Below are 143,257 nucleotides of genomic sequence, written 5' to 3'. Positions count from 1 at the left end.
TCCCTTTTGACACCAAAGCCTCAAGATAACTATACCCCCAATTGTCGTTTAGTAACAGGAGTTTCAAACTTTTTCTTATCATTATCTAACACTGGCTTATGAATGTAGACATACTTAATTAAGTGTTAGGAAATCCATTTAAGTGTTAACACAGATTAATGCACTTATTTTTTGTTACATTGAACTTCAGATTGATATATCCATCGCATATTAATCAAATTGATAAAGAACATGAACCAAATTACTAGATCAAATTCTAATAAGAAGTTAGCAAAAATGCTGCATATTAAGTGCAGCCTCTGCATTTTCAATAATGCATAAATACCATATAGAGTTGGACAGTTAATAAAGACTCTGTACAATCGTTATTGTAAACACGGTCAATGCATAAATGAATTTAGTTATTCTTGGTTGGTTATGTAAATACTGATTTTATTGTTAAATTTAATACTTTGATTTGGTTATGCATTCATAGGTAAATAGATATGCAATTTGTATCCTATTTGTAGATTATATGTTTCCTGCTTTTAGATAGTACATGCAAATTAATATTGAAAATTTGCATTTTCTTTCCTTTTACTGTGAAGGAAGCCTTGGGTCTTTACATCCAAAATATAAATATATGGGTGTAGTAAGTTAAGTGAAATTTAAGAGATTATTTAAATGCCATGCCTGGTCAAGTGTTCTTCTCTCTCGTTAATTAGGAGAAATAGATTCTTCCAATATAATGAAGTGTGTGAACACTAGTTTAATTATCAGATAGTGTATCAAATTGTTCTGTAAATATACATTCGATCATTCCTTTAATGAGTATAGGATAGATGGTATTTAAGGTTAAGGAAAAAACTTTTCCTTTAATCTGTTAATTCTGAGCAGTCATATCCATATTGGAAATTTTCATTGAAATTAGTAAAATATATTTACTAGTCAATGTAAGAATTCTTGCATGACCTGATATTGTCAAGGAAATGGATTACAAACCCTTTGCTCTTGAAGATGCTAAGGGAGCTGAGACCTTGGCTGTACGTACCTATTAGGAACCCGATATACAAACCAAAAAAATCACTATGGCATTTCATCAAACACCTTTTGTGCGTCAAATGAATGCATCAATATGCGCATAAAAGAATGGGTACAGATACTGATTTTGTTTTAGGAGGAATGTTAACTCTAAAATGCGCTCGAAGCATAGATTTTCTCTACACCAGCCATGTAAAATATTTAATAAATCATCTCCAGTAATTATATGGAGGTTATACCATAAGGCTTGCGCTACACACACTATAATCTATGCACACCTGAAAAGGATCACACCAATCATGGATGTATAAATTCCTTACAGGCTCACCAGAGATGCGTCATCATCATAGTACTGATAATTTTCAAGATAAGCATGAGACACATTGAGAAGAGAATAATACCTTTGGCTATACCAGGCCATACCACTCCGCATTAGCGACAAAACATCCTCATTGTTTCCTCTCTTCCTTTTCTCTTCTTCTTCATCTCTCTCTCTCGGAGGTTCCACTGAAGAGACGAACGAATGTTGAGAATAATTACTTGGATACTTCAAATATTGTATTCAATCATAATTCAAAGGTACCAGAGTTTGAATCTGGTCCTATATGTTTGGCACGAATCTCAAAGGCACCGTGCATTACAGGCTTGAACTAATTGATCCAAATTTTGAACGGACGGTCGGGATTTAACTCAAACGGTGAGGTAATGCAGAGCATCGGGACTCATTCAATCACCCACAATTTTTTTTTTTTTTTTTTTCTATTAACGACTGTGTTCAATCTAGGGGTGGCAACGAACCGAACCGAACCGAACTTACTTTAGGTTTGAGTTTGGTTTGAATTAATTTCGAACTGAACCTGGTTTGATTCGTTTCGAACCGAACCCATTTCGAACTACACATTTTTCGAATCGAACCCGAATCGAATCACGGACTAAATTATTTTTTAGCAGTCCTAGTTATACCGGTAGTTTATACATTAATTTTTTCTCGCGGGACAATTCACATGGCTTCCTTTTACCGGTATGAACTATGAAATGAGTGTTTTTAAGTTGAAAAATTGTTCATGAAAAATACATCAGAAACGGCTTTCCTGGTATGAACTATGAGAGACGACCGAAGAGAGAGGAGAGACAGTCATCTAGGCCGGAGAGAGGAGTGACAGCCGGAGAGACAACCAGTCGCCGAGAGCGTCAGCTAGATTTTAGAGCTAGAGGGAGAGTGAGTTAGGGAGAGGTGGAGAGAGAACTAGGTTATTGAGATTTGAGAGCGAGGGAGTGTCGGCTACGTTAAATTATGACTCTCTATCTTGGATTTTAATTTCATCAGGTAAATGGACGGCCGATGTTATTATGAGATTTGAACCATAAAAATGATCGAACCCATTTCGATCGAACCAGGCTAGGTTTGGGTTTGGTTTGAATTAATTCCGAACCGAACCTGGTTTGGTTCGTTTCAATTTGAACCCATTTCGAATCGAATTAAAATCGAATCAAACCCGAATCAAACCCGAATCGAATCACGAACCTCGAATTTTTTTGCCAGCCCTAGTTCAATCACCCAAAAAAAAAATAATGACTATATTTAGCCACCCAAAAAAATTAATGTCGGTAAAGTTTTTGGCTTAGTTTTACTCCAAACAGATATAAAACATAAATAATTCTAGCATAAACTTAAAATTTTTATGATATATTTGTTTGATATTTAAAACTATCATTTAAATATAAAGATTAAACTTGTATATGTACTTTTTTCCATTTAAATAACATGTATTATAAGATTTTAGTGGACTTATAATTTGATTGATAATTAATTGAAAAATTGTCTAAACTCAACTGGAATTTTTATATTGTTTGATAGAATGCCAAATAACTTTTAAATTTGTTCAAATTTAATCTTAATACACACTATATATTATTATGAAAAGACATCTATAATTTGTTATAATTTGAACATTATATTTAAGATATTAAATGAAGCTCTTGTAATAATCTCCAAGTGCTATCAAATGCTCCCAATCCATTCCCCTTGTTTCAGAATATAAATAGTTCCATTCATAAGAAGTTGCATTTATTAATTTATTTTATACCAAAATTGTCTATTTAATAAAATTAAATTCAAAATGATCTAACTAATAAAGTATCAAATTTAATTTCGAAAAAAAAAGAACTTCTTTTGTCCATATTAATTTTTTGCTGTTACAAAGTAGCAAAAAAAATGTTGGTATGAGACATTCTATCATCATCTTTTGCACCAACCATCATCAATCTCTTGCACCTAGCTTTTGTTTTGTTTTGTTTTAAATAAGTTTGGATTGAAACGAGAAAATACTATTTTGTAAAAAAAAGAATCATTAGTAATAGAAAAAAGAAATTAGGATGGGAGTAAGAACATGTATCTGTCCTTATTATTTGTGTAAAAAAAAACATCAATAGTGATTAAAAACAAGGTTCATCCTTCCAAATTCTCAAAATATATTTGTTATTTTCTTAGATAATTTTAAATATTAACTTATTTTAATAAACAAATTTCAGCATTTTAAAGAGAAAAAACATTTTTGAATTTTTTTTATAGATTAGTGCAGATCGATTGACATCAAATGCGTGTGGTACAAGATGATTTAATACTGCTTGTGACCCGAACAATTTATGTTAGATTTTAATTGTTCTTGAAAACGAAAAAGGTTCGGGACTTTAAATTCTCTACAAATTCACGAAATTAAGTATTACCCCCAAATTATCAATTTAATAACAAGAAATCAATTATATTATATTAATGGTGCATCGAGATAAAAAATAAGTACTACACTCTCTCAACTAGTGAAGAAAAATAATCATTCTGTTATTGATTTTGTCACGTTATGTCACATCATGGTATGTCGTATTATGTGTATTTATCACATAACGCGACTATTTTTTATTATTTTAATCACATCACATAAAAATAAATTTTAGTCATGTCATCTTTTTTCTTCACTACTTTAAACCCTTGCTGCAATGTTTTAGTGGTGCTGGTGCATTGATTCAATTTTTCCATTCTAGTGAAGAACGTGTGGTGTAGAAATGATAATGATACATGTGTTAAAATCTCCATCTCTCTTTTTTTGGGAAAGGACATTTGACAGACATTGAATTAAATTTGGTTAGATATCTAGTCGGAGCCATTTCATCCACGTTAAAATTCACGCATCCATTTAATTTTATGAGACAAATTTTAAAGCGGATTGAACACCACATTCCCTTATCTTATTCCAAGAAACCTAATTCCTCTTATTATGAACATCTTCAATTCCAAATTCTGACTCCAATGTTAAATTTTCAGATTGCTAAAACTTTTACCTAATGTTGAAATTTATTTTCAACGTCCTTGATTGGATGAAGCTCAGAGATGCAGTAATTGCTCAAACAATTAAACAATTTGATTTAATTTCAAAGAAATCGAATCTGGGATACAGAGAACAGTAAAAGGAAAATGATAGGTAGAAACCGAGAATTTTTTTTTTTTTTTTAAACTCAGTAGAGGCTACAAGAAATTCTTATCCAATTGCATAATCTGTCCGGTTACAATGGTTTGCTTTTATATAAGCGAAATGAATACAAAAAGAAATTTCTAAAATGATCGATTGGATTGTTCGAATGCACGCGGAGCTGCCACATCAGCGCTTAGTCACGCGGTCCCTGCTGATTTGGTTAACGACCTCTTCAGCAGCCTCGCTTCCTTCATCTCCAGTCTTGCTGTCGCACTGTTCCTCCAATCCTGACGATGTGGGGACCCTGGTGCAGCGATTCTTCTCCTCAGCGCTCCTGGTCAGTATTTTAATCGAGGGACCCAGTAGCAGTATCGAGGATTTAAATGGGACGCTGCCCGTCTTTCTGACCCTCCTGACCGCCTCTCCTTCACTTTCCATCCCAAGTTCCAACTGTTGATTTTTCAAAATCGGAAATACATAACAGGAACCTGTCATTCCGATCCCAACCGTTAATCTTCGTTGAAATTCGCATGCAATTTTTTTAACGGTTTGGATCGGAATAACAGGTTCTGTTATTCCTTTGAAATAACAGCAGATTTATTTCCTTCAAAATCTATCTCAATTTTCCTCAAATCACGCTGGGATCGGGACATAATTAAAAGATTAATCCGTAATATCCTTGGAAATAAAATATTACAAAGTTTAGTGGAACAAAAACACAACGTAATAGGCCCCGTATTTGACAGTTAAACTGGCCAGTTTAGCATCACATCATTTTTATTATAGAAAAGATTCAGCATTTAATGATTTTAATGGTGCTTATAGTAATAGCTACTACAGCCTGACAAATTCTGATATGCCTCTCTTTGGCAATAGTTGACTAAAATTTGATGATTTTAAAACAATATCAAATGACACTCGTAATAAAAAAAAAGTTAAAATTTTAAAAATTTGACGATTTGTTGAATAGAGAACGATCCGATTATTCTCTAAGCTACCAAACAGTTTATACATAATTCTAAGCAAATGAAATAATGAATTAGCCAACGATACTATAAACCGTTTCAACAGTTTCTACTCATTGGAATCCATTGTTAGAAATAATGAACTTGCCAACAGGGACGGAATCAGGATTTGAATTTGAGGGGTCAAAATTTTTTGAGGATTTTTTGGGGGGGTGCTATACACTATTTTAATACTATATATACATGCAAGTTCTCATACACACACACACATGCAATATATGTACTCATCATGATTGATGGGGGGTGCCTGCCCCTGCTCGCACCTGCTTGCCAAACGATTTTATTAAACCCGTTGAAGTCCTTTTTAAATCATTGAGGGTCAAAATGAACTAATCGTTGTAACGGTTTTCAAGCTAAATTGAATCCTTGGTTTGCCCTATAAACCGGAGGTTTTTGGGACTTTTTAGTTAATTGAAATTCTTGCTACATTACTTCTTTTAGAGGGCACATATAGCTATTCCATAGACATCCTCTTAGTTCTTTAGCATTACTTCAAGATCGATTCAAGCCCATTGATCAATTGTGAGGGGCAATCGATTCTTAAGACTCTTACTCTTTCTATTCTTATAATTCTTAATTAATGAGGGGTAATAATAATTTTCCTATTATTTATGTATGTAATAATTTCTGAATCTAGAGTTGAACAAACTTTACAAGACTTTACAAGAGAGAAACACTTATCTGTACCATAATTTGGGGTCTAGTGGTCTACAATGGTTCTTCCATCTCACTCAATTGTTTTCCATTCCTTGTTGGGAAACACTTCGCCAGAAATGCCCATATCCCTTCTCCATGTTTCCTCGTGAGTATTTTCAATAATCTGTGCAAAAAAAAAAGTAGAATATAATCGACAATTTTTAAAGTTGCTTAAACACACAGGCATCAAAATATGTTCTATATATCTCAGAAATATATAAATTATGTGAATGAAGAGTACTCACTCATCTTCTCCAAGAGTCCAATGTATTCTAGTGTAACTAGTGTTTTTATTCGGAGTGGAGTGTTCCGCAAAGTTCAACATTAGAAGTGCGTTGTCGGTGGAACCGTCTAAACTGCTCGATGTTGGAAGCATGTTGCTGGTTTGAGCTGAAACTGGGAAATAAGCAACTTGCTCCACTGGATCATCATGTTGCTGGTTTGAGCTGAAACTTGATGCATATTAGTTCCTTCATCAGCATATGAAAATTTACCAAAATTATCATGATGATCCAGTGGAGCAAGTGCTAATTTCCCTCCATCAAGTTAGGTTCGACATAGTCATGTAAGGAATTATCTCCTCCTACAAGACTCAACCACATACTTTGGAAATTTGAACTACCACTTCCAAAATGCTCATGATCCACCAGATTTCTATTACTTTGCTCAAGACTTTGACGAATACTAAACTCCAAAGAGTTATTTGTTATCACCTGAAATAAATATTCAATGAGTTACCAATAAAAGTTTGAAAAAATTAATCCAAAATTGCATATAGGGTGGATCATAAGCACAACGGGGGTGTTCGGCAACCGTCCTTAAGAGAAATGGATTAAAAATTTAATCCTTGCTAAGGAGCACTTGTTCGGTAATATAGTAAGATTAAGAATGAAGACTTAATACTCTCTCTTTTCATATTGTAGTATGTAAAGACTTAAATGCCCTCCTTTCACATTTTTACTGCCATGTAATGTAATCATCCTATCACACATTACACACAGTTAAGTGTAAATAATTAAACTTATCTAAAAATTAATGATTAATAAAAAAATAGGGATTATAATTATTATAAAAATAGTCTATACAAATGATGAAAAAAAAAACTATTGCATATGCATACAAAGAAAATAATTACTCTCTCACATGATACGGTAGTTAAATTAGTATCTTGCAATATTCATAATGTACTGTAGCCTGTAGGGAGGATCAAAATTAAAATTCAACAACAAAAAAAATGGTGGGACACTGGTTAGCTGTGCCGGTTCCCTTTACCTCCATGTAAGTCTTGCTCTAGATCTCGTCCAAGGTCAGTCGCTTCGGGACCCCCCCGGTGTTGGCTCCCTCGCCATCCAGTTTGCAGTTAGAAGTGAAATCAAGTACCAGTGTGTACCTGTATAGTGGGTATACACTATACAACAATGCAATTATCCAGCTGGTACTAATGTGTACCAGTATACACATTGCAATACCAAACTGGCTGATGTTATAAACAAGAGATCAAAGATCCAAACGGATTATTATTACTCCCCAATAATTTAAATGCTATATACACCTCCCTAGTTTAAGTGAAGCGGTGAAATCCAGACGAGATGAAATTCAGTCGCCAAAATTTTCTATTTAATAAAAGTTAAATTCTTGATTAATTCTTTAGAACAATTATTAAATAGATTTTGAGATAAAAAAATCATTACAAAACTTTCATTTATTGTTTATTTTTATATTACGCTTGTTTCTTATAAAAAATCAAACCAAAAATTATTCTCGCCATCTTCCAAGAAACAAAATTAACAAAATTAGACCTTGAAAAGGGAATTTGGCAAGATGAAATCCAGCAGACAGATGAGCCTGCTGAAATCCAGTTGGTTATTTTAGCAACACGAGTAGAGCTCGCTGAAATCCAGTCAAGCGGTTCTCCGCTTCCGATCAAGAGCTGTGACGATAACAGTTTCATACCCGTCAAAACGGATGTCAAAAGAAAGCTTGTCGTGATGCGAATCTGTATGTGGTATCAGATTAAAGAGTTTGCCGCTTGAGAACCACCGCTCTAGATCTGAGAGGAGGAGAGTTTTTTGGGTTTCGTGCTGGAGAGAAAGAGGAAGAAAGCATTAAAAAAATGCGACATTCAACTGTTCCTTAAGGAGCAAGGGCAGTGATGTAAAAACAATATCTAAAAAGTGTCTTAAGGAGACTCTAAGGAGGTCAATTTCTTAAGGCGACCAAATAGCTTCCTTAAGAAAATTGCTAAGGAGGACTCTAAGGAGGTATGTTAATCTCGACTAAGGAGTGCTTGTTCGGTTGGATTAACAGGGATTAAAGCTTAAGGAAGTCTAAGGAGACACTGCCGAACACGTACAACATGATATAAATTTAATTGTAAATAAGTCATAACCTCTACTTTGCACAACTATTCGAAATTCAATATGTAAACAACAAATCTGAACTGTTGATCTCATACATCTTCATGCATAATATCCATGCCAAATTTGTAATATTTTAGTTTGTTTTGCATTTAGATCAAAGAATTCATAAGATATATGGATTAAGAATTAACTGTGATAGATCAAAGAGATCAAAGAATCCATGTAAATCTTAGTCCATCTATTTCTTGGCCTCTTGATCTAGTACAAAACAAACAAAAAAGATAAAAAAATTTATGGGAACGCATCGCTCATATACGAAAAATGATAAATATTTGGATTCATTGTTTAAAATATTCAAATATTAATAGAAAAGAGAGATTTTGTAACACTAGCAATTCATAATATCCAAAAAAATATTAGAATCGAAACACTCCTCAATTGTAAAAAATATAGAAAGTTTTTTGCTTTTGCTCACCGATATGGCCTTTCTAAGGGAAGCCATCACCCTAGACATTGCTAATTAAGATCCGACCATGAAGACTTTGGAGATCAACTTGGTAATGGAGATGGAATGTTGGTCTGGTGAAAGGATATGGGTTGGAGTGCCTTATAGTGAGGTTACTAGTTTCGGTTTCCCTTTTAACACCAAACCCTCAAGATAGCTCTAAACCCCCAATTGTCGTTTAGTAACAGGGGTTTCAAACTTTTTTTTTTTCTTCTTATTGTTATCTAATGAATATAGACATATTTAATAAAGTATTACGAAATCATTAAGTGTTAACACAGATTAAACTTCATGATATATCGTCATGTGCATATTAATCAATATAGATGAAGAACATATATGAACCAAATCATTAGATCAAATTCTAATGAGAAGTTAGCAAAACCGCAACAATTTTAATTTCTTTCCTTTTACTGTGAAGGAAGCCTTAGGTCCTTACATCCAAAATATAAAAAATAAGGGGAATTCATCTATACCCCTCAAAACCTTCAAAATTATGTATTCCTCCCTCTGAAACTCTAATATCATATTAACCCTTCTAAATTTCAAAAACTAAAAAAAATTACCTATTTTACTGTCTCTTCTATTAAAATACATTTTAAATTTACAAGTACCCATTTTACCCTTTATTAAGCAAAATTAAAAAAAATGTAGAATGTTTCAGAAAAAAAATATCATTCTTCTAATTAGTCGGTTTTTGAGAACAAAGGGTCAAGTGTTCTTCTCTCTCGTAAATTAGGAGAAATTAATCAATTTCTCCAAAATAATAAAGTGCGTGAGTACTAGTTTAATTATCAGATACACTTAAACAAATGAGTAAGACTATAAGATTAGGCATAGCGCACAATGGTCCGTACTATAGATCCATCTATTCATTTTTGAAAGTTCAAATAGCTTATTCGAACCACTCAACATGACTTCATATGAACATGCACTTGGAGACCAATTTTAACATTTTTTTAGATTATTAAAATGAGTGCATACTCCATAAATTAATCACATCTTATACACCTGAACAGAATAGGTTGTAAAGATAAAAGATACAACGCTGGTAAAATTGGCTGGAAGCATGATAAAATCAAAAGGTTTGCCGAATTTCTTCTAGTACTGTAAATCACTACTTTTGGATGGTGTAGAATTCTTAGATCAAATGATTTTCTACCTATCTAATTTTTTTTTTTTAAATGTAAAATTTGACATCCAAATACATATTCATATGCCCATTGGATCAGAGCTGGTCCGTTGGGAAAATCCACCGTTCAATTCTGCACTTTAGATTCGTGCCATTGACTGCTCAATTTCCTAATGGAGTCCTTCTGTTAACATTCCGTCTTTTGCTTCGTCGGATTTCTTTCCTTCGCCTTCTCTCTCACGCTCGCTCCGTCCCTTCTCCCAATCGCGAGAAGCAAATTCTCTCTCACGCTTGCTCCCTCCACTCCCAATTGATTTTCCGATTGGCCCCGTCTCTCTCTTCCAAGCACCTGCCCACTTCAAGTAAGGGACTAAGCACATCTCTAGGTATTTACAGGCTTCTTCTTTTCGCTTGTTGTTTGGCATCTGAGTCATAATTTGGATTAGTAAAATTTATTTGTGAAAAATTATCTTGATTGAAACCTACTAAAGAAAATTCTCTTCTTTTTAGTTTAGCCATGATTTAGGTTATTTTTTTTAACAAAAAAAAGGTACTGGAGATCGATTAATAGAAATGGTGCAAAAGTTCAGTTGTCAGAAATGTGAAAAATTGCAACTAGATCCCTACTGCTTTTGTAATTATATCTTCTTTCAAAATAGCCTTTTACAATTACTAAAATGCATGCTAAAATAAATTTAGACTAAGAATTTGAGTTGAAATTCATATAATACACACTGAATGTCTTTTTAATATGAATGTTGCATTTTTAGAACAATAGGTTTAGTGGCATGTTTAATTCTTGTTGGCAGATAAGTTCTTCAACCTGTCATGTACCAGTAACGTGTTACAATATTTACTTTTGACCAGTAATTACCCTACCCGATACGCTTCGCTCAGAATTCGCCAAGAACACATTTCAGGGTGGCAGAGAAACCATAAAAAAGAGGCCAAATTGCTAAGGGCAGGAGGCAAATCAGGCACATATTTTTCCTTTGATTTCTTGCTGAATTTTGGTAATCCGGATGGGAAGGAAGGGATCTTCAACCCTCTCTCAAGGGGCAACAAATTACACCAATAATATGACACTGCGTGAAGAGAACATCGGGAGGAAGCACGCTGATGTGGCATCTATACTAAAGCTGCAACATCTGACACGTGTTGCCACCTGGGCAAGTGGTGCTGGTCAAATACCACCTCTGGGATCAATACTTGGTCAACACACAGCAGCCAATGCTGAGGCCTCTGGGTTACTCTTAGACCCGTCATCTTTTCTCTGCCAGAAATGCGAAACAATATTATGTCCTGGCGTGAATTGCACTATCCGCATAAAAAAGAACATGAAGAAGTTGAGACAGTCTCAGAACAATGTGGTGTATGCATGCCGCTTTTGCCTCCATGAAAATCTGAAATGAGGCACACCTAAAGGCACTGTTAAAAACTTGTTAGCCTCAATACCTCGTAAGAGTATTGATGTAACTTTGAAGATAGGTTCCAGATGCACTTTAGAAGAGGCCACTACTAACAGCCTCGAAACTCCTATGCCTAAGATGCTAACTACAAGTGATCACAACAGAAGCAGTAATAAAAGGAATGGTTTTAGTTCTCTTTCTTTTTTTTTTCTTTTTTTTTTGAAGGTCAGATGGCAAGAAGCCTGCTGACAATATATTAAGATAAGAAAAGTATTTACACACCCCTTAGGGCTCTTTTTACACACTCACTCTTCTACCCCCCTAGAATTATATTAAATGGTAAACAAAATAGATAAAAACATCGCAAAGTGTCGGGCATGATCGCCCGTCTCCCTTGCCCCTCTATCTGATATCTTACTAACAATTGCCTCCCCATGTAATTGCTTGTATTTTGACTTCATTAATTAACATATACACTTGTTTACTCTCCTGTGAGAAGATCCGTCTGTTTCTCTCCTTCCACAGCTCCCAAACTCCTGAGGCCCATACCACATCCCATCTCTTCCTAGTCTCTCCATGTAATACCTTCCTGTGTTCCCACCATGCATCCCCGATGGATGTTGTGTTAGTTGGGACCGTTAGGTTAACTGATGCCAGCAGCCCCCTCCAAAACCTTTTAGCCAAATGGCATTGCCAAAAAAGGTGGTCTCTTGTTTCTAGAGTGTCTGTTGCACACATGACACATTCGATGTGAACCACACAGCCCCGCCTTGTAAGTATTTCTCTTGTTAACAGTTTGTCATTTAAAAGTAACCATACAAAGATTTTTACCTTCATTGGTAGTTCTCTTTCTGCTTCTAATGAGGTTGGTAGTAGTTCGAAAAAGCGGCAGAGGAAGGGATGGACGAGCCTGAAAGACAAGGCGAAAGCAGATGCCAGTGACAGTGCTAAGAGGATTAACAGTTTTGCCAGTCCTCTTAAAATTTAGGTTATGACCCAGGAACTCAGGGGGGGAGAACAGGTGGATGGGTTAGAGAAAGAGGATTTGGCTCAAGAAGGATCAACCCCTATTCTTGGGTTAGAATTCCTTGATGAGTAGCTTGTTGGAGTTCTTGTTTTTCTGGTTTTAAGGATAGTTTTAGTTACCTTTTGTTGTTTGTGGCATGATGGTGTATTAGCCTATATGGCTCTAGCTTGTCTCAGCCTTTGTGGCTTTCTTTGGATCTGTTTAGTTGATATTAGCATGTTACTGGTATTATTTTTTAATTTTTTTTTTTGAAGAAGAAATGCAGAGGTCGATGCCTCTATATTTCAGTTATTTTGTAAAAGTTTCTTACTCCTGTTGTTTGGAGTTGGAAGCTGAACAACTATTTGATTTCTAATGAAATCGGTGGACATCCACTTTTTCAAAAAAAAAAAAAATACAATATTTGCTTTTGTACTATCAAATACCATACTTGTTACCGGTAACTTTTCATGTACAAATAATAATGGATTTACTAATACTTGTTAAAGGTGTGTGAATATACAGGTTAGAGAGCTACATAATAATACTTCATAGCAGAAATGTAGAAGGAAACATGCACAAAGTCTCGACACTAGGCAAAGTATGAATTGAGATAGTCTAATTTGCATTGTGCTAGCTTGATGTATCAATTTTATTTTATTTTTGCTTTTTTTTTTTTTTTTTTTCTAGTAGTAGGTTTAGTAGACGTTCGACTGTGGTAGATCAGTTTATGAAGAAATGTTAGGTATATATCTGTACAGTGTAAAACTTGTTCGTTTAATAAAATTTGTTTCTGAGCATATCTTTTAGCAGTGTATATAGTTTAATTATTTGTTTCTGAGCATATTCCGCTTTTGACTTATTTTATCTGTAACCATTCTCTGATTAATCTAATTATTAGTGTACCAGTCTTTACAACTAAATATGCTTTAGCAACACATATCAAAACAATGTCGTTTGCATTGAAAATTAAGTAATCCCTAATTTATCTATACCAAAACATCACCAAAACAACATTGTTTACTTCTATAAATCCACTCATTACAATAAAAATAACTGAAATTAATTTAAAGTTAATTTGTAAAACACTTCACTCATATAATTAATTTTAATTGCTTTTAGTTAAAAATTGGAAAAATTCTCAAACATTCCAAAAATTAATTTTTGAGATGAATGAACGAATAGAAATTAATATTTTTGTTAATCATTTTGAAAGCAATTTTAAAAGAATTATTTAAATTTATAATACATCTCTAAATTGCAAATGAAATTATCAGCTTAGATTTGAAATTGAAATGAAATTAACAATGTAGAAAATGTATCTGTCCTTATTAATTGTGTGAAAAAAAACATCTGTAGTGATAAAAACAAGGTCCATCCTCTCTTATTTACGGATAAAGAGGCGGCCAGTTGGGGGCCGTTCAATACGCATTAATATCCGTGCTCCTTTTAGATTCATAAAGTGAATTTTATAATAAATCGTCCGCATGAATTTTATAGCGGATCTAGAAATTCCGATGTTCAATGAACAACCCCGATTGCCAATAAACCCACCTAACAGAGACTTTCTTTCCTTCAATTCCTCTTATTATTGACATCTTCGACTTATAAATTCTGATTTGAATGTTAAATCTTCATATTGCAGTTGCTAATACTGTTACCAACTTGAAGAAATTCATTGTCCTAATTCTGAAATTAATTTTAAAAGATTGATCAACGTAACATCCCTTGTACAAAAACTGGATACTGATTCAAAGTTTAGTGGAACAGAAACACAGCGCAACAGGCACTGTATTTTAACAGTAAAACTGACCGGTTAAGGGTACCACTGCCACCACATAATTTTTATTATAGAAAAGCTTCAGCATTTAATGATTTTAATGGAGCTTGTAGGCTTGTAGTTTGTACAACTTTACAAATTCTGATCTGCCTCTTTGACAAAAGTTTATCTAAGTAGTTTGACGATTACAAAACAATATCAAATGATACTAATAATTATAAAATTAAATTATATTTTTTAAAAATTGATCAATACACATTGTTCGACAAGCAAAGAAATAAAAAAATCAAGAACCAAATATACATGTTATTTTTAATTTTTTCTCTTTCTAAAATTAGGTTGTTACATCAAATTGTCAAACATATATCAAATTTCAACATTTATTCCAACACATACAAGTTATTTCTAATATTTTTGATATGTTCTTTCATTATAGATTAAGAATATAACTAAGTCAGGATGGCCGAGTGGTCTAAGGTCAGGGGCAGACTCGGGATTTTCGTCAAGGATGGGCAAAAATATATCGAATCGGGTTTAAATAGCTAATCATATTTAAACCCATTAACTAATTGAGTACTCGATAAAAAAACAATACTTTGACTTAATTTTCCAATGCTCTTGACTTATAATTTCTGATGCTTTAACTTATAATTCTAATTACCAATCATAATTTAAGAAATCTATTTTGTTTTTAACACTAAATTTATTCCTAATTACAAATCAAATCTCCAAAGAGGTGACAAAAAAATTTCCAGAGAGAAGCAAAGTCGATCAGTATCCCCACCCCGGTCTACTCTGGGTCCGCCTCTGTCTAAGGCACCAGACTCAAGTTCTGGTCCTTGCGAGAGGGCGTGGGTTCAAATCCCACTTCTTACATATATTAACAGTAACAATGAATTTTACAGTTTTTGTTGCTAAAGATGGAAAAAATGAAATACATGACATTGCCAGAATATTCTATTCCAACATAAAGTTGATCTTCATTTGAATATGGATCTAGTTCAGAGTCTTTAGACAAAACATAAAATAAAATATATTGTTTATAGTACATCAATTAAGATGTATAAAAGATACTGGTAGTTGATATTCAAATCTTGATTTATCACTGTGTTTTAAATTTTAAGGTCTGTGAAGAACTGTTAATGGAAGTTCTACAACTTGTATATATATGAGTAGCTCACATTAATCTAACTTACCTTTTTTTTTTATGGAATTTCTCGGCAAGGCAAGTTGGTGATTATCACTAATTTGACACATGATTTCATCATTCGAAATTATTCTTTAATATGTCGTTGATAGAAAATCGAAGAGAGAGCGTATATAATGAAAACCCATTAATTAAAATCATTACCATTTTCTTTTCAGATGTTATTGAATAATGAACGTCTGATTATTCTTTAGCTATCAAACGATTTATACATAATTCTTAAGCAAAATAAAATAATGAATTTGCCAACGATTTTATTAAACCATCAAGTCCTTTTTAAATCATTCAGTTTCAAAAATGAACTAACTATTGTACCGGTTTTCTGAATATTTTAGGCTTAAATTGAATCCTTGGTTTCCCTATAAATAGGAGGCATCTTGGGACATTTTAGTTAATTTAAATTTTGCTAAATTACCTCTCTTAGAGGGCATAGCTATTCCATAAACATCCCTTCGTTCTTATTGAGCATTACTTCAAGATCAATTGTTGTTCATCAGTTACCCAACATTGGTAGTCCAAACTTCTTTAACAAGTTTGTGTGTTTTCTCATATTTTTCTCTTTTTATTTTACTTGATTTAGTTTGTAAACTTATTTGTGAATTAAGACTTGCTTGATTGTCATTTTCTTGTTCTACTTTAAATTGCAATTAAGCCAAAAATAAGTTTCAATTTTCGGTCCATACAATCATTCACCCCCTCTAAGTCGCTTTTAAGGACAACTATATAGTCATCAAAACCTATATAAAATCTCTATTTAATGTTATCATTACATGTTCATAATTTTTCTTGAACTAAATAAAAATAAAATATATATCAACTTTTACACAAAAAGATGTATTGTAATGCATTTATATACGTGTTTCTATTCATATTTTCATTAAAACCAAAGGCAGCTCTACATTCAAGGAATGGAGGTCAGTTGATCCCCATTTATTTAAAATTTTTGTATTTATACACAATTTTCTATATAGTATAGGGTAAAATGCTATAGATACGGTAATATTGATCTCCATTTGTAGCATGAAAATTTATATGACTTACCCCCATTTATGTTTGACCCTCATAACTTGAAAGTCTTGCTCTGCCCCTGATTAAAACCGACATAATACTTCTAGATAAATGTTTTTCATGCTAAATGATAAAAATATGTCAAATATATATTAAAAGGAAGCTGATAATTTCACTCACACTCAAGTATTCGCAAAATACCCGCATCATAACTATTTGGGGGGATTGCAAAAGTTCCAACACTAATTTTTTTCTTTCTAAAATATTATTACCTATGCACGGAAGTATTTATACCTATGAGTTAACAATTTATACATAAATAATTGTCTTCCCAACCAAATTTCCCAAACGCATCCGCACAATAAATGCTTGTAGTGGACCACTCAAACTACATAGGAGAACCATACACGTTTTTAGAAGATTTTTTTTTTCTTTATTCAATCTCGTCTATATTTTTTACAATTTATGAAGAGTTTTGCGAATATAAAACCACGAACTTCTTTTATGCAATTTTGTCATTCAAATGAGATTCATGATGACGTACTTTCGGACTCGTCGTCATGCAAGTATTTATACATCGTCATGCAAATATTTATACCTATACTTGCAAATATTTTTTACAAATGATACTGGATGATGTCTCAAAATATTAATATCAAGTATTATAAGTATTTATATATACATATGCAGTATTTATATCTATGAGGATCATGTATTTCAAATAATTCCGAATTTCTTATGGTTTAGCTTTGACTTTATTTTATCTCATGCGGTTCCGCAGAGAATACACACTCCCTTATATATAGGTTTCATGACTCCAAAAGCTCTTCTTGAATAATAGGATCATAGTACAACAAACTATTGTTCACAGTTCACCGCTCCTTTAATATTAATTAGCACCTTTCCTCTGTCTCTACTCTTTCAACCTATTTCTCTCTCACCTCTCACAAGGCAAAAAATCACAAATAAATCACTTCTATATGATAAATTTTCATTAACAAGCAAACTAACTAAAATATTAAAGAATATCTTAAAGTCATGACATTACAATTTCTCATGTTCCTCCAACCACATAACAAATGATTTATTATTAACTAAAGTTGTGGGTCAAGCAACCCAACTGATTTAATATCCACAAGAGATTTTTCATCCGGGTTTCGAACCTACAACCTTCCACACAGATGGCATTGCCTTTGCCACTAGACCAAAAGATAGTTTCTCCATAACAAAGGATTTGAAAAACAAAGGAAAAGAATTAAGTCACAACAATGCCTTAATGCAATATTACACAACAATCCCTATTTATTAAGAATTCTGATACTAAAGATCTGATCTGCCCTTCAAACTCACTTGACATCCTGCAATTAGTCTTGTTGGAGATTGGCGTGCATACCTGGGATTTGTCATAAGTTCTGAGCTTCTTGCAAAGCACTGGAGCCAGCAAAATCAAAACCATTAAATTGCGCTGCTTCATTGACCCCAGCTGTGCTGTAGGGTCTGAAATGGGTCTGCAATGGTTCTGCAATGGTTCTTCCATCTTTCTCTCAATTGTTTTCCGTTCCTTGTTGGGAAATGCTTTGCCAGAAAAGCCCATTTTCCTTCTCCATGTTGGTTCACGAGCTCTTTCAACAATCTGTGGAAAAAAATAGCAGAATATAATTGACATTCTTGTAAAGTTCCTTAAACACGCGGGCATCAAAATATGTTCTTTATATCTCAGAAATATAGAAATTATGTGAATCAAAAGTACTCACTCATCTTCTTCTGGAGTCCAATGTATTCTTGTGTATGCAGGTAAATATTGGGTGTCGTTGCCAGAATTATTATTCAATTCAGCAGATGTCTGCTCGTGAAGCTCAATATTGTCTTTATTCAGAGAGGTGTGTCCTGAAAAGTGCAACATTAAACGGTTGTCGGTGGAACTGTCCAAAGTGTTCCACGTCAGACATGTGTTACTGGCTGAATCCTTGGAAACATTAAACGGTTGAGGTACATCACTACCATAATAACCGGAAAAGTTGGATGTTGGAAGCACGTTGCCGGTTTGAGCTGGAACTTGATCCATATGAGTTCCTTCATCAGCATATGAAAATTTACCAAAATTCTCATGATGATCCAGTGGAGCAAGTTGCTTATTTCCCTCCATCAAGTTAGGATGGACATAGTCATGTGAGGAATTATCTCCTCCTGCAAGACTCAACCACGTTCTTTGGAAATTAGAACTACCACTTCCAAAATGCTCATGATCCACCAGATTTCTATTACTTTGCTCAAGATTTTGATGAATACTAAACTCCAAAGAGTTATTTGTTATCACCTGAAATAAATATTCAATAAGTCACCAAAAAGTTTGAAAAAACTAATCCAAAATTGCATATAGGGTGATCTGTTGCTACTGAAGCTTATACTAAATGTAGCACAACACGATATTAATTTAATTGTAAAGAAGTAGTCATAACCTCTACTTTACACAACTATTCAAAATTCAATATGTAAACAACAAATCTGAACTGTTGATCTCATCCATCCTCTTGCATGATTTCCATGCAAAATTAGATAATATTTTAGTTTGCTTTGCATTAAGATTAAAGAATCCATGTAAATCTTAGTCCGTCTATTTCTTGGCATCTTGATCTCGTACAAAACAAACAAAAATAATATCACAAAATTATGAGAACACATTGCTCATATGATAAATATTTGGATTCGTTGTTTAAAATGTTCAAATATTAATAGAAAAGAGAGGTTGTAACACTAGCAACTCATAATATCCAAAAAGAAAATAGAATCGGAATCCTCCTCAATTGTAAAATTGGACAGTAATTGATGTAATTGAAAAGCAGGAACTGTATAGAAAGTTTTTTTCTTTTGCTCACCAATATGGCCTTTCTAAGGGACGTCATCACCCTAGACATTGCTAATTAAGATCCAACCATGCAGATTTTGGAGATCAACTTGGTAAAGGAGATGCAATGTCGGTCTGGTGAAAGGATATGGGTTGGAGTGCCTTATAGACTTATATTGAGGTTACTAGTTTCGGTTTCCCTTTTAACACCAAACCCTCAAGATAGCTCTAAACCCCCAATTGTCGTTTAGTAACAGGAGTTTCAAACTTTTTTTCTTATCGTTATCTGACACTGGCTTATGAATGTAGACATACTTAATAAAGTATTACGAAATCCATTTAAGTGTTAACACATATTAATGCACTTAATTATTTGTTACATTGAACTTTAGATTGATATATCGATAAGTGCATATTAATCAATATCAATAAAGAACATGAACCAAATCATTAGATCAAATTCTAATGAGAAGTTAGCAAAAATGCAACAATTTTAATTTTCTTTCCTTTTATTGTGAAGGGAGACTTGGGTCCTTACCTCCAAAATATAAAAAATAGGGTGAATTTCATCTATACCCTTCAATAACTTTGAAATTACGTATTCCCCCTCTGAAATTTGTAATATTATATTTAGCCTTTTAAAAATTTCAAAACTCACAAATTTACCCATTTTATTGTCTTTTATATTAAAATACATTTTAAATTTATAAAGTACCCATTTTACCCTTTATATGTAGACTGTTTCAGAAAAATATCGGTCTTCTAGTTGGTCGGTTTCCGAGGGAAACTGGTCAGTGTTCTTCTATTAGGAGAAATTAATAGATTGCTCCAAAATAACGAAGTGTGTGAATACTAGTTTAATCATCAGATATGCTGAAACAAATGAGTGAGACTACAGGACTATGCATAGCGCACAATGGTCTGTACTGTGGATCCATATATTCATTTTAAAAGTCCAAATAGCTGACCCGAACTACTCAACATGATCTCCATACAAAAATGTACCTGGAGGCCAATTTTTACATTTTTTAGAATTTATTTACTATATTTTTAGATAGGTAGAAAATCACTACTTTTGGATGGTGTAGAATTCTTAGATCAACTGATTTTCTACTTATCCAAAAAATTGTAAATTTTGGTCTCCAAATACATATTATATGGATATTATATTGAGCATTTTGGATCGATTATTTGGACTTTAAAAATGGAGATATGGATATATAGTACGAACCGATGTGCACTATGCATAGTACCATAGCCTCACTCTAAACAAATTGTTCTGTAAATATAAGTTTGGTTATTCCTTTAATGAGTATAGGAGATGGTATTTAAGGTTAACTTAAGGAAATAACTTTTACTTTAATCTATTAATCCTGAGTCATATCCATATTGGCAATTTTCATTAAAATACTAAACTATGTTTACTGATTAACGTAAGAATTCTTACATGAATTGATTCTATTAAGGAAATGGATCACAAACCCTTTGCTCTTGAAGATGCTAAGGGAGCTGAGACCTTTGGCTTTACCTATTAGGAACCCAATATACAAACCATAAAATCACTCTGGCATTTCATCGAACAACTTTCGTGCAACAAATAAATGCATCAATCTGTGTGTAGAAGAATGGGTACAGATACTCATTTGGTTTAAAGAGGGCGCTAACTTTAAAATGCGTTCGAAGCACAGATTTTCTCTTAGATACAATATCCGTGTGAAATATTTACTAAATCATCTCCAGTACCGTGGAGGTTTTACCGTGGGGCTGGCAACACACACACACTATATATAATCTATGCACAACTTGAAAAGGATCAGACCAAGCATGGTCATGGATGTATAAATTCCTTAGAGGTTCACCAGAGACACGTCATCATCACAGTACTGATGGATTCCAAGATAAGAATGAGATACATGAAGATGAGAATAATACCTTTGTCTATACCAGGCCATACCACTCCGCACGAGCGACGAAACACCCTCATTGTTGTGTCTCTTCTTCCTCATCTCTCTCTCTCTCTCTCGGAGGCTCTACTGGAGAGACGAATGTTACGAAGAAACCAAACCATACCTGGATGAAAATTTCATCGTGCATCCTCGGTCAACCGTCCGATCCGTATTAAGAGTCGTGTATAATTGGTCTGCACGATTCTTAATGCAGATCTGACCACTCTAACCTAAGTCCTTAATCCTATTCAAATGGCGGTATTTAATCCCCCGAAAAATATATATTTAATGACTGTGTTCAATCACCAAAAAATAGTTAATGTCGGTATTCTGGCCTCGTTTTATTCCAAACAGATTAGGGGTGTGAACGAGTACGGTACGGGTCGGTTTAGGTCTGATAAATGAATAAAAAAGTGTTATTAATATCTCGATTTGTACTTTCGACAAAATATTTTTCAAAACAAGAAAAAAAAGAATGAATACAACTAATTTATATTAAAAAATTAATAAAATACAAAACTTTATTTTATCATATATTATCTTCATACAAATATATATCAGTACGGAGAATTTTCTCATTTTAAACCCAAGCCATATTTAAAAAAAAAAAATGATTGATAATTCATTAAAAAAATTGTCCAAGCTCAACTATTAAAACTTTATATTGATTAATTGAATGTCAAATAACTTTCAAATTAGTTCAAATTTAATCTTAATACACACTATATATTATTAAGAAAACATATCTATAATTTTAATTTATTTCTAATTTGATCATTATATTTAAGATATTAAATGAACTTCTCGTGATTATGGGTGGACTCAGAATTTTCATCAAAGTAGGAAAAGAGTATTGTGCACCAGTACGCTAAATAACATTGATATCGGCTGGTACTCATGCCAGAAAATAATTAATCTGATCCAAATTTCAAACCCATTAACGCACTAGATAAAAAAGAAAAAAAAACAATTTCAACTTTATACGTTCCAATTTATATTCTTCTTTGTTTCCAATTTAGAACACACACACACATTGATATATTATATATCGGAAATATATTCTAAATTGCCCACACCAATATGTATAGAAACACAGAAAGAGAAATAAGAAAATTAAAAAAAAAAATTTCATTGTGATCCGTATAGAAACGAAAAAGTAAGGAAACAATAAATAAGAAAATGGAAGGTGGAGTCTTCTCAATTGAAGAGGAGAAATATGAAAACAAAAAAATAAGGAAACAGATAAATATATCGCTAAATTTCAAAATTTATTCAATTTTAATTATAATGTATCGTGTGGCAGCATATGTGGTGGGTATGTTTTTAACTAAATTTAGACATCTATATATAAAACAGATGCATTTAATCAAAAAAAGACAAAATATGTAATTGGAGAGCTGAGATCAAATCCGAAGTTTCATCTCTCAATCATAGCCGTTGGCGGATCGGACACCCAAGTGCTTAATAATATAATAGAGATATATAACCATCAAAACCTCCGTACGTATATATATATTCTCTATTTAATGTTATCACTGCATGTTATTTTTTTTTTTGTACTAAATAAAAATAATACATCAAATTGTATGTACAAATTAAAATCTGTTATAAAGGCATTTATCTGTTTCTATTCATGAGCATAATTAATGGAGACTTTATGTCAAGTCATATTATCATTATAAACCGAATAATAACTTCTTAATTAAAATTATCAGAAATATTCTTTTAAATTTTTTCATGTTAAATACTAAAAGTATATCAAATTAATATATTAAATTCTGTTGGAATGCTTTAGTATATCGAATCATAAAAGGCCGTATTTATAAGTTATATAATTAACAAAACTAATAGAAATATGAGAGTGAGGCTGGTAATATATGCATATTATAGATCAATCCGTGCTATAGATTCATATCTCTATTTTTTAAATTCAAACAGTTAATTTGAATCATTAAACATGATCTTCATTTGAAAATGTACTTGAAGATCAAATTTATTATTTTTTAGAATTTATTTACTATTTTTAAATAAGTCTAATCACTGTTTTCAAATGGTGCATAATTTTTAGATTAAGTAATTTTCTAGCTATCTATAAAAATAGTAATAGAAATTAATAAAAAAAATATATAAAATTTGATTTACAAGTATATTTTCATATGAAGATTACATTTAATAATTTATATCGATTGTTAGAGCTTTTAAAATAGAGATGTGGATCCATAGCACACTTGATGCATATTACCATAACCTTACTCGTTTTCTTTCTTCGTTCTAATTCCTCTCCGTCACCATTCTCCCTTTTCTCTACCTAGCGTTTTGGAAATGCTTAGCAGTTAGCTCCTACACAGATTTTGAGGCGATTTTTGCTATAGCATCTCAAATAACTGGACAGAAAAGTTGAGAAAACATTGTTTCAGATAGTGCTATAGCCAGTGTTTTAAAAGTCGGTCTATTCGGCCGAATATTCGTATTCGGTTGGAAACCGAATAGAAAATGAATATTCGGTCCAATATTCGGTTTTGAATATTCAGCCGAACTTTTCCGAATAAAAAATAAAAAACCGAATAATTCAAATTTGAAAACTAAATTCAGATTCTCAAAATCCGAAATAATTCAGATCAATAATCCATTATCTGAGTTCCTAATCCGAAAATATTCTGATCCAGAACCCATTCAGGTGCACTCTCTACCCATCCCACTCAAGCTATTTTATAGCCTCTCTACTTGCCTCTCTGTTGTTATTCAATACTGTGGGACAATCATATACAAACCGGAGACGCTGGGAAGTGGGAGCTGTTGAGGCGCTAGCTGGCTAGCTACTATCTACATATATATATGGGCTGCTTATTGGGCCTTTAAATTATGTTATTTATAAAAGAGCTTTGATAAAGAGTTATCATGTTATTATATGGCCCCTATATCACTTTGATTCCAAGTACTAACAAAGGCTTTTGAATATTAAACTGTGTTTGAACAAATTAGATATATTTTTTCTACGAAATTAATATGAATTTTCATTTGAAAATCCGAATATATAAATCCGAATAAAAATCCGAATATGCGGCCGCATATCGTATATGCGGTATTCGGTGGCTTTTCGAATACCGAATAAGAACCGATTATTAAAACACTGGCTATAGCAATGTCTATTTTTTTTTTTTAATGTTAACATGCATTGACATTTGTTATGACATCGAAGTTAGTTGACCAACTATATATATTACATTTAATTTGGAAGCGCTACATTAATCAATTATTAATATTTAAGTACAAATCCATGCCTGTCGATTCTAACTTTGTATAATTATGTTACTAATGATATTTATATATGTTTTCATGCTTTAATTAAACCGTATCCGTAATATTATATACTAATATTTATATCTTTAAATATTTGAATTTGAACATTAATATCCAACTATATATCCATATCAAATATATATTTGCCTAATTTAACTGTTGAAGTTTGCATCTCCTTCATAATCATCTGAGTGCAGTATACTAGATTATTTTAAAATACTAATTACACTAGAGTATACTAAAGATTATAGTATTGTAGTGTGTGTATATATGTATCAATATTCTAGATGCATCTTGAATATTCTAGGTGTATGTATATTTTAGCCTGTATTGGAGATGCATGCAAATTCTTACAGTATCTTATGATAGGTATAAATAGAACTCAAAGGTTGTGGTTGTAAAAAAGGAAGCAGCTAACAGTACCCGGCCCTCAGTCTTTCGAAAATTTCCGGACTTTTTACACTAATCATATAAACAAGTTCATTAGATCCGGTAATACTATGAAAACAATCCTATAAACAAGTTCAATGGATGTTCTGCAGATGAAACCACGTGGTCCTAGATGAAAACGCGTGAAAGCTGTTGAAAATGCGTGGTCAACGAATAAAGTACAATTGAAGTACAATCGGCAGTCAAACTGGGGACCACCTTCTGTGAACATACACATATTATCCTGTGAACATACACATATTATCCTATTAACATACAAATATTATCCTGTGAACATACACATATTATCCTGTGAACATACACATATTATCCTGTGAACATACATATTGTACTTGAAATTATGGCAATTGAAAGCGCGTCGTTGCCGGTTATGGCATTTGAAAGCATGTGGCCGAAAAAGTACTTCTTCCGTTACCGGCGGTTAAAAGCGCATCGGAACTAAGCTAAAAAGGAAAGGTTTGTATACGCGGAGATTTTCGGAGGACTGTAGCCCAGGGGACGTTACATTTTCTCTGTAAAAAACTCAAAGCCTTGTAACCTATTCTCTTGTACTCCTTCCTATTGTAAAAGAGAGTTTATCATATATAACTCATCTCTTCAATATCCACAATCCAGTTAAACTTCCAAAAAAAAAAAAAAAAATTGGATTCAAATCCGGAAAACAGTTGGATTATATCCGATCCACTAATAGCAGTCCTAATTAATTTTGTCGAACAATAAATTCTTTGTTCTGGTTTGAACTTGGTACGTAGTTAGGAAAATGCCAATATATTCTTTGAAGAGATACCACCTTTATATATATATCATGATTCCAAAGGAGAGGGGGCGTTCGACGCCCATCGAACCACTTTTGTGTTCGATGGGTTCTCTTCACCGTCAGATCTGCTTTAGGATTTGCACCAGTATTTCGCGTCTGCTTTAAAATCCGTACACACTAATTCTAAAACAGATCTGACGGTGAGAGAACCCATCAAACACAAAAGTGGTCCGACGATTCCAAAAGCTCTTTGAATAATAGGGGCACAGGACAATAAACTATTACTCACTGTTTCTTTAGATTGTGCTTCGCAAACAGTTGTGTGACGGAATGAATCAGAGGTGAACAAAATCGCTAATTAGTTTATAGATGCCTGTTAATTAATATTACCTAACTGTGTCTATTAATGCCGCCCATCTCCTCTCCCTCTCAAAATGTTCGATTATGGAGCAAGTACCCAGTGTCGGTCAAGTGTTGTCATGCTCTCGCTTCCCTCGATCCCCTCGATCTCCTTCCTTTTATTTATTGAAACACAGTCTTAACTCTTAACATATATTAGCGCCCTTCCTCTATATCTCTCCTCTTTCAACCTATTCTTTCTTACCTCTCACAATAGAAAAAATATCCCAAATAAATCACTTCTACATGACAAATTTATATTATCAAGCAAGCTAACTAAAATATTAAAGCACACATTAAAGTCATGACATTAGAATTTTCATGTTCCTCCAACCACATAACAAAGGAAAAGAAAATTTAAGTCACAACTCACAACAATATGCCTTAATTCTATATTATACAACAATCCATTGACATTGCAATTAGCTAGTCTCGTTACACACTATTTGCATCATAAAAAATTGCATAATTGGGATCTGGCAAAAGTTCTGGCAAAGCACCGGAGCCTGAAACATCAAAACCATTGAATTGCGCTGCATCATTGACCCCAGCTGTGCTGTAATAATTAGGAAATGAATGAAGATTTACCAGGTTTAAATTTCCCATACTGTGGCTTGGCATTTCTGGGTTTGCTTCATTTGCGGTTGAGGTGGTTGCTATATCATCCTGAAGCAGGCTGCCAATGTACTGCTGCAACACGCCTATTGATTTCGAATGCCGGTTTTTTATGAAGCTCTTTGCAAAGTTTTTCCGCTTGTTTGTATTCCAATGGTTCTTGACCCCATTTTCAGTTCTACCCGGCAGAACTTGTGCTATCTTTGCCCATTGATTCCCAAATTGTGTGTGTGCTCTTATAAGCATCACATCTTCCTCTTCCGTCCATTTGTCGTCCTTAGATGTCAACGAGGCAAAAGAAAGAAAGAAAATAAGTGTAGTTAGTCAACAGCTGGTATATGTAAATTAATTAGATATTTATACGATAATGATTATTCATTATTCAATTGAGTCCATAGGGTACTAGTTAGGATAGTCTTTATTTCTTGCAAGATTGAATTATTTACTTCTTAAAGATTAGCACCATTCTGACTGATTCTGTGCTAACATATGTCACATTACAAAACAGCAACTATTTCTGGTCCATAAGATGCTGGTGTTTTTGATAAATACCTTGGACGTCGTTAATAGAAATCCAATGTTATGAAAATATTGTTTTTTTTTTTATCTTCAATGCTATTTTTTTAATTTAGAATTAACTAAAAGGTATAACTTTGATTTTGTTCATTGAGAAAGACACAGTATTAGGAAAGATAAGTTAATCAGCAAGGGAGCTATCAGCTATCTACAAATATATTCGGAAGGATGCACAATGAAAGATATATACTTATAATCATCATCTCTATTGTTACTTAAATAGAAAATAATATTTTTATTAGGTTGGCGTATAATGAGCCATCATAGTGAAAAACAAAAGATCATATCTATATTTCATTTTTTCTTGAACCAGAAGGGGTTTTCTTTTTCTTTTTTGTAAGTGATCTTGGCAAATGCTGCCAGGTAAATGTCTAGTACCTTATTCTGGCTTTGTTATAGCTGGGTGCACTATGGTTTATCAGAAAAGCAGCTCCGATTAACTCTGCTATAGGCAATTCTTGATATTTTATTCCTTTGATAGGTGCAATACACAATGTCATAGTGTGTTTAAAATGTATAGTTGTTAAAGTGAACACTGGACTAACTTATAGGAAGTACTATCATATATAACGTTATATGATAAGAAGTACTCTCAGATAAGTTCATGCCACTTTTTAAGTTCACCCCAGTAGGATAGACCCATGTTGATGTCATTCTAACCTGTTTAAATTTACTGCTAATTATAATAAAGATTGTCCAATCACATTTTTTTTAATACAAGGCTCAAAATCTCACAAATGTAACAACCAGTGAAAATTCCATGCACTGCTTCTTATTTATATAACATAAGACAAATAATTGCTAATTTTTTATTTTGAAGAGAACAAATATATATACATGAGAGTTCAGACATCATAGATTCTAATTTCTCTTCTTAGAATAGCAAAGATTCCAATTATACAGAGGAGTTTTAAGCACTTGTTAATTAATTTAAACTTTTTAATAAAAGTTTATTGTTGATTAGTCATAACTAAAACCAAATCCAACTATTCTTGATTTTGAAAACTATCCTTAATGATCCACATAATTTGTTCTATACTCTTGCGTGATATTTTATGACTATGTTTTTCTTTTCAAGAAGTTGATCTGTTCACAAATTAATCACTGTATCTGTAATGTAGGTTATTAACTTACATTGAATTTAACATTTATATAAACATTAAGCATTGAGTAAACTTCTAATCCTAATACTCACGAGAGTCCCAAATTTCCTATTATTTATTTATGTAATAATTTGTGGATATAGATCAGTTGCACAAACTTGAGAACATACTGATGATCTATATATCTTTATTATAAGCTCCTTTAATGATTATACAATATATCCAGTACCTCTAACAATTGAAAATAATTAGAAAGAAAATAACATGGTACCTAGGAACAAAATTGGATATATGTACCTTAATGTAGGGTCTGCAATGGTTCTTCCATCTTTCTCTCAATTGTTTTCCGTTCCTTGTTGGGAAATGCTTTGCCAGCAATGCCCATTTTCCTTCTCCATGTTGGTTCACAAGCTCTTTCAACAATCTGTGGAAAAATAAAATAGCAGAATATAATCGACATTCTTGTAAAGTTCCTTAAACACGTGGGCATCAAAATATGTTCTATATATCTCAGAAATATAGAAATTGTGTGAATCAAAAGCACTCACTCATCTTCTTCTGGAGTCCAATGTATTCTTGTGTATGCAGGTAAATATTGTGTGTGGTTGCCAGAATTATTATTCAATTCAGCGGATGTCTGCTCGCCAAGCTGAATATTGTCGTCATTTGGAAAGGTGTGTCCCGAAAAGTGCAACATTGCGTTGTCGGTGAATCCGTCCAAAGTGTTCCACGTCGGACATGCATTACTGGCTGAATCCTTGGAACCATAATACCCGGAAAAGTTGGTTGTTGGAAGCACGTTGCCGTTTTGAGCTGGAACTTGATCCATATTAATTCCTCCATATGAAAAATTAGGAAAAAATTCATGATGGTCCACTGAAGCAAGTTGTGTATTTACCTCCATTAAGTTAGGATGGACATAGGCATGGGAGGAATTATCTCCTCCTGCATGACTAAACCACGTACTTTGGAAATCAGAACTACCACTTGCATCAACATCAGGTAAATAAGTTTCATTCTGATTTGGAAATAATTCCAAATCATAGCTGGTGGAATTTTGAAAGGAAACATCCTCAAACGGAGTTGTGCCAAAACCATCAATGGAAGCCAAGTTGCATGTTGCTTCTTGGCTAGTATAGTTATTTTGAGGGAGGAAGAAGTTCATTTTTAAGTTGCTGACAGCTGTTAGTAATTTGGGGTTGAGCAGGAGAAGGAGGACGACAGTGAGGAAGACGAGGAGGAGAGGGACGGCCTTTCAATTTGGTAAAGTGGCCTTTATGTAATGATGAGTTAAAAGGTAAATTATAAATAAAATATTTGACCAACACGGTTACAACACATTATTTATGCCCTTCACATTACATGTTCTTATCTTTATAAATAAAAATATTCAAAAAAATCAGGGTCATAATAGGAAACTAAGGTTTAGATTGTTACCCGAAATAATGAGTACAATAAATCAGGGTTTGCAACTTCACACAATGCCAGTACTAGAGCTGGCATGGCCGGAGTGTGATTAATAGTAAATACTCATTATTTGTACTTGCAATTTAAACCTGTCATAAAAGGCAATCAATTAATTCCAGTGAACTATTCAGAATTAGTCATTCTAGCAAAGAGAGTGTGCTTTGACCGTACGATTAACAACAATCAAACAATAAAGTTTACTACTGCTGAAATTGAAGGCAGTAAACAAAATTAAACAGCATGATCCAGCTTGTACTTGACGTGTTACCACGTAACAAAAGTTTAAATAATTGATTGGCCAACATTTTGACTCAGAGTGGTCTATTTTTTTTTTTTTTTTTTTTTTTTTTTGCAAGGTAATTTTGTTCAGGATAGTCATGAAAAAAGCAATTCCAAGTTGCTATAGAAGCTAATTACAAAGTTGATATGAAATTCATTTGCTATACTTGCAATGGAAATAACAGAGAAGTTGCTGACAGCTTTGGATCATTTTCAAATAATTTATACACCCTATGCCAACCAAATTTATTTGTGCAGTCGGAAGATTAACGGTAACACTGTTAATACTTGATGAGCCTCTTAGTAATTTCTGGAAAAATCTATGTATAGTGAATCATCGCCATCTGTAAAATAAAACTGATACAACCTACGTGGGAGTAGCACTTGATTATTGGCCTTGTGGCTTTTGATACATGCTTGGTGGGGTCATTGATGCATTGCCTGTATGAATATTTAGGGTTCAGAAAGCTTGGTGGAGATCGCCTCTACCGAGTCATCTATGTTCCCACGGACATTGAATTCCAAGGACCCATGTTTAAACTGGCACATAGGCAAGGTGTACAAGATTGACATTTCAGTATTTCACGATGATACAAACGCAGGACCCTGCATAAATTCTGAAATATTTGAGCTTATGATTGAAGTGGAACATTTGCTGTTGTTTTACATCGTACCAGCTACAAAATTACCAGAATGTTTACAATGTGAGAAGTCTTTTCTTTTTGGCTTGCTCCATCAGTCATTCTCCAGAAAACAAATTTTGAAGTTTTTGAGGGGTATACATGAAATTCCCCCTTTCAAATTTGTTTAGATTTTACTATTGTCTTCAATAGTAACAAAAACATATTATTAGACAGTCTGAAATTTTTTAAAAATCAATGTGTTTTGTTTCTATCAAATTCTTATAGTAAAACAAGTTTTATATTTATTTAGTTTTTCTTAATTATTTTTTGGATAGGAAAAGTTTCATCCATGGCCAACAATTATTGACCACCAATAGTATATTGATTTTCTTTGTATAAAAAAAATAAACTTAAAAATATAAATTTTGATTCTTTTACAATATTTCGATATCAAATCTCATTGAGGTGTTTGAACCAATTGTTCAAATTTAAACTAAAAAAATTGAAGTTAAAGCCCCAACCGTCAATATTTTGCAAAGTACTATAAATACATAGTTCATGAGTATATCTGTAAGTGTAAGTGTGTGTCTAATTAATAATGCAAGTACTGCATAGTATATTTTTCATGTTGATGATATAAATAGGAATGTCTTTCTTGAGCTTACATTAATGGAAGAATAAATAAAAATGGAAAAGATCAAGGCTGCCGATTTATGTCTATTTTTTTTTCTATAAAAGGAACAGAAACATGTAAAACTGTTACACTTCATTACCAGAGTGCTTGGTGTTGATAAGAAGCTGGTTGATTTTGGAATCTTTTTAGTCAGAAGATAGCAGGATAAAGATATTGACAACATTGTTTTAGCTTCATGCAACGCACAGATAACGTGCACAGCTGTTAGGTTAAACTGTATTTGCATTAACTTGTAAGAGATTAGAGCAAGCCTTTGCTAACTTTTTAATTATAGTGATAAATCCGGTGTCCCAGAAGCTTTCTACCGTTGGGATTCTGAATTTTCTTTTTTTTTCTTGAGTACTATTTGCTAATTGATCTTTAGTGACGACTGTACCAACCTTTGATATGATTTATGTATGGTAATATAAGAGAGGGGTCTAATATTAAATAGTCATTGGTGTCAAACGGCACTAAATTTTTTCTTCGTGTATAAATTAACATATTAATTTAATTAAATCATTTTATATGTTCTACATTACTTTAATTACATGCGTAAAAAATTTATGGGATTTTGACCTCATTTGGATAGCCATAAAAACAGGAGTTAAATCAGCCAAATTTTTTTTTTTAATTTTGTTCTCTCTTAAATGCATAACAAATTAATAAAGTCGATATAATTTAAATTTTTGTATGTACGATATATCATTAATTATATCCAATCAATTAGTTTAGCTATTTACAACTTCAAAAAAAAAAAAAAGAATGAATTTAATATCAATGATACCGATTTAACAACACCACCTTTAACATTAAATCCCACCTCGTACAATAATCATAGAATGTGGCTTTTCTTGACGATATATATATCCTAATCCTAATTAACCACAAAATTTATATGCCGATGAGAGTTTGTAAAATTCGCTATTAGTTCATGAGTATTCTTTATTATTTATTCGTTTCAATTTTCGAATTCTTAAGCAAAATAATTTTCCTGTTTAATTTCTTATGAACAAATTAAGAGTTCTAGTTCATGATTTTTTTTATTTTTTTATTTTTCAATAAGATAATTTTACGATACATACAAATGTTTATGCTACATTCATCCAATATATTAAAATTTTGTTCAAACTAAAAAATATATATATATATGTGATCACCCTTATTTAGACAGAGAATATATTAAATTCAAATCAATTTGAAATTTTATTGGTCATCTATAAGAAAAATATTTGAAAAGCTAAATGATATTTTAATATTCATACTTTATTGATTAAGAATATATATATAATTTAATTTTGTTCACTTAAATTTTTTTCTGAAATTAATGTTGAAGAATATAATAGCTGGATGTAGATTAGAATTACTCTTCATATAAAATAAAATAAATTTAAACATTGATATGATACAGCTATGCATTTTGTATGTTTGTAATGCTTTTCACAAACATTTGATAAGACTGGTTTCACCAGTAATCTCATTCTCTTTTCTAATGCATTACTCAAAGGGGACCAAAAGATTATTTAGGTCACTTGTGGGACAAAAAAATCATGAGCTTAAATGGTGGTTTATTTTATATTGAAAATAAATGGGTTTCATAATAAATGACAGATGGGACTATATTTAAACATAAAAAAAAAATCTTGGGTCAGATATTTCTAATTTTCACCGGATAAATTTTAAAATTTTGAATTTCTTTGATGCTTTACCAATTTGAAAGGCTTGCTTCACATGTTATACTCTGCTACTTTAATGCTCCAAAATTGTTAGCGTTTACTAGAAGGCGCCACTACATACCAAGAAATCCTTGAGGATCACCTGTGTCCTGTGTCCTGTGCTAATGAATATATTAGTTTAAATGTTGAAAGGAAACGATAAGCATCACCAGGATAGGTACCCATAAATCGTTATCCAAATATATGCGCCAAGAATAAGATTCATTTCTCATGCCTGTTTATCATGTTTGTTAGATAAAGGTTAAAAAAAAAAGGAGGAAAAAGACAATACTCACCTACTAGAGGTTGCCTTTTTTTTCCAGTCAAAAATTATCTGATGTGGTTGACAGCTCATATTTAATAACTAGCTGTATCCCAAATAGTCTTAGTTTCAATTTAAAATTATTATTTTCAGTTCTTGAATTAATGCTATCTTGCAAAGAGTTACAAAAGAATCACACAGTAAATTTAAAAGATGAATTTACTCATTTGAAAAAGATTTGTTCATAGACTCAATAGTCAATATACAATTCTGGATCTTGCAATATTTATATAAAATGAGGATTTCGATGTCAAAAGATGTACTAACTTCACTTTACATTTGTAATTCTTAAAATCCAAACATCAAATTAAAATATGATTTACTTTTCAAATAGACTGGATTTTAAAAAAAAAAAAAAAACTTAATAAGCGTCATATATTTTTCTTTACAAAAAATTTCAAGACTCGCTCACATCTTAAATATGTCATTATATTCAATATTTATCAATGAATTAAGTTAATTGAAAACTCAGTTTATAGATAAATTCGTTTAACATACAACAAATACCAAAAACTCAATTATAGATTTATAGGCATAACAAATGTTTGACATCACTAGTGTCACAGAATTAAAAATCCAATCAAATTATCGATCATGTTAAAAAAAAAAATCATTTTCCTCGTTTTTCTCAATTTCTTTTTTCTTCCGACGTAAAATGAGGAGAAAGCCGCAGATACAAACGGCCAGTTGGCTAATGGGCCGTCATTCTAGTTTTTTTTTTATACATTATAGAATTGAACTTCTACAATTTTGAACCTGAAATTTGGTAATATTGATAATATGCCTAAAAATAAATCATCAAATGATTATTAAAATATCAAAAATGCTACAAGTCTTGTGACAAATAATTACGTAATGGTATTGCAGAGCGCTACTTTAACATCCCAGGTACTGGATTTGATGTTAATCCGAGTTCATATTACATTCTAAATTAAAACACAAGAACATAAGTTCATGAACAGAAATTACAATTAACAGTCAAATCATTCTTTACTTATTAAGACGAAAAAAAATGAAAGTAACCCTACTTGATCACTCCAATACTCATGGAAGTATGGAACTTCGGCTCGAATGAGTATCCCCTAGGGTATTTGACCATGTAAAATACTCAGCCAGGCCAACATTAATTCGGTATTTATTTGGAATATAGGGGTTCCTCTTTGAGATTTGTGCCAGATTGAAACCGATGACTCATATCTCATTCTACAAGGTCAGGTATTGCAACGGATTTGAATTGGCTTAGCTCGGCTAAGAAGGCCTAAAAGATGTCAGCCTCCCAGTCTCCCCATAAATTATCCTGTTCCTAGCTCAGGTATAATACAGACAGCGAGTGAGAAAAGGAAAAGAGATAAATTATAGAGAAAATAAACAAATGGATTGTCAAACATGTTCTATTAAATTACTAACTACAATTTTTAATAATAAAACTTCTCCGGTTTTCTTAAAGAGAAGGTACTTCACTGATGGTGCATGTTCCATACAGGTACTACAAAATTGAGAGCAAGACCACACATTTTCTAAAAATGCTTACACAAATGTATACCACCGAGATATTTAGTAAAAACTCATCTCTTTTCTGAGTTTGGTCATTTCCATGATACAAATTATCTCAGAACAGAAGAAACAAGGCCACCTGATAAGACATTGCATAAGTCTGCTCATCATGCTATATATCAGGTTTTTGACATAAACCAGAGATAAAAGGAGATCAAGAAACTGGTGCTTAAATTTCTATGAATATAAAGGGAACTTTGCCCTCAAGAACAATAACAAGCAACGAAGTAAGAATATTTACCAACGAATAGAGTTTTAATGGTATTAAAGTAACTAAGATGTGAATCAAACGTCTCCATTCTCTTGGGCTAGAAACTAAATTCTTGAAGTCAGATATAATATTCATCTTTTCCTATAATGAAGTAACATCATTCTAAAACAACCATACCTGAACTACTAGCAAAGGTTTCCTCCGTGTCTGAACCATCACCAATTCACCTTTCGCCCTCTTACTAACACTCCAGGCCTAATTCTGGCCTCTCAACCTGGTAAAGCTGGAGTAATAACACCACTTGTGTGTCTTCAAATTCCGGCATCTGATCTCAGTTGCAAAGGGAAAAAAAAAAGTTTTACGTTTTCAGAAACAAAGCACGAGATACCGACCTAAAAAGTAATATTTGCAATCATAGCAACGAGTTCAGACATGGCTCTGGTGGCTGTGCCTCAGCAGGACTAGGATCGGGACCAGCAAAATGGGCCCCTTAGCAGGACGTATCAGATCCAACACATCTACCAGCAAAGTGACCACTACCAATTTTATGGCCTAAACCCTAGTTTCGACCTTGAGTCGCACATCTACTGCTGCACAAAATTGCGACATCCCATGTAGGATTGGGCCTTTGGCACCTATTGAGTCATCTGCAAGAAACTTCTGTACGGCAAGTTGTTTTGCATGGATTCTTAGGTTTTGGTGAGATATGGATAGTAATTGTTTCCTAGAATTAGCTTCAAAAAAAATCTGTAGCCTCCTGAAAAGCCTGTATGTTAAAATAATAATATTTTAATTAATTTAAAAAATTAAACTTTAAGATACCTTTTTTCTTTTGTTTTCCAAGTTTAATGGAGTCTCCTTTAACTAAAGAATTTTTTAGTAAGTAATCATTGCAATCTTGTTAAATAAATCAATACAAGGACAAATGTTCACAAAAGAATATATTTTGGTTTGCAAAAATTCAGTATCAATTGTTAATAAATGCTCCCATAGTAGTCTATATCCTGGATTGCACATAAATTCAGTATCAAACTATCAATTGTTAATAAATGCTCCCATAGTAGTCAGTATCAAAAATTCAGTATCAATTGTTAATAAATGCTCCCATAGTAGTCTATATCCTGGATTGCACATAAATTCAGTATCCATAGCAGATAGCTCCTGTAATTGTACATTGAACTTGATTTTATAATTTTAAAATACATAATTTAGCACTTATAACAAATTTTTAAAATTGATCAGATACAGGAGCTGATAACTCTCTAGGATCAAAAACAAAGCCAATGAACATGTTAAAGGTATAAGATAATATCAGGAAAGCAAAAAAAGTCACAAGAGTAAAATGATGAATAAATCTAAATTTTGATGATCAATCAAATTAAAAACACAGCAAATGCAAGTTTACAGAACTAATAAAGTGATGCAAACCAGAGGGTATCTAACAATACCAGACCTGACCAGAAGAAAACAGAGAACAGGCTTGTACGCTCATATATGAAGTCAAATAATGAATAACCATAAAAAAAAATGCCAGCCTGGTTTTGGGTGGTACGGATCCTGTACAGTACTACTAGTAATTTTAGTACAATACTACTAGTAATTAAAATATAGCTGATTAAGAACGAACCTGCAAATCAATTTAGGAAACCCAAAAGAAAGAGGCGAAAGGACAAAAAACAAATAGATTGAGTAATGGACAGTATCCCAGCTGATCCAGTACCTACCAGCACTTAAGATCCAGTGTGCTGAAATTCATAATAGTTCTCAAAGCAATGTAAAGCTGATTGGTACTGTATTAATACCATCATAGTTGATTCCTTAATATGAATTTGGGAATGTAAAAAATAGATAGAGTCAAAAAAACAAACACAAGAAATTTCCCAAAGCCCCCCTGAAATTATCCATAAAATACAAAAGAGATCCACTATACCCAACAATCCAACCAGGGCCTCTCGGCAATTTATGAGAATATAGAAACATGCAAAATACAATCTCATTGCGAGTCATCGACAATAAATTATATAACGTACCTTGCTTCATATCTGGTGCTGCGGTGCTTCAGAGGTTCAGATCTCTATCTTCTCGGTTGTTTGCCTACCACCCCCCCCCCCCCCCCCCAAAAAAAAAAAAAAATGCAGCAACCATCGGAATACAGTCATCATATTAAAATACAAAAAAGCAGAAAGATAAGAGTACACTGAGATAGACAAAACAAAAAATTTCACACCATATAGCACAATTCACATGCAAAATTATATTTTGGAAATGATAACTGGAAAAAGTATTCCTCAAAGCTTTATCCACCAATAATATTTGCATTAGGTCATAAGCAGATCATCCCTTTTCATTGATTAGTACATCCTGATTGGTCAGTCCAATTTAGTCCAGATCAAAGGAAAAACAAATAAGAGAAGAGATGGAAACAGCAGTCAAGTTCAGGTCAGATTGAGTAATATTTCAGTTTTAATTTGTATCTCAGGTTATAGTTTGGGCTGAGGTCATAAGATAGTCATATTTCAGATTATTATGATAGTAAAAGTGCAATTACCAGCACTCCGCACTCTCTCAAACTGCATTTGCTTTAAGAATAATGTGTAAAGTAACCAGGGCTTTGCACTATGCTGCAGTATGGCCAGGAATTTTTCTCACCACCTGCTCGGCCTGTTGTGAAATTTAAAAGCTAATCCCATGCCCTGAATCTGTAGACAATGTTTGACTGATTGAACTGCAACCATAGAACAGCACTGAAAGTGCGAAAACCAAGGATAAACCTAACTGTTGGACCAAAGGCTTAAGTGGAAATAGTATACCCAACACAACACCCACAAAAAGTAACAAAAGAAGCAAAGAAGATGATGATATAAAAAAGCCAAAACACGTCAAAATGACAATAGAGTTGCATATTTTTACTACTGCATGCATGAGACAGTACAATTTCCCTCTGAATAATATTCACAAAAGAATGCGATTCACAATTCCACACATGAAGATATCCAACTGATAATGGATAGAAGGATGCTTTTCTTTGCATTATAGCTATGATTGCAGATAAAGATCATTTTAAGTACCAAAACTAGACAAAAATCTACTTGTTCTATGAAGCCATATTCATAACCTTACAAAGAGAAGACCATTCTAGTATGCTACAACAAACCAGCCTTCCTTCAAAATTAATAAAGAACGAAACTCTGTTAACTCTGGAGACCCTGCATTATACAAGATAAAAAGCAATGGAAAAGAGAAATTAGTGTAAAATAAAGGTTAAAATGTTGGAATTGTGCTGCAAGAGTACTAAATAAATTAATACCAAACTTTTAAGTTATTTTTCTAAACAAAAGGTAATTCCTTGATGGTGGTTATCCGTACAAAATTCCTGGTATTTGTAGAAACATGCAGCGAAGTTCATAGTCTTGAACATATCAATTTTTCAAAGTATTAACAGTCACGTACATGCACAGAACTAAATTGCAAGGGTTCTTATCTGACAAAGTTTGGTAACAACCCATGATCAAAACCCAGGAGTTTAAAGGTAAACAGCTCCTTGTAAAAACAAAGCTTTAGATTACTAGTTGACAACAGCACAAGACACAATTTCATCTTAATTTATTTTATTTGTCAACCATGCAAATATCTGATCTTTGACATGGATCAAGAACACAAACTGATCTGCTGCTATCTGACCTTTGACATGCAACATGATATTTTGTAAATCAATTTGAGCCTAAACTTTATTAGAGTAAAAAACATTAGGTAACAATAGTAAAAAATTTAAAGATATTCACTACAAAGATTTAACTTGGACCTGATCTTCCACAAAATAATAGCATTCCTATTTTAATTTGAAAAGTTGAAACCAAAGGTAAGACGAACGGTACAAAATTGGGATTTCCTAGTAGTAGGATTTTGCAATCACTATGTGAACTATGTGTGAACTCCTTTTTTGGTTCGCAAACAATGCCTGGGAACCATTATATATAATACAGCATAGTTAGGTTCACAGACACTATACACAGACCAAAACCAGTTGCGCAATCAATGAGTGCGAACATTCTACTTCTATAATTTTCATGTTTCCTGCTATCTTCCTCTCACTTCTGCATTTCATACTAATATTTAGGTTCGCACTAGGCATTGTCTACGATCTGAAACTAGTTCGCAATCAACGAATGCGACTTCCAATTCCTAAAATGTGCATGTTTCGCAGCAATTGTCTATGAACCAAAATAGAGCTCTCAATCAATGAATGCGAACATCCAATTTCTAAAATTTGCATGCTTCCAGCTATCTTCCTCTCACCTAGGGATGTAGAAGAACTTATTTGAAGTATTTGCATAAGGCAACTGTGTCACTTCAATCTACCATTTAACAGGCTAGACTAGAGATAGAACGGCAAAAAAGGATCTCGGAAACGAATCAAAAAATATTTCAGAGAGCTTTCAAACAAAAATGAGAGCATTTATGACCTAACAGCAGTTTTTTGGGCCAAATGAGGGATACAGAAGCAAAATAAAGAAGGAAATTGAAAAGCAGAGAAAATTCAGGACTCAGCTTCAACTAAAAAAATCAAATATTATACGAAACAACCCTGAAAAGAACTAGTACCATCGCATGCATAAATTTGAAGAACTTGTTAGGAATAGAAAATTGAAAAAGATAACTGCATCAAATCCTGCCTATTTCTCCATTGCATAGTCTAAAGTGCACAGAAATCTTGCAATAAGATTACATTGAAACAACTTCCATACAGTAACTAATTGGCAGTTCACACAAACCACTGAGGTTTCCTTCCATTTATGTTTTTTCATTCTTGCAGCTTTCAACATTTGTATAGCCTTTCTAGATATCTTACTTTGAACACCTCAAATACACATGCATTGAAAAAGTCCAACATAATAATGGATGGAGTTAAGGCAATATGACTAATAATGAATTAAAACTATGCTCACTAATTGTTTTGGTTTTAAGTTGACAAAGAATCGGACGCGTCATAAGAGAAATGATCTTCTATGGTTAGAACAGATTTCCTTTGCAGTGCCCAAGTGTTTAAGAAAACTACATTAAAATGTCAGATTCCCACATCAATCCTATTTTATTTTGTTTCCTTTTCAGGTTTAAGACCACTGGTAGGAGTGTGTGATATGATGACTTTATGCCTATGTTTTCATGTTAGACAATTTATGAATCTAATGTTGGCAATTGCTTGTATTCAAGCAATTCTATCTGACCCGCACAAGATATTCAAAGCCCCAAAACTGAACAACTAAAACACATCCACTCTGAAGCGTCGAAAGTCATATTTAATATGAAGTAGACCAACTAAGATGTATTAAAAATGAACCAATAGCCAATTGAGCTAGGAGAACTTTTCTATTTATCCTATTGGATCAAATAAAAATCATCCGAAAACAAACATACCTGAACTGATCCCACCCTCTGCGTCTTTTCATGAGAACCTCCATTCATATCGCTCCTTCCATCTCCCCTCATTCTCTTATAGGGCTGTTTCAACCCAGAACTCACATTCTCCGAGGAACCTTGGTTAGAGGTGGTGCTACCATTAAACTTTTCTGCGAAACCCGAGTTATCCCTCTTCCAATCTTCCATCAACGCAAAATTGTATCTAATTACAGGCTGCTGTCCAGTATCAGCTGCATAATATGATGTTGCACAGCTTCGGCAAAGCAGTAAGCGGTTCTGAAAAATCAATGAATGCTCAAACCACATATTGCAGCTGGTGCACCGGGTCCAGAAGGTACTTGCCTCCGAAGGCTGTGGTGCTGGCTGTTTAAACCTTTGTGTGGCACTAGGCATGTGATGCTCAGCGGTGCATGGTTTGGATGGCCGTGGTCCCATCCGTGCAGTATTCTGTGGCACTGGCCGTGCAGCTGGTTGTTGGGCGCCTTTCATACCCCACCAGCTAGCAGTGCTCCGTTTCGGCTGCGGTGGCACTGGTCGAGCAGCCGTTTGGGTGGTACCTTGTGCACTGCAACCAACACTACCCGTGTTATGCCCATTTGCAGTATGAGTTCTCCTCTTCTGATCAAAAATATGTTTTTTGTGCTTGTCCTTCAGTACACCAAATGCCTCTTGGACTAGCTTAAAGGCGCCTTCAGCACCAGGGGAGTGGTTTTTGTCTGGGTGTAGTTGCAGCACGAGCTGCCTGTAGTGCTTTCTCACAGTTGATTCATCAGCAGAGGGGCTAAGGGACATTATCGCGTACCAGTCTTTCTCACCAGAAACCCTCAATTCAGCCATGAGATGCACCTCTAAAGCAATGAGAAACTGTGATACACCATCCAGTTGAGGGTACAGTGTTTGAGCCTTCTGAGCAAACTTCTTTGCGCCATTTAGGTCCTTCTGGAAAAACTTTCTCTCAGCAATTTCCTTGGCTCTTTGAGCCTCATCTTTGTTACACTCCATTTGAAGAAAGTATGGTATTCCGTTTTGGAGGACTCGAAGCACCCGTCAGATAACTGTGTATTGAAATAAGAATTAATTTGGTAAGTGATGAAGATGTACTTACAACAGAATAAAGCATATCATTAGAACAATTTTATTAGAAAAAACATACAGAAGGAATCTGTTTCAAGACCACAACTGCTTTGGATTTACCTTGCAACCTATTACTACTAGATTTTTTTCCCATAAATCAAGCTGATTAAAGCTTGCATAATTTTAATATCTCAGAACCAATAGTTTGTGAAATGGTAATTTGGTATGTGCCCACATTTCCAAAATTCAAAATTGGCAACACTTATCTCAAACAAGATTTATTTAAAAAATCCATCAACCAAGCAAGGAACCACGCCACTCAATTCCAAAATCCATCACTATCAGCTAAAAACGAGAGAAACCATTTTCAAGACATGGGTGAAAAAATAGAGAAAGAATAAGAAAAATATTTGTTTTCCTACAAAATATAAGATAAAGAGTTAAAATCCTTTCCGCTACATCATCTTCAGACAACCTATTAACCCTAATATTCCACAAATTGGGATTTTCTTCAATCGGAGGTCACCACACATTCGTACAATTTAAAACATACCTCGTATTGTCCAGGAAGTATATAGGAATTATGATCTTTAAAATTCATTCATAAACCCAAATCAAATTTCAGACAAAAATCAGCATTATTCCACCAACAAATAAAAATATACAGAGAGATAACAATCTCTCTAACAGGGAGAAAAAAGGAGCAATACTCAATTTCTCAATAACGAAAAAATTTAAGAAACGCGCACACGCAAACACAAGAATTCAGCCTAGAAGACGAAGAAAACTAAACGAGGGGATGTTATATGCCAAAAAAAAAATAAGCACCTATCTGGAGAAAAAAAAACGGCGAAAGTGGAGGAAATAGGTGAGGAAACAACTCTGCAAAGACTCAACTCTCCGAAGTCCCAAAATTGCAATGCGAGAAAGGGGAGGCAGTTGGCCGACGAGAGAACTATCCAAAGGCTCTAGTTAAATTTCTGAAGTCTGGAGTTGCAAATTTACAATCGCCGAAAGGGGAGAAGAGGAGACAAAACGGCCAGGGAAAGAACTCTGTATAAACTCCTAAATTTTACCAGCGGAAATTACAAGGGGCTATAGAGAAAAAGGTAATTGTGATGTGACGGATGTCACTCCGTTTAGGGAATCGGACATCGTGCTGCAATGGACATTGGACCAAATTCTGTCCAATAAAAGATCATTGTCGTCCATCTTACAATATGATTCGCGCTAGAAACTTTATCTTTCGTGCGGATCAAGTGCACAAGCATGTTAATTATGCTATCACGTTTGCTTATGGCATGGGTATTATATCTAATCAGCTGCATCAGGTATTCTATTTTGTACAAATTAATTTAAATTTAGAAAGCTATTATTTCAAATTATTGGTACTTAAAATACAGAATCATCATATCATCAAATTATTATAAGAGATCATGATTCAAAGTAATTAAAAATGCATAATCATATAATTCTATTCAAAGATCATGTCCCTCAATTTTTGAATAACTATTAATTTTATTGAATATTTTTCTCATAATTTTTTTTCTCTTATAGTATGTCCCGTTGCAACGCACGGGCATAATACTAGTAAAAAATAATATAGATAGCATTTAGCAATTCTATTTTGACATTGACATGTAAGTTTTAAATTTTTTGTTATTATAAAATTTAAACATAAAATAAAAAATATTTGAATCCTTCTTATTTAAAATAATATTATATAATTCTTTTCTCTGTGTATGATTTAAATGGAACTATCTAGATTGAAAACCGGAAAAAAAAAATTCTTTTCTCACCAGTGAGACGGATATCGAATTAAATTTGATCTAATGTTCGGTTAGATCAAACTAATTTAAAATGGTGTGAATCAATTATGCTCAAATATTAAAATAGATTGGACAGACTCTGACCGGTATTTGCCAAACCGCTCTCACTCGGAAAGAACACAATTATAAAATTTAAAAATAAAATAAAATTATTTGAATTCTTTTTATTTAAAATTGTATGATATAATTTTTTGTGTGTGTATGGTTTAAAAGGAATTGTCGATAGAAAAGAGCACCATTTCTTAGCAGTGCGATGGATATCGGATTTTAAATTCAGTTCAATATCGGCTAAACTCATTCGAATTTACACTGAGATTTATGCGGATAACTTTAAAATTACGTGAATAAATTTGAGTAGAACTAGGGTGCTCTTAAGCTCACCAAAGTGTTTGGTGAGCTTGACTCTAAAACCCATCAAATCAATTTCAAATGACGAATCCGAACCGTTAGAACCCGCCTACTTTACGTGTGATGCGTCTACATGTGAAATTTTTAAACATTCGAATTAGTTTAGTATAAAGTCAATTGGTCAAAATTAGAAGGTTAATAAATTAATTTTAGTGCATTCATTTTTTGAACGTTTTTTGACCGCTTGACTTTATGCTAAATTAATTCGAATGTTTAAAAATTTCACATGTAGACACATCACACGTAAGGTAGGCGGGTTTCAACGGTTCGGATTCGTCATTAGAAATTGATTTGATGGGTTTTAGAGTCAAGCTCACCAAACACTTTGGTGAGCTTAAGAGCACCCTAGTTCTACTCAATAAATTTTGTACAAATTTTAAGATGATTTGAACAAACACCGATCGGTATCTATCGGATCGCTTCCACTCCGAAAGAGCATGATGTTAATTTTAGAATGAATCAAATAGACTCTAAAAATAATATAGATCATTTTTAGCGATTTTATTTTGATATATAAATTATCAATTTTGTTATTATAAAATTAAAAAATAAAATAAAAATATTTGAATTCTTCTTATTTAAAATAATATTATATAATTCTTTTCTCCGTGTATGTGTATGATTTAAATGGAACCATTTCGATTGTCGATTGGAAAGAATATCTTTCTCAGCGGTGCCATAAAAGTCGAATTAATTTCGGTTTAATCTATACCATTAGAATTCACGTGAATAAATCTAAAATCGTATGAATTAAATATGTACGAATTTTAAGATGAATCAAACAAATTAATGCTCGATATATAGAGAATAAAATACATGACACGGCGTGACATGATATGACAAATATGTTGTGATTTCATCACGTGAAGTGACGATCAAAATAGTGGCAGATAAACATGTCACGTGTAATCACACCGTGATCATACGTGATGTGACTACACGTAACGTAAATTAGTCACGTTAACTTTTTTCTATATTTTAATTTAAATTATTGAAAATTACGAAGAATACATCAAAAAAATTGAAAATTATAATAAATACATAATGTTGCATTTTTTTATGAGAAAATGTTATGTACATCTAACATTACTTAAAAAAAATCAAATTATAAATATTTATTAGATTAAATTAGAGAAAATAAAAATCTACATTATATGAGTACCAGTATTACTGAATCTACACTAAAAGAGAAATCTAAATATTTTATGCGTGAAAATTAACTAGAAAAAAATTGAATACTCCATATTTAATACCGTAACGTGATGTAACGTATAATTTTTGTTTGAATATAGTCACATCATTCAACACACACATCACGTCACATAATCAACACATGTGACCTGACGTAACGTGACGTGACTGACGAGGATGTAACAAATTTCCCTTCTCTGCCGCTATCTATCGGACTGCTCGCCTCTGAAAGAGCACGATTTTGCAAACTGACCGTCGAACCCGAAGTATCCAGATATAATGGGACATGCTATAATGAGATTTCGGACCGTAAGCCGTTGATCCATACTCGACACTCGACAGTGATGATTTTGTCGCGGCTAGAAGATGAACGGTCCAGATCGGATAAAATGGGGCTGCAGTACGAGCGTACGGCAGAGGATTCGGCCTCGGGTTGATTAACTCATATTGAGTTACGAGTCGTAACTTACGACAGGGGTTGGGTACAACTGCAATGCGGACTCTCTGTTCCGAATTTTTTATTAATAGAAAATAAATTATTAAAATATCGAGATTCAATACCGTTTGCATTTTTTTTTTAAAACTAAGAAGAACGGGGTAATACAACCCGTCCCTGCGGACGGACCAACTGAACCCGTCCGGTTAACAAACAATTAACCAACCTAACCAACTAAACTAAAACCAAACTAACCGAAAAAAAAAAAAAAAAACCTGGACGGGGAAGTCCAACCCATCCCACATAATTCAATAACGACAAAAACGCACCGCGCGAAAAAAGAAAAAAAAAAGAAAGAAAAGAACCTGGACGGGTTTGTCAAGCCCGTCCGAGAAATCGCAAAAAAAAAAAAAAAAAAAAAAATCGGGACGGGGTTGTCAAGCCCGTCCGAGAAAATTCTGCAAAGTTACGTTATATTATATTATTATATTATATTATATTATATTATATTATATTATATTATATTATATTATATTATATTATATTATATTATATTATTATATTATATTATATTATATTATATTATTATATTATATTATATTATATTATATTATATTATGATTTTATATATATTATATTATTATATTAATATACTTATATATATATATTGGGTCTGTCTAAATTGCTGCTGGCAGCATTTCGGCAGAGGTGCTGCCGGGGCTATATTTAGCCGTGTGATGTCCAAACAACAAATCCAAACCGTTAGATGTTTAATCTATATTATAATCTACTTGGAGACCAAATTTTACATTTTTTGGAATTTTTTTACTATATATTAAGCTGGTTTGAAAACCGCTGATTTCAGTAAATTTCTGCAGCATTGAAATCAGCGGTTTTCAAACCAGCTTAATATATAGTAAAAAAATTCCAAAAAATGTAAAATTTGGTCTCCAAGTAGATTATAATATAGATTAAACATCTAACGGTTTAGATTTGTCGTTTGAACATCAAAAAATAGAAAAAACAGTGGCAGCACCACCGGCAGAAATGCTGCCGGCAGCAAATTAGCCACAGCCTATATATATTATATTATGAATAGAACTAGTTTAGTTGTGTTTAAGTTCACCAAAGTGTTTGGTGAGCTTAACTCCAAAACTTATTAAATCGGTTTCAAATTACGAATCCAAACCGTTAGAACCTGCCTATCTTGCGAGTGATGCATCTACATGTGAAAATTTTAAACGTTCGAATTAATTTAGTATAAAATCAAGCGGTAAAAAAACGTTCAAAAAATAAATGCACTAACGGTAAAGATTAATTTTAGTGCATTTATTTTTTGAACGTTTTTTTACCGCTTGACTTTATACTAAATTAATTCGAACGTTTAAAATTTTCACATGTAGATGCATCACTCGCAAGATAGGCAGGTTCTAACGGTTTGGATTCGTAATTTGAAACCGATTTAATAAGTTTTGGAGTTAAGCTCACCAAACACTTTGGTGAACTTAAACACAACTAAACTAGTTCTATTCATAATATAATATATATATATAAGTATATTAATATAATAATATAATATATATAAAATCATAATATAATATAATAATATAATATAATAATATAATATAATATAATAATATAATATAATATAATATAATATAATATAATATAATATAATATAATATAATAATATAATATAATATAATATAATATAATATAATATAATATAATAATATAATGTAACTTCCAGAATTTTCTCGGACGGGCTTGACAACCCCGTCCCGATTTTTTTTTTTTTTTTTTTTTGCGATTTCTCGGACGGGCTTGACAAACCCGTCCAGCTTTTTTTTTTTTTTTTTTTTTTTTTTCTTTTTTCGCGCGGTGCGTTTTTGTCGTTATTGAATTATGTGGGACGGGTTGGACTTCCCCGTCCAAGTTTTTTTTTTTTTTTTTCGGTTAGTTTGGTTTTAGTTTAGTTGGTTAGTTTGGTTAATTGTTTGTTAACCGGACGGGTTCAGTTGGTCCGTACGCAGGGACGGGTTGTATTACCCCGTTCTTCTTAGTTTTAAAAAAAAAATGCAAACGGTATTGAATCTCGATATTTTAATAATTTATTTTCTATTAATAAAAAATTCGGACTCTCTGTTACACAGAATACAGAAGCCCAATAAGACCGATATCACTGACATGTGGGGCTCATCGAAGAACTAAGTAGTAGACCCCATCACTGCATCACCAGATATGGTCCCACTGTCAGTGATGCTGGTACAGCGATTCCCCTCTCAGCCAACTGAATCTGGGTTAAACGCTTCATCTCACTTGGTAAAATCCGTACCTAAACGAGCAGGGACCGATCCAATGGGTATAAGACCAAATTTGGTCCAGTGCCAAGTTTTAGTCGTCCGATCCTCATTAACATGCTTGTGCACTTGATCCGCACGAAAGATAAAGTTTCTAGCGCGAATCATATTGTAAGATGGACGACAATGATCTTTTATTGGACAGAATTTGGTCCAATGTCCATTGCAGCACGATGTCCGATTCCCTAAACGGAGTGACATCCGTCACATCACAATTACCTTTTTCTCTATAGCCCCTTGTAATTTCCGCTGGTAAAATTTAGGAGTTTATACAGAGTTCTTTCCCTGGCCGTTTTGTCTCCTCTTCTCCCCTTTCGGCGATTGTAAATTTGCAACTCCAGACTTGAGAGATTTAACTAGAGCCTTTGGATAGTTCTCTCCTCGGCCAACTGCCTCCCCTTTCTCGCATTGCAATTTTGGGACTTCGGAGAGTTGAGTCTTTGCAGAGTTGTTTCCTCCCCTGATGCAGCTGATTAGATATAATACCCATGCCATAAGCAAACGTGATAGCATAATTAAATGAATACCACCCGTTTATTTCAAAAATTATAAGGACAAATTGATTAAATTCTCTTGTGTATTTTGCTTTTGCATTGTAAATTATTTCTATAAAATCATTTCCTTTTGTGGTGAATCAATTGTTAGATCCCATTTATTACTTCCTTTTGTAATATATTTGGTTGGTTTGTGCAAGATTGATTTTCCTTCTATTTAAGAATGTGTTTTCGATTTTGTATTATGCTCTCTTTAGGAAAGAAATACTATATATCCATCTACGAAACGTGATAGCATCTCCCGAAATTGTTTTTCCTACCACCCTAAAAAATCATAATTAAATGAATACCACCCGTTTATTTCAAATTCAGATTCCACCACGAACTCAGACTAAGTGTACGGATGGATCTCCAATCCAAACTCAGACCCAGTATGCGGACGGATCCGAACTCAGACTCAATATGCGGACGAATTCGTCCTCATACTGGGTCTGAGTTCGGATCCGTCTGCATACTGGGTCTGAGTTCCGATCCGTCCGCATACTGAGTCTGAGTTCATATTGGAGAATGTATATCCCTTATTTGGTGTGGTTCTATCTATTTTTCGAAGAAAAAAATCAATCAAAATTTATTTTCTTAAGATTTTTTCTTGTATTATTAAATTTTAAAAAAGGACTGTGCACGCTTAAGCTGATTTCAAAACGAGTCTGAAAAAATATTTACATAGAAGGGCAAGAAAAAAGAATATAAATTCTTAGTTCTATGTTTAAAATAAGTAATTATTCTATTTTCACATAGCAATTTGACAATTTCATCAAAAAAGTATCATGCAACTTTTTTTTCCCCAATAAGGTTATGCCTTTTCATTTTCTATACATTTCGGTATTTTAAGATATGTAATAATTTTCTTTTATTTTACTTTCTGATTCATTTTAGTTACTCTCTAATTAATATATTTATTTAAATATTGGATTTCCAATCAATAGTACAAGAGTCAGAAAGATAGGTTCCCTTTTTTACTTTTTACTATTTGTGACATTTACTTCAGACATATATTAATTAACACAAAAGGCATCAGAAAGATTTTTATAATATCTTAAATCATCTGATCTCTATCCAACAAATAAAAAGGCAGATTCATACTCTGTTGCATGCATGCAGACATGTTAATTACTAAACTATTATTGAATTGGTTTCCAATGCAAAACGTGACCTAGATAGATTGTTCAGCTCAGCAGGCTTGCTTGTCATATAGTACATTTGATCGAATCGCACAATTAAAATAACGTGGAGATGAATGAACAATTAATTGATATTCATTTTTTTGTTTTCTTTTTTAGATTAGTATAGTACATTTTTTTTTTTTTTTGGAAAATTTCATGTGCACTTCTACAAATCTCAAAATTCCATGCTGGAGTTCGGATTCAAAATCATCTCCTATTAATTTTGATTAGATATTCAAAACAACCAAATATATAATCAATTACATTAGACCATAACTAGATTATCACTACATGTTTGTTGAAATCTAATAGATAGACCTAATAATAACTATAATAACATCTGTTTTCATTCAAAAAAACTATAATAATTAACATCTTTAAACCTCACTGAGGTAAGAAAAATAAACCAAGGTCAGGGTATGACGTCGACAGATCCGGCATGGCCATAGAAGGAAGCAGCGCTTCAGGCGGCATGGCCATGTTTATCGGAGCGGCTGTTAGCATCATGGGATTAAGATTAAACTTCTGATCAACCAACCCGTAACCACAATTGTCGAACCCATACCCGAAACCATCTGATCGGTACCCGTAACCGTTAGAGAACATACCAGCCTCCAGCATTAGCCTCTCTTTGTTCACCTCCAGCTCAGCCCACACCCGCTCTAACCCGTCCTTCACCGTCTCTAACTCAGCCAACCCCAGCTCGGACACGTCAGCACTCCATATGCTGCCTTTCTTTGATGCCAGCATGGATTCAAGCATCTCCTTGCGCTTGCGGCTGGCCTCTAACTGGGCTGTCAGGTCTCCCAGCTCCCGGTTCAGCTCTGAGGTAGCGTCGTGAGATGGCGCCATGTGGTGATGAGTTTGCATGGGCATGTGAGGGGTGACAGAGGAGGATGGATCAGAGGCGAGGTAACGGTCTATGACATGGTGCACAGACGGGTGGCCGAAGGAGAAGGGTTTCTTGGCTGGAGAGAATACTATCACTGCCAAGTGGGCCCCGCAGAGAACCGATAGCTCGTGTGCCTTCTTGAATAAGCCGGCACGTCTCTTTGAAAAGCACACCTGAGAAATCGGAAAAATAGTACTTTCAATTATTTGTGCGTAAATTGAAATTAATTCAAAAAAAATAGCTTTCTTCAAATTTTGTGCGCTAGGGTTTTGTTTTGTTTGGTGCTTTAAAACACAAATGAATGAACAAGTTTTAGTGAAATCTCTGTTTCTCTTAACCTGACAAGAGATGAGATATCAAAGCATCTAAATATCTGGAAAAAAACAAATCTCAGAATATAATTAATGGAAACAAATTTCTTGACCAACAATAAAATTCCGGTTTTATCTTTTAATGAAATATACGAAGTACCGCGTAAATATTTTTGCAAAATTGAGATAATAAAATAAGGAAATGAAATAAAACAAACATGGAAAGTATAATTGTGTTTGATTTCGAAAACACTTTTGCAATAAAATTACTAATTCAGGAACCGAGCAAGATTAAATCCGAACTAAATCTTTGAATTATGACTATACATTAAAATGCGCCATATCCGTAATAAAACAAAACAATTACAAAAGTATATTACGATCTATGATATGGGAGTACATTAATGTCAAACTACAGAAACATTGATTTCACAAAAAAAAAAACCTCTGACATCAAGCGGATCAAACTCTATATGCTTTAATCATAAACAAAAAATAAAACAAGTTCGTCGCATCAGGTTTCTTACAAAAGATCAAAAATATATACATTTTCCTTAAAAAAAAGTAGAAGAATATAGAAGAAGTTGCACAGCAAAAGAAAAACGAAGACTTAATTGAACAAGAATTCATGATAAACAATTAACGAATGCAAAAGAAATTATCAAAGATAGAAAAAAAATCAAAAATCAAAAATCAAAACCTGACGAGCTTCTTCATTCTGGATTCGTCTGATGGGGATCTTCTGACGACCCATGCTGTGCCTCTTCTGACCGTTGGATGTCGCTCCTCGCTTCATCACACCGCTACTACTCGCCATTGCTAACTTCGCTTCTCTTGCCATTGCCTTCTCTTCCATCTTAATTTGCCTCTCTCGCTCTGCTTGTTAATTTTACTTTGACACAGAGAAATTAATCCGTAATTAAATGGCTAATGGAATTATTATGGAAGAGGTGAATAAGCCACACATGTATTTATATAGAAAGAGAGATACGGTTTCCTTTATTTGTCCGTACGTCGGTACACTCTCTCTCTCGTAATATATATATATATATATATAATAAATTAAATATGTGGAATCTTAATTTACTTGATTGGGAAACACGGTCCAAGGAGTCCCGGACCAGTGACAAAATTTGCAACGGTAAAAAAAAAATATTAGATCAATTAATGATGAAATTTTTAGAATAGAAATGTACCTAGCACATGGTTTAATTTCAAAGATGGATTGAAAGTGTATATAGCATGTGTAGTGCAGGGGAAAATAGTTGCCACGGTTAAACACAAAATTACATAGTTTTTAAATACAAGAGAGAGATTATTTATGGAGGAAATTTTTACTTAATTTTCTTTAACTTACTTTTTTTTTTTTAAATTTTGGTAGTGGCTACTAATTAAGTTGTTAACTTACTGTTTTTATATTAGTAATGTATCCTGCAGCAGGATTCAAACTCCGGACAAAAACATTTCAAATATATTGTCTCAAATCTTAAAAATGTGACCAAATATAAATAACGAATACAAAAGAATATTGATTTATTTTATAAATCTAACTTTTAATAAAAAATAATAATTAAGAAAAAAATGACTTTTTAAAAAAATAATGAAAGCTAAAATTGTCTATATTTTAAAATATTTCAATTATGTTGCATTCTCGTATAGGTAGACAATAAATGCCATCAAAATTAAATCTTGGCATTTGTTCAATAACATAAATATTTTAAGGCTTTAATTTATATTATGGTAATACCATATATATGAAAACTAAACAGGCGAATTAGACTATTATATATAACTAACTGCTAGAATAATATATAAAATACAATCATTCATAATATCTAATATGGATCACAATAAATGATATTCTAATGATTTATCTACATTTGGTATATTTGTTAAATAAAAACCTGATGTCAATCGTAATTAATGCAGATTATATGATTGGTAGATGCAATCAATTCTTAGTAGTTGAATTCAAAAAATAACTCTAAATTAAGTCGTAAATTTAGGAGGTAAAAGATTAATTGTAGCATCTATGGAAACAATTCAAACAAAATGCAATTTATGATAATTGGGAGATCTTAATTGCGGATCAAGAGTTGGAAAATTAATTGCCATTATGAGAGCTTACATGCCAATTTTGTCAAGAATTCGGTTGATTTAAAAAATATCGGAAAATACAATCAAAACCGAATAAAATTTTGCACAGATTTCTTTCTTTCTTGTTATGTAAGAAAAAGATACGAAATTATTATTAAGAAAATAATTATTTAATTTATTTATTTTTTATATTATTATGTGAACAATTACTTTTTCTAATAATTAAAACTAGAGACTTCGTAATTAATCGTTACTTCAAGGATAGTAAAAACTTGGTAAAAAAAAAAAGTATCTTAAAAGTTAAATGAATGGAAATTGTATACATAATGAAAAAAAAGGCATGATGATTAAATTTGGAAATTAAATTTTATGGAGTGTACGGTGCTACTTATACAAGAATAATTATAATATTTACAAGTGAAGCATTACAATGTATAGAGATATATAAAAACTGCAAAAATATAGTTCGCTAAGGATAATATTTTTACACAAGATATTTCAAATGTTTTTATTTTTCCTGTTTTCATCATGCTTCAAATTTTTAATTTTTTTATTAATAATTTTTTAAAGTTTATATGTCAAAGTAAAATCATTACATATGATATGTATTATGTTCTCTACAAAGATATAAATAATTTTCAGTTTTCAACTTTGCTATTATATGAACTAACAATTAATGGGTATAATTAAGTTAATTACTTTTTACCTATATTAATGCAAACAGAATTAACAACTAATTAAGCATGATGAGATGCACAATCTTTAATGGGTGAACTAGGTCCACATCTATTATTATTAGCTTACATTAAATACTATAGGAAAACAAAAATTAAATATTATCATCAGTGTTTCGGAAAACATTATTATTAGCCTAAATTAAATATTATGCGTTCGTTTTAATTTTTGTATAGATATAAATAATTAGTTGGACTTGGATAGATTATAATTTTCTTATTTAAAATAATATCTCTTACAGCAATATACCTTTGGTAGTTCACTTATCATATTGTATTTAACACCTTAAATTTTCAAATTCCAGACGGATTAGTTTATCTTGAAATGCTATTAATCAGATTTTTTTGATATACAAATTAATTCGGCAGTCGATCAATTTAATCTTTTATTGTCAGAGAAGGCGGCATTAAGTGGGAAAAAAAATTCAAGGGTTGATTCGTATCCCAGAGCATAAATTTTTCTTTTTTCTGTTAAATTAATCAATCTGTAAAAAAACAGATTTCGTCTAGTAGCAAAGGCACATAGTTTTTATATGAGAGATTATGAATTTGAAATCCGAATAAAAAAAAATCTTTTGTTTCAATAACAAAGGTAATAAGTAGTTAGGTGGTTTGAGCTCCAAACATTTACTCAAAAAATTATTAATCTATTTGTAACAAAATTTGCAGAACTACGAACTTTTGAAATATACGTGAACAAAGTTGTTGATCAATATTTCTCATTTAATTAGCACAAATCAACTTATTGTGCATCTAATCCAATACAGGAGAGATAATTAAAGAAGTGTAGACCTAGCTTGTGGTAGGTTCATCAAGAGAGTTTGGTGAACATGCAACAATAAAGTAGACATTATTTGTGAGGAAAAAAATACATTTATGATGGTACTTCCTCGCGGAAATTACCGTCGCGAATAGAAAAAACACGTTTAAGATAGTACCCCTCGCGAAAAGTCACTTTTTACTCTCGCGAAAAGTCTTCGGAGACTCAGGATAAATTCAAAATTTATTTTTGGAGTCTTTGCGAAAAGTCTTTCCTTTTCGAATTTCGAAGACTTTTTGTAAAGTAGATCGGTTTTCGAAGTCAAATAACATCTGAGAGACTCGGGATAAATTCAAACTGTTCATTGCACGAATTATAAAGATATTCATTTCTTTTTTTAATATGGGTCCGTGTTGGTCCGATCATGGACAACCCGATCCCCTCGGACACCCGAGAGGACACGCCCTTCTTGGGTAGAAGGTTATTTGGTGGCACCACGGATTCTATAGCGGGTTTTTTTGTCACGAAAAAATTCCTCAATGTGACATGTCGTTGTGTGGTAGATTAAAAATGCTCACGGAGGCATTTCTTTCATTTTAGCTTTTTTTTTGTATGCATTGTTTGTGTTTGTCGTTGTTTTTTATTTTCTCTTGTTTTTCTCTTTAAATGTCTGTATTTTTTTTCTTTGTAATGTTTAATGAAATTTAACGTGTAAAACTTACTAGAAAAATGTGACTTGAGATGGCACCCGTATACAAATTCATATCACCTGAGGTAATAGAAATTTTGATGTTAGATTCAAACCATTTGATCTGCTTTGGCACGAATATTGAAGGAGCCATGTGCATTGAACGCCGGGCCGGATTGGTCCGGATCTTAACTCAATATTTTGTTACCTCAGAGGATGCGGGCTCCCGGTATACAATATACTACTAGGTATAATGTGTTTCCAATATAAATTAAGTGATATTGAACGCAAACTATCAATAATGCAATACAAGAGGAAGTGAGCTCTGTTGTTAGGCCATTCATGTATAATGGTTCAATGAAACCTATAAATATCAGCACAGTAAAATTAACCACAAAAGTATACTGGTAACACGATACATCATTACATTAATAGCACAAGAAGAAACCAAGATCGGTATCTTCCCAGGTACCTGACTCAACACAATTGAAATGGACGGCTCAGATTTATCCTCAGCTGGTGCCTATTCAGGATGGCACAGAGAGTCAGTATTATTTGTGCTTTGAGATTCACACAAGTTGAAAGACGGACCGTGAACCGTTTGTTTCATTTGTACTCAGTAATGTAACCTGAGGGGATGTGAAACTTAATTTCAGAAAGCAAGTATTCGAAAAATCAAGACTCAAGAGATGCATGATACATCGTAACACAAGGGAAGAAATGGGCTTGATTATAGAAAGCAGATAGAAGATTTTATTTTATGATCACAAATTTTTTTTTTGAAAAGAGTGGTATAAGATCACCAGTTTCATTAGAAACTAAAGTATGTCAATACAAACAGTAAGCAAGTTCAGATAATGCAACCAAAATATAAAATCAACCTAGTTGTGAAGCAACTAGGTGATATCTACCATTACATCAAAATATAGAAGCTAATAGTTTGCTAGAGGGATATTATTACAAAACATCAAACATAAACTGACAGGTAAACGGACTTTAGGGAACATCATTAGAACTGGCATGAGAGATACTGGTATTATGATCACAAATATAACCCACTAATGATGCGTCAACAGAAAATACCATCTGTGACGTACTGCTTATTGACAGTAAAATGCAAACTGACCTCACATAAAGGTATTTGAGCCAATTCTCTATTGCTTTATAGTAACAAAATTTCCGAATTATACATGATAACAGGTATTATACCTAAATTATTTTTTCAACACCTCCAACTTATCCCCAAATTTGATGAATTATACAAACAATGTAATGTTTATCTCATATTATTTATAAAATCTGTAGATATATATTATTGAACTTGTACAAATAATCAATACTTCAATATATATTATTGATGCTATTCGGAATTATCTTATATTATACATGAATCACAAATTTCAGACATTGCCAAATGATTCCCAAATCCCCAACTTATCAAACTCATATTCTCTGCATTAACGCAGTTTTGAGTTTAGATCCAATATGATCCATTCATTTCATACTAACACAAGTCTTAGAGTAGCACAGTGCATTAGAGATGTGGGCCAGATTGGCCCAGATTCTGATCGGATGGTCCGAAGCTAAACTCAAACAGTGCTTTGAAAAAAGGCCTAACAAATTTGATGGAAGCTTAGGATTTAGACATATATAAACAAGGACAAAATGTTTTCCCAAATGCAAGTGTACAAAACCACATTTGCAATGTCAAAATTATGCTTGACACCTAAAACAGAAATTGCAATGCAAATTAGTCAACCCAGCTATAGGTAATGTGAATTGCCAAACTCAAGTAAAACCATACTAATGGAGTTATGGATTTTGCAAATTGGGTGATATCTACTAACTAAATATTGTTTCCAAACTGTATATGACTAATACCGGTGCAGAACTTACAGTACATGTTTAGTACTTTGCTCTATACCACAATTCATAATGCAAAAACAGAAATTGCATGTGAATGATGGTTCAAATCAAGCTAATTTCAACACCTAATATTAACTAACTACTCAGCAATTAGAATGATGAACAGCATGCATTAGATAAAACTATAATTATGGGCTTGATGAAAGTTTATCAGACCAACATTATTTAAATTCACATTGCAGGAACCCACCCACCCCCACCCCCTCCTAAAGCCTACTAAAACAGAAACCATCAATTCCCAATTGTTGGCAAAGGGAACAAAAAAGAAGGGAATTGAAAAGGCATCAAGCTTTATAAAAAAATGGAAAAAAAAAAAACTAGGAACATCAGCAATAGCCCTATTGAGTCCAACACGACTCCTAAGCACTGTTCTATCAATTTTGGATTTGATTACAATGGAACATATCCACAATTTAGCACAAAGTGAGGGGCCTAAACAAAATCTTGAAAATCTAAAGAAAATAAAGAAATGAATTTCTGCACATTATTGCAATCTCAGTGCGCAGCCACAAGATCCGACCCGAAAGCAACATCAACAAACGGATCTGAAAAATCAGGGCTAGGAGGAGCAAAATACACACTCCTGGACGCAACAAGCTTCTTCCTTAACAGGTATCTTGGGCTTGAGATCCGATAAGAGACAAAACGAGGATGGTAACCGGTTATTTCAGGCGACACCACCTGTTGGTCTGGAGACGGGGAGGAAGGAGGCGAGAGGCGAGATAGCGGCACGGATCTGACAGATCGGGCGATGATTTTGGAGTCGCGGATCCGGGCAAGCGCACCAGGTCTGAGAAACCTGTGGAATCGGTCGTCGGTTGGAGAAGCAGGAGCGGATTTGGTGTGCCTCCGAGCCATTACAGAGAGAGAGAGAGTGAGAGAGGCGGGGAAGGGAGGGAACCGAAAATGAGAGTAGAGGGAAAGGGATTTTGGGGGGATTTATGCAGAGAGGGAAGAGTACATTCTTGTCTGGACCAAGTTTATGAGTTTACCCTGTCTTACTTACTTGTGGGGTCCACTTATGTTTTAGAGAAATTGGAGCCCATATTTCAGTGTGTAAGTTTCTACGTGTATAGTAGACGTGGTCCAGGACATTGAGTAAGGGTTGGGGAAAGAGAGGGAAAAGCGAAGTGTTGTTTTTGAAGGCGGGAGGCGTTTAGCCGCTTAGCTAGATATTTAGTATTTACCGAGTCTTATATTCACTATGTCGTTATCTTTGTATATCGATGTGTCTAACAATAAAATGTGCGGTGAAGTAACCCGCTACAATAAACTATACATCAATTCAGGGTAGCGACAACAGGGGGAAGGGTTGCCAGTGGGAATTCGCATCCTCTGACATATCTCATATTTTGCGTGACTTTTTGGAAAAATCTCAACCGTTCAAATACGCTCTGCACGAATCCCAAAGCTCAAATAATACCGGCTCTTGCGCTGTCCCGAAGAGATACCGGACACATCAGTCGCGCAAAATATGAGATGTCTCAAAGGATATGCACTATGCCAGTAGACAGTTGTAGGCGAGTGCGTATCCTCTTTGATATCTCGTATTTTACGCAGTGGCAGAGCCAATGTACATCAGGGGAAGGCAGTTGCTTTAGGGGTGTAAACGGATTGGATAATATCCGATTTCGTCCGAATCCGAATCCGGAAAAGTACTTAAATTATCCGATCTGTATCCGTATCCGAGACTATCCGTATCCGTATCCGAAAAATTATAACGGATACAGTAACGCATTTTACTATCCATATCCGACTGTTTATACTTTAAACCACAACAAATGTGATATATATTTTTAAATTGATTTATTAAATTGCATATTGTATGAATAATTTATTAAATTGCATATAGATATATATTTTGATGAATAATATAACACTATGACATAATTAGTGACTAATATTTTAATAATATAATAGATGTTTTGTAACTAACAAGCTAATTATGAAAAATATCCGCATCCGTCCAATATCCGATCCGTATCCGTAACATTTAATATCTGATCCGTATCCGTATCCGAAAAATTATAACGGATACGGATACGGTAAGACCACTGTCCGATCCGTATCCGACCGTTTACACCCCTAAGTTGCTTACCCCTGGATCTGAAAATTTTAACAGTAACCTTGATTATACCCTCTAACCGTCACTCAAATCCGATCCAATTGAAACCAACTCAAAATCGATTCACCCTAAACCCAAACTCGCTAAACATAACTCAACCCGTTGTCCAAATAGAAACGCGTGAAGAAACTCTTGGCGAATCTGGCGATTTTGAGGCAATCAGTGACCAACGATCCGGAAATGTGGAGGAGAATTGTGAAACTCACGGAGGAAAAAAAACACCCCTCCTACGCCACGCCTTCGCCCTTGATTCCTCTCCTCCAGTCCTCCGCCCCAGCGATAAGGATAACCCTTACGCTTTCTTCTAGCATAATTATCTGACGTTAGTTTCACAGGGAAGAAGAAAGGGTTCAATAAAACTTGCACCTCTTGTGGCTTAGAGTTTGTGCTGGTAATTTGGAACATTAGTTTTGTTCTACTATGCAAAATCAAATTGTTAATAGTTTTATTTTTATTGGATTTATTAACTAACTAATTTTTGATCGAGTGTACTTTTACTTGTTGAGTAAAATTCAACTAAGTTATTACTAGGTTTTGGATCTACATTCATAAAATTTTAATCCCTTTATTTTTCTCCCTCTTATCTAATTGGGGCTAGTTTCAGAATTTGAAAAGTTTTGAACTATAATTTTGATGTTTACACCTTGTTTGGATGAAGAGTACAGGAAGGGAGGGAATGGAAAGGAACAAAAACTTCTCATTGAATCGTGTTTGGTTGATAAAATTATATTGGAGGTGAAGAGTACATGAGGTGAAAGGTTTACCCTTCTATCATTATAATTAATAGAATCGGTTTCCCTCCCAAATTGAAGTGTAACGGATGGAAAGAAATTTTGTTACAAATATTTTTAGAAAAAATAACACAAATGTCCAACCATATATCTCATATATATAATTCTCATACAAGATTTTTTCCTCAAACCTACAGCAGTCACCAAATTTCTCATTAACCTTCTAAATTTTAATCAACCAAACAAGAAATAAGACGGAAATGAAAGTTAAATTTATTTTCTCTCATTAATCATCCAAACACGAAGAGATTAAATAGGTTAATCTTCTTTTCTATTCCATTCCATTCCCTTCTATTATTTACCTCTCATTCCTTATTCTACTCTCCATCCAAATAGGGTGTTAAAAGAGTTTTCCTTTTAGAAATTCCATTATATAATACTGATATTCATCTTGAGATTAACTTGCTGGTAAATCAAATTGTTAAAATTATCAGTTCTCATCTTGAGATTAACATGATATTCATATGAAATTTCTTGATGTTTTCAATATGTTTTCGCTTGTTTAAATTTCATAAATTAATTCCATTCATACAGAGTAATATTCATGAAATTTTGTCTTGAACCTGATCCCAAACGTGTCAGTTTATTCAAACCCGAACCCAATTTTTGCCTACCCCTGACTCAAATCCTGGCTACGCCACTGATTTTACGTAACCCATATCTCCGATGCCTATTCGGAGATGAATTCATATCCTTTGCATTAACTCAAAAGGAAATCTTTTAAGTTAATGAATCTCGATCATCCAATCTGTTTTAAGATTCACGCAAACTAGATCTGCACTAATATTAAAGGACTCCTATGTTATAGGTAAGAACCGGATTGACTCCGTTTAAAATCAAACGGCTGAGATTTATTCTCAAAAATTTCCCTTTTGAGTTAATGCAGAGGATACATATTCTGATATTCATTCGAGGATCGCACAGAAGCACAGGGGGACAGGGGGCACTATTATTTGAATTTTGAGATTCGTGCAGAACTTATTTGAACGGTTGAGATTTTCCAAAAAAGTCACGCAAAATATGAGATATCTCGGAGGACAGAGGATGCGAATTCGTTGTAGGCTGGGAGGGAACTGTGATTTTGGAATTGGCTCTTTTGGAGGGAAACGGATGACAAGTGTTAGATGATCCTGGCACATACGGTTTATGGATTTATGACTCGTTAATTTCGTTGTTCGATTGTGGGTCCAGTAAATCAGTGAAATGGTATTTATTTGGACGGTGATCAGGGAACAAGAAGTAATGAATGGTAAGGATATGACGGGCGGGTTGATTCTATGGGTGCAAACGGATAATTAAATTAAGTTAATACTGATTGAATTTTATAAATTATGACTGTAAGTCGAATAATTAAATGAAAAATTGACGGATTATAAAACGAAAAATCCGTTACATTGACGTATAATTATTAATCGTAATATTAAACTACCTATTCAACTACAATTTTGGTACCGAAATTTTTATTCGTAGGATATACAAAAAAAAAATTTAAGAAAAAATGACAGAAGGAAAATTTAAAAATGAGAAGACAGTTGTATGATAACGCCATATCATCCAGAAAATCAGAAAAATGTTAAAAAAAAATAATTAAGTGGGACACCATAGCGGTATGAATCCCACTTTTTCTTTTTTTAGATTTATGGTTTTAACTTGTGCGATGTTGTGTTGTGTTATATTATGTTATGTGAGGTTCATGTACTTCAGATTAGTTATGTTATGTTAGGCCATATGGTATGCTATCTGATAGGTTCTAGAATCGAGTTCACAAAATGACTTGGTGAACTTAAGAACACCCTAGTTCTACTCATCTAATTAAACGAGTAGAACTAGGGTGCTCTTAAGCTCACCAAAGTTTTGGTGAGCTTAATTCTAAAACTCATCAAATCAATTTCAAATGAAGAATCCGAACCGTTGAAACCCGCCTACCTTACGTGTGATGCATCTACATGTTAAATTTTCAAACATTCAAATTAATTTAGTATAAAGTCAAGCGGTCAAAAAACGCTCAAAAATGAATGCACTAAAATTAATTTATTAACCTTCTAATTTTGACCGCTTGACTTTATACTAAATTAATTCGAATGTTTGAAAATTTAACATGTAGATGCATCACACGTAAGGTAGGCGGGTTTCAACGGTTCAGATTCGTCATTTGAAATCGATTTGATGGGTTTTAGAGTTAAGCTCACCAAAACTTTGGTGAGCTTAAGAGTACCCTAGTTCTACTCCTAATTAAACTATCTAGTTAATTATATTGAAGAAGAATAAATTAAAAGATAAATGGAAGCTACAAACATATAATTCTAAAAGCTTATACAAACTAAAATCAATTGTTGCCTCGTGAATTTGAACATAACATAACATTACATAATAAGTGATCTGAATTAGTTGCAAGCATAACATAAAAAGTCTGAATTATATTAAAATAACATAATAAATTCAATGTACATGACCGTAGCAGAGCAAAACATAACATATCCATGATGAAATACATAAATATCATATAGTATAATGAGGAGGGTTAAAATGCACTCTCTTTTTGTGCTCCTAACGTGCACCCTCCTCTTATATCTTCATTTTGAAAGTTCAAATAGTTGATTCGAACCTTCCAACGTGTTCTTCATATTAAAATGTGCTTGGAGACCAAATTTTATATTTTTTGGAATTTTTTTACTATTTTTTCAGAATTTTTGAAAATAATTACTTTGCTGAATTTTTTATTATTGTTTAGTTTAATAAAAAATTCTGAAAAAATAGTAAAAAATTTCCAAAAAATGTAAAATTTGGTCTCCAAGCACATTTTAATATGAAGAACATGTTGGAAGGTTCGAATTGACTATTTGAACTTTGAAAATGAAGATATGAGGGAAGGGTGCACGTTAGGAGCACAAAGGAGATGGTGCATTTTAACCCTCCTCTAGTATAATATAACATAATATAGCATCACATAAGTTCAAACAATAAATCTTAAAAAAAAAGAAAAAAAGAATGGGACTCCATGCTGTATAGCGTCCCACTTTATTTTTATTTTTTTGCGAGGCTGGATATGATATGGACCTTTCACATAGACATCATATCATACAATTGTCTTTCCATTTTTAAATTTTTTCCTCTCATTTTTTTATTTTTTTATTTTTTATATGAATAAGAATTTCGATTTTGGTAGTTACAGATATATAGTGGATTCATTTCTAAGGTTAATATATTTTTTTATCCCAAATTAGCTGGTTATCGAAATATATTGCTAAAAAGATAATCATTAATCACATATTATGTCATTCATCGGGAATTCGCATCCTCTGGATTAACGTATTGTTTGAGTTAATTTTCAAACGTGTGATCAAAATTAAGATCAATCTGATCCACACCTATAATATACATAACCATTTAATTACTATTAGCGCGGATTTAAATCGAAGGGCCCGGATCTTAACTCAAAATCTGAGTTCATTCATCGGACGGTGTCAATAAAACAAAGAGAAGTTGCGTTTAGGATTTGAGTATTTAGGCAGAGAAAATAAAAATAAAATCAAACATTTCAAATTACATACTAGTAGCATATACATAGAGGCAAAGCTAGAAATTTTTTATTGCTTAAAATTGAAATGCACAATGTAGTGAGTGATATTTGAATTATATCCTTTCAACCACAAAATAGAGCTCTTAAACTAAGTTACAAGCAAATATTTAATATTTATTGAGGAAGGCTGAAATGTATAAAATGATTAAAAAATAAATAAATTTCAATATACTTAATTAAAAATTTAAAATTATAGAGATAGTTTAGCTAGAATACACTAAGATTCGCTAGCTCCTGTATATAACACCAGAATATAATAGAAAGAATATCAAAATGAAAAACAACCTCTACATAATTGACTTTTTGTTATTAGTTTTGAGTATTCTGTCTCGTGCACCATGAAAACCTTGTAATTGATTTTTTGTTATTAGTTTGATGATTTGTGCACTTAATTTCGTGAATTTTATAGAGAATTTAAGGAAGACCCCAATTCTCTTCGGTTTTCAAGGACCATTAAAAATCTAACATAATTTGTTTGGGTCGCAAGCAGTGTTAAAAAAGAATCCGGCTAGTATGACATCAATATTATATATATGACACCAATTTCAAAATTTATTAGATAGACTTTCAACAACTAATTCAAACTATTTAAATTAATTTACTTTATGAGTAATGTGTTTACATGCAAAAAAATATTTATTTTCGAGTTATTTTAGTATCAAGTCAAGCAGTCAAAAATGTTGAAAAATGAATGCATTAAAATTAACTTAAAATCTCTCACATTTAACCACATGACTTGATACTAAATAAATTTGAAAAAAATTATGAGTTTTATATATAAATGCACAACTAATGAAGCATATCAGTTTGAACAGTTTGGATTTACCGTTCGAAGTCGATTAAATAGATTTTGGTGTTAGTATTATATGAGCTGAAATGACACTAATATTATACTAGCTGGACTTGTTAAAAAAAATATGCCATATAATACTAATGCCCACATTTGTTATCAGTCAATCTGCACTGATCTGTAATTATATAACAAAAATAAAATTATAAAGAATGGTAAAGTAACTTTAACACCCATATCAGATGTCATGGATCAAGTCATAAAACACTATTAAAACTGCCTTTTTCTCTTTAAAATGCTGAAATATTTTTATTCAATATAAATTTAAATATAAAATTAAGTATTTTTTATTCAATATAGTTAATTTTAAATAACAAATAGAATTGAAAGGATGGACCTTGTTTTTATCACTACCGATGCTTTTTTGACACAATCAACAAGGATAGATACATTTTTCTACATTGTTAATTACATTTCAAGTTCAATTTTAAGCTGATAATTTCATTTGTAGTTTCAGAAATGTATGACAACTTTATAAAATAAATAATTCTTTTGAATTTCTTTGAAAATGTCATGTTGGCGAAAATATTAATTTCTATTTGCTCATCTATCTCAGAAATTAATTTTTTGAAACTTTGATATTTTTTCTTTCAATTTTTAGTTAAAAACAATTTAAATTAATTACACGAGTGAAGTGCTTTCCAAATTAACTAAATTAATTTCAGTTATTTCTATTATATATATATATATATAGGGTCTGTCTAAATTGCTGCTGGCAGCATTTCGGCAGAGGTGCTGCCGGGGCTATATTTAGCCGTGTGATGTCCAAACAACAAATCCAAACCGTTAGATGTTTAATCTATATTATAATCTACTTGGAGACCAAATTTTACATTTTTTGGAATTTTTTTACTATATATTAAGCTGGTTTGAAAACCGCTGATTTCAGTAAATTTCTGCAGCATTGAAATCAGCAGTTTTCAAACCAGCTTAATATATAGTAAAAAAATTCCAAAAAATGTAAAATTTGGTCTCCAAGTAGATTATAATATAGATTAAACATCTAACGGTTTAGATTTGTCGTTTGAACATCAAAAAATAGAAAAAACGGTGGCAGCACTGCCGGCAGAAATGCTGCCGGCAGCAAATTAGCCACAGCATATATATATATATATATAGGCTGTGGCTAATTTGCTGCCGGCAGCATTTCTGCCGGCGGTGCTGCCGCCCATTTTTCTGTTTTGTGATGTTCAAACGACAAATCGGAACCGTTAGATGTTTAATCTATGTTATAATCTACTTGGAGACCAAATTTTACATTTTTTGGAATTTTTTTACTATATATTAAGCTGGTTTGAAAACCGCTGATTTCAATGCTGCAGAAATTTACTGAAATCAGCGGTTTTCAAACCAGCTTAATATATAGTAAAAAAATTCCAAAAAATGTAAAATTTGGTCTCCAAGTAGATTATAATATAGATTAAACATCTAACGGTTTGGATTTGTTGTTTGGACATCAAACGGCTAAATATAGCCCCGGCAGCACCTCTGCTGAAATGCTGCCAGCAGCAATTTAGACAGACCCTATATATATATATATATCATATATAAATTATTTATATTATAATTATAGTTTACTTATTAAAAAAAGAATTATGGCCTAATTTCTTCAAAAACAGGGGCAAGATATATGATAGGTGCAACAGATAATTATGGTTAGTGCAAGAGATGACAATGATATAATTTGTCATCCCAACTTTAGTTTGCAACTTTGTAACAGTAAAAAATTAATACGGGCAAAAACAATTTGTTTGTTTTCTCGAAATTAATTTGTTAGTTTATTAGAAAGATCATTTTTAAAATATAATATTTTGGTAAAAAATAAGTACAACCGAATGGAATTATTTATATCCCGAAACAAGGGGAATGTATCTGAGAGCACTTGAGAGATTATTACAGAGACCTCACTTAATATCAAAAAATTAAAAGCAGTGATCAATTAAAACAAATTACAAGTATAGACGTGTCTTCTTAAGAATATACAGTGTATTGAGATTAAATATGAACTAATTAAAAGTTAATTATTTGGCATGCCATCAAACAATGTCAAATTTTAATAATTGAGTTTGGATGGTTTTTAATTTAATTATCAATCGAATTTGAAATCTATTAAAATATCATAATACATTATATTTAAATGGCAAAAAATAAATATACAAATGCCTCATGCCTTTTATGCTTCAGTCATGGCTCTATCTTTATTTTCAAAGTTCAAATAATTAATCTACTCAATATGATCTCCATGTTAAAACGTGCTTGGAGATCAAATTTAATATTATTTAGAAATTTAATTGCTATTTTTTAGATAGATACAAAATTCCGAAATTTGTATTTATAACATCCGATCCGAATTTAATTCAAGTCATACACTTGTTTTTTCACGAATTTCAAATATATTCGACTCGCTAAATAATACAGCAGGTCCAGAATTATGTAAATAACAAGTTTACATGTCATTGTATGGGTCTTGACAAGACCCGCTAAATTATTTAGCGGGTCAGTTTATATTCAAAATTCATATAAAAATGTGTGTATAATTCGAACTGAACTTGAACCAGATGTTATTTAGGACCATTTGGTACAACACCATTGCTTTTAAATGGTCCTAAATATTCTAAAAACAGTAATTATGTACTTATAAATAAATAGTAAAATATTTTCAAAATAAATATCAAATTCAGGCTTCAAGTAATACGGAGATCATGTTGATTGATTCAAATTGATTAGTTGGATTTTCAAAACAGAGATAAAGATACAAGGCATATTTAAAAAATGTAAGATACATTGAATCTTTCAATTTTTAATAATAGTTTTAAAAATCAAACAAATATGTCATACAAATTAAATTAAGTTTATGCTAGAATTATTTATATATTTATTGTTTGGAATAAAACGAGTCCAGAATACCGACATTAATTTTTCTGGTTGACTAAATACAGTCATTAATTTTTCTGGTTGACTAAATACAGTCATTAATATTTTTTTGGGTGATTGAATACAGTCACTAATTATTTTTGGGTGATTGAGTAGTGAGTACCGTCATTTGAATCGGAGCGTTAGATCAGAGCTGTAAGATTCACATCAAGATTCGTGCGAATTTAATACGCACGACTTTTACTGCAGATAGGATGAATCAAAACAGAATTTGATCTGATGCCGATCGGACTGCCCAAATTTTCATCCATGTACGGTTTGAACCGTTTGGTTTCTTCCTAGGAGAGCCTCCGAGAGTTCGTCTCTCCAGTAGAGCCTTCGCGAGAGAGAGAGAGAGATGAAGAAGAAGATAAAGACAACAACGAGGGTCTTTCGTCGCTCGTGCGGAGTGTTATGGCCTGGTATAACTAAAGGTATGATTCTCATCTCATTATCTCAATGTATCTCATTCTTATCTTGGAATCCATCGGTTCTGTGATGATGACGTGTCTCTGGTGAGCCTCTAAGGAATTTATGCATCCATGACCATGCTTGGTGTGATCCTTTTCGTGGTGTGCAAAGATTATAGTGTGTGTTTGTGGTGCCAGCCCAGGGTCAGTGGCGAGGCTATATGGTTACAGAGGTAGGCACTTGCTGGCACCATGATTGAATTCCTAGCCAAAGTTCAGTGGCTCGCCACTGAACTTAGGCGTAGACTTTGATCAGTGGCGAGGCTATATGGTTACAGAGGTAGGCACTGAACTTAGGCGTAGACTTTGGTTAGTGCTTGCCTCTGTAACCATATAGCCTTGCCACTGATCTCCCGTCTTCGTCAGTCGCATGCGCTGGTGCATAGAATCTCTATCCAAAGGTGCTCTTCCCCCGCCGCTGTCTTAGGTATTAGATCTCTTCTATACGTAATTCTGTGTTTTATGAAAATGATATCTCCATCTCTTGTGTTCTATTTTGCTGTACACCACCACGTAATAGTTCGCTGATTTCTTTTGCGATCTTGTAAATTTAATAAGTAGTCCATAAAATCAAGGGATTTTGTTTGACGGGTCATGCAAGTGATGAAGAGAATGTAGACAGGGATTCTGTACTCCTTTTTGAATTTCCAAAAAGGGATGAAGACTTGGTCTAATTGGGAATCTCTCTGATGCTTTATCTGTTTTCTTCAATCAATTTCCGCAAGCCGCTTTTGATTTTTTTTTTTTATTTGATTTTCCCATGATAAATTTTCAATTTTTCTTGTTGATACAGCATCTACTATGTAGTGAGGTATTTAATCTGATGTTTATTGCATGCTCTTTTTAATGTTCGTTTTGGTTTAAAAGTGCAATGTATTTATTGTGATGAAGACCTAATGATGTTTTTGCTTTAGGGTTTTGTTTTAAGGGTTTATGGCATGTTAATTCCTCTTCTCTTCCTCTACTCGTCCTTTTCTTCTGCAGCTTGTGTGTGCATGGAATTCATATCACCGAAGGTACCTTAAATTTTGAGGTTGGATCCTGACCGTGCAATTAGGGGGTGTTCATTGGGTCGGTTTATTTGGTTCTCAACCTAAACAAAAAAGTTTGGATTAAATGGTTCGGTTTAAATTGATCGGTTCAGTTGAGTTTTGAATTACTTCAGTTTTTTATATTTGGTTCGGTTTATATCTTTCAAAACCAAAAAGACCAAATCGACGAAACTCTATCTGTTTCGAGTTACTTCAAGGGATCCGGACTGTGTGTGTGGAGAGAAACACACATCTGCTGCCATAAAATGCTGTAGAAGCTTGCTGCCTGTGAATTTGCATGCCCTAATATATCTCAAAATTTGAGTTGATCCGTACAAAATCTGAACCGTTCAGTATGAATTTCAAAGCAACCCATTTTATATTAATACTGGGTGTGCATCTAAATACTAAATAGGCACCAAAAATACTTTTCGGACCCACTTTTGACATCAAATGAAAAGTTGAGATAACTCAGAGGATACGGACCTGCTGCTTGTTGCATGTGAGACATGTGCATTTTTATATGGGCCCCAGAGAACAGTGTGTTGAAAAACAAGTTATGATACTTACGGAGGAGTTAGGCTAATATGACATTCGTGTTATTTGAAACTAAATAACACTAAATCTTAAACCCTTAAATCTGCTTTAAGATTCGTACAAAATAAAGTGCTTGAACAGTAAAAGCGGATATTACGAATCTTAAAGCAGATCTAAAAATTTAAGATTTGGTGTTATTTAGTTTCAAATAACATCAATGTCATATTAGCCTAACTCCTTACTGAGGGTCTTCACTCTTCACAATGCATCTTATACTAAATGTTTTATTGCCTGCTGATTTTTGTAGCTGCAAACTTTCCCTTGAATTTCTTTCTGTTTTGCTGGACTGGGTTTTCATTCCCTGTTTATTAAATTTGACCCTTAGGGAGCCAAAATGCAAGTCAGATTGCACTGTGATGATTTTTCTGTATCCTTCTTTGATCTTCAAATGCTGCTATTGCTTGACTGTTTATTTCTAGCTTTTTATTTTGCATTGTTGTTACCTTGTTGGGTTGTTGGCTTGATGCTGCACTGCATCTCAAGCCTTCACAAATTGTTTTTTATTCTTTTATTCTAGAATCTGAAGAGAACAGCTCATTTAATACACCAAACGAAAAGAGTGTGAATCGTCTACCAATTTTAAGAGAGCAATCGAACCATCGCAAGAAATTCTGTTTGGCAATGCGTCGAACACTTCTTGTGCTCTTCTTCTTCATCTCGATTTTACTTGCATCGGAGGGGTACAAGAGGAAGAGGGTGGCCATACCGGACGATCTGGATGACGTGGTTGATGACGAAGATGATGACGCATGGGAGCAATGGGGTTTAAAGAAGGGCGGGTCCTGACTCGATAAGAACCTATCCCCGCCAGATTTCTCGAAAATGGATCCGAGTAAGATACAAGAGTTGATGAAGCAGCACACTGGGCCTAGTTACGGTTTTGTCAAGCTCAGATTTGGTGTCTCTCGTTCTAAGGTAAAGCCTTCGTACGCAAAATATGGATGATGGTTCTCCTTCGTGAATTTAGGTGAGATTAGTTGGCATTAGGAACATTGATTGAATCTGGCAATTGGTACTATACCAGTACTTTTCGAATCTGGTACAACTATGGTGTTGAATCAGAAGGTAACTTATCAGGTGTAGCTGTGCTAAGTCTATTTAATTTCTTTGTTCAGTGATTTTGGTCAGATAGGAACTGGATCATGTATGGTTTTGTTCAATATAAAAGCATTGAAATTTTTGTAGGAGGATGTACAAAATATTGCAACAAAATGGAGCAAAATGCTCAAAAGTGGATCTATTGATGTTCGTTTCATGGCAGTCGATCTGAAGACATTCATGTTTACCATGGAGAAGGGTCAGGATTTGGAAGAGGTACACACACATACACAAAGAATTCATTTTTCTCTAATAAATTCTCATTGAACTCCATTACAAGCACGTAATTGATAATCATGCTACTGATTTTAGTTGAAGGAGTTTATCTTGAGCCAGAGCGATGCATATGAGGTAAAGATCGGTGATCAGACCTATAGAAGGCCGGAACATCCACCGCTGGACCAGGTTATAGAGAGACTACGCAGAGAGAAGCAGAGAGAAGCACAGTTCTGATAAGAGTTACAATAATGAGCTTTAGAAATTTTGAAGACTTTTTAAGGGATCTAACAAAAATACAAAGTGACATGTGGAGGATTTATGTTATTATTTTTTTTTTTTTACTTTGAAAAAAAGGCTGATAGCCCACTTCGTTTACCAGAATCTAAACGTTTACATATTACATCTAGCAGGAAAATAAATAAAAAAAATTTCTAAAAAACCCTAGGGAGCACCAAAACATGTGCCTCAGCTATACACACACTTCATTATTTTTTATTTGCATCCTTTGCATTTTGTGTCCCTAAACACAAAATCCTATCCAACAACCTTAAACATCTTTTTCAAAAGTATAATTTGCACAACAAACATCTCAAAACAAGTCTATGGATCAAACACTCTCAGCTACTGTGTTATTACATAGACAACTTAATTTTTCAGCTTCAAATCATGGTACCAGTTGTACCAACCCTGAGCTTGTTTGTGTATCTGGTAAACAGCTGAGAGGGGGCAAGCTTTGTATAGGGAATCCCATCAAAGTTCTATAGCAACCAATTCTTCAAAAGCACTTGAATCTCAGCTAGACTTGCTCAATAATTCACAAAGGTCAGTATAATCATATTTCTAGTAGTTTTCTAGTAAACAAGTGCTCATTTCTCATCTTCCAAATTCTCCAACAAGCAGCAGTAACTACCACAGGAAAGGCAGTCTGCTGCTGCAAAGGCAATGTACCAGCAAAAGTGATTATATCCTGAAAAGTATAACAGGTACAAAATATTTGTTGACAGCTACATCGAAGACTATTCTCAAAACTGTGGTGCATGAGTTGCAATAGTCTCAAAACTGTGGTGCATGAGTTGCAATAGTGTGAGTTTATATTACTTTGTGGATTTAAACAAATTTTCTTTCAGTAAGGTAGTAATAAATGAATAGTTAGGTTCAGAATTAAATATGTCCAGAACAATTTTTTTTTTGCTTCTAAAAGGGGAATATTAGTCTAAGATTTGTTGGGTTATTATTAATGGAATTGTCTGATGGGGAGAAAGTGTATAGTACTTGAAATCTAACATTCTTTTTAATTTAATTGAAATCTGACCGTATCATTATCTGAACCTTACCACACTTTGGATGAGCTATAAATCAGATATCACACTATATATGTAACAAAAAGATTGGTATAATACTACAAAGAAAAAAAAAATCCAAATTTTGGAAGGCTATTCACGCATACAAAACAATTCAAATGGAGACTAATTAAAAAATTTCAAGCCTTAACAAATAGATAAATGATGCGCGGCCATTTTTATTAATACCCTAACAAAAAGATTTTTTTAAAACTGCCCCTGCATCTTTTTTTTTTTTTTTTTTTAAATGCCTCGATCGCCTGGCCCATGGGCGGCCCAGATCCTCTAGCAGACCGTCCGGGCAAGGGGCGGTCCTCTATTTTTTTATTTTTTTTAGAGTTATTAATATTTTGATTTAAATAATTTTGTTAAGAAAAAGTTTTCTTGTTTAAAGTGTATGCCAAAAAATAAGACATTTGATATATTTATGAAGTGATGTCGTAACTTTGAGGCATTAAAAGATGTTTTTTTGAAATTCTGATGATGGCCGGGGGTGAATCATCTACCGATTTTAAGAGAACAATCGGATCATCGCAATAAATTCCGTTTGGCAATGCGTCGAACACTTCTCTTGCTCTTCTTCTTCATCTCGATTTTACTTGCATCGGAGGGGTACAGGAGGAAGAGGGTGGCCATACCAGACGATCTGGATGACGTGGTTGATGACGAAAATGATGACGCATGGGAGCAATGGGGTTTAAAGAAGGGCGGGTCCAGACTTGATAAGAACCTACCCCCGCCAGATTTCTCGAAAATGGATCCGAGTAAGATACAAGAGTTGATGAAGCAGCACACTGGGCCTAGTTATGGTTTTGTCAAGCTCAAATTTGGTGTCTCTCGTTCTAAGGTAAAGCCTTCGTACGCAAAATATGGATGATGGTTCTCCTTCATGAATTTAGCTGAGATTAGTTGTCATTAGGAACATTGATTGAATCTGGCAATTGGTACTATACCAGTACTTTTCGAATCTGGTACAACTATGATGCTGAATCAGGAGGTAACTTATCAGGTGTAGCTGTGCTAAGTCCATTTAATTTCTTTGTTCAGTGATTTTGGCCAGATAGGAACTGGATCATGTCTGGTTTTGTTCAATTTAAAAGCATTGAATTTCAGGTTGTGCCAAACTCAGGGTCAATCTGAGTACCAAGTTATTCGGGTTTGTTTAGTTGGTTGGATTTGGGATTAGGTTTTTGTTATTTTCTTAATAAACTGATTGGGAGTTTATGCTGTTTATATTTAAATTTTCACTTCAGGAGTTTGACCTTAAATTGATCCAAGCATGTGAAATTTTTGTAGGAGGATGTACAAAATATTGCAACAAAATGGAGCAAAATGCTCAAAACTGGATCTATTGATGTTCGTTTCTTGGTAGTCGATCTGAAGACCTTCATGTTTACCATGGAGGAGGGCCAGGATTTGGAAGAGGTACACAAACATATACACAGAATTCTCTAATAAATTCTCATTGAACTCCATTACAAGCACGTAATTGATAATCATGCTAATGATTTTAGTTGAAGGAGTTTATCTTGAGCCAGAGCGATGCATATGAGGTAAAGATCTGTGATCAGACCTATAGAAGGCCGGGAGATCCACCGCTGGACCAGGTTATAGAGAGACTGCGCAGAGAGAAGCACAGTTCTGATAAGAGTTACAATAATGAGCTTTACAAATTTTTGGTAACTTTTTCAAGAATCTAACAAAAATACAAAGTAACACTAATTAAGGACTTGACCTTGATTCTTAATAATTTATTTTATTCAAATATACAATAGAAAATGTATTAAAACCTAAAAGAGAGATTTAGGGTTTATAAAATGAGCCGAATTAGAGCCTAAATGGTGCCCCATCTAACATCAAACTTGAGAAAAGAGATGTTCGATCAATTAATGAACCTAAGAAAAGAAGGGTGAGATAGTTGATTAATGCCCAGTAAGATAGCTGCTGTGCTAAGTAATGGCGGCGAGGTCTGAGGAAGAAAGAAACGTGATTCTGTGAAGAATCGAACTTAGAAAAGCCTTTAAATGCACTATCAGGATCGGTTCATAGCTAAGAACTGATCCTGATACTTGATAATTAGGATCGGTTCTTAGCTTAGAACCGATTCAGATACTATCAGGATCGGTTTCGGCTAAGAACCGATCCTAATACTTGATAATTAGGATCGGTAAGCTAAGAACCGATCCTATTAGTTCATGTGCTGTGATTTTATTAGATTTTAGTATCGATTTTATTGATAAAACCGATCCAGATAGGTATTAGTATCGGTTGATTCGTACAGCCGATCCAGATAGGTCGATCCTGATTTCAGTTTTTCCACTAGTAACGTTTTGTACTATAGATCCACATCTTAATTTTCAAAGTCCAAACAGTCGATCCGAACGCTCAATATGATATCCATATGAATGTAATTTTACATTTTTAGACTCTTTTTACTATTTTTTTAGACCGGTGGAATACCACTTGATCTAAAGATTTTAGACCATTCAAAAGTAGTGATTTTCTACCTCTCTAAAAAAATAGTAAAAAAATTCTAAAAATTGTAAAAAAGTGGCCTCGAAGTTCATCATAATATGGAGATCATGTTAAGCGGTCCGGATCAATTATTTAGATTTCGAAAATGAATATATGGATCCATTGTATGGACCATTGTGTGTTATGCAATGTACAGTAACCTCACTCATTTGTTCAAGTGTATCCGATAATTTAACTGGTATTCACATACTTCATTATTTTGGATCAATCTATTAATTTCTCCTAATTTACGAGAGAGAAGAACACTTGACCGGTTGCCCTCGGAAACCGACCAATTAGAAGACTGGTATTTTTTCTGAAACATTGTACATATTTTTTTATTTTTTTTTAATTAAGGATAAAAAGTGTACATAATAAATTTAAAATGTATTTTAATAGAAAAGGTAATAGAATAGGTAAATTTGTGAGTTTTTGAAATCTATAATGGTAAATATGATATTAGGAATTTTAAAGAGGGGAATACGTAATTTCAAAGTTTTTAGGGGTATACATGAAATTCCCCCTATTTTGTATATTTTGGATGTAAGGACCCGAGGCTTCCTTCCTAGTAAAAGGAAAGAAAAAATTGTAAATAGACAAAGACATAGTACTATATCTAAAAGCAGGAAAAGAAACATACAATCTACAAATTGCATATTTACCTATGAATGCATAACCAAATCAAAATACTAAATTTAACAATAAAATCAGCATTCACATAACCAACCAAGAATTACTAAATTTATTTGTGCAGAATATATGGTAAGCCATTTTCTCTCTCTTCTGTGGTGAACACTGTCTTCATCCTGTTCTACTATGTTACTAACAATCTTCATCATGTCTTTATTAATGCATTGACCGCATCAACACTAATGATTGTACAGACTCTTTATTAACCATCCAATTCTATATGGTATTTATGAATTATTGACATATGATATATCAATTTGAAGTTCAAATGTAATGAGTAATTAATTGCATTAATCGGTGTTAACACTTAAATGGATTTCGTAGCACTTTATTAAGTATGTCTACATTCATAAGTTGGTGTTAAATAATGATAAGAAAAAAAGTTCGAAACTCCTGTTACTAAACGACAATTGGGAGTTTAGAGCTATCTTGAGGGTTTGGTGTTAAAAGGGAAACCGAAACTAGTAACCTCACTATAATTAAGGCACTCCAACCCAAATCCTTTCACCAGACCGACATTCCATCTCCTTTACCAAGTCGATCTCCAAAATCTGCATGGTTGGATCTTAATTAGCAATGTCTAGGGTGATGACTTCCCTTAGAAAGGCCATACCGGTGAGCAAAAGCAAAAAACTTTCTATACAGTTCTTGTTTCTTTTCAATTACATCAATTACCGTCCAATTTTACAATCGAGGAGGATTCCAAAATTAATTTTATGTTTTTATATATGAGTTGCTTGTGTTACAACCTCTATTTTCTATTAATATTTGAATTTTTTAAATGACGAATCCAAATATTTATCATTTTTATTAGGTGAGCGTTGTGCTCACATAAATTTTGTGATCTTTTTTGTTTGTTTTGTACGATCGAGATCAAGAGGCCAAGAAATAGACAAATTAAGATTTATATGGATTCTTTGATCTATCACGGTTAACTCTTGATCCATTTATCTTACGGATTCTTTGATCTTAATGCAAAACAAACTAAAAATATTATAAATTTTTCATGGATACCATGCATGGAGATGGATGAGATCAACAGTTGAGATTTGTTGTTTACATATTGAATTTCGAATAGTTGTGCAAAGTAGAGGTTATGACAACTTCTTTACAATTAAATGTATCATGTTGTGCTACATTTGATATAGGCTTCAGTAGCAACAGATCATCACCCTAGCTATATGCAATTTTGGATTAATTATTCAAACTTTTTGGTAACTTATTGAATAATTTATTTCAGGTGATAACAAATAACTCTTTGGAGTTCCGTGTTCGTCAAAGTCATGAGCGAAGTACTAGAAATCTGGTGGATCATGAACATTTTGGAAGGGGTAGTTCTAATTTCCAAAGTACGTGGTTGAGTCTTGCAGGAGGAGATAATTGCTCACATGACTACGTCGATCCTAACTTGATGGAGGGAAATAAGCAACTTGCTTCACTGGATCATCATGAGGATTTTGGTAAAATGTGGAGATCAGGCCTCCAGATTCCATTGTCCAAGGTATTTGTATAAATATAAAAAACATCACCATCGTATATGAAATATGTTAGCACAGAATCAGTCAGCCTGGTTGTTTATTAACAAGTACCCTATGGACTTAATTGAATAATCTTTGTTGTATAAATATCTAATTTACATATACCTGCTGTTGACTAACTCCACTTATTTTCTTTCTTTCTTGGGCCTCGTTGACATCTAAGAACAACAAATGGACGGAAGAGGAAGATGTGATGCTTATAAGAGCACACACACAATTTGGGAATCAATGGGCAAAGATAGCACAAGTTCTGCCGGGTAGAACTGAAAATGGGGTCAAGAACCATTGGAATACAAACAAGCGGAAGAACTTCGCAAAGAGCTTCATAAACAACAGGCAATCGAAACCAATATATAGGCGCATTGCAGCAGTACATTGGCAGCCTGCTTCAGGATCGCAAATGGAGCAAACCCAGAAATGCCAAGCCACAGTATCGGAAATTTTAACCCGGTAAATCTTCATTCATTTCCTAATTATTACAGCACAGCTGGGGTCAATGAAGCAGCGCAACTCAATGGTTTTGATTTTTCTGGCTCCAGTGCTTTGCCAGAACTTATGCCAAATCCCAATTATACATTTTTTTATGATGCCAATAGTTTTTATCTTGGTGGAGCCAATCTCCAACAAGACTAATTGCAGGATGTCAAGGGAATTTGAAGGGTAGATTAGGTTTTTTCTATCAGAGTTCTTAATAAATATGGATTTTTGTGTAATATTGAATTAAGACATATTGTTGTGAGGACCATGTGCAATGGCACGAGCTCTCATTTCTCTTCAAAGAGACACATGGTCAATTCTCGAGAATAGCATCTAAAGATGCTAGATTGTAATAGGACCCTTTAAAAAAATAAAAAATATATTGTTGTGACTTAAATTTTCTTTCCTTTGTATTTCAAATACTTTGTTGTGTGTTTGGAGGAACATGAGAAATCTTAATGTCATGACTTTAAGGTATGCTTTAATATTTTAGTTGGTTTGCTTGATAATGAAAATTTGTCATGTAGAAGTGATTTATTTGGAACATTTTTGTATTGTGAGAGGTGGCAGAGAATAGGTTGAAAAGAGGAGAGAGAGCAAAGTCACTAATATTAAAGCAACAGTGAGCAGTAGTTTGTTGTACTATTCTCTAGCTATCAAATTCTTATTACACAGCAAATTCAAGAGTTTGACTTAGTCAACTCATTCTTGTTACGTAGAATGTGACAACAATTATCAGAGCAATCTTCATAGGTCTAAAGAATGCCCACAACAAGCCTCGGAGGAGTAGACACATTTTGTTCGAAGCTTCTAGGATCATGAAACAAATTAAATATACAAGTGTATTATATAACAAGTTAACAACGGGGGCCTAAAATCTAGCACAAATGAGCACAAGTTTTAAGGAGGCCGTAACATATAATTAAGAACACATTACTCCAGAGGTTGGGGTAGGTTTACGCAGTATATTAAAATTAGTTCTATGCGGTCGCATTCGGCCACATATTACACATATTATGGGTATATTAATGCATACTTATTTGTATAATTATTTGTATGATACTACGTATTATAAGGACAAAACTAAACTTTTAAATTATGAGAATCAATTATATAAAAATTTCTTGTTGCGAATGGAGATCATTTTACACCGCTCGTAATATTTTTCTGTAAATTATATAAAAAATAACTTACAAAAAAAAAAATAATAATAATAAAAAATTAGAGTCAATTGACCACATTTTTATGCTATGGCTCCGCCACTGTATATATGAATTCTCATTTAAAATTCGCATATATAAATCCGCATAAAAATTCACATATGCGGTGGCCTTCTACATACCGCATTTAAAAACATTGAGTTTATGTCATGTAAACAAAAACATCTTTAAAGAGAAGAGGTTAAGTCAGTTTTAAAGACACTAAAAATGTATTATTGTATGGTGGAGAATTTTTTTTAATTTTTTAATTTTTGAGAAGTTATTAATGTTTATTTATATGCACTAGAAATGTGTTATTGTATTATTGCTCACAGATGACAAAGTGTTTACATGTGTCTCGTCATCATAATATTTGATGACTTCTATTAATAAATATTTTTTTCATTTTTTTCTAATTAAATTTTGATGTTTAAATCGCAATTTTAGTTACAATTTGTCGTTTTATCTTGAAATACATTATTGGAACCTTAGGCACCACTTTACTCTTGATATTTAGTATTTTATGAAATACATTATTGCTACGCTAGAATATATGCATTTATACCTGTCAATATCTCGTCCGGTCCTTTTTAATTAGGCTTGAGAACTCATAGAAAAATGACAAAATTTTAATTTTCAAAACTGCAACAATCATAAAGAAATAAAATTTATTGTTGGAATTCAAACAGGAATGAAGGTAGAGTTTTTTCCAATAAAAATCAATAATATAAATATGTAGATTTTATATCACAATTATGATTTTAATTTAATAACTTTAAAGATGCATGAATCTCTCTGAGCAATTTCCCAAAGAATACATGAGTTATTTTAGTTTATTTCTTAAAAAATGTATAAGAAATTATAAAATTATTATACAATTAAACTTGGACTTCGAATAAAATTAACAAGTAAAGAAAAAGCAGACCCTCGCCAAATCAGAGTCCAGCTGCTCTGAGGTAACTCAAAAATTGAGTTTGAATCGGACCGTTCGATCAGAATCCGGGCCCAATTTGAGTCTGTATCCCTTTAATAAGCGTGCCAAAGAAGATCGAACGGTCCATACCTAAAATCAAAATTTGAGTTACCTTAGGTGATATATGAATTCGCCAAATCAAGCCCCTCCCCTGCAGAATTAGTATCCTCTGAGGTATCTCAAACTTTGCGTGACTTTATGGAAAATCCCAACCGTTTAAATACGTTTTACACGAATCTCAAAGCACACATAATACTGACCCCTACATCACCACCAAATAGGCACCGGACACGTCGGTCACGCAAAATTTGAGATATCTCAGAGGATACGCACTCCTCCGCTGCAAGTCTGCAACTCTCTTCTTCATCTCCGAACCAGACGCGAGAGAGGAGAGAGACTCTTTTGGCGGCCTCTGCCAAAGTTTTTTCAAATTGAGAGAGGGAGGGAGGAGATAGAGAGAGAAGAGCGATGTCAAAGCCGAAGCTTCTGTCTCGAATAATGTCTATATTCAGCTCAAGAAATCAAGTCGGCGTTGATAAGGCGGGAAATCGGTACTTCACTCGTACGGAAGAAATCGATGGCGTCAGTTAGTACCGTGTTTCTTCTTTAACCTTCCCTCGTTTTTGCTTAATTTTTTTAAATAGCCATAGTTTAGGTTCAGGGCTGTTTCAATTTATCAAAAATAAAATAAATAAACAGCCAATTGTTGTGGGTTTTTAGTTTGTGTTAGCAGAATTAAGCTTAATTTAGCCTTCTGTTTTGAATTTATTAAAGTATAAAGGCCGAGAAGAGATTTTTCTTGGCTTTATTACCATGCCAAGCTGATAGTATATCTGTGCTGCCGGTAACCTTGACCTTTTCAAGTGGTATGTACCTACATTTACCGTCTAAATTGTGAATTTTGCAGTGAAAGAGAAAAGATGGGTAGTTTATAGAGGAGAACAGGATCCAACTGCTGTACCAGGTTCAATATATATATTTTTTTAATTTTCTCTTTGGAGTTTCAATTTTCCTCTTTTTATCATGCGCATCACTTGTCTAACTGCCTTGATAATTGATCAGTACCACTGCATATGATGGCAATTACCAGTAGCAAATTAAATCTTAATTAAACTAAAATGCCACACATAAACACAAATCAAGGCATATGACAAGATACCACTCACATTTCCTATTTGACTATCCTTTTGAAAACTATAATGTATGTGATTGCAGTTGAGTGGATTTGCTGGTTGAATGGCCAGAGGAAGAAAGCTCCCACCCCAGAGGTTTCCTTTCGTATATATACTTTCCCCTTTTCTTTGCTCTTTGTGCTTGGGGGGTGTGTGTGTGTGTGTGTGGTTTGGTTAAGGGTTTCCGAAAGGTGCTTTAATTAAACATGAGAGAGTGAAGGTTGATGCTTAAGGCTTAGTTGCTGGCACCATTGACCGTACTGCTTATACATTTGTACCACACTGTGAATCCCAGTACCAGCATAATGTGTTCATTACTTATTTGTGAGTCCTTACCAGTGCAAAGTTGTGTACGTCCTCATCAAATAGCCGTTGTTGCTATCGTACCAGTTGTAGTTGGTTTAGCACATGTACCTCATAGTTTAGTACTCATCGAGTACGGTTTATGGTTGTTTCAATCCTCAGGAATTGATGGAGTTGGAGGCAAGGCGCAAACGCGTCAAGCAAAATATTGAACGTACTATCCCTTTTCTGTTATGGAATTTTGTATATACTTGTTTATCTGTTTACTGCCTTATTAAATGTTTCCAACTATTTGTCAAAATGTAGTTTTGAAAAAGAAAGAGGAAGATGAAAGAAGTCAAGGTGCAGGACACAGCAAGGTTATCGGTATGTATTTATTTGACTTTCAAATTAAATGTATGCAATTTTTTCTTAGAGCACCAACTAATCTTGTGTATTTCTGTATATTCTTCAATTCTAATTAAAATATTGGGCTTATTGACTTAATATCTATTACTTTAGAATATCAAATTTATATATGCTATTTTGTGCTCTAATTCGTCTCATAATACTTCAGTTAATCAATCTATTGACAACTATTAATAATCATTGTAATCAATTTTAAAAGTAAGCTTTTTCTGAAATTGTAGAAAAATCAGATTCTCCCGACCTGAAGAGCTTCATGAAGCAGTTTCCTGATCTTTCTCTTGATCAAAGTCAAGGTACATAGTTGTTGCTGGCTCCAACTGGTATGATACCAGGCATCATAAGTTTGTCTTGAAAATCAAAATCATACTTGTAAGGAACACGAGGATGCACACGTGGTTGGATCCTTTTAGAAAATTTCCAAATAAACATAAAGCAAGTAGCTATTCTCTTGTAAAATGGTGTATGCTATCCGCGAGAACTTTTTACTGTCAGCCTATCTGGTGTGACCCTGCTAAGACTGGAAATCAATGAGGTTATGGGTCAAGTTCGAGTCAGAGTGTCTTGACCCAACCAATTGGCTGGGTTAGTTTACACACTACCTGATTTGCTTATTCTTGATTTCCCTTTTTTAATTAAAAATAAGATGCTACACTAAATTAGCCCATAGAAAAATATATAAATGATCGACATTATAATATCTGTCCAAAACTAATGAAGTTTAGCAAACTGGACCTCAACAGAGCCGTATGCATTATTTGAAATCATTATCACTAATTTGTGGAAGTTGTACAGTTAGCACTAGTATTGTATCATTATCGCTAGACTTTATCTCCCCCATTGCTTTTCTATTTTAGGAGGTATAACTTGAGGTACCTCTATCCTGTTGCAGGTGCAGAGGAGGCAGCCAATCCATCAGTTAATACCAAGACTAAAGAAAGGTGATTTTTTTTTTTTTTAAATTCTTTCTTTCCTTTTTTGGTGTTTTAAAACTTATGTTGCTTGGTTCTGTTCTAAATTGAGTTTATAAAGTGTGCGTGTTGAATTAGATATTTCTTATATCTCAATAAATTGTGGTTCTATATTGCAGGCCATCAGAACCAACAGGCTCAGGTGCAACATTCCAACCGGGTACATGGCAACCCCCATCATGAAAACTACACTGAAATCTATGAGAAAACTAGTTTCATTATCATTTTATCTTTTTTTTCCATTATACATTAACCGTTTGGTGTTTAAATAAGCAGATAGAAAAAGAAACGACAATAGTGACCTGTTAGTTGATTTTTTATTTAATCACTGAGTGTTACTTTCCTTTTTCTTTTGTGTTTAATTGTGTGAGAACAAAAGGCCATTTAAGTTTTGTAATACGAGTGTACTGGATTACCAGTTCTGAATTCTGATGTTTCTCTAGCATACACCGTGACATTCAGATTCAGGCACTTGCGTGTGTATCATAATTAACCGTTTGCGCTCACCAGTGGCTAAGTAGCAGGCTGAACATTTCTCTAAAACATGCTACATTTAAAATGTGTTTTTAATAAAAAAAAGGCAATAAATTGGATTAATTTGTGAGTTTTTTTTTTTTAAAGGGTTAATATAATATTATGAATTTTAGAGGGGGCAATATGTAATTTCAAGATTTTTTAGGGATATAGATGAAATTCCCCCTTATTTTTTATTTTTTTTGCATGTAGACACGTGTTTGTGTGCCCAACCGTTTAGTTTTGTTCTTTCATGTTTTGCAAGATGGTTATTAAAATGTACTTCTATTAGTCCTTATTTTGACACCAAAAAATTTGCACTTTTCTTCTTTTTTAGTCCTGATATTTCATGTGCTTCTGGAATAAAAAAAAATGTGGAAAAAACATGTCCACTTCTCTATATATAATACATCAAAATCAAAGGATCAATACATATTAAGCAAAAAGAAAAGAGACGCTAAATGATCAAACAAATGGGCCGAGGAAGCACTAAAAATTACACTAGTTGATCGTAAGAAACACTACCAGGAATAATTATATGATGGATATGAACTTTTAGATCACACAACTATAGCTTTTTTAACCAAACCACAGAGTAAAGCCCACAAAACTTAAAAGCCCGAATTGGAGGAACACGGCAACTAGTTCTGAAACATAAAATTGCCAAAGCATAACAATAAAAAATCTCCAATAATATGGATTGAAAAAGGCAACGGAGAGGGGAACCTGCATTTTGACGAAGCTGATACCCTACCGTGTAGACTGAGATTCATATCATCCATTTTAACCTGACACGAATCTCAAAGAAGATACACATGAACCAAGGGGACCGGATCACCTAAAGCAACCCAATTTTTTAACCAAGATACAGACCGTCCGATTCGAATCCAGGTCAATCCGGTCCAAGGTAGAGCACACGGCCCCTTTAATCTAAGGGTTCAGATCTAAACTCAAAAATTGAATTACTTTAGGAGATCCGAGCTATGAACGAAGCATGTTTCTTGTAATAAGATCCATTGAACATGAGTTATAATAATAATTTCAGACTTTCAGTTATTTCAATCTCACTTGTTAACGAACCATGTAAAGAAGCATTGGCGAAACTAGTGTGGATGGTTATTAAAGAATATGAAGTTGTTTAGATAATTAAAATAATACAACCAAATATGTTGATAATACTGGAATCAAACAAGAATTTCGGGTCAGGTATACATTTTACAGCTGAACTCTAAATTACATTTTTAGACAACATCAAGCTTGAGACTTGCACAACCATTGGTTGTCAAATAATCTATCTTACAGGTTAATAAGAAATTAAACCCTCAAACACAAATAGGTTAGTAGTTGCTTCCTAAGTGTTATCAGACAAACCATAATAAACATACGTTAACCAATTCTAAACCAGTGTCCCCCCGGTACCTGAGGTACAATTTAAAAAGATGGACGGCCGAGATTAATCCCAACTGGACCAAACTCAATCTGGATCAAGTTGGGACTGGGGAGCTGCTTTGAGATTGGTGCCACATGAAAAGAACGATCCAGAATTATAGCTTGCACCGAGGGAACCTGGGGTGATACAGATTCTTAAAATATGAGGTCTCACATATCACATTCCCACAAGGAACAAACACCTCAGTGATGTCAGTACTTGGCTAACTGTGCAACGAGGTCAGCATGCTTATCCGACATAAATGACCTCACCTTCACTCGGATCCCCACAGTAGCAGGAGAGCATTCCTTCACACCAACAGCAGCAGGGAATTCTAAAAGCAGTACAAGACAAAAGAAAGAAGTCATATACAACTCGTGGATGGATGTTAGGATCCATAGATAAGAACTAAATAAAAAAATCTCATAACATTTATAGGGCAATTGCGAGGCATGTTTTACTTCATTACTTTGATTTCTCTGCTTTATTAACTTAGGCCATGCTCCAGCCAAGGGGAGGAAAAGGGAGGGGAGAGAGGCAGCGTAAAGAGCTTACCTCCTCTCTGATTTGAGGGTTACAAAATTTTGAATAGTTTGTATACAGAGTTCACCTCCTCTCCCCTCCTCTTTCCCTCAAAATTTATATTCTGAAGCAAGTAGGAATCGGTCAGTTCAGATCACCCGTCCCCTCCCCTCCCCTTATGCACCCTCTTCTGGATCACAAGGTTAGAGTTTCTATCAACTAGATGTATTTACTTCACCTAATTTAGTGTTTATAATTCTCCATGTAGTAGGTAAGGTGAAACATAAATTGATCAAGATTATAGAAGTACATGGGAAATGAACATATCAACTGCAAATAGACACTCACTATCATCAACTCGGGCATAAAGTAAGCGCTCTCCCATCCAATGCCTGAGAGGCCTGGACCTGATTCGGGTGCTCCTCCTCAAACCACCCACCTCCTCGAGAGCTCCCTCCACAACTACAAAAGGTTAGTAGGTAAGCAAATTCTCTCATTAGTATCATAAAATAATATATATGAATTAAGCATGTCTGTTTATTATAAGGACTGTTTATTTCTCATAATGAAATATTATGCAATAGATGTAGCCTTACATCCCATTACAGAGATGTTGCATGGAGTAAATTTGGCCCGACTCAACCAGGCTAAGACAGGTAGAAGCCAATGGTCTGGTTCAGGATTTATCAAATTTCTCAGTGGGTTGAGTCTAATTCTATAATTACTAAAAGTTTACATTAACCAATTAGAAACGTATAACAGGAAACAAATATTAATGTGTCCAGATCTATTGAATTTTGCGAACTTCTCAATGCTGACAGTGACCCAACAACATAGATAAAAATAATAAGAACCACTAGAGTGGATCCCGTTCGAGTAAATATTTCTTGAACCCACTAGAATTCAAATTGGACCTGATCATTCTTGTTTTCAAATTAAAATGAATAGCCTGACCTCAACCATTGACTAGTCTGAAGGAGCACTGCAAAAACCAATACAGACAGAAGAATAAACTCACTTTCCATGTTGCTTCTCCTCTTCGGTTGTCTCTTGTTTCTTTTCTTTGGAGGTGCCATTTGCTCATCTCTCTTTCCTGGAGGCTCCACAACACCGGCACCTACTTGTGCCTGCATCGAATAAAAAAAGAAGTCATGATGATATAATATAAAGTCAAAGCAACAAAATTAAGGATTACTTAGCCAGTCTGATTTTCGATGCTAATAAGAGAAAAATGCACAAACCATAGAGTTATCTGACATTGGAGTCGGAATCTCGGAATGTATGTCCAACGAAGAGTCTGTTGATGCATTATATTAAATGTTAGTTCCTAATTACAGCATAATATAATACCATTTTCAAATAACATGCATTATGTAGGCTAAGGTTTATACACCCTTAAGTTTTCACAAATGTGCCCCAATTTCTACAATGTCTCTTTTTTTGTCCGGATTCCACATTAGGCTAACACAGGAAAAGGGTTAATTTTAGGGTTCTGAGTTTATCTTTACTGAGTACAGAATCAAACCTTCTGTGATTAAACATTGGACCTCACTTGAAGAAAGAAAAAAATAAAATAAAACTTCTCTTGTGGGAACCAATATTTTGCCTCACCACTGAGCCAGTAATAGTAGTACATCACTTGTAGTAAGAGTAAGTTACACAAATGATCCTTAAAAGTATCACCCATTTACCATTATGATCCTTAAAGTCATTAAGTACCAATTTGATCCGAAGCTATCCATTTTGTGTTGGTCCGTTCTTACTACACGTGCCGTTATAATCACCTTGGACATTATCATGACATAGATGCCCATGTGGATTTTCTAATTTGTTAATTGGTAATAGCAATAGGACCGATCTGGCAGAAAATAAAATTTTATGGATACTTGAAGAACCATTGTGTAATTTACTCTTGGTATAACTACTATTTTGCTTATGTAACATTGTATGCTTGAAATGTCTCCAATTAACCAAAATGGACAGAATCTGAAGAATCTAGTTTTGAGAGATTCACCTGCATGTTCAAGCCCCCTTTTCTTGCCTTTTCTACTTGAAGCTTCTTTTATGACCACTTCTTCCTGTTGTAAGAGAATTTTGAGTAAAAGAACAGATCAGGTCGGTAAGGACCTTACTGGCACAGAGTAAGAAATATGCATTGTTTGAATCTCTCTTTTTTTTTGAGGTAGTAGACAGTCACCTTCCAAATTTTTCAATAAACTCGATATAAATTCTTTAAATTGTTTGCTTTTGGGGTTTATGCAAGGTTAACATTTTTCAGTCGATATAATGCATCGATTGAATTTGAATAAAGTAGCTAAAAATTTAAACCCCGACTAGGTAATACCAAACGAGGCTGTAAATATGAAGGTAAGATGTGTGGTTTGAGAGCAAGAAATGAACAACAAATTTGGTTCTTTTAATTTTCTCATGATTTCATTTATCATACCTCTGGTTGATACTCCAATGGCACAGCAGATGGTGACACCTTGATATTTACAGGGGGATTCTCCATTGGCATCCCAGACGCTGCAACTTCTATGTTGACAGGTGAATTGTCCCGTGGTGAATGCATCTCTGGTCCATCTGGCATGTCATTGCCAGCGTCGTCATTGTCTGAGAAGTTGCCACCTCTTGCTTCAAATGTCATTTCAGGAACCTGAAATAAATATAGAATTTAATGTTAGACAAAAAGCACACAATGTTGGCCCAACAAAATCAATTTGATCAATGCTAAGTATTAAGTATGGTGGGCTCTTTGCTAATCAGGTCAGAGTTGGTGCTTTATTGCTGCTTGGTAACAATTCAAATTCCGTGCAAGCTAACATCTAAAACCTCATTGCCAGTTTTTCATCTTACTATCCCTTTTACATTTCTGGAGAGGGCTACTGGTACACTACAATCTCTCCTTGCCAGTAACCAACCTGGAAACCATAGATGCTATTTGGTGGTTAACAGGAGAGCATTGTCGCAACCAATATGGAACACAATATGGGCTGCACAATGTTGGGCACGGCCCTTGAAATATACCCAATGGTACCGGCACTGTTAATAGACAGCTTCAGTACTGCAATTCAGGTCCAGGGGCGGGGTTTGCAAGTTATTATTGGACTATGCTTGCTGTACTTTTTTACTTCAAAACTGACTTTTAATATCTACTTAGGTTGTAAACTTTTCTTTCGTTAATACAAATTGTTAGCGGGCATTTCACCCCCTAACCTTCAAAAGAAAAATGTTAACCAGATACCTTTTCTTGTGAAGGAAACTCTTCCATTTCTACATTAGGACTACCAGAAGGTCCCGCATGAGATGGTGTGTCGATTTCCTGAAACATGCATACATACATAAACAAATAAATAAAACCATTTACCTAACAAGTATATAAGTGCAGAGAGAAAAGGTACTAGCCTCATTTTCAAAACTAAACTGGTAGCCGGGTGAAGTGCTCGGACTCCTGACAGAACCAACCCCAGGTAGTGGATTGGTATCATCATCACTAGAATATGCAGCTGGATTTCTTCCAAAAAATTTCCTTTTTAATTCTTGAAAGGAAACCAATGGGTCTTCTCCTCTGAGTTCTCTCAATCTCTCTATTGATGGAAGTTGTGTCCAAGGGGACCTTACAACATCCAATCTGGAGAATTTCGGTATTTCGGGAATGACCAAGAGAGGTATCACGTGTTGCTTAAGGTTTAGCAAGTCAAAAACCATTGCCACAGCCTTCGCTTCATCGTCAGGAATGCTCTCCAGATTTGAAAACAGCTTCTCAAAAGAACTTGACGCATACATCTCTGGCACTGTTATGTTGAATGGTGGAGAAAAATTATATATAGAGAGAAAATTGGCCTATCTACCTAACACTGTCATTTTTTTTCAATCGGCTTAAAATCATTTACCAAAAGGTTCCTATCTTAAGGGTACAACCATTTTAGCTCAAGAGTAGTCTTGTCCAGGAGTAAACCTGTGTGCACCAGCCTTAGGTCACTAAGCATACTGCAATCCATGAGCCTGAATATAACAAAACAAGTATTGAAGAAATCAAACCTTCATTGATTACATTAGAAATGCTCGATGAAGCTTCATTTTGTGATCCAGAGAAATCTGTCACTTTTGTAGTTTCAGGGGGTCTGGTACTTTGTGCTGGAGCACTGTTTTGGCATGTACATGCAGGCTGCACTTTTATAGGTAAAGGATGCATTGGAAGAGGGACAAACTTAGGTCGTTTCCTATTAAAAAATATAAGAAAGAATAGAGAACAAAAATATAATATAACTTGGGAAAACTGACGGATATTACAACACAGCTAGGAGCTAAAAAAATGTTTATTTCAACAACCAACAATCAACCAAGCCTTTAGTCCCAAACAAGTTGGGGTAGGCAAACTGTTTATTTCAAGTATTCATAAACTAAAAAAAAAAAACCTGACAATTAGAGCAAGAAATGAATGAGCAAGTTTCAACCATGACTACCAGCTTTTTCAAAAAAAAAAAAAAAAGTTACCATGACTGGTGCCAATACAAATAAAAAACCTTTCTGTTAGCTTTTGGTTTAGTTTGTGCTTATCTGAGGCTTTTTGCTTCAGATACAGATTTGTGATATAACAAGTTTATACCAGGCTACTTTGTGTAACATTGCACCACACAATGAAATTTAGGAGGTTTTCTTTATTAATGGGAGAGTATGGGAAACAGTGGTATACATTTGAAGTCCTAGCCCAGTACGAAACCTCCTGGGGTGATCATCCTCCACCACCTTAAATACTCTTTCTCCTATCATTTTTGCTTCCCCACCCAGCCTCTGGATCTCTGCCACAGCAGCTGTATTCCATACAAGAGCATAAGATAGTGGAAACAACTTTTGATGTTTTATTAAATGTCGTAAATAATTCCTGCAACCAGCACTTTACAGGGTTTCCTGAAACTGGGTCAATTGAGCATTAACAGCCCTTACTAACAAAATACTGCAATTATTATCACACGAAAAAAAAAAAATTGATCAGTTTCTGCTATTGTTGATATACGCTACCTATATAATATTAAAATGAGCTTTAAGCCACTAATGCTAAATTTTGCAGTATTTACAAGAAAAACTTAGAAACTCTCATATTCTTTTTTTGAAATGCCATGACAGAAGCTGTCAGGTGGTATGAAACTCTCATATTCAAATACAAAATTAACATCCTTTTCAGGGGAAGATCCAGCATAGACGGTAAGGTGAGGCAAAAGTTCAGGTTAGGGCATAATTTTACAATTATTTTGGAAATAAAGACTATCTTATAATTAGTTTCTGTTACAGCAATAATTCTTCAGGTATATTATTACAATTACTTTGGACCAGTGGCAGCAAATGTCCACCCTGCCCAAACATAATGCCATTCTAGATTCTTTTGGATTAATTGCAAAAAAATCAAATAGATAAAGTCAAGGTTATGTCCAGCATAAGTAACTAAGCTGCATCTAATATTTCTCTATTGACCAAATCAAACCATAACTTATAATAACTCCAACATTAAGCATCTATCTTACAGATTTCAGTAATAGTTCAACTGGAAATATATTTTCAATAAAAATATGTGATTATCTACAATTCTTGGTGTAGTTTCAAAATGTTGCACGACCATCTACAGATAAACACCACTATTATTAGCATTACCTTCCAGTTCATAGGCCTTCTTTATGAAGGCTTCTGGATCTGAAATGTGATCCAATACAGTGAAATCAACAGGAACGACCTGCTTAGCCTTCTCATTCCTATTCAATTATATTATTGTTAGGTACTTTTACATCTAAACAAGTAACAAAAAGAACATCAGCCAAGTATTCTCAGGTCAAGGTAAGCAAGTAGGGACTAGAAAGAGATCTTTTTTGTGCCTGATGTGGTACCAGTACCACTTAGTAACAGCTTGTACATCAACTATGATATCTGCACAAATGATACTGTGATTGCTACAACAGATCACTGCCTATAATCTATTTTATATCATGATAACTATTTACCATTGTTCATTAAAAGAGAGATTGAGACCTAAGTATTACACATGCAAACTAGGAATAAACTGTCATCATCCACAAAATTATGATATGACATTTATGTAAAACCTTAGTATTCACAATATAGTTCCTGCCAAAAATAAGATTTTCTAATTAAATTTGCACTCTCAGAGCAAATCAGAGGGAATGGAAACAAAGAACAGAACCAAAAAGAAAATGCTTTTTGAAGTAAATAACTCACTTCTGTATTAGTTTAAATGGACTTATGTTATAAACAAGTCCAAGTCCAGGCCTCCCACGTGATCTTCTATCCTCAACAATCTGCTCTGGATGAGAGCTAACTTTTCCACTTATTTCCCTCTCTATCGTTGTCTTGTCTGGAGCTTGACTAGGGTTGTGTGAATCACTACTGATGCTTGGCTGTGGCTCCATCATCTGACATGCAAAAATAAAAGCAAAATTCCTTAATTGATCAACAAAAAACAAACAAAATGGACTCGAACAACATTTGTCTTCTATTTCCGTCTAAATTTACTTGTTAACCAATAACACAACCTAGTAAATTGTTCAATAATATCCTATCAAGTCAATTAAAGGTATGCAATGCGAAAATTAACAGCAGTAATTAAGCATGCAATTTAAAAAATTAATATTTACATTGCAATCATTTTCTGATTGAGGAAGGGGATCTCAAATCTGAATATCAAAAGGCAAGGGAAAACTTACTGCAGCTTTAACAGATTCAAAATTTGGATCCCCATTTTTTCCCTCATAACTATCTTTTCCAGTTTTATCTTTATCTACCATACTGCTGTTGGTATTTGAGCTCGGTTTGTCTGCATGGCTGCTAATGCCAGGTAGGGGCTCCACTTCCTGACATAAACATTGAATTATAGTGTCTTAAGTAGCTGTCTATCAACAATAACTTTGAACAGCCAATGAAAAGAGAGGCCCAAAAAATAATCACACTCTAAAAATAGATCCCTTCAATTACCAACTAGAGAAAACAACATTTTTTTTCCTAGTTATACTTATGAGAATTTACCATGTCTTCAACATCCCAGCCTTGTCCCTGGTTACTGTTTCTGGTATCACACCTCTCAGTCTGTAGACTGTCTGAATGTGGGCTCAACTCGTCTGCACAGCTATTGTTGAGAGGTCGTCGCTCCAACTGCTGCATACAATGAAAGTACAGCACTACAATGAGCTTTTTTACAACACACTTAGCCAAAAGTCAAGACAAACAAAACAATCAATTAAAAAAGTTCTTTTTCTTTTTCCTTCTACTAAATGCTCGGTAACTCAACGAGAAACATAAACGGACGTAACATAAAATCACATGGATGAACCATACCGTGGATTCTGACGATTCCAATTTTACATCACGTACTTGGCCCTCAAAACTCTTTCCAGTTTTATCTGTATCTATGGTTTGTGGATTTCGACTTGGCTTCTCATCATGGCTTATAGTGCTACGTTGTTGCTTCATTTTCTGACATGAAAAACTAAATCAGTGATTCAATTAAATGTGTAATGTACAAGTTCAATGCTTGAACATAAATAACTGGACCAATTCATTTCTAATCCCTTTTTATCTCTTTCTGAATGTGCTTAGGATTTGGTAACAAAGGGTCAAAGTGACAAGTATGGACAATTGTGAATTCAACAATTAATGCTCCACAACAGAATTTATATACTAACTTGGATAAGGACAAATAAAATATCATAATAGGGAAGCAGTTCGGAAAAGAAGCACAATGGGAACACAAAAACAAATGAAGATAACAAATATTTAATCAATTCTAAAGTCCCTCTCAAACACATCAGAACTGTCGCCTGATTTTCTGATCTTAGGTAAATTCAATCAAATGACATATTTAAATAAAAATGTTATATATATGCTTATCTGAACCCCATACTTCTTTACAAATTTTCTAAAACTGACCCCCATATCTAAGAAAAAATAATTAGTAATTTGTGCATGAGGAGGGTTAAAATGCACCCTCTTTTTGTGCTCCTAACGTGCACCCTCCTCTTATATCTTCATTTTCAAAGTTCAAATAGTCGATTCGAATCTTCCAACGTGTTCTTCATATTAAAATGTGCTTGGAGACCAAATTTTATATTTTTGTGAAATTTTTTACTATTTTTTCAGAATTTTTGAAAATAATCACTTTGCTGAATTTTTTATTATTGTTTAGTTTAATAAAAAATTCTGAAAAAATAGTAAAAAATTTCCAAAAAATGTAAAATTTGGTCTCCAAGCACATTTTAATATGAAGAACACGTTGGAAGGTTCGAATCGACTATTTGAACTTTGAAAATGAAGATATGAGGGGAGGGTGCACGTTAGGAGCACAAAAGGGAGGGTGCATCTTAACCCTCCTCTTTGTGCATATATATTGACCCCTATAGTAAAAAATTTCTCCCTCCGCCCCAGGTACATTAAAGTACCTTCTGTGTGTGTGTGGATAAGTTTCAGTTACAAGCAGAATATCATATGCATGGATAAGCCTTACCATGGGTTCCAAGGAGGCTAAATTGCAGACCTGATTTTGCCCCACAGAACATTTTTTCCCAGCTTTATCCCCCTCTTTCTCTGTGGTGTTTGGATTTGGGCCTGGACATTTTTCAAGGCTCTTGTTGCCAGACTTTGGGTCCTTTTGCTGACATAAAAAATGAAATCAGTTTACAAATTAGATTATACGACCCACTAATTATAAACTGATAAAGCAAAAACTCAAAAGGGATTTGTTTATTATGTCCTTTTCTCTCCTTCTGAATTTGTTCAGTAATTCATTGTTAGGCAAACTTTACATACAAATGTAATAAAGGGAAAGTAAGGGTGGGGGCTCAAGAAAGATATCTTATCAATTTAAAATTACATGTGCATTTCCAGAAAAACCAAACAAACTCCAAAATCAAAACTAAACTGGGGGCTTAAGTTATACACCTATCAGATCTGAAAAATAGAGAGATAAATGGCTGTTACTTATGGCACTTCAAGGGCATTAAAATCCATCAAGATATAAGATCACGATGCAAAGGAAGAGTTAAAGGTAAGAGTACCAGCACTTTGTACATATGGTCGAAAAAAGCATCCATCTGGTCCACCTCCGACAAAGCGATGGGGAGGGAAAAGCCGATATCGGCGAGTGTGCGAGGGAGGAGAGACAATGCGGTGGAGAGATGCGAGAGCGGATCGTACTCTTCTTCCATTGATCTACACTGAGATGAGAGAGAAGAGACAATGCGGCCGGCGATGCGAAAGGGGAGAGCACTGGGGGTTTAGGTTTTCCGAAAAGAATGAAATTTTGAATTCGCGTAAAGAACGCAGTTTAGCCGCGCGTAAAGCGACAAATAAGAAGCGGTAGAACGAACGGATTCGAAATTCGGATAAAAATAAAAGGGCTGGCAACGAGCCGGGCTCGGTGAGCTCATGGCTTGTTCGTTTTATCAATGAGCTCGAGGCTCGCTTGTTTTGATAACGAACTGTCGAGTCAGTTCATGAAAATTCGTGGACTAAAGTTCAAATTTATTAGATACTGTATTATAAAGTTAACTATCATAAGTTTGTAATTAGATTCATACATATTAAAATATTAAATTTTCAAATTCATACAATATAGTTCATAAAATAAATTCATACTTAAATCGAGCGAGTTAGATTCTAGCTCAAACTTGTTAATTTTGAATCGAGCTAATGATGAGCTGGCTTGTTAATAGCTCAGTCCACTAACGAACGAGTCAAATGCAGGCCACGATCGATCCACGAGTTACGAGCTTTTTTGCCACCCCTAATTAGGGGTGTTCAATCGGTCAGTTTGGTTTAAAATGATTAAATCAAATTTTTGTTCAGTTTTTCAAAAAAAAGAACTGAACTGAATCGGTTATATAAAATATTTCTAATATTTCAATACAAAAAATAAATAAAATAATAAATATTTCTATTTAAATTAAAAATGATGAAAAATACAAAAAAATTATAGCATTTTTTTTAAACCGCAAAAAAATTTTGCGGTTTGGAATTTCAAAACTGTAAAAAAAAATTGTTGTTTTAGATTGAATTACCGCAATTTTTTTTTGCGGTTTGAGTAGATTTCGAAAAAAAAAAAAAAACTATCCAAAATTTGATATATTTTTTGGATATTAATACAATTTCGATGTGTTCTTTTCACACTCGGTGTGAGATATCATTGCATCATCTGCTTTAATACAATTAGTTACGTCATATTTGATTCCAACAGATATGATCACCACGTGATTAACGCGTTATGATTATATTTTGTGAAATTAATCACAACGTGATTAGGACGGTACGTGATTCAAGTTATAGCGCAATTAGTTATGACATGTTGTGGCACATACTTTTTTATGTTTTGAGAACTCGCGTCATACAACCTGTCATTTAGACTAAATTATATTAAAATGTTCAAGTCAGTGATGATAATATATTAATATTATATACATGAATTGTATAATTATAAACCGAATTTTTTTTTAATTATATAGATAGACCCGTAGGTAAATTTACTGTAATTTTTAAAAGTATCATTTTTCCAAAAATCATAAACCAAAATACTACGATTCTGTAAAATTTCAAAAAATAGCATGACCGCATCCCCTAGGTGCGGCCACTTTTTTTCGGGCCGCATCTAGGCGATGCGGCCATCCTTTTTTATTTTTTTTTCTTCAAGTTGAACTGCTGCATGAGAAGGCAAAAAAAAAAAAAAGGTGGAAAGTGACCGCATTTTCTAGATGCGGCTATGCTATTTTTCGAAATTTCACAGAATCGTGGTCTTTTGATTTATTAATTTTGGAAAAATGGTATTTTTAAAAATTTCGGGTAAATTTACATATGTCGTTTATTCAAACTCATATTTAAATTTGTATTCTAAAATACTGCATGTCCAGAATTGATGTCGGAGAAACGAGGAAACGAGAGAAGGAGAACGAAAAAGAAAAGAACTAGAAGTTAGATCTGATCTGTTTATGTTACAGGTACGTTTGGATCGTGCAAGGATTAGTGCAAGAATAGCGATTTTTGGGTTAGTAGTTGAGAATAGTGATAACCCAAGGGATTCAAGAATAACACTAACTTTGACTATTCTGGATTAGTAAAAATGTTGTTTGGATTGTGTGTTTGAAATAGCAATGGAGAGAAGGAATATAATAATGATTTATATGTTTTTATCTTTTCAACTAACTTTTATATTTATAATGGCTTGTTAAATATATATGAAGCATCATATTTTTCAATAATACTTTAATCTAATATTTAAATTAATATTATATTGTATTAATATTTAAACTAATATTATTTTATTTTTAAATTAATATTTAATTTAATATTAAATTTAATACTAATCTAATATTTAAACTAATATTATTTATTTTTAATTTAATATTTAATTTAATATTTAGTTTAATACTAATATAATATTTAAAGTAATATTATATTACATTTAACATTTAAACTAATACTGTATTACATTTAATATTTAAACTAACATTATATTATATTTAATCTAATATTTTATTTAATACTAATTTAATCTGTATTATATTTATTTAATATTAATTTAATATTTAAACTAATATTATATTATATTATATTTATTATTTAAATGACTACGATATGATATTTAATCTAACATTTTATTTAATATTAATCTAATTTAATATTATATTTATTTAATACTAATCTACATTTTAAATTGATATTATATTACATTTAATATTTACACAAATATTTTATTTAATACTAATCTAATATTATATTATATTTAATACTAATCAAATGTTTTATTTAATACTAATTTAATATTTAAACATACTTTAATTGAGAGGAATCAAATATTTTATTAATATCACTAACTCCACTAGAGCTATTCTTGCTAACCCACCATTTCTTTGGATTAGTAGAATAGAGCTATTCTTGAGCTAATTCAATTTGCTAATTTGTGTTTGGATCACCATGATTTGAGAATAGTGGAGCTAATCCAAGAATAGCTCTATTCTTGGGTAATATTTTTAATGTGTGGATTAGATCTGAAGATCGAATAAAAGCAGATATTTAATAAGCGAGGCAGTATGTTAGATCACAACGATGACGGGGAATATTATATTTTTATTGTTTATTTTGTTCCAAAAGGACAGTGACTTTATATAAAGTTTGCTGAGGGAACGCCAGAGAATGTGGTGGGGATTAGGCGCGCTACTCGAGAGCACCTCCTCAATAACTCAGAAGGCCAAGTTTACTTTACAGAACAAATACTATGTCGCGAGTAGCGCTGCACAGAAAATTCGTACTTTGTGATTCGATTCGAAAATTTTTATAAAAAATTCGATTCGAAATAGTTTAAAATTAATTCAAATCAAATTTAAAATGGATCTAATTCGTTCGAAATAGGTTCGCCATTCGCGAACTATTCTAGTTCGAAATTCAAATTAACGTGGACCGTTGATTTTTGCTAATAACTTATGTTCGCTGATGACTTAAAAGTTAAAACATAAGGCCGTCCGGCCATAAATCATAACTCGTAAGTCGTAACCCTCGTAAAACTCTAGATGACTTTCACCTCTCGCTTTCGGCGACTACGATTACTTTTCCTTGTAGTAAAAAAGTTCGTAAAAGATTCGAAATCAAGTTCGTACAAAAATTCGATTCGAAATTAATTCAAACCAAACTCAAACTAGAGTAAGTTCGATTCGGTTCGATTCATTTGCAGCCCTAGTCGCGAGACACCAATTCACTGGGCAAGAAACATCTGCAATTTTTTTTAGGGTTAGTGGAAATTTCTACTCAAAAATATATTAATAAAGAAGAGTATTTATATATTTTTTTATTCTTATTTCTAGCATTATTAAAAAAAATGAAAATACAAAAATAACAGGCACTGAACCATGTCTTCAATTTACTTATTTTTTAAATGTTTTTATTATCTTCTAAGATAGGTTGAAAATTATTATTCTTGAATGGTTTAGAGTTTTTAAATTAGATACTTCTCTACTTATTTTAAAAATATAAAATAAAAATTGTTCTCTAATATATTTTCGTATGGAGATTATATTATAAACTTTGAATCAAATATTTGAATTTTAAAAATAAAAATGTGAATTCAAAGTAGGGTTAGTGTGTGCTTTGCAAGGAAACATAATCTAACTCTTTTTTATTTTTTTAAATGATACAAATAAAAAATTAGGAGAAACACTACATGTATTGATTTTTTATGTGGCGCACAAAATCATTGTTTTTCTTATCCTCCTAATTCATTTTTTTTTTTTTTTTTTTTTATACTTGGTAGTGCGCCTAATTCAATTTCTCTCTCTATCCCCATTCCCCACCCAATTCAAAAACAGCACGCCATCCCGAAGCCCATATGCTCGTGTGGAAAATCTGTTCCTGATAGTGTTTAAGACGGTCACGTTTTCTCACCTGGAATTCACCGTTTCATGCAAGTCCCGTTCTATATTTTAAATATCTTCTCGTCTCAATGTTTTATTGGAATTAAATCCTAAACTTTCATCTTGTAGTTCTAGACGGATAAAGATTTTAAGTTTTTAACAGAGTAATTTTAGCTTCATAAGAGTACGGATTATGAAACTAAAATATTACTGCAGATAATATGTGTCGAAATTTTTATTAATATGAAAATAAATAAATAAATATCGACAATGGGACAGGAAATAGTGAATTTTGATATTTAGGAAAACGTGATAGTTTAGGACGTTATAAACAATCACAGCCTGTTTAGCGAAATCTAATTACTCTTTAATTAAACAACGAAATCTTTTTTTGAACTTCATAGTTCATCATAACCAGATAATACCTCATACCTTTGTGGCTTCGAAGTCTAGAGAATACATCAAGTCCTGTTATTCTCTGGTCGTGATAGACTATGAGGTATATATTATCTTGTCGCGATGGACTATGAAGTTCAGGTACTTTTTGGCAGTGATGGACTGTAAAGTCTATAATTTTTTTTTCCTGCAGTTTAGTTAGAGAGTAATTGAATTTCGCTTAGCTGACCGTGATTATTTATAACGTCCTTCTTTGGACGTTATAAATTATCACGTTTTTCATAGATGTCAAATTTACATCATTTTCTTCCCCATTGTCGATTTATTTATTTATTTTTCTATTAATAAAAGTTTCGGTGATATGTACGGTGAATGAAATCAGGATTACTTTATTAAAATCTCTACCCTTTATTAATAATTTGATACGAATATTAAATACAAGGAGCAAAATGATGGAAGCACTTTATTTCGGATAGATTTTTTTTTCGGAAATCGAGGAGGTATCAAATATAAAATATTCTCGTACAAACTAAAATATTTAGTACTTTATCGTGTGCTATCAAATATTATAGAGAAATGTTATTTGTCCACTGACGTTTGTTCACAAATTGTCCACCATCCTATTCACTCTAACTGATTTTAACGACTCTACTTTCCTTTTATAAATCAGATCTCCCTCTCAATCCATATAACCGTATTCTCTCCTCCTTTACGAAAACCACATCTCTTTCTCTCTCCACAGCCTCGATCCGTCGATCGATTAAAAATCAATAACGACGATGCTCTGATCCTCCTCCGCCTTCGTACGGAGGCTTCTCTTCCTCTACTGTGCCACTCATTACTCCTCTATCGGCCGGTACACTTCTTACCGTACGATCCTTACTGTTGTTTCCTCTCATCGTATCTCAGGTTCTACTCAATTCTCCTTCTCGATTTTTGTTTTGATGATATTTATCGTTTTTTAATCGAAATTAAATAAAGTTTCTATTCGTTCAAGACAGAAAAAGACAACGAATACGAACGACAACAGATACGAGTAAAATGAAGGCATAGGCCTTGTTCTATAAAATTTGATTCGGATATATCTCCTGTGTGAATGTGAATAAAAGAAAAAGACAAAAGGAAGGCAAAAATGTGGAGAAACCATCAAAAAAATCTCACGCAACATTACTTTTTTCATATATGTCCCTGAAAATAATCGTATTTAGATGTATTTGTTATGTTAGTTGGAACTTGCAAATGATGTCATTAAAGATTGACACATTTAGATTTGAATCTAAATAGACATATTTAGATCTGAACTGAAAATTTAGCACTTTTTTATCTGTTTCACTTGATCTGTTTAGGTTTGAAAGTGTCGATTTGTTATGTTTACAGTCTGGATCGGTTATGATTACAATATCTATTAAATAGTTTTACATGATATATGCAATAGCTTACATGATCTATGCAAGAGTTTTCAGTTCTTTATTTTACATATCTAGATTGATTCATGCAGCTTGTTCAGTTAGTATTCCAGCTGATTCAATTGTTTTACATGATTCTTGCACTAGTTGTACATGATTCTTGCAATTATTTTACCGGATCCTTGCAATTTTATTTTACATAATTCTTGAACTAGTTTTACAGGATATCGAACTGTTATGAAAGTTTATGGATGTTTGAAAATGTGAAGTACGTTTTTTGTAGGATTTGTTATTCAAGTTACAGCATTGAATGATGAATTTTACAGTATTGGTGCATATTGAAATGTTTTCATATTACAGGCACTCCTATGATTTTCAGTCAGATAAATAACTTGTAATATTATTTTATAATTCTTATTTGTTATAAATAGAATTTGTTTCATTGTTTATTTTATTATTATGCAGGATGACATCTCAAAAGAACATGTTGTTCTTGTGATGAGGCTTCTTACTCATCCGAACAATGAACACATGAGGTTTTTAATGTAAAAGTTATTTGTCCATAGTCTTTTTGTTGCTATATGTTATTCTGAATGTTGCGGTGAATATTTTTATCTTGTGTTGAACAAATATTGTTTGTGATGAACATATGTTGTTTTGTGGTGAACATATTTTTGTGTGATGATGGATGTATGTATAGATTTACCAATTTTAGAGTATACATGGTATTATTTTATGGTTTATATTTTGAAATTTTAGAGTATACATGATTCTTTGTAGGTTGTAGTTTAAACTGAAATATAGCATTTGTTATATTTTATCTTACAGTATAGATGATATTATTTTATGGTTTAGTTTTAGAAATTTTACAATATACAAGAATCAATTGAAAATTTACAGTATTATGTGAAAATTTTACAGTATACAAGATTCAATTGAAAATTTACAGTATTATTTGAAAATTTTACAGTATACAAGATTCAATTTTACAGTATATATTTTACAATATACAAGATTCAATTGAAAATTCTACTGTATACAAGATTCAATTTTACAATATACAAGATTCAATTGAAAATTCTACTGTATACAATATTCAATTTTACAATTCTACTGATTCAATTTTATAGTATACAAGATTCAATTGTACATTTTACTGTGTAGAAGATTCAATTTTACAGTAGACAAGATTCAATTTTACAGTATACAAGATTCAATTGAAAATTTTACTGTATACAAGATTCAATTTTACAGTATACAAGATTCAATTTTACAGTATACAAGATTCAACCCAGTACGGAAGCTAATAATTAACTCTAACTGTCAATAACCGCTAATAACTAACTCTAACTGCCAATAACTTCCTATAACTGTAATTTCTGAAAGTACAATTTGAAAGTACATTTATTTTGTTATGTTGTGCAAGTTGCAATCTTTTTCTAACTATCATGGGACCACTTCAAATAGCTGCTGGATGTTTTGTGATTAACTGATATATTTTATGTGATATATTGTATAATTATACAGCATGTAGAAGTAATTTTACAGTATTCGCGCAAGTCAAAGCTGTGGACAAATGGTGGACAAAAGGCTGTGGACAATTAGACGCTTCCAATATTATAATATAATTTGATGCATACTAAATTGAGTTGACTTTTTACACAATTGTTGGAAGCAAATTGTGCTTCTCCTCATCATTAACCTACGTACTAATTTTTTCTTTTACTTTGTCAGAAATATGTACCGTTTGACTTACAACGACACTTCAAAGTTTTTTTTTTTTTTTTCGCCTGCACATGATGAGCGTTGAGTGATAAAAAAAAAATTATTTGGGCTACACAATAGTGGAATTTTAAACTTATGATGCCGATGTACAAGATCTCTATTCTATTATTAAGCACGTTGGGTGTTCGATCCGCCAACGGCTACGATTGAGAGATGAAACTTCGGATTTGATCTCAGCTCTCCAATTACATATTTTGTCTTCTTTTGATTAAATACATCTGTTTTATGTATAGAAGTCTAAATTTAGTTAAAAACATACCCACCACATATGCTGCCACACGATACGTTACAATTAAAATTGAATAAATTATGAAATTTAGCGATATATTTATTTGTTTCCTTATTTTTTTTTGTTTCCATATTTCTCCTCTTCAATTGAGAAGACTACACCTTCTATTTTCTTATTTATTGTTTCCTTACTCCTTCGTTTCTATACGGATCACAATGGAAATCATTTTTTTTTCTTATTTATCTTTCTTTGTTTCTATACACATTGGTGTGGGCAATTTAGAATATATTTCCGATATAAAATATATCAATATGTGTGTGTGTGTTCTAAATTGGAAACAAAAAAGAATATAAATTGGAACGTGTGTGTGAATATATATTTTTCTAATAATATGTGTGTGTTTATGTTTTTTGATATTAGATTTGAATAGAGCTATTATTTGATATCTGATACCTCGCATATTTAGCCTATATTTGACTTGATTTCTACCAAATTCACGTTCTAAATTGTCAAAATCATGTGCATTTCATTGATATATCCTTAGAATTTGGTACTGCTGAGAGTTTGTTTGTTTTCTGCAGGATTGGAGCAAAATAAACGAAGAAACGGCGTTTTTGGACTCTCTGGTACGGCCCTTACCAGGCTTGGTACGGCCCTTACCAGACTTAGCCGATCCAGCCTCCTTCCCATCTTGTACGGCCTAGCCGTACCACTTTGGTACGACCCTTACCAGGCTTGGTACGGCCCTTACCAGGCTTGGTACGGCCCTTACCAGGCTTGGTACGGCCCTTACCAGACAGCCGATCCAGCCTCCCTCCCATCTTGTACGGCCTAGCCGTACCACTTTGGTACAGGCCGTACATAGATGCCGCCTGACAGAATTCAAATCTTGGCAGAGGCTATTTAAAGCGAGGGATCTCTCCATTTTCGGGGATACACATTTTCATTCCAGATTGAGAGCTCAGAGAAAGAGAGAAAGAGAGCAAAGGAGCAAGGAGAGAAGAAGAAGGAAGAGGAAGAGGCAAAAATCGACGGATCAACCCCTTCTCCACTCCCGATCTTCGATCTAGTTCTATCATGCCTCTCTTTATCTCTTTATTTGTATTTCTGGACAGATCTATGACTTGTGAGTAGTTGATCATTGTTTCTAGGGTTTGTAGATGGATTTTCTTGATTTGTGTTGCTTTTCTTGATTTGGATCTTGTATGAACTCTTTTGATTGTATTGATTGTGTATTTGCTTGTCTTGATTGCTTTGTCTTGCTGTGATTGCATGTGGTGTGCCTATAGTGGTAGATCAACCCTAACAAGGTCATGTGACCATTGCCTTCTCTCAACCAAACCAATCCCTTTAGGTAGACTTGTTCGAATTGAAGCCGAAAGGTTGAATTCTCCCCTAATTGACAGATTAGAGGATACCTTAGATTTCCAATCAATCAACTAGAGGATCTGGACCAAAACACGAGAGTTGAGGTTTAGAAACCCTAGAAGGTGAATAATTGACTCCAAAACCTAGATCTTGAACCAACAAACGAGAGTTGAGGTTTAGGAACCTTAGGTATGGTCAATTGAACCTTTCTCAAGAGTTTAATACGAGGTACCAGCAAGAAATGTATCAACTCGAACTTGTAAGCTCTGTTCTGGTAAATCAGTACGGGTCTTGCAAGAGTGGTGCGGCCTACCCGTACCAAGCCCCACACGGCTTGGTCGGACCAGGTTGGTGCGGCCTAGCCGTACCAACTTGGTAAGACCCGTACCACTAGAGGCAAATCAGAGATGAAGTCTGAAACCCTTGAAACATTTTTTATCCTAAATCAAAACACAGTTTATACCTTTCCTTGCACAGTTACTATTCTATTGCATTGTTTGATTGCTTGAATTGATTCTTTAGGAAGATTAAATACCGAAACTAATTCTTTCTCACTTCTAGTCTTTAGTCAAGATAAGTAGATTCTAGATAAAGAAACCGTCCCTGTGGATCGATACCCGATTATACTCCTCGATAGGGTTGTGCACTTGCAACCCTAATCGGAAGGTGTAACCGCGGTTTTAAAAGGTACGCTCTCAAGCGTACTGAAACTTGCGTTGCGCTTTCACGCGAACAAGTTTTTGGCGCCGTTGCCGGGGACGGCTTCCATTTTCTGGATTTTTGTTTATCTTAGTTAATCTAGATTTTAATTTGTATCTTTTTTTTTTCCTCTTACCACAGGAACACAGCTCTTCCTGCACAACCACCTCTCGACGCGCCCCGCATCACGACCGACGCGACTCGCGTGGAAGAGACAGAGAAGCTCAAGACGCTATGGCAACATACCAACAGTGGTCCGGCCACAACAATTCTCGAGAAGGAGGAGGCGGTCGATACAGGGTTGATCAGATCGCAGCTCTATCTGCTGGAGCTGCCGAGTTGGAGGAGGCTTTAATCAAAATGAGCATGAAGGCAGTCGGTAACCATCAACCACAGCCATGTGTCATATGTGGGGATAGGAGGCACTCTTACGAGTATTGCCCACTGGCGGAATGGGATGAGGAACCCGAGCAGGTCAATTATCTCAGCAACTACAATCGCACTTTCTACAACAATGCACCATTCAACAACTCGAACAACCACGCATTTCAATCTGATCCATGCGAGCCGTACATTGATCCCGCTGTGAGTGACTTCATGCACCAGCAAAGGAAGATGAATCAGATGATGCTCGAGCAGATGCAAGCGATCAATGCCCAATTAGCTTCTCGAAGCAAGATGATAAATACGCTAATGGATCAAGTGGCTAAGGGAAAACTCTGCAAGGGATACGAGAGTTCAGTTAAAAATTACCCTGATGAGTTGCAGGTTGAAACAAACGAGTTAGAACCAGTGTATGGAGCAGAGGTGACAACTGTTGACCTGGGGGAACCTGGACGCGGGCCGCATGAATCTCACGCGAGTCGCATGCCACGACCTGAAGACCTGGAGACCAGAGGAAGCGGGTTGAATGAAACCCACGCGGGGTCCGCACGCGAGCCGATTGCACCAGACGCGGGTTGCGTCAAAGCCCAACCAGAGGTACCTGTAAGAATAGTATGCTTAAACTATAGAGTCAATTCAACAATTATCTTTTATTAATATGCTATGTAACAATAAAATATTTGTAAAATGGCTTTGTATACTATGATAGATACATTTAGTTTTGAACTCAAATCGTCTGTTCCCCGGGTGCAGGAAAATCCTGCCCCCTCTATCTCTACAACCGGGACCGGTTATTGTTAAAGACAGCCGGTCACTATTCATTTTTGAGTTGGGGGCCCAATAACAGTGACTCTGGGGGCAGGAATTTCCTGCCCCCAGAGGGGTAGATGATTCGGTCTCTTTAGTTTTCACCAAGCGATGATATTTGTACTTATTAGTGAGCTATATAGCCTATTTTGGTTAAAAAATCAATTTATCTTATACACTAATAGCCGATTATTTTTATTTATATCCAAAAAATTAATTAAATTTAAAAAATAATCAAATTTGGGCAGAATTTCAAAATCTACCAAAACCGGAAATTTTTTTTCTGATAATTCAGTCTAAAACCGGATTTTTTTTTCCGGTTTTAGAATTCCAAAACCAATGCCTAAAAAAAGAAGAAGAGAGAAATCGTAAATTCTTTTTCCAGTTTCACTATTTTTTTTCTTCTTTTTTCAGATTTTTTTATTTAAATAAAAATATTTATAATTTATTTATTTTTTGTATTGAAATATTAGAAATATTTAATATATTTCTTTGAAAATAGATGAAATACTATATAATTTGATTTATTAGAAAGACTGCTACAAATAACTCGGATCAACATTTTCCATGCCGAATTTTTTGTGGCTGTAAAAAAAATTAATATATTTATTTATGTGTTATTGGAAAAAAAAATAAAAATGTTTGAATTCTCAGTTATTGATCCCGGTTCAAAAGTTACTTCTAAGTAAATACATAAAATATTGTTATCTTTCTAGTACATTTAATTTCTAAAAAGTGGTATCTATTATTGAAAAAAAACAAAAATTTTAAGTTATTTAATGATTGTTATTAAAAAGAATTCTCAAAATAGATACAACTTTTTATAAATTAAAATTTAAATGTACTAGAATGATCACAATATTTTATGTATTACCTAGAAGTGACCTTTAAACCGGGATCAATAACTTAGAATCCAAGCATTTTTATTTTTTTCAATAACTCATAAAGAAATATATTAATTTTTCTTACAGCCGCCAAAAATTCGGCATGAAAAATATTGATCTGAGTTATTTGTAGCAGTCTTTCTAATAAATCAAATTATATAGTATCCCATCTATTTTTAATACAAAAAATAAATAAATTATAAATATTTCTATTTAAATAAAAAAATCTGAAAAAAGAAAAAATGGTGAAACCGGAAAATTTTTTTACGGTTTCTCTCTCTGTTTTTTTTAGGTGCTGGTTTTGGAATTCTAAAACCGATTCCAGTTTTAGATTGAATTACCGGAAATTTTTTTTCCGGTTTGGGTAGATTTCGAAATCCTACCCAACTTTGGTTATTTTTTGAAATTTAATTATTTTTTTGGATATAAATAAAAAATTCGGCACTAATACAATGAGTTTTTTTTAATATTTATGTATAATTTTTTTATATAATTTAGAATAAAATATCAATAAACTGTAAAATTAATCTTTATTCTCTACAACAAAAATCTATACGATTCATCTTTATAGTTTGAAAGTTCGCCCTGCTGTAATATATTACGACCTATTTGGACTTGGAGCAAGTTATCTTGGTATAACTTTGAAAAGAGACTTAAATTGGTTGGTTCGGAATGTATTTATCCTTAATAAAAGTTGCATCATTAAATTTTTTAATTTTGCAATATAAATTTAGAAAAATTTATAACTATACAAAAATCTGAAATGTTTTGATTAAAAAAATTTAATTTTTAAAGCCTCCATTCTTTACCTTACCTCAGCAAATAACAAACTATAAGGTCCTGTTCGGCAACCCCATATCCCAAGGGTTTTCATGGTTAAAATGACTTTGTAGGTATATTTCCCAAGCAAGTGTTCGGTAGGCTGGAATTTTACTCCATTTCAAATTACCAAATGGTAAAATTCCTATGCAGCGCATCAATTTTCATAGGACAAAATAACTTAGCTCAGTGTTCCGTTTTTTTTCCCAAGCAGCAAAGCTCTCTCAAAGTTGACCAAAAAATTATTCAGCGCATCAATACTTATGCAGCAAGGCTAGATTTTTTAATATAACTCCTTTTTTAAATTCATTAAACAAGTATTAATTACTATAAATTAGACAAGTATATCAATACTCGGACAATCAAGCTTGTTTAATTAATTAAAAAAGAGGTATTATACTAATTAATACTTGTTTAATTAATTAAAATGAAATTAAATTGTACAATCAAGTACTCAATTAAACAAACACAGTTTAATAACACAAAAGCTAAAATTAATTAAATAAGAACAATTTAATAATACAAGAAATTATTAAACAAGCATAATTAAACTAGCAACACTTAATTTTAATATAAGCTAATTTTAGGTTAAGTTCCTATTCAGACGTCTAACATAATCATCCCACATAAGCCTAGCAATTTCATCTCTTTTTTCATTCCCTGCCTGACGTTGATTGTTAAGTCTTTCAACATCTTCGCCGTACACTTCATCTCCATCTGGTACATCCACAATATCATTTGGATCAATTTCCAAATTAGCGTTCGCAGTCCAAGCGGCATCGCCATTATGATATACAATAAAATTGTGTATAATGCATGCTGCTTGAACGATGTCCGCTCGTTTATCAATTGTGTGATATGTTGCAACTTTTAAAATGGAAAACCGCATTTTTAAAATACCAATAAGTTTTTCAATATGGTTTCTAAGTTGTGCATGACAGAGATTAAAGAGCTCTTTGTAATAGCCTTAATTACAATACGGAGATTAAAGAGCTCTTTGTTTATAAGTTTTTCAATATGGTTCGGGCATATGAAGTAGAGGGGGTATTATGATTTCTGCAGATAGTCGAGTAATAGCCTTAATTACAATATGGAAGTAACGGCTTACTGTATCACCCGACCGTTGGAATCGTTCTTGCACAGTGCGATTGCTTGCATTTTTAGCAAGTGTGTATAAGAACATTGCAACTTGTTCTTCAATCAACATTTGACTATCCTGGAGCAACTCTTTGTCTCTCAACAGCTAGACAAATGCACGAAAAACAAAAGTTTCCATACGAAATTCTCTCTTACAACGACACTCATGACCATCTAAGATTTCATTGACATATCATTCCAGTTAAGATTGAAGTATGACATGGAGTTGGTTCTATTATATTTCTCTCTATATATGGCATGATGAGATTTGTATACTCCTCATCATCATTATTCATTTTCCATTGAAGAAGATGATCCATTATTTTGCTCTGAAAGAGGTGAAGAAGCATTTGCTGCAATAGCTCTATATATAAACAATTTATAATTTTTTTTAAAATAAAAATGGTCATGATCACCCTTTTGTCACCCTGTAGTGTATGGTCAATCATGATATTACTTTTCAGTGAATGGTCAGTTCTCTCATTTATCACTTTACAGTGTGTGGTCAGTTTAATCTGATATCACTTTTCAGTGTGTGGTCAATTCACTCATTTATCACTTTGCAGTGTGTGGTCAGTTCACTCTGATATCACTTTGCATTGTATAGTCAATTTACTCATTTAAACTTTTTTCAGAATCTGATATGTACAATTACATTGATCATAATCAGTGATTAGTATTAATACACTTAATATAGTTAAATATTATTGTTACATCTTCTATAAAAAGAAAAACAAACAAACATTCTAACAAAATTCCCATGCATTTGCCGAACACCTACATTTGCAAATTTTCTATGGGTTAAATAACTACGATTTTGACAAATTGAAATTCCCATTCCCATATTAAAAATTTCCATTCCTATAAATTTCCCATGCTGCCGAACAGGCTCTAACTAAGGTGATGATATGACCTAATCTTACGGGGGTCTTCTTGAAAAGTTCCTTGAAGTAACCCAGGTAACCCAACAGCCAGCGCCAGCGCACAGCTCAGACAGAACCATAAAACCTTTCTTCGAGAAAATTCATCGCACTGACGGCACTTTCGTAATAGCCCGTAACGGAAAACCCAACTAAGGCAATTACAACCTGGTCCAGGTTTTCTTGAGAGCCGAGAAAAGAGTATTATCCCCAACTTGCGGGCTCCACACGGGAGTAACCTTACTTAGCTCTTCATCCGAGAGAGAGAAAAATATTCACTGAAATTTGGGCCCCATCGTTAAATATGTTTGCGGTATGTTTTACTATGTCAAAATTTGCCGCAATAAATCTCTCCGTAACCCGAAACCTGAGCATCGGGTCCCAGTAGTCAGAGAAAGACTGAGCATTAAATGCAGCGTGTGCTACCCACCCTCCAAGTCTCTCACCGTAGACCCGTCTCCTCTCGTCATCGATTGCTGATCCCGTCTACTCTCTACCAAATCCATATCCGACTACCTTCCCCGCTATTCTGGATTAATTATTGCTTCTAGGGTTTTGCCTCATGTATAAAGCCGCCAGCTTTGGCCTCTTACGCTCTACTCCGCTCAGATCCTCTTCCTCTTCTCTGTTCAAGCCGTTAACCCCGTCTCGTATATCCGCGTCTCTTGTCGGGTCTAGATCATTAGTATTTGTAAGGCCTGTCGGTGTGTTATCGGGTTCTCTGAGGTACAGTTGCGGATCGGATCGGAGGTCGTCTTTACTAAGTGCGAGGACTTTGATCGGAGACAAGCCAACTGTTCTTGACCGTTTTGAGAGAAAGATCGCTACTATGGGTAATTTGTTTTTATCATCGGTTTTTGTTTTCGTTTCTATATGTTAGGAATAGGTTTTGAGGTATGTTCAAACTAGTCAATTGCGAAATACTCGGGTTACTGAGCACGGATAAAAATATACGTGTAAGAAGAACCGTTTTTGAGGTTTGCACTGTGCTTGGATAAAGATAGTTGAAGGAGACAATGTAGAGGGAAACAAAAGTTGGAGTTTATCTTGTTTTTGTTGCAACTTTGTGGATAAAGTCAATGAAGGTTACTTATTAACGTCCAGCAACCTTCGTAAGTTCATATTTTGTTACCCTCCATAATCCATATTGATGTGTAATGGAAGGAAAGGAAACGGTTTTAGCAACAAATCACACAAGAGAGAGGGAAAATCCATCACCTGCCTTTGTCTTCACCGCCTTATAACCAAACACGTTGTTTAGGATTAAGAGTTATATATTCTAGTTTTCAGCTTGGATATTCCAAACTAAGACAAAACTGCACTAAAATTGCTGGATTACTGATGAGTCATTCAAGTATAATCTTCTTTTGTTGATAAAATTATTTTTCATTTTTATGTTTTTCTGGTTTTTTGTCACAAGATTATATGTTATTTGTTTATGAACAGCTGCGGAGAATCCCTTCAAGGGCATTTTGACAAGCCTTCCCAAGCCAGGAGGTGGTGAATTTGGGAAATACTTCAGTTTTTCAGCACTCAATGATCCTAGAATAGGTAATGGTTTGTGATATTAATTTTAATACTTTGGTTCTGGAGGTTTTTTTTCCCTTTTATGATTGTGCCGGGAATCAGGGATTAAGGTCTAGGTCTGAATTTGTTTTTCATGGAATGTTGATCAATGCAGATCCAAATTATGATCCTTCTGTTTTGATGGGACTTCGGGTTTGATTTGTAAATATCCAAGTTTATTTTATTTTGTAATTTTGATTGGTTCATTCCTTACAGTTGCAAGGATGATTATTAATATGTTACCAGTAAAGATTATTCTGTTCATTTTTTTACTTCTGGTGGATTTTCTGTCCATGGGATTGTTTTTAATCGATACATATTTATGTTAGCTTTTTATAGAATTCGTGCTATTCTTTTTGACACAATTTCATTGGGCCTTAAGCATCATTGAAATATTTTATATAGTCTTTCCTTCCCAGTTCTTTATTCAAGCTTAAGCAAGCAACCGTAATTCTCTGTCTTGATTAAGTGGACTTAACAATTTCCTGTCTTTGAACAGATAAGCTCCCATACTCCATTCGGATCCTTCTTGAGTCGGCAATTCGCAACTGTGATAATTTTCATGTGACCAAAAATGATGTAGAGAAAATAATCGATTGGGAGAACACTGCTCCTAAGCTAGTTGAGATCCCTTTCAAGCCAGCTCGTGTCCTCCTTCAGGTATGAAAAATGAATGGGAAATTGAAAAAGACCTTTGGTTATCGTGAAATTGTTAAAACTACATTTTCCCCCTTTTTGTTTGATAACTTGCTTCAACTGCTGTTTTCTGAGCATTACTACACATGATAAGGAATCTAGATAATATGACATTGATTGCCAAGTACAATAGGTCGGCCATATAGATTGGACCTCTGCAAGTGGCATTGGGATATTTAATAAGTGTTATCCTTATAGCATTGTAATATTGTGCACTATCCAACTATCGGTAGGCATGTCCCAAATCTCAACAAAGAAGTGACTTCATTTTTTCTGAAAAAGTAGTCACAAAGGATTTAATGGTTAACACCCCATCTAAAAAATTTCAACATCTTGTGTGTCATTAGTTTGTTTATACGATTGCACCCTTTTTTATATTAATAGGACTTTACCGGCGTCCCAGCAGTCGTCGACTTGGCATGCATGCGTGATGCCATGAACAAACTTGGAAGTGATTCTAACAAGATCAATCCTCTGGTTCGTGATCCTCATCCTGTTCTGTTGGTTGTATATGACATCATCCTTCAAGATGATTTGATCATTATTTTTCTTAACTGAACTGAAGTCTGTCTGAGCTATGGTGTTTCATTGAACATAATTTAAAAAACATGAAATAGGAGCAAAGGAGATAAAAAAAGAACAGTAAACAAATGATGGCTTTTGAAATTTCTCAGTACAAATATCTTTGTAATTTAATGGGTATTTTGGTAAAATTGTATTTAGAAGGATATTTGAAGAATTTACTTGGGAGTGTGAATGCTGTGCCTAAAAAATTACTTCTCAATTTTTGAAAGTCATTAATTGAAAGTGGGTACCATACTTGCTGATACTGGATCACAATGGTTCGGGAATAATTGACAATAAACAGTTTCCATTTATTTGTAATGCTCGACAATCACAGTACTAACTGCACTGACGTATGCCATAGACGTTGATCCTTTAAATTCTATTTTCTCTCAGTTATCTCCTTTTGGAGAAATTGGAGGTACGACATTGGAGTACCTAAAGTACTGAGTTGAATATAACACATTTTATAATCTGAGGATCACTTGGTCTGTTCTGTTTACTCTTTATAATATTTTTCTTTTAATCCAGGTACCAGTAGATCTTGTAATTGACCATTCAGTCCAGGTTGATGTGGCAAGATCAGAGAATGCTGTTCAGGCAAACATGGAGTTTGAATTCAAGAGAAACAAAGAAAGATTTGCTTTTCTCAAGTGGGGCTCTACTGCTTTCCACAACATGCTTGTTGTACCCCCTGGTTCTGGCATTGTTCATCAGGTAGTGTGACATGTCTAAATTTAAGAAACTTCAATTGTTTTCTTATTTGAAGTTATCAAGTCAGCTTATTTTGTACAACATCTGGGAAACATCCTGTGTTTCATTCTCTTTACTTTGTGTGCCAAAGATGTGTTGCCCCTCTAAAGATTATGTCTGCAGGAATGGTTACTGAAGGAGGATAATGCTGTAAAGGAATTGGGGGAAGAAGGGTATTTATTTCCTTTTATTTTTTAAAGGGTATGTGAATGAGCACCATTTCTAGCCTATCAGCAATGTCACATGCAACCCTAACAAACATTAAAATATACTTGAATTTCGCCGTTGCATTATATTTCTTTGGAGTGATGTCTTCTTTTTACAGAAAAAAATCTTGTTTTTTTTTGGATATCAGTGATATTTAAGGTGATTGGTGCACTATTGCTAATGCCTATTTGACCGTATTGTTTAGCTTTCTGAGCTCGTGTATTCAACATTTTCTATGATCCCAAGCTATAACAAAACTTGGCCGATTTTTAGGATTTTCTTCTTGTAAATGACATTCTGAAATTAGGTTTTATTTCTTATGTTTTTTTTCTGTTTTTGTATTGTGCAGGTGAATCTGGAGTATCTCGGCCGGGTTGTGTTTAACAGAGACGGAATTCTCTACCCAGACAGTGTGGTCGGTACTGATTCACATACCACTATGATTGATGGTTTAGGTGTTGCTGGATGGGGTGTAGGTGGCATTGAAGCTGAGGCTACTATGTTAGGTCAGGTAATAAATCAAATGACTGTTGTATACATTTTCTATTAAATGACAAAAAAAAAGCACGATCAGGTATTCCATGCATAAAATGACTGATTCAGTTGTTTTTTTTCTTGTGTTAAGATAATTTTTGTCTGATACTCATATTACTATTATAATATTATTGCTTTGGTAGCATGCAACTTTTGTGCCTTATCATATTTATTTTCTATTTACTCAATAAAAACCATGACAAGTGCTATGATATCTTCCATCAGATAAAATGTGAGAGCAAGAGATTATGATAGTAATACTGTGTAATTGAATTGTGCAGCCTATGAGCATGGTGCTACCCGGTGTGGTAGGTTTCAAGTTGACTGGCGAGTTGAAGAATGGTGTCACCGCTACTGATCTTGTTTTGACTGTCACTCAGATGTTGAGGAAGCATGGTGTTGTTGGCAAATTTGTGGAGTTTTATGGTGATTTTAGTCTTTACAATTTTTTTTTTAAGCATGTTTCATTTCTTGTACAGAGGTGTGTTAGCTATTTCCTGCATACTGTTCTAAAATCTTGGAACTTGTGTTGTGTTGCCTGCAAAACTACAAAAAAGACCCTATACTATAAATATTCCTTTAGTGCATATACTAACACAGGTGCAATACTAAGCTCCTAGAGTAAACACCAATACAGACACTTAGTAGCAGCAAGCAGAATAAAGATAATAGTCCTAATTTTTGGCATCCTAGTATTATTGCTTGTTATTTTCTAAATCTGACTGATTATTTTTTTCGTATTTCAGGGGGAGGTATGAGTAGGCTGTCGTTAGCTGATAGGGCAACAATTGCCAACATGTCACCAGAATATGGTGCGACCATGGGATTCTTCCCTGTCGATCACGTCACTCTTCAGTACCTCAAGCTTACTGGAAGAAGCGATGAAACTGTATGAATCCCCTTTATATTTTCAATTTTGACCTATGTTTCATAGTTCTTCAAAAAGTGAAAAATCATTTTATAATGCAGGTTTCTATGATTGAGGCGTATTTGAGGGCAAACAATATGTTTGTGGATTACAATGAGGTAAGAATGTTCTAAACTGTGCTTTTTATTATTTAGCGAGACTACTATATGATGTAATTGTGTAGCTAATTAGGTTGGAAAAACTTTTCTTATTAATGCAATTGTCTACGGGCAACTGGCCCACTGACCTTAAAAAAAATGTTCTAAACCTTGTCACCCTTGTATAATGAGACGATTTTTTTTGAGCATATTCACTGTGAATACATTGACAGCCTCAAGCTGAGAGGGTATATTCATCTTATCTTGAGCTTGACCTTACTTCTGTGGAGCCGTGCGTCTCTGGTCCCAAGAGGTAAACCGATCTGTTTATCTAGTAATTTGTGTTTATTGCAAATAACACCAACTTTTACTTGATATCTGCAATTAATTCCCAAGGTTTCTCATACAACTGACAACTCAACAATTATTTAAATATTTGCAAATAAATATACTGTACTAAGTTAGTGTGATGAAAATGGTATATTTCATTAAAAAGTCGTCAATCCTGCCATGTTGATTTGGATTGGGTGCCCTCATTCATAGTACTTGTTCTGAAGCAATTATATGGGCAATAGGAAAAAAATTAGGGAAAATTGTTTCTTTTTGCTTTGCTTATCTTTGTTTCTTACCATTTGGGAGTTATTTGTAAATAGTTCAGAAAATGGTTTGTTGAATTAAAGATCTGAATTTTGCTGGTCTTACGTGAAAGTGTTGAGCAATATTAGGTGTACTTTGGAAAAAGTATTGGTAAATGACCTCTTTTATATAGCTAAACACATCAACAAAATTGTCTTGAATGGTATATTTGTTTCTTGTTAGGCCTCATGATCGTGTTCCTGTGAAAGAAATGAAGGCAGATTGGCATGCATGTCTTGATAATAAGATTGGCTTTAAGGTAATGTTTTTAAATGAGCTGAGCTTCATTTTAAAAGCCAAACTTATTTGATAGCTGTGACAACTGACACTAAATTTTTTTGAATTAGATTACATTATTATAGATTTGTTCTTCAATTGTTAGATAGGTTGTGTATCAAATTTTGTGCAATTTTAGTTTGGTGAATGATCAATTGCCTATAAAAATGGTACTGTTAAATTTTCAGATCCTTGAAGGATAATCAATCTATTGTCTAATTGCAGTAAATTTGATGCACAATCTATCTAAACTATAGATAACATATCTGTAATTTAGTTTTTTATTTTTTATTTTTGCAAGTGTTTATCTAAACTATAGATAACATATCTGTAATTTAGTTTTTTATTTTTACAAGTGTTTAGCGTTGTCATGTTGAATAAGTTTGTTGGTCAATTTAACTTCTCTTTAAATAAACAGAGTATAGATTATTACGCACCTAACTTTCACAACTAAAATTATGGGAAGAGATGCCAGCAGTAACTTTTCTTATTTTATTTGCCAGGGTTTTGCTGTTCCCAAGGAACTGCAAGACAAAGTTGTAAAATTTGATTTTGATGGGGAGCAAGCTGAAATCAAGCATGGTAGTGTTGTGATAGCTGCCATAACTAGCTGTACCAACACTTCTAACCCTAGTGTTATGCTTGGTGCTGGTCTTGTTGCAAAGAAGGCAACTGAGTTGGGCCTACTGGTGAGACTCGCCATTCTCTCTCTATCTGAAATGTTGGCAGCTGCTGCCCTCTTTCTCTCTCTTGTTTATGTTCTATAGAAGTTGGTGTAATACTGCCAGGAAACCTAATGCTATATTGAAGACCCCATATCTGTTAGAAATAGATGAGAGGTGGCCTTACCCTTCTTTCTTACAACTCCCTCTTGTCTATTATCTTTGTCAACAGTATATATCTTGAGGGTATTATGGGATTGATTTTCAGGTTAAGCCATGGATAAAAACAAGTTTGGCACCTGGTTCTGGTGTCGTAACTAAATATTTGCTCCAGAGGTACTTAATTCTGTTTGCTTCTATTTAATTTTTGAATTATAACATGTAAAATAAAACTGAAGCTCAGCAATTACTTCAGCGACCCATTTTTTTTTTTTTTTTAATTGGAGTCCAGACATGCATGTGATAACACATAGGTACAAATATATATAAATGAACACATACTACATTTGTCCATGCCTGTTTGGATATGTACATCCATACATCCATGCACTTCATTCATTCACATTCACACATGGAGAAGTGCTTTTATATATACTATCTTCATATCTAATATCTGATCTTAAAAATGATTTGAATGAATTTTTAGCGGCCTTCAAGAGTATTTGAGTAAGCAAGGATTTCAAATAGTTGGGTATGGTTGCACCACTTGCATCGGCAACTCCGGCGACCTTCACGCGTCTGTTGGTGCTGCGATTTCTGAAAATGGTATGTACCTCATGTTATCAATTTTGTTTTCTTCAACCCGGTTCTAGTGATTTTTACTACAGAGAGAAAACAGAATACCTCAATAAACATAATTCATGCAAAAGTATATGATAGAAGTAGCGTGGCAATTACTGATAGCAATTACTGATAGCGTTAATTTTGAACATAATGAAATTAAATAACTCTCTAATATTTGGATTTGGTTTTGTTGTTTCAGATATTGTTGCAGCTGCTGTTCTCTCTGGAAATAGGAATTTTGAAGGTCGGGTGCATCCTTTAACCCGAGCAAACTACCTTGCCTCACCTCCCCTTGTTGTTGCGTATGCACTTGCTGGCACCGTGAGTTGCTTTTCATTTCCTTTTTAATTCCAGCAGTTCTTTTGATTAAAGAGTTGACTGATATGTTAGAACTTTAATTGGCATTAGGTGGATATTGATTTTGAGACGGAGCCTATTGGGGTTGGAAAGGACGGGAAGAATGTTTACCTCAGAGATATTTGGCCTTCGAGTGAGGAAATTGCAGAGGTATAAAAATTATATCCCGAAATTATATTGCATTGGCCTTCTTTTTAATAATACAAAATGAAAAGTTGAATATTTGAAATGAATGGTTATTTTTAACTTTTGTATAATTGAAAAGGTAAAAGGAAAAGAGAATAAGTGATGAATATACAGATTTACCCTAGTACAGTTGGAGCCTTTTATAGCAAGCAGGTCATTACCATTTAAATCTGCACCCTTGATGCACTTACAATTTGCCTTTTAGAGTGGATGAAATGGGTGAGAACTGTATCTGTTCTTTTTTTTCGTTTAGAGTGCTTAATTTATTTTCTTCATTTTAATTGGTACAGACAGTTCTATCCAGTGTACTACCTGATATGTTCAAGAGCACATATGAAGCCATAACAAAGGGCAAACCTATGTGGAACAATCTCACAGTACCAGCCACCACTCTCTACAAGTGGGACCCAGAATCCACCTACATTCACGAGCCTCCCTACTTCAAGGACATGACCATGGCTCCGCCTGGGCCCCATGGGGTGAAGGATGCCTACTGTCTCCTCAATGTTGGTGACAGCATTACCACTGACCACATTTCACCAGCTGGCAGCATCAGCAAGGATGGCCCTGCGGCGAAGTACTTGATGGAGCGTGGGGTTGATAGGAAGGACTTCAATTCCTATGGGAGCCGGCGTGGGAACGACGAGGTCATGGCCAGGGGCACTTTTGCCAATATTAGGATAGTGAATAAGCTACTTAAGGGAGAGGTCGGGCCAAAGACTGTTCACATTCCAACTGGAGAGAAGTTATATGTTTTTGATGCTGCCATGGTGAGTGAACAAACGTCTTTTATCTTTTTCTGTCTATAGGGAGAATGCCTGCCTATACAATTTAAACAAAATGAGGACACGGGTATAAAATCTTCATTTTTACAGCATTTACACTCAACTAAGCAAACATGCTCCAGAGGAGATATAATTGAACTGTACCAGCTTGTATTATGTTTGTCACCAGTACACCTGAATATCTTAGTTGGGTGGATTCTGCCCAGTCAACTGAAATGAGAGGATTTTACACCTGTTGGAGAATCCTCTTCATTTTTACAGCATGCACACTCAACTAACTCAAACATGCAGAATCCTCTCCATTGTTGCCAGTACTCCTAAACAAACAAACGGGTATAAAATCTTCATTGTCAGACCAACAGTTCCATATGGTAATGGTTTTGAGTTCTGCAGAATCCTCTCATTCAGTTTATATACACAAAATTGTCACAATTTTTGTTTCTTCTTTTATAAAACTCTGCAGAAATACAAGTCTGAGGGTCACCCCACGATAGTTCTGGCTGGAGCTGAGTATGGTAGTGGTAGCTCCAGGGACTGGGCAGCAAAAGGCCCCATGTTGCTTGTCAGTTTCTCTCTCAATCTCTGATATTCATTATTAATTTTCATAGTTTGATGATTGTTCTCGTAATTAATGTAACTGTTTTTTTCACCTTTCATTGAGCAGGGTGTGAAGGCGGTGATTGCAAAGAGCTTTGAAAGAATCCATAGGAGTAACTTGGTGGGGATGGGAATCATTCCCATGTGTTTCAAGGCCGGAGAGGATGCTGACTCCCTCGGCCTCACTGGCCTTGAGCGTTACAGCATTGACCTTCCCACCAATATCAGTGACATTCGGCCTGGCCAAGATGTAACTGTCACCACTGACAATGGCAAATCTTTCACTTGCACTGTTCGCTTCGATACTGAGGTTCTCTCTGTCTTTCTTGCATGCATGATGCAGTAATGAAATATTACAAATATCTTTGTTTGTTATAGACTGAGATGCCCTAATAAGATACCAGTGCAAATCAACATGTCTCTTTAGTTGATTTAACAATATTACTGGAACAATAATTTTGATGATTATTATATGGTTTTGCATCTTATATTTCTTAAGAAATTTGCTCCTCTGACTTTTGTTTCTCTGTTTGATACATATAGGTGGAGTTGGCGTACTTCAACCATGGAGGTATCCTTCCATTTGTCATCCGCAACCTCATTAATTCCCAGAACTAGATTACACTCTAATCTACCCTAGCTGGTGCGTTTTAATTATCAAATAAAAGGGGCTCCGAGGAGAGAACACTTCGGCTACTTGATATTTCATTAAATGTTGTAGAGAGCTTGGTATAAAAAATGGTATGGGGTTGTGAACCTGAATGTTGTCATTTTCAGGGCAACAGACATATTTTGTTCACTGTTTTGGTTTAGCTTGGCTCGACATCTTCACAATTTCACATGCACACAAGGAATCATTTCAATAAATATGGATAGTACTTTTCATCGTATATTTTGTAATAATTAGAGCTTTTGGTTTGGATAATTGCTCTGAAATTATTTTCATCGTACAACAATGAATTCTATCGAATTAAATTGTACATATAGATTCACATATAAATCCGCATATGTGGTTGCTGCATGTGGTGCTCTTTTGACCCATATTTAAAACTGTATTTTATACACTGGTTTTAAGGATATCAACTGGGTAACACAAGAACTAATAAAATTTATATAGTTTAAATAACTGAAATTTTACAATTCCCATGTAACGTTTGTCTCATTATTGTTTCCACATTGGCAAGGTAGTTTGTAAGTCAATTGGAGTTCAGCAATACATAATGCGGTAGTGTTATGTATAGGTTTATCAGCCCCGGATTTTTAGATGAAAGGAAAACGAGTTATAACATTTCGATAATTCCTTAAAGGCCAGCAACATCAAAGGTTTTTTAAAAAAAAAAAGGTAAATCCTTCAAGGCACTTCTATAAGTATGTTCTACATAGAATTCAGATGTTGAAATTAAACTAAAAAAAAAAAAAAATCAAATTTTTTCCATTAATCTCCTCTTGCTGCCATATACACATATATGACCTCAGTTCTTTTGATTCTTCTTAACTCTTCAATTTATATCTTTCTATTTTATGAATTCAGATCCAATGTAGTACCAGACCGTGCAGAATGAGATCTGAGACGTCTGTTTTGGTCTAGCACGAACCTCAAAGTCATTGGCGGATCTATAGTGGATTAGGGGTAGGCATTTGCCTACCTCTGGATTCGAATTTATTTTAGACAGTGATATTTTATACTTGTGCCTGTTTCTAGATGGAAATATTGCCTTCTCTTGGATTTAATTCAAAGCCAAGTAGAAGAAAATTACGCGGAAAAGAAAATCAGTCAAGAGTCAAGACTGATTCATGTAAAAGAATTAAAGAAAAAAGGATGCGGTCCAATTCGCTACTCCATTCAGAAGAATCATTGATTCGCTAGGTGAAAAAAAAGATATGCTATTAGGGATCTAAATATATATCATGTTGTAACTAGTCATGCCATGACTTGAATCACGTGACGTGTCGTGACTAAATTTCGAAGGATGGTCATGGCACGTAAATGGTCACAACACGTTAGTCATGCCATGACCAAGGTATGCTGTGATCACACGTGACTGGTCACGTTTGGTCATGTTTAATTTTATTTTTCATAATTTAGGTTAGTTTATTCAAGATTCACCATTCGATCAAAATCTAACGGTCCTAATTACACGTGACTCACTTGACCATGTACCGTGTTGTGACCAAATCTTTCGCGTGATGTGTCACGTCGTGTCAAATTTTCGAAAGATTATCATGTCATGTGAATGGTCATGGCACGGGATACACGATCCACAACACATGACAACACACGTGCCATGTCATGCCGTGATGGAACCGTGTTGTACTGTGATTGAACCGTATCGTGTTGTGATATATATGGTCACATTGTTGAGTTTTTTAGATCCTTATATGCTTTTCTACTCTAATTCATCAGAAGAACAAAAAAATACTTTTATTAATAATTTGTGCCTATTCCTCATCAGAATTCTGAATCCGTCCATCCTCAAAAGTGAACTTATATTGCAAATAGGCTCCGAAGCAATTTTAATCGGTTGAGAGTATGCTACGCGGCGCAGTACCGCAGAGGATACGCACTCCTATTTTATACCAAATGGATCTTTCTAATGACTTGATCCATAATCCAACAAGCACATGTTAGTTTTCATTAATTTTGTTGTATGTCAAGCCCGTTGAAGAAATTTATGACGGCCCATTCATTTCTTTTAGGCAACTAAATAACCTGGATATGATAATTTAGTATTCGTTGCAGCATTCAACTACACTAAATTGTTCCATTTTCAACTACATTAAATTGTTTATTTGACCCATTGCTAAAAGACAATTCTTTCAATAATTACTAAGTTTAATCCATTGCTTACATTTGTTGTTATTGTTATCATGCATGAAGTTTCACAGACACATTAAAACCAGTATTATTGTAATAATACCCCGATAAACTAAATTATCTTTAAAAAATCCCAAGCGTTCTTGATCAATGCATACTATTTGCCCAATTATAAGGCTGTGGTTGATTACGGGAGTGATGCCTATTATTTCATTAATTATAAAAAAATGTAGCATTGCCTAAAAATATTCAATAACAAATCCAAGCATAGTACAATTGTTAACACAAAATTAAATGATATCAGAAAGGAAATAACCTTCTATCAACCGTAATTTACACCCCCCCCCCCCCCCCCCCCCCCCAAAAAAATAAATAAAAAAATAAAAAATAAATACAATGTTAACATTTAAAAGAAAGGAAAGAACGCTTTAAACAAGCAGTAAATGAACAGGATAACAAATAAACATAGAAGAGAGAGAAAAAGAAAATCAGTGTCTTCAGCAAATTTTATTTCATCTTGACATTCAAATTACAGTAAGCATGTACAAAATCCTCCCAAATTCCTAACACTCAACATTTATTCAATGAGACAAGCAACATATTAAAATCCTAATTAAAGCAGCAATTGAAACAATCAACGGCACCGACATCTGATCATTGAAAGAAAGTTCTATTAGAACCCTTAATAATTAACCGGCTTCCAATCCGAAGACACCTTCTGCTTGATTGATGGCCTCAAAATGACGTACTTTCGCAAATTTCCTATTTGAAAGACATGCTTACCAAATGCCAACTTTCTTTCCCCTTCCTCGTCTGCAATACTCAAATCTTTACACACATCTACCTTGAACACAACATTCTTTGCCTCGTGGGGCTCTAGGTAAATCTTTTCGAAGCCGATCAACTGCTTCCTTGGTGCATTGTGCACATGAGGTGGTGTAAAGTATAGCAACACACTGTCAGCCCCTGACCTTGATCCTGTGTTCTGGACTCTTATTTGCACATCAAAGGAGAGGTTATTGCAATAACTTCCAGCTGCTCCGATAGAACGACAATGTTTGGAGCGGCATTGATTGCCATCTTTGAGGGGAATGCTGATGCGTCTGGGAGACTTGACAACGAGGTACTTGAAAGTTGTGTAACTGAGGCCGTAGCCAAAGGGGTAAATGGGAGTGCCGGTGTAGAAGCGGTAGGTCCTTCCAGGGTAATTTGTTGATGGATCGGGCCGCATGCGCATGTCTGTCATCGAGATGTGCTCAGAAAATGACTCTGGGTACCAAGTAATTGGCAGTCTTCCACCTAAATTAAGGAGAAGAATCTAGTTAGTTCATATATATTACCTCTATTGGATAAATTAAAATTTGCTTAACCTCTTTCCATTCTAGTTAACATGGTACTAGTATAGTAGTATGTTAACCTTTTAAACCTACTTCTGCAATGAAAAATCAAAATAGATGCCGAGGCACGTACTAGGGTTGTAGGACCCAAAAATAACATCAGCAAGTGCTGCACCGCCATGCTGACCGGGATAACCAATCCAAAGGATGGAAGAAATTTTATCATTGGACTTGGCGAAAGATATATCAAACCCGCCAGCAGACATGATGATAAGAACCACCGGGCCCTTTGATGCGTTGGCAACCTCAGAAATCAGAGTGCCTTGTTGACCGGGAAGAAGAAGGGAAACCCTATCCCTACTCTCTTCCTCAACAGAACGGTTTGCACCGACTATTAGAATGGTTATATCTGCTTGTGCTGCTGCCTTCTTTGCATCATCCAATTGAAGGTTTATCGGAGCGCACAGAACATGATTGCAACCTTTAGCATAGATTGTGTCGACATGTTCGGATATGCCTTGTAGGGGGGTTATGTAGCTACAAGGAATACCTGTGTAGCAAGATAAAATTTCAGCACTGAGATTCAGCAAAAAAAACGATTAAAAGAGATTATAATTTACTTGAATAAATTTACACATGTGAACAAATGTTTCTTGTTGACATCTTCTTTCAGAGAATTAAAATAAATTAGGTTGGATAGTCTAAAAAATCTTTTCAAAATGTTCAGGTTACCTTCATAGTTTCCAATCATATCATGTGTCACATTAGCTTGGGGACCAATCACAGCCACAGATTTAATTGACTTGGCCGAGAGAGGTAGCAAATTCTCTTCGTTCTTGAGCAGGACGATACCCTGTCTTGCTGCCTCCCGTGCCAGCTCTTGGTGCGCCGGTGCGCATACATCTTTTGGACCTAAACTGCCGTACTTATGCTTCCTCGGATTGCCATCGAAAAATCCAAGTCTCATTAAAACAATAAAATTTTGTGTAACTGCCCTGTCTATTTCAGCCTCCTTAACCAGCCCAGTTTGTATGGCATTAAAGGTGTGATTGGCAAAGAAAATCCCGCAATCGAGGTCTAGACCTGAAAAGGTTAATTTTATGCAACTGTAAGAAGGATGTAAATTTTCACTTAATTATGAAATGAGCACTCTTTGAGGCTATATATGTACCAGCATTAATTGTAACTGCTGCAGCTTCCTCCGGGGATTTTGTGTAGTGTTGGTCTCTGAAGAGGACATCAACAGAATCACAATCGGACACAATGTACCTAAAAAAGTACAGATCTAAAAATTAAGAAGATGCATATAATTTTTGGATAATCTACAAAATTTATTGTTTGTTTAATGGTAGGGGCACTGGACAGAAAATCACCATTAAAAAGTTCATAAGTTTCTTTGTCAGCAATTCAGGTTATATCTGTATGATACATATTGCACGTTGATTTAATATTTATATGAGTAGGATAAAAGGGTCCATACCCGTTAAGCCTCCATTGATCTCTTATGACTCCCGAGAGCAAATCCTTATCTGCGCAGGTCGGGGTTCCGTTAACCTGATTGTACGAGCACATGATACTAGCAACATTGCCTTCTGTCACGCAACTCTTAAATGCTGGCTGAAAAGTGTCTTCCATATCTTGCTTTGTCACCTATATATCCACATGAATTTACAAAAGGGATAAATCAATAATATGACTATCTTATAAGCATGAATCAATATTATATATTTGAACTTACAATAGCATTAAATTTCACGCGATCTACTCCTTTCCAGTTATCGACATCATAGGCAGTATAATGTTTGCAACAAGCGGCGACCTTGAGCCTGTCTTCGTCGTCCTGCTGTTGCAATCCACTCACATAGCTACTTGCATATTTGCCAATATGGTATGGATCTTCACCAGGAGTTTCCAAGGTTCTTCCCCAGCGAGGATCCCGTAATAAGTTCATTGTCGGGCTCCAGAATGTCAAACCGGCTTTCCCTACGTTATACATTGCCCGGGCCTCAGTTGACACTGTCTGCACTATGCAAAGTTTTTTAAGCACAAGTTGTAATAGGTATCTAACAAGAAACAAATCTAATGTGAAATATACATTTTTTTTTATACCTACAAGTTGTAGTTAGGCATTTAACAAGAAAAATCTAATATTGGATACATATATTTATACCTACAAGTTGTAGTTAGGCATCCAACAAAAGAATCCAATATTGAATATCTATTTGATATATAAATATGGTTTTAGGCCTATTAATATATTATTATAATATTTTTTTTAGCCTTTCTGTTCTTGAAAAGTTGTGAAAAAGTATGTGTTAAAACAAATATTCATTAAGCGCTTCATTTAGGGGAAAATAGAAAATAAATAAATAAACAATACTTGCCTGTCCAATTGATTCAAATAGGCTGGTATTGAAGGAAGCTGCAGTGAGGATAGGCAAAGGGAAACTGGTTGCAGTGGGTACAAGAGATGAGAATCTCGTGCCATGTCCGACATCTGAGACACCGTGCAAGGCTTCAGACCACCAGTTGTAGCTAGGGATCCCTAGACGTGGCACGGCAGGTGTCTGGTCTATGATATGCGTAATCTTTTCTTGTAATGTTAGGCGCTTTACTAGGTCAGCAGCCCGCTCTGCAAAGCTCAATGTAGTGTTGCAGAAGCCAAAAGTAGCAACGGCTTTGTTCGAATCGACATCACATGCAAACACAGGGTTTTGAGCAGAAACATAGGTACTATTTAGAAAGCAAATAAGAGAAAAATTGAAGAAGATCAATGAAAACAGTGATCTGGCTGTCATTGTTGCTTTGTTTTTCTTATTTTCCACCTTTTTTTTGGATATTAGAAAGGTACAGGATGAGGTGGTATATATACTGAAAGTATATTATAATTTGTTCCTAAACCAATCTAATACTTCCTATAATTAGGTTTAAATATATGGATAATGTGTTGAATTTGTTTTTCTAGTTGGACATAGCTAATATAGTTTTTTTTGAGATAAAGCAATCTGGTTAATTTTGACGAGGCACTGATTGGGTCAGCAAGATATATATTGTCATTCTGTTTAACATAAAGGTTTGATTAATTGAAAGAGATTATAAGTTCATACAAATGCAAACGGAAAAATAATTGTTCCTTTTAAAATGCAAGGGAATATTTGACCACTTAATACAATTTTAGGAGGTTCATCAGCTAATCCGTTTTGTTTCTCATTCTAGAAACCGTCAAAAATTTACAAAAACAGAAATTGCTTAATACCGGTACAATTATGCACTTACAGATTAACATAAGCTTCTTCTTATCCACATATATCTTAAATGATTCCATTTTATTGTCTTTGTAACACCTTTATTTTTTAATTTTAATTCTAATAATAACTTTTTTAAATTTATATATCAAACTAAAATTGTTAGATTTTATTTATATTATTTTCTCTATATGTACATAAATAGTATCACTTTTCTATTCTTTTTTTTTAATATAAATTAATAAGTTAAATAATCAATGTCAAAAAATTATCTACATCAATATCTTTTTGTAAATTCTTGATACCAATTCAAAAAAGTTAAAATGTCTTAATCTTTTACATGTACATAGAAAATAATCCGGACTCCTCTTAGGTTGTGCTGATACAGAGTGATTTTCTCTGGATGAGAAGTAAAATCAAATATACAACATTACAATCAGCTACTTACTGAGAATTGGGAGTAGCCGTAGCCAATTTTGACCAAGTCAAATGTGCGAAAGGCGAAGAAGAGGAGTTGCTGGGACTTGGGGGAAGTTAGCAAGAGACTGGCTAAATCAGGGACCCACGATGGCGGTAGAACGGAAAAAGGTAACGGCGTTATTAACACTAATAAAGTAATTTCTATGTTAAGCGGGACCCAACGCAAATTATAACAAAAAGAAATCATAGCACAGTGCGCAACGAGCGCTCCATCTTTTGAGTCTCTGGACCATGGGCCCGCAATGTCACAAGAAATAAAAATGAACGATGGTCGGGGAATGATTTTAACAAAGCAGTTTTTCCTTCACGCAGTGCATAAACCATATACAACACAATTTTGATGCTGTAGGCCGTGCGCTTAATGAAGTCAAAACTAATCTGTTAAAATATTTACCCCAATGGTCGGGAGTTAGTTGGAATCCAACATCATTAGCAGCTCAAGCCTCAACGCTGGCTGGGCAACGCTCATTCAATTCAGTTAAATACTTAATTAAATTAATTAGAAATTACTGTAATCTGAGAGCATGTCCCCTCTCGTAGAGCAGATGATTATCAATTCAAAAAAGAGAATTTCTTTGTCAGGGTACGGAATTGGGTTATCGGGTTTTCTCATTTCAAGTGATGAACGATATCTCTATTGAAATACAAGCTAAAACAAAGTTTATCACCTCATCATTTACAGACTGCAGTCCTATCAACAGTAAAAACAATTACTTATCAATTGAAACTTATCCTGTGCTTTTTTCTTTTCGTTGTTCTCTTTACTTTTCTGGCATTCTTTTCCAATTTACACAAGCACATTATACAAAAATATCCATAAATACACAAGTTACATCCCATCTTAACAAGCTCAAATTATTGAAAGTACAAAAGTAACAAATTCTCTGTGTAATTAAGTACCAAGCAAATGAACTATGTATTTCTTAGAAACTTGGATGCAAGTGCAACTGATTTTGCCTCGATGCTGTGCGTAAGATGCTCTTTCTCAGCTCTCCTTCTATTCTGCCTTGCATTCTTTGCCCTCTTCGGTGCCAGCCTGGTTTCCCTTGATAACACTGCCAGCCTAAATCTCTCGGCCAGGGGCAACAGTGGTATTTCATTTGAAGGGTGAGTTGCAACATTCCTCCCAGCAAAAGTGGGAGGAACGGAACAAGCCCATGTTTTTGGGTCAATGTCATGTACAATAGAATGGTCAAGGGGTATTTCTGGAAATGCCTCAATTGGCACTTTAAGTCGGCCGTGAAAACCAATTGGAGATGGGTTCGGGTTGATGATGATTCGTGGACATTCAGTTGACAAAATTGATTTTGAATCTTCATCAATCTTCGGCTGAGCACGAAAAACTAAAGATTAGCTACCAATATATAATATGACAAAATAGATGCACACAACCAATTTTGGCGTGAAGGTGGTAACGGCGTCATTCTTTTATTAAAAAAAAAAGGACCTCACATAAATAAAAGTGCAGTACGAGGGTTTTTATTAGGTTTAGATTTTAAGATATTGAACTAAATGTATTAGTTATTAAAGTTTTAGACCCTCTGATTTTCTTGGCTTGCCATGGAATACACATGTCATACCTAACATATCATCGGGCCTGCTAGTTTAGCCCCCTCACCCACCAAAACAATCATGTACAGAAAGAGTGGATTAAGTTGTAATTTCTGAAGAATTTACATCAACAATTTGGGATCATAGGTAAGAGGAAACAAAGAATAAGTTACATGCATGTCCCAACAAAACAATGAATAACCCTATGTATGGCAGTAATACATAAAATCCCCAATATGTCACTCAAAAACACAGAAAATACGACTTACACTCTTCCTGATATTTTATTAAAATATTAAAATATCAAAAAAATTTCTCTTCTCCTCTCATTTGTGTAGAGAAGGACGACAAGAAGTGTTAATATGATAGTATTCATGTTTCTTAGGTATAAATTATATGCACGAAATTCCCACTGTTTTGTTGAAGGTATGCTGTATACTATATGCCAAATTATGGCATTTCACAGGCCAAGCATGAAATTACACATAAGATATAATCACATACCCATAAAAGCCATCTAAGAGACTCTGCACCACTCGATATGCTACTGGTATCAAGCTCCTCCCAAGAATCTGCTTCAATGACATGTAATTTAGGCTTAAATAAACTCAAGCACCTTCTTGCTGTCACATTGCATCTGGGGCCTCCTCTGCAATTGATTCATTCATCTTTTTATTTCCTGTTTATGTACAAGTTTGGTGCATGGTCAAAATCCACGCACAAGGAGTATACAGAAACCAACAATCCAGGTCTTGGCTTTGTACTAGGACAGAATATTGTTATATTTTTTATTGTGATCTGTCCAATTTTTGTTTCTAACATAACTGTAGCATGACTTTGTGGATCAAAGTTGCAAATTGGGCCCTAATACAAAGGTTGAGTCATGAGAGAGAGCAAACCCGCATCTGAATATTTCCAAAGAACGGCACTGACATATGATCTCAGAGACACCATCTGCAGTCACATTCTCACAACGGCTACATCACAAACAGGTACAAAAACAATATTTTCAAGTCAAATTTTCAAGCCTTAATTACTAAAGTATATAAGATTTTCGTCAATATTAACAACTGTGGGATTATTTACTAGTAAACAAAAGCACTAATATGGCAAGTAAAGAAGTATAAGTATCAAACCTTATATCAACGGCATGCAAGTTGGTACAAATCTTAGCAATTGTGGTGAGGCCATGATCAGTGATATCTGATCCAGAAACATCTAGAAGCTTCCAAGAAGGCTCTGCAAGTGCGATAAGTACCTCATCATTTAATAGCCTCCTTCGTCTTGCTATTGCCAATATTATCAACTGCAAAGAGTCTGAATTGTTTTAGCATTTTGTAGAAAAACAAATGAAAAAGATAACAGATTCAATATGGCTTTTATAACACTATTACTGGTGGTTAAAGTAGGCTCCTAAGCTTTATTCTGAAATGGCCTTCTCTGCAAACTACAGAAAACTTATTATTGTATTTTGCAGAAAACACCCAACAATTATCTCACTTCCACAATACACCTCAAACTACTATGAAAACATCGTGGCAACTTACTAATTTTTGTGATCATTAGGTAAGCTTGACAATAGTTTAACTTCAAACAATTAGGCTTGTTTGCAACGACAACTAAGGTAGAAATGCTACGCATATTTTGCAAGAATCACAAGATCTTTATTAGATTATGTACAATCTCGGGTTTACCTACAAGCAAGGCAATAATTGGTGAGCTTAATTGGTAGGAAAAAGAACCTCCTAATAGAAATGTATATATATTGTTCATCCACATACCTTAATTTCAGGTGGAAATCCAGCTGAGATTTCTAATAAATCAGAAATAATTTCTTCCAAATGTTCGCCAAGAAGTCCAATACATAAACTAACCAATTTCCTCGGTTTTGATTTCTGTGGAGCTTGATCTGATAAATCAATTATCAACTTCTGAATCACATCTCGTACCAAGTAAAATAAACTTAGTCCTCAACAATTTTATGCAATCATTGGGTGTTTTACCTTTCTCTTTGGTCATGAAAGAATCAGGCTAAATAAAGCCTGAAACAACAATGTACTAAAGCTATCCGGGTCGCTACTAATACAAGCCGCCAGTACTAAAACGGACTAGGGTTTGGTAAATCTTTGATTCATAAAGGCAAGAACAGGGACAGGAGCCAACCAACATGTTAATACAACTCTAGAAATCCTTTATTTAATTCACCTGTTTTTACAAGACAGTCGGTTTAGCTATTTAACTTATATAAATTTGATCTAGTTTACCAGATTTTTCTCAAGTCAAGTTTTAATTAGCCAACTAGTCAAGTTTAACTTATACAATCACCAACTAGTCAAGTTTTAATTAGCCAATAATATCAAAACTGCACTTAATACTACACCAGATTTACCTATATAGTCTAATAAAACATCTCGATCAATAAAATCAAATTAAAACATCATTTAAGATTTCCTAATTCAGAAAATAAATCTTACGGATAAGATCCGAGATCATGGACGAAGGGATTGACTTTTGGTCCGGTGCAAGCTGAAGGTTACTAAGGGCTGACGTCACATCCGTCGCCGACCGACGCTTTTCCATCAAGAGAGAAAAAAAACGGTCTGTTTGGACTTGACAGCGGTGACAAAGACGAGCCACTGTTTAAATTTTGGCGAAATAGTTTGGATGAATATTTTCCATATTTACATGGGTTTAGCTTAAGCCTGGGAGGAAGAGAGTTATGAACCGTCGATTTTGATCGTAGAGCTACGGATTAGATCAGATTTCTAGGGCCGGCCCAACCGTAGTCTCGTACGGTCAGGCGTGTTTACTGGGTCCAATTTATTTGATTTCCATCCGGTAGTTCGGATGAAGGGCCCGTTCGGCAACTCAGTAGGGAATAGGAATGAGTGTCGAAATAAAAAATTTTGAACTAAATTTTACTGTTTATCATGGGAATAAAAACTTAATTCTGATCTAATTTTTATTTCCCACGGGGCCTGTTCGGCATTAGCAGAATAGTGGAATTGAATGGAATTAAGCTTCTATTCCGGCCGAACAGAAATTAAATGAGCTGGAATAGAAGGTCATAATAGAGGACTCTTCCCGTATTCTTAATTCCAAGGAGGAGCTGGAATTGAGAATTGAGCTGAAAAAAAGTGAGAAACGGAACATTTTTACCCTTTACTTTGGTGATGTGGCACCTTTTTCTCATTTTAATACTCTTTCCCTCTTCTTCTTCCTACACGCTTCCAGAGGAGAAATTATTTTTCCTCCATTTACTCAAACGAATTTTTTCAACAATCTGTCGAGAGATTTACGAAATTAAGACTGCGAGTGAAATGAATGCAAATTGGTCTTTCAAATGAGATCCCTCAAGCCCTAGTTTCTTCTTCCATCTCTCTGAGGCGTTTCTAACTGTGCCTTACCGGTAGCTTCATGACGGTCATGTGCGATGACTAGTTCGCCGCTACTACTTTTATGCCTCTGCCTCTGCCTCGGCCACCAGTTCACCACTGCCTTCTCCGTTCAATGTCTTCATGGTCCATGATTCTACATGTTTTGACTGAGTTAATGAGTTCAATTCGATTATTTTGTATTGGGTCTGACTGTTACTTAAATTATCGTATATTAGGTTTTTTTTTGCGAATCAGAATTAGAAAATATGGAGCACAAATACCTCTGTTTTTAGAAATATATTTAGAATTTGAGCTGATGTATTTCCCCAAACTCATCCTTCTCTCTTGTCCCATTAGCTACATTACAAAAATTGAAAAAAAAAAAACGAAATATAATGTAGATATTTGGCCTATTAAATTTTGAGATGTTATCTCCAAACTGGTGTATGTTCTCTCAGCAACAGAGTACATTAAATTTATTCAAATATCTTTGTTTCACTTTGTTTATCTTTTGTTTTTTTTTCTTCTAATTAAAGTTTTTCATTGCTACATTAAATTTAGGTAAAGAAACCAAGTATGTTTCAAAACTCTAATGAAATAAATGTCAGAAACACTGATGTATAAAAATCCAGAAAAAAAAAATCAATAAGGTTATAATAGTCATTTTGTATTGATGTTCATATTTAATAATTTTATATTCTCACAATTCCAATATCAACTTTGCCGAACATAATAATGGAATAGTGGAATATTCTAGAAGAGTGATCAATTCTCAATTCCATAATTCTTCTATTCTCCTCTATTCTCTTGCTATTCCATAGCTTGCCGAACAGACCCACGGTGAATAGTATGTGGCCGAACGGGCCCTAAAGGTTCAGTATTTTGGTCATGGTTATGGTTGTGCAGTAGGTAGAGTAAATTTTTTATTCTATACTTAGAGAGTTATATGAGGAGTAAGATAAAAGTAGCAAGATGGAGTAAGAAGTAAGCTAGTTTGGATTAAGTTATTTCATCTTTCAAGATATATTAATTTATTCCACACTTACTAGTGGTGCGTTTGGATGCACTAGAGAATAGCGAGAATAACTACTGTTGAGAATAGTAAATTAAGAATAGCGAGAACAGCTATTATTTAAGAATAGGGCTAACTCAAAGCTATTCGGAAGTTGTTTGGATTGAACATTTAGAATAACTACTGTACGTAGGGATTGAGGCTTTGAGAGAGTTCATTTGTTATTCCATGTTTTTGTAGGAATAGCGAGAACAGCGAGAACAGCGCTATTCTCGCTGTTCCTGAGTATGTTTGGATGGATCGGAACAGCGCTATTCTCGCTGTTCTCGCTATTCTCGCTATTCTCGTTGTATCCAAACACACTATAATATAGACTGGATCTATTTTTCAATATCTTTCTCCTTCATATTGATTAATTTGATTCATGACATAAACTATCAAATAAGGTGTAAAATATGAAGAGTAAAATAGAGTAAGCAATTTAATTCTCATTAATTTTACTACACAATCAAACATGACATTTGAGTTTAAACATATCAGTTTGCTTGATTTTTTGAATTACTTAGAAATTTTATATTTGGTTTGGTCAAGTGGTTTTAAAATTTTATATTTCGGATTCCATATGGTCTGGATTGAAAGTAATTTTTTTTTTGTTACCAAAGGATGCGGACTCGCCCCTGAGTGGAAATGGAGGAAGGGCTGGATCATCTGATACAACTGAATTTTTCAGTCATCTCAAAATCGGACCTGTGTTTTTCAGGAAGTGTATTTTGAGTGTATGAGATTGTATTAATAGAATGAGTTGTTTTAAAATTTATGTTATGAGCATTTGAACAGTCCAAATTCTTTACTGATTAATTTAAATTTGAAATATTTTAGGAATGTGAACTCGAGGAAAGTCCACCGGGACGCCGAATTATAATTTGCTCTGCTAAATTTTTATTTGGTTTTATATAATATAAATTTGATTAATTAAAATATAAATCAGAACTTATAAATTAAATTTTAGATGTGAACCACTCCGACTCGAGTCCACCTGCATTAACTCAAAAGAGCATCTTTTCAGTTAATAGAAATTATCTGTCCGATTGTAAATGGAGCCCATCCGGCCTCTGCCTAAAACATAAGAGATCTTTAATATTAGTGCGCACGAATCTTAAAACTGATTGGACGATCCATATGTATTAACTCGAAAGATTCCTTTTTGAGTTAACGCAGAGGATACGAATTCCTCTGACTCGAGGTGACATATACATATACAGTCTCTTTAATATTCGTGTAGATTTTAATCAAACGGTCTAGAAATATTTATATTCCGGTGGCAACTGACGTGTCATACGGACATGGCAGTTCAACTCGGGTTATGAAAGTATTCAGACCTCGATTTGGCAAAAATGACATTTTATTTTCTTCTCATGATCTCATCCTGGAATTGAAGGGGTGAAATTTGTGGACTCGTGCTAAAGTAAAAATGTAAGAATTTCGGAATCTGTTATTAATAACTGATAAATCAGAAGAGTAAAGCTAGCGTGTGACATGTTCACCAAGAAAATTTGGTGAGCATAACTCCAAAAGTATATCGGATCGACGTCAAATGTCAAATCCAAACCGTTGAAATCCATGTACTTCATGAGTGATGCATATACATGCAAAATTTTGAAAGTTTCGAGTTTATTTGCTACACGGTCAAGTGGTCAAAGAAATAATAAAAATTGAATATATAAAATAACTTATAATAAAATGTTCATTTCTTTGACCACTTGACCGTGTAGCAAATAAACTCGAAACTTTCAAAATTTTGCATATATATGCATCACTCATGAAGTACATGGATTTCAACAGTTTGAATTTGACATTTGACGTCGATCCGATATACTTTTAGAGTTATGCTCACCAAACTTTTTTGGTGAGCATGTCACACGCTAGTTTTACTCAAATCAGAATATCAGGGAACTCTGTCGGGCAGGTACTACTTTTTTTATGTTTTGTTTTGTTTTGTTTTGTCTCACTTCGCAGTGACCACTGGTCAGTGGGAAGAACCTTTTCGGAGTTCAGATCCAGTAGTATAGTCTACCGCATAGAATCGGTTTATTCTGCCACGAATTTCAAATATCTGACACGAATCTCAAAGACTCGACCTCTATTCATACATAGCACAGCTCGCAAGACCGCTAGAACACTGTTAGTAGACACTGATCAGATATGGGTTTCTTTCAACTTCTCCTCCTCTTTCTCGTTACATCATTTCTCTCCTCCAGTTCGCTCGCCGTTGCTGGAGAAGAAGCCAGCATTGGTGCGAAGAACTCCAGCCTGGCTCTAAATTTCTACGAAGAATCGTGCCCCCAAGCAGAGGAGATTATAAAATCTCAGGTCAAGCTTCTCTACAAGAGCCACAAGAACACCGCTTTCTCTTGGCTGCGTAACATTTTCCATGATTGCGCTGTTCAGGTCTAATTCACTCTAAAAATATTCTTTATTTATACTGTTATAGCTTATTTTGTATACTCCAAAAACTCTGATTTTGCATTAATAAGATAACTGATCATCGTTTTTCTTTAATGGGCCATTGCAAAGCGAGAAGAATCAAGGTTGTTACAATAAAGTACTTGCATTTTAGAGTAAAAAGGTTTTAATGTTTTTTGTTCAAGGGTCTTTTGTTTGATACCATTGATTACCGTTAATTTTAGTCTTGTGACGCATCATTGCTGTTGGATTCAACAAGGCGGAGTATTTCAGAGAAGGAAATGGATAGAAGCTTTGGCATGAGAAATTTCAAGTACATAGAGACAATTAAAGAGGCAGTGGAGCGAGAATGCCCCGGTGTTGTATCCTGCGCTGATATACTTGTTCTTTCTGCTCGGGATGCTATTGTCGAGGTGTGTTTTGCATTTGTGCATGAGTGTGTGTGTGTGTCGTTTTGAATTATGTTTTAATTAAGCCTCAATTAAAATGGAAATTATGGAATTGGTACCAATTTGGTACCAACAATCAATGGACACTCAGAATGTTTATGTCTAAAGGTTTCCTATATTTCATAATTGAGTGCTTCCTTTGTGGGTATCATGTTTGTCTCCACTATGCAAAAAAGTTGAGATCTGAGACCATATGTATTATTTTCAATGTGGTCCTTCATTGCACTGCATTATTTTAACTGATTTTATCTGAAACAATCGAATTAATAATTTTAAAGTGGTCCTTTCATTGCACACCATTCAAAGTGGTTCTTCAGTGATCTTATCTGAAACAGTCAATAATTTAATATTAAACTGATTCAGTAATAATTTTAGGGGCATTTAAAAAGGTTAGCTGATAGTAAAGTACTATTAATCGACAAATGTTCTCAAGAAAAAACAATAACATGGCATGCAATGGCTTACATGCTCCATAAAGAAAAAGAAAAAATAGAGAATATTTTGCTGTAATTTATTTAATTTGTGAGTGGTGTAGATAGGGGGCCCTTATACACCTCTGAAAACTGGGAGGAGGGATGGGAGGAAGAGCCGGGCCCCACTTCTTGAGCAGTATCTACCAGACCACAACGAGAGCATCTCCTCTGTCTTAGACAAATTCAGTGCGATTGGCATTGATACTGCCGGTGTAGTCGCATTACTCGGTAACCTAAATTATTACATTTAGTTTCTTTCAAGTAATTATATATCCCATGCAATAAGTTCGAGATGATCAACGAACCAAAAAATGGTCTTGTACTTGATTTTGCTCAACAACAGATTACTACCAAATGATCTTACAAATACAAACATTTTTGGATTATTTTTTCATCCATTTTTATCAATTTCATTTCATACTAATTAAATAGGGTCCCATAGCGTTGGCCGAACCCACTGCACAAAGCTGGTGCACCGTTTGTACCCTGAGGTGGACGCAAACTTCAACCCGGATCATATCCCTCACATGCTTAAGAAATGCCCCGACCCTATACCCGATCCAAAAGCTGTACAGTACGTACGCAACGACCGTGGTACCCCAATGAAGCTCGACAACAACTACTACCGAAACATATTAGATGATAAGGGTCTCTTGCAGGTGGACCATGATTTAGCCCATGACAGACGGACCCGTCCTATCGTGAAAAAAATGGCAAAAAATCAAGCCTATTTTTTCAGAGAATTTGCACGGGCTATCAGGCTTCTGTCAGAAAACAACCCACTTACTGGAAAGAAAGGGGAGATACGCAAACGGTGCAATGTGGCTAGCAAACGCCGTGCCTAGGCAGAGCTGCCTTTTTCTCTTGCTTTCAAATGCATCAGTAAGGTTAATCATGGTTTATAACTAGAGTATTAAAAAATGCTTCTAATTATGTCCTCCTATCTTTCTCACTATCACTGTGTGCGGACCCCACACCCTCAATCTTTTGGAGGGGGTCTTTTGTAAGTTTCTGTTAGAATATGTTTTTTGGTTGTGTTGCTTTTAGTTTGTGCTTTGATGATCAGTTCATGGAAGCTATAATTCATCTGTGTTGTGATGATTTTCTGACTTTACCTCCACACCTTTTTCTTTATCTTCACTCAAAGGTAACTTGAATCATGTCGATTCGAATATGTTGTTCGAGTACAAGTTTTATCTATATCCCTTTCCACCCGCTGTCATATATACCCACAGACAGTGATGGTAAATACCATCCAATTTTATGGAAAAAAATTTCAGCGTGCACATATAAAATTTAAAATAATTAATTTCTCTATAAAAACACCATATTATTCAATAGGGAGCATCTAGCTATCCCCCGTAACAATCCCCCATTCCATCCCCCAGTCATTAACTATTTCAATAACTACTAACTACTTAGGGGGACCACTTACTATTTGGGGACCATATAATATTTGAAAGATTTTACAACTGGCGCGCGCAAGTATTCATCTGTAATGTATCAAGTATTCATATATAACACATCAAGTATTCATACCTAACATATCAAGTATTTTAAAAAAAAACTGGACACGTTTTTAGAGATGGGATTTTTTTTCTTCGTTCAATCTAATCAATATGTCTGACGATTGGTGATGAATTTTGCAAATCTAAAACCACGAATGTTTTTTACATAATTTTATCTTTAAAATGAGATCCATGATGATATACTTTCGAGTTGTTCGTTGTACAAGTATTCATCTTTATCAAGAAAGTATTCATCATCGTTGTGCAAGTGCAAATATAAAAACTAGACACACCACTTATCCATCTTTTACACGTTTTTAGAGGTGAGTTTTTTTCTCCGTTCAATCTAACCAATATTTCTGATGATCTATGAGAAATTTTGCAAATCTAAAACCACGAACGTTTTCTACACAATTTTATCTTTCAAATGAGATCCATGATTACATACTTTCGAGTTGTCTGTTGCACAAATATTCATCTCTTATCGAGAAAGTATTAATCCTCATCGTGTAAGTGTAAATATAAAAACTGGACACATCACTCATCTATTTTTTTACACGTTTTTAGAAGTGGATTTTTTTTCTCCATTCAATCTAACCAATATTTCTAACGATCTGTGAATAATTTTGCAAATCTAAAATCACGAACGTTTTCTACACAATTTTATCTTTCAAATGAGATCCATGATGACATACTTTCGAGTTATCTGTTGCACAAGTATTAATATCTTGTCACGCAAGTATTCACCCTAAGATATTAAGTAGTCATTTATACACATTGAAGTATTCATATCTAAGACATCAAGTATTCATTCATATATCTCTATTTTTTTTTTCAAAATTTGTTTTTATGTCATTTATTTAATACGCAGTGGCCTAATTCACCATTAATAAAGCTTTGTTCTTTGCAAAACTCGCTACTTCATGAGGAAGGGGAACATAAACATGAAAATGATTAATTGCATATACATATACAAAATTATTTTGATACGATTGACAGTGACGGATCTGACCCGGTATAGACGTGCTCTAGTATTCATTCATACACATTGAAGTATTCATTCATACACATTGAAGTATTCATTCATACACGTTGAAGTATTCATTCCTGGCACGCATGCTTGATTGGGATGGAGTGACGGATGATCTCCGGCAGAACATTCGCTGGAGCGGGAGCAGCAGGCATACAGGGGAAAAATCAAGGCGAAAGTGTAAGAGGGAGGGCGCTTATTGTATTTATCATTTCGAGATGAGAGAGGGTGGGAGGTGGGAGAGTAAGGGGAGCTTATCGATGGAAAAACGGAGGCGGAGGAGGAGGTGGGATGCGGAGGTGGGAGAGGGAGGTAGAGGCAGAGGTGAGGTGAGGTGTGGGAGGTGAAGGTGAGAGAGGGAGGTGGAGGTGAAAAAAGAAAATAGAGGTGGAAGAGAAAGGGAGAAAGAGGAAAGAAATAAAAGTTGTTAGAAATAGTAGTTATAGTTATAGTTAAAATAGAAAGTTAGTTGGGGGATGAAATGGGGGATGGATAGGTGGGGGAAATTATAATTACCCTATTCAATATTTCTAAAAAAACTTAAACATTTTTCTTCTGTCCCTTTTTATCTATTTTATCTTTTATTTAGTTATTTAAAAATTAAATTGACAAATACTGTTCATAAAAAATAAGAGTTACGTAATGACCTTTTGAAAATTTAATACGACACAACACATCAAAAGACAACATTTGTGAGTTTTAGTTGATGAATTTCGGTATTTTGCAGTATTTTATAAAAAAATGTATTTTGGGCTTTCTTGTTGAGGTTTTTAAAAAAAAAAAAATCACAATATTCAAATTAAAATTATGGTTTGAATACCATCGACTTAAATTTTGGATTCAGATATTCTGTAGTTTTATATTGTTATGATCCAATACAGAATTAACAGTATTTTTAGTATTTATAATTTTTTAGTCTTTACGGTAATATGCAGTTACACTCTTATTCTATTGTGTTTTATCCAATACATGAGGTTTATATACTTTGTAAATGAGCTTTGTAAATGCAGTGTTATTGTTGAGATTTATATGCTTTGAAATGCTATTGTTGAGGTTTTAATTCTTTGTACATGAGGTTTATATGTTTTATTATAGAGATTTAAAATGTTATTATTGAGGTTTATATGCTTGTAAACAGAGGTTTAAAATTGTTTGGGGTACAATTATCAGGCTCCTTAAAAATTAACAAATTTATTATTTGATTCAATATTAAATTTGTACGATGCCTATCTAAAGTATATATGAAAAGTGATACGTGAAGTACCTACATTATCTTGTGTAAGTCAATATATTGATTGTAAAATCAGTTAATTAGTTAAATGAAACACACTCCATTTGATTTGATCTTCTCCTTTACTACAATGGGACATAGTAATTCCACAAGAATTTTTATGATTCAACTAGAGTAGGCGCGTCTGATGGACATCGGACTCAAATTTGCTTCATAATCCGTGTGGTCTACTTCAATATTTGCACACAATGCTTTAATATCCGTGCGGATCAAGTGTATACGGATCAAAAAGTAAATTGAACAGTACAAAGCGGACAATTAATGAAATGATTTGGATCCGATGTCCGCTTCCTTGAAATAGATGCGCTCTTTTATAATTAGACCGTTATCTGTAAACACTTTGAATTGTTATTTATAAATAAGCCCCTTGGTGAAATTTCTCTTTTCCAAGTAAGAGTAGTGGCAGATTCTTCTTGAACTGTTGTTTCAGTTTTGGTATTAATTGCGGTAATATTAATTTGGTCGATCATGCTTTTATTGCTCCTTGATCTGACAGGTGCTGTGAAATGAACCAAACAACAAGTTCATAGAATTCTTCGACACTCGTGATACGGTTCGGGCACAGTCAGAGCTCAACGGGAAGGAGATGTTCGGCCGGCATACGTCCTTGAATTCGCTCGATCGGTAGGCCCACATCCGAGAAGGTTAAAAGAAATACTTTTCTTTCATAAAATAAAATTATCATAATTGATGCCTTAGAGCATCTACATCTCTGAAACTTTTGGAGTTTCTAATCTGATGTGGCAGTTTTTAAATCAGTTTCAGGGATGCAGATGGGTTTCTTATTTAGCAACTTTGCTCAAAAGTTTCTTAATAAGAAATCGTTTATAAACTCTGATGTGGCCAAATAATTCGCTGAAATTCTTTTCTCATGTAATTTATTTGCTGATGTGACAATTAAGAAACTCTAAATTTTAGTTTTAGGGATGTGGAGGTTTAAACACTTTTAGAGACAAAATTTCTAAAAATTAGTTAACAGTTATTTAGAAACTCCAAGAGTTTCAGGGATGTAGATGCTCTTAGCTTACAGCTCGAATTTATCTCGCATTACCGTAGGAGGCATCGGAGCAGCCACAACTACAACCCTAACTTCCCGACCTCACCTGACTGCGTGCATCAACCTCGCAAAATGTCCCATCACATAATACGCCTATGACGATTCTTTGAAGAGGCAATGCAGTCTATGCATGCGTGCATCGACCCCACCCTACCTAGCTAAAAAGAACTAGTGAGCTAGGTTGATTCAATCGCTGGTGCTAGAAGAAACAAAAATATTAATAAATTATGAAGTGTTTTGCAATTTAAAACACGTAATCCAGAATCCGTAGATCCAAAATAAAATAACAAAGGAATTTAAATTTTACAATTTTGAATTGAAGACATCTTTAGGCGGAAGCGCTAATACTGATCTTTAATGGTTTTCCTCAAATCTGATAATGGAGACCTTCAGCATTTTCTTTACTTCTCTCTTTCAAAAAGAATGAAACTTCAGAATAATATCCCTCAAAATCAGTAGAGAGAGAAACGTTTTCAGAGAATGATCCTTTAAAATAAATGGGCAGAAAAATATTTTTGGAATGACATCCGTCCAAATAAAGAAGAGGTCTATTATATTATGAGGCAACTTTTGGAACCAATATAATTATTAATAGTAATATGAATTTTTTCATCAAAAACTCAGATACATTTTCATTAATTTCTTTAAATAAAATTGATGCACAGTAATAACATAGGCCACATAATAAAATAAATATAACAAAGGAATCGTAAATATGGACTAGAACTACCAACTGGGGTATAGGGTCGGGTGTCTTTAGTACAAATAGTGTATGGCTGGTGCAGTAATTGATGCAATCATGCAAGGATGCATTTGATTTTCTTCTAATTTAAATAATTCAACTGTTGATTTGTTTGTGCTGTGCGCATGTGCAGGGCGAGAGGGAGGGGGGGGGGGGGGGGGGGGGGGGGGGGGGGGTATCACCAAGAATGTTGAGCAATTTGAAGATTAAACTTGAAGCCATGTAGAATTTGATTGTTTTGATTCTGGTACTCAAAATTTTTGTCAGTGTTGATGAGTTTTTATTAGTATTGCTGATAGGGTTGGAGTCGGATCAGATAATAGGGTCAAATGTAAATAGAGGTCAAGTATATAAAAAATTTATGCTGCGAATGATGATTAATATTATTACGTCAACTTCTATATAAAAAAAATTATGCTGCAAATGATGGTCAATTTTACCATGCATTCAAATTTCAATCCCACAACTTCTCACGCAAATGGTTTATTCTCTTTCGTTTCGTTTCACTATGTCAGCTTCTATGTTTATTTTGTTTATCAATATAAATATTTTTGGACTTCACACTTTTACCCTATTTTTTTTAAGCATAACTAAATAAAATTGTTTAAACGAAACAAGCACAGAAAGTTTGAGAGTTACAATAAACATCTCCACTGAAGCAGTAATTCGGTGAAGGAAGAAAATGTATTTGGTCCATCAAAACAGTGCCTCAGTGGAAAAAGTTTTTAATTCAAATAAAATATGGGTCCAGTACCACTTGCCCTTCCTTGGAAATTGTTTTGTCCCTCTCTCGAACTAAAAAAGCTGTCAGGGCAGTTCAAAAACACAGTTAATGAGAAACTTTGTTGATTTTATAGAATTTTTGAAATTTACATGTTCACTCAACTTTGTTGTTTTTTAATATATAAAATGATATTATTTTATTATTTTTTATTATGTAAGAATATATTATTTTTCGGGGTTCTAAATAGTGTCACTATAATGTTTTCAGACCACAAAAGTTATGGCGCTATCGGCGCTATAACATGAGCGGTGCAATATAACAATAGCGTTGTTTTTTCGGCCGTTCCACTATATAACGTGATAAAAAATATTTTTATTGTTATTTATTATGTATATTGTTGTTTTCGATTAGTTAATAAGTTTGAACTCGATAAGCTATTTGAATCCAATTTCTTGCCATTCACTGACATAAATTCTAAGTCCGCTCTTCTTATCACAATTACGGATTGAAATAATCAGGTTAAAAGCAGTTTCATAGATTTTTAATACAAGTAGGTGAAAAGCACTTATCACAACATAGTTTTTGAATCTTGTCTTGTCTTGTCTCAATATTTAGACAAAAATTGTGTTTCTATGAACCACACTGTTTTGGTGGAGGAGAATATATTTAGATAAATTGTGTGGTCAACAGTGATGTTAGATGTGACCGAGTCAGAAAGTGCTTCTACTTAATCAGTGTTTTGGTGGACTAGGTGTCTTTTATCTTTCTCCGAACCACTGTCTCGATAGAGATGTTTTTTATTGTAACTTTTCAATCTTCTGTTATTTTATATTAAGTGATTTAAATATATTGTCCAA

At 33.9% G+C, this 143,257-nt stretch overlaps 13 protein-coding genes and 1 pseudogene across 26 annotated transcripts in view; 6 read left to right on the top strand and 8 right to left on the bottom strand.

The window, feature by feature from the left end:
- The window catches only part of LOC144562426 (uncharacterized), a 4,071-nt gene extending 2,546 nt beyond the window's left edge, over nt 1-1,525 (bottom strand). The window contains exon 1 of one of the 3 annotated variants that reach the window (XM_078311647.1): nt 1,422-1,525. The gene's annotated coding sequence lies outside the window, so the exon portion shown is untranslated. Of the gene's footprint in view, nt 680-1,421 lie in introns of those variants that run through there. The other 2 variants (XM_078311645.1, XM_078311646.1) reach the window with 2 other exon arrangements.
- A 25,222-nt stretch (nt 1,526-26,747) lies between these two features.
- Nucleotides 26,748-29,771, bottom strand: LOC144561937 (uncharacterized). Its single transcript, XM_078311043.1, has 3 exons — nt 29,155-29,771; nt 28,904-29,030; nt 26,748-27,203 (listed from the first exon to the last, which is right to left on the bottom strand). The coding sequence occupies exons 1-3, from the start codon at nt 29,769-29,771 to the stop codon at nt 26,748-26,750; spliced, it is 1,200 nt and encodes a 399-aa protein (XP_078167169.1).
- Nucleotides 29,772-34,551: 4,780 nt separating this feature from the next.
- LOC144562178 (uncharacterized) lies at nt 34,552-42,976 on the bottom strand. 5 transcript variants are annotated; one of them, XR_013513998.1, is made up of 5 exons: nt 39,670-42,250; nt 38,566-39,592; nt 37,481-37,544; nt 35,628-36,216; nt 34,553-34,988 (listed from the first exon to the last, which is right to left on the bottom strand). XR_013513998.1 is itself a non-coding variant. In XM_078311350.1 (2 exons), exons 1-2 carry the CDS (start codon nt 41,868-41,870, stop codon nt 38,642-38,644), a joined length of 1,020 nt encoding a protein of 339 aa, XP_078167476.1. In that variant the 5' UTR covers nt 41,871-42,249; the 3' UTR covers nt 38,391-38,641. The 5 variants fall into 5 exon arrangements, 1 of the variants encoding a protein (XP_078167476.1); XR_013513999.1 differs by lacking the exon at nt 39,670-42,250 and having other exon boundaries at nt 34,552-34,988; nt 38,103-39,644; XR_013513997.1 differs by lacking the exons at nt 34,553-34,988; nt 35,628-36,216; nt 37,481-37,544 and adding an exon at nt 42,771-42,976 and having other exon boundaries at nt 38,391-39,592; nt 39,670-41,923.
- A 7,226-nt stretch (nt 42,977-50,202) lies between these two features.
- Nucleotides 50,203-51,958, bottom strand: LOC144562175 (agamous-like MADS-box protein AGL29). The gene is made up of 2 exons (XM_078311347.1): nt 51,787-51,958; nt 50,203-50,948 (listed from the first exon to the last, which is right to left on the bottom strand). Exons 1-2 carry the CDS (start codon nt 51,940-51,942, stop codon nt 50,268-50,270), a joined length of 837 nt encoding a protein of 278 aa, XP_078167473.1. The 5' UTR covers nt 51,943-51,958; the 3' UTR covers nt 50,203-50,267.
- A 5,828-nt stretch (nt 51,959-57,786) lies between these two features.
- On the bottom strand, nt 57,787-58,149 carry LOC144561936 (uncharacterized). The gene has a single exon (XM_078311042.1). It carries the CDS (start codon nt 58,147-58,149, stop codon nt 57,787-57,789), a length of 363 nt encoding a protein of 120 aa, XP_078167168.1.
- A 10,464-nt stretch (nt 58,150-68,613) lies between these two features.
- LOC144562503 (small nucleolar RNA R44/J54/Z268 family) lies at nt 68,614-68,716 on the top strand (annotated as a pseudogene).
- A 1,425-nt stretch (nt 68,717-70,141) lies between these two features.
- LOC144561917 (uncharacterized) lies at nt 70,142-77,843 on the top strand. Of its 2 annotated transcripts, XM_078311023.1 has the most exons (8): nt 70,143-70,563; nt 70,834-70,962; nt 71,059-71,787; nt 71,970-73,152; nt 73,602-73,730; nt 73,820-73,984; nt 76,750-77,010; nt 77,211-77,843. In XM_078311023.1, exons 4-8 carry the CDS (start codon nt 72,859-72,861, stop codon nt 77,499-77,501), a joined length of 1,140 nt encoding a protein of 379 aa, XP_078167149.1. In that variant the 5' UTR covers nt 70,143-70,563; nt 70,834-70,962; nt 71,059-71,787; nt 71,970-72,858; the 3' UTR covers nt 77,502-77,843. The 2 variants fall into 2 exon arrangements, with proteins under 2 accessions (XP_078167148.1, XP_078167149.1); XM_078311022.1 differs by having other exon boundaries at nt 70,142-70,563; nt 71,059-73,152.
- On the top strand, nt 70,471-71,199 carry LOC144561934 (uncharacterized). Its single transcript, XM_078311041.1, has 3 exons — nt 70,471-70,563; nt 70,834-70,962; nt 71,059-71,199. Exons 1-3 carry the CDS (start codon nt 70,471-70,473, stop codon nt 71,197-71,199), a joined length of 363 nt encoding a protein of 120 aa, XP_078167167.1.
- Nucleotides 77,844-80,029: 2,186 nt separating the features above from the next.
- LOC144561789 (NADH:ubiquinone oxidoreductase, 17.2kDa subunit) lies at nt 80,030-82,990 on the top strand. Its single transcript, XM_078310882.1, has 8 exons — nt 80,030-80,282; nt 80,604-80,660; nt 80,912-80,964; nt 81,334-81,385; nt 81,478-81,537; nt 81,801-81,872; nt 82,469-82,517; nt 82,667-82,990. The coding sequence occupies exons 1-8, from the start codon at nt 80,165-80,167 to the stop codon at nt 82,728-82,730; spliced, it is 525 nt and encodes a 174-aa protein (XP_078167008.1). The 5' UTR covers nt 80,030-80,164; the 3' UTR covers nt 82,731-82,990.
- Nucleotides 82,991-84,227: 1,237 nt separating this feature from the next.
- LOC144561683 (uncharacterized) lies at nt 84,228-94,322 on the bottom strand. 6 transcript variants are annotated; one of them, XM_078310716.1, is made up of 16 exons: nt 94,068-94,322; nt 93,518-93,664; nt 92,353-92,490; nt 92,044-92,172; nt 91,725-91,871; nt 91,240-91,433; nt 90,661-90,758; nt 89,708-89,825; nt 89,053-89,234; nt 88,417-88,805; nt 88,256-88,333; nt 87,458-87,667; nt 87,026-87,089; nt 85,360-85,473; nt 84,645-84,823; nt 84,228-84,464 (listed from the first exon to the last, which is right to left on the bottom strand). In XM_078310716.1, exons 1-15 carry the CDS (start codon nt 94,215-94,217, stop codon nt 84,702-84,704), a joined length of 2,280 nt encoding a protein of 759 aa, XP_078166842.1. In that variant the 5' UTR covers nt 94,218-94,322; the 3' UTR covers nt 84,228-84,464; nt 84,645-84,701. The 6 variants fall into 6 exon arrangements, with proteins under 6 accessions (XP_078166842.1, XP_078166843.1, XP_078166844.1 ...); XM_078310717.1 differs by lacking the exon at nt 93,518-93,664 and having other exon boundaries at nt 94,068-94,297; XM_078310718.1 differs by lacking the exons at nt 84,228-84,464; nt 84,645-84,823; nt 85,360-85,473 and adding an exon at nt 86,204-86,308.
- A 15,307-nt stretch (nt 94,323-109,629) lies between these two features.
- Nucleotides 109,630-119,736, top strand: ACO2 (aconitase 2). Its single transcript, XM_078310715.1, has 20 exons — nt 109,630-110,072; nt 110,686-110,790; nt 111,305-111,465; nt 111,886-111,978; nt 112,597-112,782; nt 113,375-113,536; nt 113,841-113,985; nt 114,306-114,448; nt 114,529-114,585; nt 114,798-114,877; nt 115,384-115,459; nt 115,980-116,165; nt 116,407-116,474; nt 116,785-116,903; nt 117,121-117,242; nt 117,330-117,428; nt 117,755-118,234; nt 118,713-118,811; nt 118,914-119,156; nt 119,390-119,736. The coding sequence occupies exons 1-20, from the start codon at nt 109,802-109,804 to the stop codon at nt 119,462-119,464; spliced, it is 2,970 nt and encodes a 989-aa protein (XP_078166841.1). The 5' UTR covers nt 109,630-109,801; the 3' UTR covers nt 119,465-119,736.
- A 2,535-nt stretch (nt 119,737-122,271) lies between these two features.
- LOC144561679 (beta-xylosidase/alpha-L-arabinofuranosidase 1-like) lies at nt 122,272-125,394 on the bottom strand. 2 transcript variants are annotated; one of them, XM_078310711.1, is made up of 7 exons: nt 125,379-125,394; nt 124,737-125,014; nt 124,479-124,648; nt 124,170-124,267; nt 123,731-124,081; nt 123,132-123,548; nt 122,272-122,960 (listed from the first exon to the last, which is right to left on the bottom strand). In XM_078310711.1, coding segments are annotated over exons 1-7 (1,932 nt in total). In that variant the 5' UTR covers nt 125,380-125,394; the 3' UTR covers nt 122,272-122,343. The 2 variants fall into 2 exon arrangements, with proteins under 2 accessions (XP_078166837.1, XP_078166836.1); XM_078310710.1 differs by lacking the exon at nt 125,379-125,394 and having other exon boundaries at nt 124,737-125,000.
- Nucleotides 125,395-127,536: 2,142 nt separating this feature from the next.
- On the bottom strand, nt 127,537-130,944 carry LOC144561680 (RNI-like superfamily protein). The gene is made up of 6 exons (XM_078310713.1): nt 130,749-130,944; nt 130,056-130,183; nt 129,411-129,580; nt 129,174-129,251; nt 128,779-128,923; nt 127,537-128,052 (listed from the first exon to the last, which is right to left on the bottom strand). The coding sequence occupies exons 1-6, from the start codon at nt 130,852-130,854 to the stop codon at nt 127,636-127,638; spliced, it is 1,044 nt and encodes a 347-aa protein (XP_078166839.1). The 5' UTR covers nt 130,855-130,944; the 3' UTR covers nt 127,537-127,635.
- A 3,893-nt stretch (nt 130,945-134,837) lies between these two features.
- PRXR1 (Peroxidase superfamily protein) lies at nt 134,838-137,130 on the top strand. The gene is made up of 4 exons (XM_078310714.1): nt 134,838-135,111; nt 135,351-135,539; nt 136,111-136,276; nt 136,481-137,130. The coding sequence occupies exons 1-4, from the start codon at nt 134,866-134,868 to the stop codon at nt 136,891-136,893; spliced, it is 1,014 nt and encodes a 337-aa protein (XP_078166840.1). The 5' UTR covers nt 134,838-134,865; the 3' UTR covers nt 136,894-137,130.
- Nucleotides 137,131-143,257: the final 6,127 nt, after the last annotated feature.

Source organism: Carex rostrata, chromosome 11 (assembly GCF_964058835.1).
Source record: "Carex rostrata chromosome 11, lpCarRost1.2, whole genome shotgun sequence".
In the NCBI taxonomy this organism is placed as follows: Eukaryota; Viridiplantae; Streptophyta; class Magnoliopsida; order Poales; family Cyperaceae; genus Carex; species Carex rostrata.
The sequence above is the reverse complement of the archived record's forward strand: the minus strand, read 5'-3'. Positions and strand labels throughout refer to the sequence as shown.

What these genes read in the sequence shown, in the direction of transcription:
- ACO2 (XM_078310715.1), top strand. Translation starts at nt 109,802, where the DNA reads ATGTATAAAGCCGCCAGCTTTGGCCTCTTACGCTCTACTCCGCTCAGA. An exon ending in CTAACAAGATCAATCCTCTG is followed by an intron (nt 111,979 to 112,596) that starts GTTCGTGATCCT and finishes CTTTTAATCCAG; the next exon opens with GTACCAGTAGATCTTGTAAT. An exon ending in ATGTTTTTGATGCTGCCATG is followed by an intron (nt 118,235 to 118,712) that starts GTGAGTGAACAA and finishes AAAACTCTGCAG; the next exon opens with AAATACAAGTCTGAGGGTCA.
- LOC144561934 (XM_078311041.1), top strand. Translation starts at nt 70,471, where the DNA reads ATGGATCCGAGTAAGATACAAGAGTTGATGAAGCAGCACACTGGGCCT. An exon ending in TTGGTGTCTCTCGTTCTAAG is followed by an intron (nt 70,564 to 70,833) that starts GTAAAGCCTTCG and finishes AAATTTTTGTAG; the next exon opens with GAGGATGTACAAAATATTGC. An exon ending in AGGGTCAGGATTTGGAAGAG is followed by an intron (nt 70,963 to 71,058) that starts GTACACACACAT and finishes TACTGATTTTAG; the next exon opens with TTGAAGGAGTTTATCTTGAG.
- LOC144561680 (XM_078310713.1), bottom strand. Translation starts at nt 130,854, where the DNA reads ATGGAAAAGCGTCGGTCGGCGACGGATGTGACGTCAGCCCTTAGTAAC. An exon ending in TTGGAAATATTCAGATGCGG is followed by an intron (nt 128,924 to 129,173) that starts GTTTGCTCTCTC and finishes AATCAATTGCAG; the next exon opens with AGGAGGCCCCAGATGCAATG. An exon ending in CTCTTAGATGGCTTTTATGG is followed by an intron (nt 128,053 to 128,778) that starts GTATGTGATTAT and finishes TTTCGTGCTCAG; the next exon opens with CCGAAGATTGATGAAGATTC.
- LOC144561789 (XM_078310882.1), top strand. Translation starts at nt 80,165, where the DNA reads ATGTCAAAGCCGAAGCTTCTGTCTCGAATAATGTCTATATTCAGCTCA. An exon ending in GGAAGAAATCGATGGCGTCA is followed by an intron (nt 80,283 to 80,603) that starts GTTAGTACCGTG and finishes TGAATTTTGCAG; the next exon opens with TGAAAGAGAAAAGATGGGTA. An exon ending in GGATCCAACTGCTGTACCAG is followed by an intron (nt 80,661 to 80,911) that starts GTTCAATATATA and finishes ATGTGATTGCAG; the next exon opens with TTGAGTGGATTTGCTGGTTG.
- PRXR1 (XM_078310714.1), top strand. Translation starts at nt 134,866, where the DNA reads ATGGGTTTCTTTCAACTTCTCCTCCTCTTTCTCGTTACATCATTTCTC. An exon ending in CTCGGGATGCTATTGTCGAG is followed by an intron (nt 135,540 to 136,110) that starts GTGTGTTTTGCA and finishes TGAGTGGTGTAG; the next exon opens with ATAGGGGGCCCTTATACACC. An exon ending in CGGTGTAGTCGCATTACTCG is followed by an intron (nt 136,277 to 136,480) that starts GTAACCTAAATT and finishes CTAATTAAATAG; the next exon opens with GGTCCCATAGCGTTGGCCGA.
- LOC144562178 (XM_078311350.1), bottom strand. Translation starts at nt 41,870, where the DNA reads ATGGAGTGTAACAAAGATGAGGCTCAAAGAGCCAAGGAAATTGCTGAG.
- LOC144561936 (XM_078311042.1), bottom strand. Translation starts at nt 58,149, where the DNA reads ATGGCTCGGAGGCACACCAAATCCGCTCCTGCTTCTCCAACCGACGAC.
- LOC144561679 (XM_078310711.1), bottom strand. An exon ending in GATCAATGGAGGCTTAACGG is followed by an intron (nt 124,268 to 124,478) that starts GTATGGACCCTT and finishes GTACTTTTTTAG; the next exon opens with GTACATTGTGTCCGATTGTG. An exon ending in TATGATTGGAAACTATGAAG is followed by an intron (nt 123,549 to 123,730) that starts GTAACCTGAACA and finishes CTTGCTACACAG; the next exon opens with GTATTCCTTGTAGCTACATA.
- LOC144561917 (XM_078311022.1), top strand. Translation starts at nt 72,859, where the DNA reads ATGCGTCGAACACTTCTCTTGCTCTTCTTCTTCATCTCGATTTTACTT. An exon ending in TTGGTGTCTCTCGTTCTAAG is followed by an intron (nt 73,153 to 73,601) that starts GTAAAGCCTTCG and finishes AAATTTTTGTAG; the next exon opens with GAGGATGTACAAAATATTGC. An exon ending in AGGGCCAGGATTTGGAAGAG is followed by an intron (nt 73,731 to 73,819) that starts GTACACAAACAT and finishes TAATGATTTTAG; the next exon opens with TTGAAGGAGTTTATCTTGAG.
- LOC144561683 (XM_078310716.1), bottom strand. Translation starts at nt 94,217, where the DNA reads ATGGAAGAAGAGTACGATCCGCTCTCGCATCTCTCCACCGCATTGTCT. An exon ending in TAGCCTCCTTGGAACCCATG is followed by an intron (nt 92,491 to 93,517) that starts GTAAGGCTTATC and finishes TTTTCATGTCAG; the next exon opens with AAAATGAAGCAACAACGTAG. An exon ending in CCATTTAAACTAATACAGAA is followed by an intron (nt 90,759 to 91,239) that starts GTGAGTTATTTA and finishes ATAATTGAATAG; the next exon opens with GAATGAGAAGGCTAAGCAGG.
- LOC144562175 (XM_078311347.1), bottom strand. Translation starts at nt 51,942, where the DNA reads ATGGAAGAGAAGGCAATGGCAAGAGAAGCGAAGTTAGCAATGGCGAGT. An exon ending in AGAATGAAGAAGCTCGTCAG is followed by an intron (nt 50,949 to 51,786) that starts GTTTTGATTTTT and finishes CCGATTTCTCAG; the next exon opens with GTGTGCTTTTCAAAGAGACG.
- LOC144561937 (XM_078311043.1), bottom strand. Translation starts at nt 29,771, where the DNA reads ATGAACTTCTTCCTCCCTCAAAATAACTATACTAGCCAAGAAGCAACA. An exon ending in TGGACTCCAGAAGAAGATGA is followed by an intron (nt 29,031 to 29,154) that starts GTGAGTGCTTTT and finishes ATTTTTCCACAG; the next exon opens with ATTGTTGAAAGAGCTTGTGA. An exon ending in ATTGCAGACCCTACATTAAG is followed by an intron (nt 27,204 to 28,903) that starts GTACATATATCC and finishes TTGACATCTAAG; the next exon opens with GACGACAAATGGACGGAAGA.